The sequence below is a fragment of the Juglans microcarpa x Juglans regia genome, chromosome 6D, assembly GCF_004785595.1.
Source record: "Juglans microcarpa x Juglans regia isolate MS1-56 chromosome 6D, Jm3101_v1.0, whole genome shotgun sequence".
In the NCBI taxonomy this organism is placed as follows: domain Eukaryota; kingdom Viridiplantae; phylum Streptophyta; class Magnoliopsida; order Fagales; family Juglandaceae; genus Juglans; species Juglans microcarpa x Juglans regia.
The window spans coordinates 5,154,164-5,298,342 of record NC_054604.1 but is presented as its reverse complement, the minus strand read 5'-3'; the positions used below and the strand labels follow the sequence as shown (position 1 = coordinate 5,298,342).

Below are 144,179 nucleotides of genomic sequence, written 5' to 3'. Positions count from 1 at the left end.
CATTTATGAAAAATCATGATTTTATGTGAGGAAATATGTATCACATCATTTTATGAAATATACGATTTCATTTTATATCTATGATATGATAAGGCATGATTTCATTCGAAATCTATAATATGATATGACAAATATGATTATGATAAAGTATGAATGATAAGATACATAACAGCCTATGTTATGATATGAAGACAGTACCATATGTTATAGGCATATTGCATTGATAGGTTGTATATGTTGGTAGTGCACCCAATGTGTCTTCCTTATGTATGGATTCCACAACTCGCGACCATGGACGAAATTAGAATCTACTTAGATTCGCTAACCTAACTCACAGGGGTCAATAGTGCATACCGGCCTATGATAAGTGAAAGATAAGTTCATGTTCATGCTATTTACGTATGTATTTATGAGTATGCATATTTTTCAAGAAAATCCTATGTTTATTATATTTACTGTACGATGTATTGCTTAATGAGTATTCGACTCATTTTTGTATATTTTTATATTTTTAACCACTCCAGGTGATGATCTTTATGAGGATGGGACTGCAGGACAAGAGTTGACCTCGGGAGGTGAGGCAAAGGCCTAGACAGATTTTGCTATGATTAGTTTTATGATTTTAGTTTAATAATTTATTTTGATAAGCACATGAGACTTTATTTATTTTAAATAAGTGCTTATGGAGACTCTCTTTTAGATTTGAAGTACTTAATAAATATTGAATTTATTTATGTATGGGATCTTTCGTATCTGGCACTACATTAGTAAGAAAATTTTTTAAGTCAACTTTAGTAGCACACCGGTTCCTAAACAAAAATGACTTTATTGAGGAGCGAGGTGTTACAACGGGCCTTGTTATCCATTGTGGGTTTCAACTTCCCAAAGATTGGTTTAGTGGGATACATCCATCTATACTAGATTGGTCCTGCAGCTCGAGCCTCACATGGCAAATGAATGGCTAAGTGAACCATGAAGTCGAAGAATGACAGTGGATAAATACTCCTCAGCTTAAACAATATTATAGCAATTTCTCATTCCATACGATCCAAAACTTCTACATTCAACGTTCTAGCACATAAGTCTTTAAAAAATGCACATAAATTAGTCAAAGCCAGGTGCACATCCCTCGTCAAGTACCCACGGATACCAACAAACAAGATACATTGTAAAAATACATCACAATCATGACTTTTTAATCCAGTAATTTTTCAGTCATTTGTTTACATACTCCTTGTTAGATTTGAGGCTAAGGATGAGGGCTCTAATAGAGATGTACTCGATGGCCTCTCTGATCATGAGGTGAGGCAGTTGGTTGTTGGTCCATATACCCCTCCCTATCATGGGACAAATAGCATCAAGCATGCAGATCTATCTGGTTTCTTCAAGATCATAAACTTGATCATCGCCAACAACATTGATTCTCGGTAGTACAAGACAGAGGTTTGCATGGATCGAACGAAGTTTATTATACGTGTTGCCCGTGGGGTGCCTATCGACCTAGTGGGTTATATATTCACTAGGATTCAATCAGAGACTGAGTACATTTCAATAGAAATACTGCCATTTGGGATCCTGATCACACAATTTATGCTACATACCGGGGTCCAACCAAATATTGCAAAGAGTGTTTGGGAGCCGATTGGACCGATGCACTCCTCCACCTTATCATGAAGCACGGGTCACTCGAGACCTTGTTTTCATGGTCCTATTCAAGAGCCAATCGATACTTAGGGATATGCACACCCGAGAGATCATGGAGTATCGGCCAGTGTGACATTCACGCAGGTAAAGGCATCACGCACATCTACTTGTGAGGAGATAGCAGATATAGTGCATGCAAAGATCTACAGAAAAACATCAATGGTGATTGATGTAGTGCGTATAGCGGTCCCTAGTTTCGTCTCTGACTTACGTACAAAGATTAATGCTAGCATTTCTGACTTAAATACTGAAATTGATGCAATGTCTACAACTCAGGTCACGATCAATACTCGACTAATACAACTAGAGACACGTCTAGCACTACCACAAATATGGGCTTTTCCCACGAATTCTTTTTCCATGATATACGATCGTGGCAAATAGTAGGCTGATGACACGAAAATTATTTGTGGGAAAAAATACAAGCTTTTTGGCACGAGATCATGTTGGCAAGAAAAACTTTGTGGGAAAATGATTTTTTGCTATGAAACAAACGCCTTTTACGGCGAGTAAAAGTCGCCGCAAATAAAGCTACAAAAATATGTTACTTTCGTGGGTAATTAGTTTTTGCCTCAACGTAATTAGTTTTTTGCGGAGACATTTTCTCGTCGAAAATAGTCTTACCAGAATAATTTCCCTCTCGTGGGTTATTAGCTTTTTGCGACGAGATTATTATCTTTTTCAGCGACTTTGTTTCGCCACAAATAGATCAACCTTTTTAAATATGGGTTATTGGTATTTGCGGCGGTGTGATCAGTTATTTCGGCGATAAGAATCCGTCGGAAATACTAATAAAATTAAATCCCCCGCTCGTTTCTTCCCTCGCCCCCCCAAAAAACCCCCGCAATACTCTGCTCTCTCTCTCTCTCTCTCTCTCTCTCTCTCTCTCTCTCTCTCTCTCTCTCCCTCCCCTGCGACTGTCGAGCTTCTCCTCCCTACTGCGCCACTTCGAACGGCTCCCCTTGCCGTCGAGCCACCGTGGGTGTTCCCCCTCAACCCTCCCTCTCGCTGACTCTCTCTCTCCCTCTGCCTCTCGGATCCCAGCAGATCCGTGCACCTCCGCCGTCTCCAACCATGGCCATCGCCACCCTCAGCCGCCCTACGGTTCCGCCAACTCCACCCCAGCTCCCGCATCTCTCTCCCTCGCACGGTCTCTCTCGCGGGTCTCCTCGACACACCCCCCACGGTTTTTTTATTACAGTGGCCTTCCCCGCTGCTGTGATCCACCATCTCCACCTCCAGCCAAGACGCAAGAGCACCTCCCGCACTCATCCTTAGCTGTCCAGCCCTTAAGCATGGTAAAAATCCTACCTTTATGTCTCAAGTGCATTATTTTAGTGTATATAGACGTGTATGGTGTGGTGTTGAGGGCCTAGTCAGATTTGTATCTATGTAAATTTACTATTTCAAATGTTTTCAACTACTCAATTTGTTAGAATTGCACCCTGAGAGAAGAGAAAACGAGAGGAAATCAAGAGAGCAATTGAGGCCAAACTAAATAAAGGAGTTACTTGTATGTTGATCTTTCTTAGGCACTATAAAAGGTGCACCATAACTTTACTCTTACAAAGAGTATTGTCCTTCAGTATTTATTACCTATTACTGAGACGTTATGTTGGCTTTCATTTCTTATTTCTTATATAAAAGATATGTCTATTGTGTACACAGGTTATACCTATTTCATTCGTATCAATAATATTTACTTCTTACTTATAAAAAAAAAAGATATGTTGGCTTTCATTACTTGTTTACTCCCCTAAGTCTAAGTGCCCTAAGCGTCAATTTGGATCTCCAAGGTTCTGATATATTTATTTTAGCCTATATTAGACTATTTATTATGATTATTTTTGGCTCTGAATCATTTTTTTATGTTATGATTCTTTTTTTCTGAAATCTCTTAGCATTTGCCGCGAATGCAACTCGTGGCAAATATTGTTTTTTGCTGGAAATAATTATTTCCCGCAATAAGATTTCTTCGTAAATAAGTATTTCCGACCAAATATTTTGTGAAAAATATATATTTTCCAAGAAAGTATTTTATCGAAAATACTAAAGACAACTTTTTCCACGGAGATATGTCATGGGTAAACAAGTTTTGCCACAACCTCTTTTCATGGAAAATGATGTTATTGCCCACCACATTACACCAGATGAAGCCTTATTTGCCACGAAAAAAAAAGGTTTTAACCACCACGGTAGTTCATGGGAAAAAGAAGGTTTTTCCCATGAACTTGTGGTTTTTTCCCATGAACTTATGGTTTGGTAGAAAAAAAGTCTTTCTCCACCTATTATATTCCACGAGTCTCCGATGGAACAAATTGTTGGAAAAAAAAGTTTTCCCACTAATGATAAACTTTTTCCCACAAGAGTCACTCCCGGGAAAAACCAATATTTGTTGTAGTATAGCCATAGTCGAGGATGTGTGTAGAGAGTTGAGATTGTAATAGTTTGTATCTTTTATTTGCATCTTTTTTGTTTTTTATATAGACAATATTTTGTGTTTTATAAATTTAATTTAATTATGAATCTTCTTTGTCTTTTCTAAATTAATTATTAATTTCTATTACATATATTATTTAATTGTTAATTTTTATATAATTTAAAATTTTATACATAATTAAATAAGGTATTGTGTTGCCATAAAAAATTGTAAAGATTATGTCAGCATTCAAACGATATATATACCGTTCCAACGTTTCTCCATTCCGGCTGGATATTTTTGCAATAAATCTCCATTCGAACTCTTTATTTTAAGTTCAAACATTGATTAATCTATTCGTTCGAATAATATAATAATATATTTGAACGGTAAGTCAATATCTCGCTAAATTAAGTAACTTAACCCGGCAATTTCTCGTTCAATCATATATGATATATGTTCGAACATTCATTAACCTTGACCGTCGAATGTTGTTGTATGTTGTTCAAACGGTAGGTCAATGTTCTGCTAAATTTTGTTACTTAACCGGCCAAATTCTCGTTCGACTATATAAATAAGCATTCGAATATTTATTTTATTTTGTTTGAACGTTTTTGGACAATATTCGAACGGTTATTTTATTATGGATTAAATTTTTCATCCCTACATATACAATTCAAACTTGCACCTTCTGTCATTTTTAGGGGCGAATTTTGGCCTTACATCTCATTTTTTGGAAAAATTTTAATTTCTTTCCAAACAAAAATCATCCTAAAAATAAATTTTTATTGTAATGTTAGCTAGCCATTAGAATAATTTTTTTTTTTTTCTGGCGTCACTTCCTCACCATCAAGTAACAATTGATCTTATAACTGAAAGCAAAACATTAGGCCTCAAACGAGGCCTTAGTTTATGGTTTACATATAGTACCTTTTTTTTATAATTCCTACATAGATCATTTCTATGGTTCAACATCTTCTCGTAATCGCAACATATGAAAAGCTTAGATGTAAAATTATTCATATTTATGATGTTGAATATTGTTCAGAGACAATTTTCTGCTAGCCGAATATCATCATGATCTCTTCCATGCTTAAGTTATAAACGATAATAGGGTTTATGATGTATGGAGTGCAGAGAGTTATATGTCGTACCTAAAAATGTTTAATGCACATGGACCATATCTTCTTCGGTAAGTTTTCCTGCCACTGGCAGTTGATGATAATTTTAATGCGGTTCAGTTGAATGCATTTAATAAATACTAAATGTGCATTAGATTTTAGTGATGTGTCGGGTTAGTAACCAGATGTCGCAGGCGATACTTTCATCATTACATTTTTGCCGTCTAGTCCAACCCCTACATCTCACAAAATCTATATCCATCCCTCGGTGGGCCGGCACTGACTCTAAGGTTGAATAGAATTCAGTCCGAATAGGAAAAATTGGATCAAAAATTTCGGTCTACTCGATTTTTTCATTCCGGATCGAATATTGTACCGGTCAGTCTCAATCTCAAAAATTATGGATGGAAGAAATTTGATTCAATTCTAGAATGTATAAATTATGGATTGGACATGACCAAACCAAACCGAAATCATATATATATATATACACATTAATATTTTTAATAATTTAATATATTATTTCTTATAGTACTTATATAAGTTAATGATATAATTTTCATCTAATTTATTATTATAGATCATATAAAATATAAAATAATATATGATATCAATTAATAATAAATCATAAATCATGTGATAATTTATATAAATATATGTAAATAGTTAATATAGCATACATTCATACATACTCTACTATTTACACTTAATTAAAGTACTTAGGTAATTATTTTTTAAATACTTAGGTTGCAAGCAAGCATGATTAATTTATGTATGATGAAATTATTTAATATTCATTAGCCATATATAAAATGTATGACATAATTAATAACTATACATACTAAAGAGTAAAATCTAAGTTAGTAAGTAGTAACTATCAACATCATACATATAATTATAGCTAAATATTTTTTTAATGAGGTAGTTAGGGGTGAGAATCGGGCGGCCCTGGTCGGAAAAACTGACCGAATTGGCCAATTCGGTCAGACCAGACCGAATTGGGAATCGTCCCGGTCGATCTCGGTCCGAATTTCAAATGATCGAATTCATTCGGTCCGGTCCATGGTCTAGGGGTTTTTAGACCAGACAAGACCAAATGAAAATTAAAAAAAATATTATAATTTATAAATATTAATTATATAATTTTTATTTAACCAATTAACCTAATCCTATCACTAACTCACCATTAAGTAATTATTAATTAATACTAATATTTATAATTTTATACTAATACTAATATTTATACTAATACAAGTATTATATTAATAGTCTTGACTCTAGACTCTAATATGGTATAAAAAAAAAATACTAATAGTCTAATATAAACTATAGTTATACTTATGCTAATATAGTTATAACTTAATCTAAATCACTATAACTAATATCAGTATGTTACTAATATATAGCTATACTATATTACTAATAGTCTAATAATAGTACTATTATATAGTTATATTAATCATGATTCATAATAACTATTTACTATAAGTCTATATTTAGTAGTAACTGTAACACTATAATAGGATAATATATAGTATTTGTATATATTGCTATATTATGAGAGTTATAGCATAATACAGTATATAGTATTAGTAATAATTTAGTATCAATGTATTAGTATATAATATACATTACACGATTAGTATATATTAATATATTGTAAGAATTATAGCATAATATATGTATAATAGACTAACAATATAGTTAACTTAATATGTTACTATAAGTCTATAACTATATATAATATTAATATCACTATTAGTATAGTATATAATATTACTATTACTATTAGTCTCGATATAGTCTATAGTTATTTACTACAATATAAGTACTATATTATACTAACTATATAACTATTACTTTTTTTTTTTTTTTTTGGTTTTTCTAGTTTTTTGTATAGATTAGTTTTCTTTTATCATTGTATTTTTCAAGATCAAGTTCTTTTTTTAGTATTTTTAGCTAAAAAATTTACAAAATTTGAAATGGACAGAAAATAATTGAAATTCGACAAAAAAAATCATATTTAGATGGGCTGAATGACCCATTTTGGGCATGGTCTAGTCCGAATGGACCACCCTGGACCGGACCGGACCGAAATGGACCAAACCGGTCCGGTCCTATACATTACTCGGTCCGGTCCAGGGTGGAAAATCTCTGGACCGAATTGGTCCAGTCTGGTCCACAAAACCACCTATGACCAGATCGGACCGGACCGAGATCACCCCTAGAGGTAGTTACATAATCCACATTAATAATTCACTTAATTTAATTTTAGTAATTTAAATAATTTTTTTTATTAAACATAATAACAAAATAATTGGGCCAGACCAAACTGATAGCTACGGGTCTAGTCCGGTCCCTACGGGTGTTCGGTCCTATCCAGTTCAAAAAAATGATAGACTGAAAAATAATTGGGTCAGATCGGACTAATAGTTGTGGGGCGTGATTACTAAGAAATTATGTTTATTTTACCTGCTAGGTTAGATTACTTAATGGTTTATTTTCATCACAAAGGATTGAAATACACAATATTTTGGAAAGATGGACTTTGTTTAAATGCACCATAATAATATGTTCATTTGGCTGAAATGGGCCTTTAAAAAAAAAAAAAACCTAATCTAATTCATATTGCTGGAATCATGGCCCAAGGCCACACAGCAATACCCAGGCCCACTAGCAAGGATTTGATAGTAAGAAATGAAACACAAATAAGAGTCACGACGTATAAAACACTTTTATTAAGTTTGTAGGGTGTTCTTACACGAGAGCCTTCTAAGCGAAATATTTCTTTAGTTGCTTTGCGTTCCATGGTTGTTGTAATGCCTTTCCCTCGGCATCTTTCAACCAGTAAGCTCCAAACCTATGCCAAGCAATAACTACTTACGGTCCCTCCTATTTTGGTCCAAGTTTCCCTTCTTTTTGAGCGGTTACCCTGGTTTTTTTAAGGACTAGGTCTCTTACTTTAAACACTCTTCGCTTTACTTTTTTTGTTGAAATATTGCTCTGTTTTCCTCTTTACAATCGCTGCCCTCAACTCCGCTCTATCTCTCAACTCTTCCACCACTAATTTAGTATAACTATATTAGTATAACTATAACTATAGTTTATATTAAACTATTAGTATTAGTATATATATTAGTATTAGTTATAGTGATTTAATATAACTATATTAGATTAAATATATATATATATATATATATATTAGTATTAGTTATAGTGATTTAGTATAATTATATTAGTATAAGTATAACTGTAGTCTATATTAGATTATTAGCATTAGTTAGACTATATAATAGTATTAATATTATACTATTACTATAGCTATATATTAGTATAGCTATATAATATAACTATAGTCTATATTAGACTATAAGTATAACTATAGCTATAGTGAGTTTGTTAATTGTTATATTAGTTTTTGTTAATTGTTATAGTGAGTTTAATTTATTATAACTATATTATTGATAGTATTATAGTGATAGTATTAGTATTAGTATAGTAATTTAGTATTAGTAATTAGTATTAACTAATTACTATATCATTACTTTATATGTGATTATTTAGTATAGTGATTATTTAGCTATATATAATATATCAGTACAATTAGTTATATATTAGTATGGCTATAAATAAAATGCTATTAATAATTTAAATATATATTTTATGCTTAAAGCATATGATAAATTAAATTTTCAGATTTAAGATTAAAATCTTATTTTATAAATTATAATAACATTATCTTATATAATTTTATTAAAAACATATGATCAAACAAATTACAAATGTTCATATTTAATATTAACATTCTATGTTATAATTTATAAATTATAATATGAAATTATTTCATATATAATTATATATTATATATAAAACTTATCTATAAAAAATATTTTGTTTAATATTTTGTATAAAACTTATATATATAAAAACTTTTTATTTTTTTATTTTTTTTCCCAACCGGGCCGGTCCGGTCCGATCCGGTCTTGGAAACTATGGAATCGGAACCGGACTGAATCTGACCGGTTTTACGATTACAAGAACCGGTCCAGTCCAATCCAATTTTCCCGTTCAAATTTACACCCCTACGTAGGACTTTTCGTTTGTGTTCTCATTAAAATGTTGGATCTTATAGCTTGGTATCCCTATCTCTACCAGGATTACAGCCTCGCTTCCATACATCAACCCAAAAAAGGTCTTCCATACTCCCAGCAACTCTTCCACCTAGGTTCCATTCTTACTCGTGATGTTCTTCTTTAATATTCCCACAGGGTTTTTTTAGTCACCTCGACCTACCTATTCGCTTAAGGGTGTCCCAGAGAGGAGTACTTGACTTTGATCCCTAATTCAGCGCACCAAATGCGAAAGTGATCAAAGTCAAACTATTGCCTGTTGTCCGAGATGATGGTGTGGGGGATTTCAAATCTGCACACAACAGTCTTCCATAGGAACTTGGAGATGTTGGTTACCATGGGCTCTACCTCTGCCCATTTTGTGAAGTAATCTTACTATGATGAATTTTATGCCTCGTTTGTCCGGGGGTATGGGGCCCATTATGTCTACCCCCATTATGCGAAAGGCTACTTGACTCGATAAACATCAGCTTCTCTGGTGGGTTATGTAGGATCGGCTCATATTCCTGATATTTCATTTGTTTATTGATGACTTGTTCCACATGCCTGAGGGTGTGAGGCCAATAGTAGCCCACTCTCGGGACCTTCCCCACCGAGGTTCTTCAGGCCACGTGGTTTCCACACACCTCTTCATGGATCTCCACCATTATCTATTGGGCTTCATTTAGTGAAATGCATCATAATAGGGGTGTGGAAAGACCTAGCTTGTACAAGGGCCCATTTAGGAGGGTGTACCTGACCGCCTTATTCCTTGCTTTCCTTGCCTCTTCTTTCCTGGTCGGTAGTTCTTTGATGGTTAGGAACTTTGTTATCACTCGTGCCCACTCAGGGGTTTCCATCCTTACCTTCGAGACTTCTAAACCAAAGGTGGGGATTTCTACCACCTTGCTGACCACTGCCCATGGTAGTGTTGTCCCGTCTATTCCTAAAGCATTTTATGCTAACTTTTCTACATTCCAATTCTCTTTTTGAGGGATTTGTCTGATGGCAAAGTTTCTAAAACAGTCACGCTCCTCCCATACCCGTCGTAGGTAGAGTAGGGGCTTTTTACCTTTCGCCACATATTCTCCTTTGACTTGGCTTAATACCACTTCTGTTGTTCCAAGCATCCATGCTATGACGAGGCCAGCAAGTAGGGCCTCATATTTGACTTTGTTTTTGGTAGTTTTGAATTTAAGCCTTATTAAATAATAGCTTTCATCACCAGAGTCTGGCACTATGTATACTCTATGCCCCCACTAGAACAATATGAAGAGCCATTGACATAGACTTGCCAGGGGTGATCACCCAGTTGATCGAGCTCTGCCCAAGGGGGCTACTCATCTCTACTAGAAAGTCCACCAAAGCTTGTCCCTCGATGGAAGTTCTGGGAACATAGTCAAGACCGAATTCACAGAGATCGATTGACCAATTGACCAATGGCCCTGACGTGTTGAGTCGTTGCAGTGCCTTCTTGAGGGGAGCTTTGGTCAGTACTTTTATTGGGTGTGCTTGGAAATAAGGTCTCAGGTGGAGGGTAGCTACTACTAAAGCGAACCCTAGCAGCTCCATAGGTAGGTACCTATTTTCTGCCCCTCTGAGTGCGCAACTTGTGTAATAGACTGGTCTTTAAGCCCCAATCTTATCTCATGCTAATGTTGTCGAGACGACCTCCAGTGTTACAAACAAATAAAAGTAACGGGTTTCTCCCTGCATGGTCTAGCTTAAGAGGGGGCATTAAAGAGGTATTCTTTAAGTCGAGCGAGCGCTTCATCACACTCATTCCAATCGTTCACCTAGCGCAGCACCCGGAAGAATGGCAAACATTTGTCTATCAATTGGGAAACGAACCAGTTAAGTACCACGATTCAGCCTGCTAGCTTCGAAACTTCTCCGGGTTAGTGACTCACTCAAAAATGAGCAGCACAAAGGCTATCTCAAGTGCAGGAGGATGTCGCGTAATAATTAGGAATAAGTTCCTAGATCGTCTCCTCAGGGAAAATTACTTAAAATCAAACTCGTTTAAAATGGTGAAAATATTCACAAAAAGAAAATAAAATGATGGTATGTGTAATGAATGGAAGAGTGCAATGGGAATGAAAATGGCACTAGTCATGAACTAGATTCATATTTTTGGATTTTCGACTGTCGAAATGAAATGTAAAAGACTAACAAATTGAAATTAACAATCAAAGAATCAACTAAACTAAACAATCTTAATTAATCTGAAAATTAAATAATAAAAATGAAATTATTTAAGTCCTAATTAAACTTTAATCAATCTAATAGCAATGGAATTAAGAGATTAATAAAATTAAGGTAAGAATTAAACTAGATTAGAAAGTAATTGACAAAATATGAACTGAGAATTGAAAAATTCCAAAATCAAGATTCTAGGGTTCATCCTTGTACTCAAATCACCAATTTTCAAAATCAATCTATAGCAATTGTAATCACCGTTAAATGAAAGCTTAAAGAAGCGAGAAAAATAAATAACACGAAGTAAATAAACAACAAATAAAATGTTCAAATGTCTAAGTCAAATATCTCAAAAATACATCACAAACTTTAATCTAAAATTAAATAACTAGTAGAGAGTGAAAAGAGCAAGCCAAATGAATAGAGATGGTAAGCAATGGAGGAGAAGGCTGGAGCGGCAGTTCGACCCCAAGAGTTCTTCAAGCGGCACTGCGTTCTTTTTCTCTTTTGCGTGTTTTGGTCCCTTTCTTCCCAAAAAATAAGAATAAAATACTTCCCAATGAATAATGAATTTCAAAACTCCATCCTTTTTATGTCATGCAACCAAAAAGGCAAAAAAGTGAAAGAAAATTATTAATTCCTATTGTGTCCTTACTCCTTAGGTTTCTCTCTATTCAAAACCGAAAAGTTACTCTTTTCCGTGGGTGCGTGCATGCGTGAGTTTTGGCTGGTTGCACCCATTTTTCCATCTAAAATCAATAATAATGTAATGAAATAAATAAAATCTATTGGTTCTAAATGTATAAAATATGCAATAATTTATCTCGATCAGGTACCCTCGATTATGCTTTCCAACACCATAAATTCGAGAAATTTGGCTAACTCCACTCCAAAGGCAGATTTCATTGGGGGTTAAGGTTCATCTTGTATCTTTGCAAGACCCCGAATGTTTCCTTCAATCTATATTCTACTATGACTCCTTGATTTTGACTAGCAGGTCATCTACGTAGACTTCCATATTCCATTCGATTTTTTCTTTGAACATCTTATTTACTAGTCTCTAATTGGTCACTCTGGCACTCTTCAATCAACCTCCTCCGTTATGGCCGCGTACTTCTCGGTGCTGAAACTCCATTTTTTTTTAACTTTCATGGCATCTAGGTTCACATTCAACCAGTGCGCAATCATGTCCTTTTCAATCCCGAATATGCCCTCTTAACTCCAGGCGAAAACATCTTTGTGTTCGACCAGTAAGTGCTTCAACTGTGACCACACCTCAGGTTTCATCCAAGTTGCTATTCTAGCCTTCCTTTCAGGGTGAGCTTCATCTAACGTAATCAGTTCTAGGGGCTTGTCAGCTTCTTCCTATTTCAGGTGTCGCTTCATCTAACGTAATCAATTCTAGGGGCTTGTTAGCCTCTTCCTGTTTCATGTGCCACTCATCTCTAGTCTCCATCGCTCATTCGATGAGTTCAAGGTATGGTAGGGGAGTCTACTCCTCCATTTCTGCGCACTTCCTCTTCTTCATTATAGATATCTTCTGAATCATTGTTGCCTGGGACCGAGTCACGGCCAACATAGGGAAGACATATTAGTTTACTTAGAGATCCCACATACGGTGCTATCTTTTAAGGACATGTTTCGCACCTCGTCATGCTCCGCCAGTAACCTGAGACGAGAGAACTTGAGGGGACCAAAGTGCTAGGAAGCACTTCCGATACCTAAGTTAGTGTATGCATTAGAGTGAGAGAGATAGAGAATTGTAGAGAGTGAATCCCTTAATTATATTTTTTTGTAGCCTTTTATACTTCCCTCTGTGCCTAGGGTAGACATCCCTGCCTCGGGGGACGAGCTGCCACAATTAATGTGGCAAATCTTGTCAGGGATAGGATCTCCTGCCAACACTCTCAGTTGGTGCAATTAATACGGTGAGCTTTCTCATGAGTCGTCTCATTGGAGGTGTGCTCGTGTGAATGTAGCCCCATCTTCCTATTTATGCACGAGTTCCTTCTGCTTCCTTATCAGTCAGTAGGCTTGCAACTTTTGTGTTGTGGGCCATACTAGCCTTGCGTTGGGCCTAATAGAACGAGCGATGAATATGTCCCTCCACTTGAGGTTAAAATATTGAATTTATTTATGATGTTGATGCAAATACGGAGGTTGTTCCGTAAATGGTGTTCCGTAATCCAAGATAAATGGAGATCAGTTATGTGATCCATGGTGAATGGAGATCATGTGGGAATGGAGATTAACTCTTCGAGGATAAGATCTTATCCAATTTATTTTTGAATTCTTGATATTTTGATTAATTCTTTCTTAATTTATTTCCTAGTTTATCACAATCATTGTAATCCTATAAACAAAGTCGAAATGGAATGGAAAAGGCTATTTCCATTTTTATCGAGTTTAAACTTTTGTTTTGGAGAGACTCCAATTTACAGAGTGATTATGTATTTTTCCCTCCTGGTTATTGACGTGACGTTGATCCTTGAGGATTTGGCATCAATTTTGGCATTAGAGAAAGGTTCCTTCCTCAATGAATTTTGAGTGCTTCATGCCGGTAACCCGTAGTGGGAATTCTTACGACATGTCGAACAACTAGGATCCAAACAACTAAAACCCAAACACCAACCTACCTCAATTGCAAGACTAGATCACTCAGCTCATGAATGTTCTGGAGCAAATTACTTAGCGATTGGACTTGATGGAGGAACGTCAAGATCGAGAGGAATTTCGTCCACACCATAGAAAAGGTCGTAGAAAATTTTAGGAGGACGTGCTAGAAGACAGTGAATGGGAAGAAGAGGATGCACAATATAGAGAAAGGGATAGGGGAGTTGGTCATCGTGGAGCTCATTTTGGGCATAACAGACGAGATTTTCAGAGGGGACGTGGACGGCATGATGCTAACCATCAACCTCTTGATAAACTTACTAAGAGAATGAAGGTGGATGTCCCAGATGTTTTTGGGAAGTTAGAACCCAATGCATTCGAAGATTGGTTAACGGCCATTGGAGATTATTTTGATTGGTTTGTGTGTCGTAAGATCAAAAAGTTCACCATATTCGAATGAAATTAAAGGGGCATGCGCTAGCTTGGTGGGGAAGTGTAGAGGAGCAATTGCATCGTACCCATCATGCACCAATCTCTAATTGGGAAGAGATGAAGGAATGACTGAAGGAAAAATACTTGCCTATTGATTACGAGCAAATGATGTTCGAAGAGATGTTGCAATTGAGACAAGGACCGTTAACTATCAATCAATATAAGGACCGTTTTCATGAGCTTACTGTCCGTAGTAAGATTGTGGAAAATGATCAGCAAACTTTAGCCCAGTATCACACTGGGTTACATAGTGAAGTGCGCAAAGAAATGTTGATCGCGCGACTGATAAATGTCAACGAAGCATACCAATTAGCACTGCGTGCTGAAAAATAGTTGGGATCCTCAAGTGGGAGGCAAGTGGCTTCGTCGGATTTCAGGAAAGAACGTTTGCCATTATCTTCATTTCAAAAGCCCCCATTACCGAGTAGCCAATCCAAGAACTTTGTGGTGGGTGACCAAAAAGGTAAGGCCAAGGTTACGGGTGAAGGGCCCCAGTCTTACAAGTGCAAGGGGTTTGGGCACTTTGTTGTCGTTTGTCCTACAAGAGAAAAAAAAAAATTGGCTTTTATCTGTGAAAAAGAACTGAGGGTGATTGACGAGGCTGAAGAAAGTGAAGAAGAGGAAGGTGATGTTGAAGTTGAGATCAAGGAAGAGCATTTGGGTGCCACTGATTTACCCAGTTGTGTAATCCATCGAGTGCAAATCGACACCAAAAAGGAGATTCAAGCTATTGTAGATTGGCGACGCACGAATATATTTCATACACGTATGGAGCATGGTAACCATGCTCTAAACATCATCATCGACAACAGAAGTGGTATGAATGTAATTTCCAAAGATGCAGTAGAGCGCTTAAGGTTGGAAGTTGAGAAGCATCCCACTCCTTATCAAGTCAGTTGGGTCAATGTCGACAATCCGATTTTAGTGAAGCATCAGTGCCTAGTGAAATTCTCATTGGGAAAAAATTATGAAGATGAAGCTTGGTGTGATGTGATTCCCCTGACCGTTTGTCACATGTTGTTAAGGCAACCTTGGCTTTACGACATAAAGGTGTTTCATCACAGGCACGCTAATTCTTATTCCTTTAAATTTAAAGGTAATAAATTTGTTTTAGATCCTTTGCAGATTTTGGAGTTTGAAGCTCAACCAACAAAAGAATTAGCCCCAATATTGACTATTCGACAATTTACACGGGTTCTAAAGGACAAGCAAATGGTACTACTAGTGGTAAATCAGGAAGCAAAACTAGAAGATGGTTTTATTCCTATGGAGATTGTCGACTTGTTGGGAAAATTCCAAGATATTATGCCCGACGAAATTCCAAAGCAGCTACCACCAATGAGGGACATGCAGCACGCCATTGATTTAATCCCTGGCTCATCTTTGCCCAATTTGCCACACTACTGTATGAGCCCACTAGAAAATGAAGAACTTAAGCGACAAATCCAATAATTGTTAGATAGTGGATTTATCCGAGAAAACTTGAGTCCTTGTGCTATCCTAGTTTTACTTACACCCACGAAAGATGGTAGTTGGAGGATGTGCGTAGACAGTCGAGCCATTAACAAAATAACGGTGAAGTATAGATTTCTCATTCCGCGACTCGATGATATGTTGGATTTATTAAATGGTGCATCTATTTTTACAAAGTTTGATCTTCAAAGCGGATATCACCAAATTTGACTCCGTCCCGGGGATGAGTGGAAGACGGCATTCAAAACAAAAGATGGCTTGTATGATTGGTTGGTCATGCCCTTCAGATTAACCAACGCGCCAAGTACTTTTATGCGAGTCATGACCCAAGCACTCAAACCATTCTTGGGTAAATTTGTAGTTGTTTATTTTGACGATATCTTAATTTTTAGCCATTGTGTACAGGACCACTTAGACCATGCACAACAAGTTCTGGAAACTTTGAAGAGTGAATGGTTATTTATCAATCGGAACAAGTGCTCTTTTATGAAGCAACAGGTGAGTTTTTCGGGGTTCATAATTTCGGACCAAGGTGTAGGTGCCGATCCAACCAAAGTCCAAGCAATTCAAAATTGGCCGGTACCATGTAGCTTTTCAGAAGTACGAAGTTTCCATGGCCTCGCCTCATTTTATCCGTGTTTTATCCAGAATTTCAGCACCATAATGGCACCTATTACCGAGTACCTAAAGTCCAAAAACTTTAGTTGGATTGCAGCTACTGGTAAAGCATTCGACGAAGTCGAGACTAAGATGGGAGAGGCACCAGTTTTGAAGTTGCCAGACCGTACAAAATTATTTGAGGTTGCTTGTGATGCCTCACATGTAGGCGTGGGAGGAGTATTAAGTCAGGAGGGTCATCCTATCGCGTTTTTTTAGCAAAACACTCAATGAGGCCCGACGGAGATATTGGGCATACGACATGGAATTTTATGCTTTGATTCAAACTCTCAAACACTGGCGTCCTTATTTAATTCACAGAGAGTTTGTACTTTATACTGATCATGATTCTTTGAAGCACCTAAATTCTCAAAGCAAATTAAATGCCAGGCATGCTCGTTGGATGTATTATTTGTAGCAGTTCGAGTTTGTTATCAAGCATAAATCAAGGGCTAAAAATAAAGTGGCCGACGCTTTAAGCAGGCGACCACACTTGCTATTTGTATCTTCAGTCAACTCCATGGAATTTGATAATCTTAAACTCCATTATGCCAAGATGAAGACTTCGATATTACTTGGAACAGTTTAAAGGAAGGAGGGGGCGCACCTCTTGACAAATATTCATTAAAGGATGGTTATTTTTTGTTTTGGAACCTGCTTGTGTATTCCTCGAGGATCCTTCCGAGAATTTATTGTTTCAAAACTTGGTGGAGGAGGATTAACAAGGCATTTTGGTTATGATAAGACCTTTGCTATTGTCATCGATCGATTTTTTTGGCCACAATTACATCGAGACGTGCACAGGATGGTGGCTCATTGCTGGGTATGTCAGATTAACAAGGGTACTAAGCAGAGGGTAGGACTCTACACTCCACTTCCAATTCCAGATAAGCCTTGCAACATCTTAGTATGGATTTTGTTCTTGGATTACCCAAGGCTCTACAACAACATGATTCCATTATGGTCGTGGTGGATCGTTTCTAAAAAATATCCCATTTCATTCCTTGCAATAGGACTTTTAATGCTTCCAAAACTACAACTCTATTTTTGCAGGAGGTAATTCGGCTACATGGTGTGCTAGCCACCATTTTCTACGACCGAGATGTCAAATTTATGAGCTATTGCTGCAAGACACTATGGACAAAAAGGGGGACAAAGCTGCTATTTTCCAATGCTTTCCATCCCAAACCGATGGCCAAACTGAAGTGACCAACCGAAGTTTGGGAAATCTATTGCGTTGCCTCATAGCAGATCATGAAACAAGCTGGGACCTGATATTACCTCAAGTAGAGTTTGCTTTCAACAATTTCGTGAATTGTTCCACAGGGTGCACACCATTTGAAGTGGTCTATGGCTTTCGGCCCGAAACTCCTTTGGACCTCCATCCTTTACCTCTGTCTTCTAGACGAAGTGAAGCCGTACTGGACTTCTCTGGTTATATGAGGGACATCCATGAAAAGATGAAGCGACGACTTTCTCTCAACACTGAAGCATATGCAGCCTCTGCCAATGTCAATCGCAAGGATAGGCAATTTGACGTCGACGATAGGGTCCTTATCCGCCTAAGATCAAAACGTTTCCCTCCAGGTAGCTTTACCAAGCTACATGCACAGCGCGCGGTCCCTTTCAAAGTTGTTAAGAAGTTGGGTTCAAATGCATATGTAGTAGAGCTGCCCCTGATTTTGGCATCAGTCCTGTTTTTAACATTCAAAATCTTACTGAGTTCCATGGTCCCAAAGATCAATTACCAGAAACTCCAACTACACTAGCTGTGGAAGAGACAGTTATTCGGGTCCCTAAGAATACATGGTCTAAAGATGAAGTTGCTTCTATATTGGATCACCAATTTGTTACTACACAACGTGGAGGTTATTATAAATTTTTGGTCCAGTGGAAAACTCGTCCCAAGTCCGATTCAGTCTGGCTGCAAGCGGCCGAGCTCAAGTTGTAACGCTCAAAATTATTTACTACATATGTTCAACAACACTTGTCGGAGTCAAGTTCTTCCGGATGGGCAGCAGTTGATGCAAATATGAAGGTTGTTCCGTAAATGGTGTTTTGTAATCCAAGATAAATGGAGATCAGTTACGTGATCCAAGGTGAATGGAGATCATGCGGGAATGGAGATTAACTCTTCAAGGAAGATTTTATCCAATTTATTTTTTAATTCTTGTTTAATCTGATTCGTTTTGAATTCTTGATATTTTGATTAATTCTTTCTTAATTTATTTCTTAATTTATGGCAATCATTGTAATCATATAAATAAAGTCGAAATGGAATGGAAAAGATAGTTGTCATTTTTATCGAGTTTAAACTTTTGTTTTGGAGAGACTCCAATTTACAGAATGATTCTGTATTTTTCCTACTTGGTTATCAACGTGACGTTGATCCTTGAGGATTTGGCGTCAGATGTTAGCAATGAAAAAGTAGCAATTGAATTTAGGTAGTCCAAAACTGTAAGCAGCAAAGTCTTTTCTCGTAGCTCAAATTTTGGTCGGTGGCAAGCGGGGGTTTTAATGGACAAGTGCTCTTGCTTTTTGCTTGAGGGGGAAATAAAGATATTAGTTGAAATCAAGGGAGGATAGCACTGCCTTGTTTTTCAATGTCGCGGCCGGTGGGTACCTACCAAATAAACGTATGTTTTGCTCTTTTTTCTCCTTTGTGGGTCTTTCCGAGTCTTCGTCCATTTATTATTCAAAATTACCTGTTTCACGTGGTTCGGGTTGAACAGAATAGTAGCATTAGTACTATTCATGATCAGTATAGTAGCATTAGTACTCTTTATTATTATTTTTTAGATTCATCATGTTACTCATGGCTCCTTGTTAGTGCCAGTTGGGCATGACTTCGTAATAAAACGTTAAATAAAAATTTATAATATTATTAAAAAATATTTTCTTAATCATTAAATAAAAAAATACTAAAAAAAAAAAAAAATTAAAGCGGGAGCTTCCAGCGGGATGCATAGGTTTTCTCCTTCTGGTTTATGAGGCTGGCTAATAACCCAACTGGAGAGTCTTCTTTGTATAAGCAATTTTGATAAAACGAAATTATTAGATAGGACGAACGAGAATATCACATTATTCATATAAAAGTTTCGTTTGGAATCTTAACTCATCATTATAATTTTTTTAAATTTCAATATAAAATATAATAAACAATTCAACTTTTTAAATTTTAAAATAATAATAATATAAAAAAATAATATTCTAATAATATTTTATCATTTCAATTTAACTCATATCAACTTAATTCAACATTCAAACGTAATCTTAAACTACGTAACTAATAATTTTTCATTTAGCTAACTACACCAATCCAGCTGTAACTACTGGATCACAGGTGGCAAGGAAGGATCTTCATTAGTTAGTGAATTGTCAGATATGGTAATCACTGCACGACTTTCTGGGGGTATTCCACAGTAAGCTTGCAATTGGGTTTGCGAACTGGCGTTTGAGGGTATATTTTTCTACGAACTACATTAGTCAGTATTTCACTTTTATTCCATAATGTTATGGTGATGTTGTGAATCAACATTTGAATTATTGATAAAACTCCAACTATATTGAAATTTCACCCAAACACTACACTTATTTTATATTATTTATTTATTTTTTAGTTTGATTTTATTTTTATTAAACTAATTGAATTCTTCTACTCATCATCCATACACTATAGATTTGATAAGAAAAAAATAAAAAAAAATAAAAATAAGTGTGGTGTACAGGAACTATGATCAATAGAATTTTTCAATAATTAATACCAAGTGATATACAAATTACTTTCAAATTAAACTTAAAATTAAAACAAAAGAAAGCCCAATTGCAAGCCTATCAACTTTGAAATCCTAGCCAGGTACCTCTGGTCGTAGATGAAAGGTTATATATAAAGGAGGAGGCTGGTGTGGATTTCCTCTGCCTCCCATTAAACTCAAGATGGCTCTCAAAGTTTCTACTGCCATTGTATTTTGCTTCCTTGCTTTTCTCATCCTCGCCGCCAACCATATTGTTTCCCCTCGACAACTTACTGGTGGTAATTTAACTCTCTTTCTCTTTCTCTTCTCACATGCATGCATACTCGGATCTTGTCTTTGATGCTTGGAATAAAACTACTTCTGATGCGTCGTTACCGATAAATTAGTTTTATTAATATTTATTTTATAATTAATTAGCTTTTGTCTAATTGCAGGTGGTTATTTAGGCAAATCTCCTGCCGTTGGAATCCCGTCCCCTAGATCTCGCCCTTGTGATAAGTCCCAAATACACAAGAGGATATGCTTCCCGCCGCCGTCTCGTAATTGAGACGCAAAAACCCGTACGTGGTGCTAGCAAAGCAGCCTTGGTATCTTGTTATCAGTAAATTTGATTCATCACGTCTGAAATTCAATGTAGATCTCAAACCCATTATTCAAAGAGTCCTAATAGAAACAGAGGTTGTGAAAAGGTTGTCACTACAACATGTTGTATTTTGCAAGGATTTCATTTCATTTCTACTAGTCAATTTTTTTTTTGAGGCAGATAACCAATTGAAACAATTTCGCATCGTAGGGTGATCATGGCAAATACCGCGTGTGCAAATTTTGTTTTTGTTGTTGCTAATATGTCTTTACTTTGTACAAGGATTTGGAACCCTTCAAATTGAATTTCTCATCCCTAGTATTAGTTATTCTATTTTCAACGAATATGATGAAATTTTTATTGCAAATCATGACTATTCCTGATAAGAAAATATTCTTGCAAATGATATTAATATTTGCTACCAATATAGCAAATACTCCTACATCAGAGAAAAAAACTCATATAAATTTTTCTTTTTCTTATATATGTCTTTCTTAGGCTATACTATAGTCACTTGTACATAGTTATCAAGTTTTCAATCATTCCAAATACACAACAAAAGCCTGTGTTGAGAAAACAATGTACATTGTTGCTCTAATTAGATGAACAATGTACTAAGAGGTTGAATACAGTTAAGAGCATCAGGTTAGTCAGCTCTACTCTAAGTTAAAATATATATATATATATATATATTTACTAATTAATTTACATACCCTTTTGTTATGTGGACCCTTAAATTGAAATGCAATGTTTCGAGAAGACACTGAGTTCTCAAATCAAATCACGTCAAACCATATTAAAACTCTATTTTTGAAAAATTATACAAGAATCAATCCAACGAAAACCAACCTAGATTAGCATCGATCCTAGCTGGTTGAATAAATCGACCTAAAAAGGTCTCACGTTGTTAGCTGTTAATGCCTAAAATGAAATTTCAGAAGTTTTGTAAATGTTATGGCAAGACATGGAAATAAAATTGGTAAAAAAAAAAAAAAAAAAAAAACATAAATTAGTTGTTGCACTTATGATAATAAGAATGACTTTGAGATATGACACCTCCAAGATTAACAACACAATTGAATGAGCCTTCCATCTCTTTGATCATCATCATTTGTAAACCTCAAAGTCAGTATCCATTTGCGAGTATGAACATGTGCCTTCTCTCATTTTTTTTAATATATAATTTGCCTATCTTGCGAGCCCCTCATCCTACGGGGAGTTGTGTTCTTCAATTTGAGTGACTGGGCGATTGACTGCTATTTATGAACCTGGTAGTAGTATAGTTCTCGATCTGTTACAAACAATGTCTTTTCTTCATCTCCTGGGCTCTTTCGGGTTTGGTTATATTTGGTGTAGGGCATAAATGAAACTCAACATCTTGTGCCTGGCGGTTGAGTCCACGATCAAGTCAATCTGTGGGAAGGGGAATCTATCTTTCGGGTTTGTGAAGTTGATGCACATCCTCCATTAGTCATTCGCCTTCTTGACCAACACGACATTAGAAAACCACTCCGGGTAATGGGCCTCCCTAGTAAATCCTGCAGCTAGTAGGCAATCAACCTCCTCCACTATGCTCGCGTACTTCTCGGTGCTAAACTCCTTCGTTTCTGTCGAACTTTCTTGGCATCTGGGTTCACGTTCAACCGGTGCTCATTCATGTCCCTTTCAATCTGGAGATGCCCTTATAGCTCCAATCGAAAATGTCTTTGTGTTCAACACAGTGACCTCACCTCAGGTTTCATCCTAGTTTCTATTCTCGCCTTCCTTTCAGGGTGAGATTCATCTAACATAATCAGTTCCAGGGGCTTGTCAGTCTCTTCCTATTTCAGGTATTACTTGTCTCAATCATGTCCCTTTCAATTTGGAGATGCCCTTATAGCTCCAATCGAAAACGTCTTTATGTTCAACCAATAAGCCCTTCAACAATGACCTTGCCTCAGGTTTCATCCTAGTTGCTATTCTCGCCTTCCTTTCAGGGTGAGCTTCATCTAACGTAATCAGTTCCAGGGGCTTGTCAGTCTCTTCCTGTTTCAGGCATCACTCGTCTCAATCATGTCCCTTTCAATCTGGAGATGCCCTTTATAGCTCTGATCGAAAACATCTTTGTGTTCGACCAATAAGCGCTTCAACAGTGACCTCACTTTAGGTTTCATCCTACTTGCTATTCTCGCCTTCCTTTCAGGGTGAGCTTCATCTAACGTAATCAGTTCCAGGGGCTTGTCAGTCTCTTCCTGTTTCAGGTGTCACGCGTCTCTAGTCTCCATCACTTGTTCGATGAGCCCAGGGTGTGATGGGGGAGCCTTCTCCTCCATTTCTGCTCACTTCCTCTTCTTCGTTATAGGTATCTTTTGAATCATTGTTGCCTGGGACCAAGTCACGGCCGACATAGGAAAGACACATTAGTCTACTTAGAGATCCCATAGACGGTGCAATCTTTTAAGGACATATTTCGCACCTCGTCGTGCTCCGCCAATAACCTGAAACAAGAGAACTTGAGGGGGGCACAGAGTGCTAAAAGGCACCTCTGATACCTAAGTTAGTGTATGCTTTAGAGTGAGAGAGGTAGAGAGTCATAGAGAGTGAATCCTTTAATTACACTTTTTTCTAGGCATTTATACTCCCCTTTATGCCTAGGGCAGACATCCCTACCTCAAGGGACAAGCCGTCGCAACTAATGTGGCAAATCCTGTCAGGGACAGGATCTCCTGCCAACACTCTCTGTTGGTGCAATTAATGAGATGAGCTTTCCCGTGAGTCGTCTGATTGGAGGTGTGCTCGTGTGAAGGCAGCCCATCTTCCTGTTTATGCACAGGTTCCTCCTGCTTCTGATCAGTTAGTAGGCTTGCAACTTCTGGGCTGTGGGTCATACTTGCCCTACATTGGGCCTAATAGAATGAGTGATGAATATGTCCCTCCACTTGACGTTAGAATATCGAATTTATTTATGAAGTTAGCAAACAAAAGGTAGCAATTGAATGTAGGTAGTCCAAAACTGTAAGAAGCAAAGTCTAATTTCCTCGTAGCTCAAATTTTGGTTGGTGGCAAGGTGGGGTTTTTAATGGACAAGTCCTCTTGCTTTTTGCTGGAGGGGGAAATAAAGATAGTAGTTGAAGTCAAGGAAGGTATGCAGCCTTGTTTTTCTATGTCACGGCCGGTGGGTACGTACCAAATAAACGTTTTTTTTTTTTTTTTTGCTTTTTTATTTTTGTGGGTCTTTCCGAGTCTCCATTTATTATTCAAAATTACCTGGTTCATGTGGTTCGTGTACATGGACACGCACTACAACACAATTACTTTTTAGTGACGGTTAGGAAATTGTGACAGTCCCTAGACCGTCACTAAAAGGCATTTTCTGTGACAGTTTCTGGAAACCGTCACTAAAGATAGAATGAGATTTTTTTACGTTCCAACGTATGGGAAATATGCGTTCGAACGTTACATATACGTTCGAACATTATGTCTGTTTACGTTTGAACGTAAAATGTTTTGGCGCAACCGTTCGAATGTTATTAATTTTACGTTCGAACGTAAAATGTTTGCACCAATGTTCGAACATTAAGTAATAACATTCGAACGTTCATTGTAAATTTAAATTAAATGACTTTAATTTAAAAATTATGTGGTTTTTATTGTGCATAATTTGTGAACAAGTCTAAAAAATTGAATTGTATATATTTATATATACACACTTTGTAATATATAAATATATATTATTGATTTATATATATTTGAAATGCAGTGATTTAGTATTAAAGTTGAAAAATATAACATCAAAGAAGATTAAAAATTGAAATTAAAAAACGATAGAAATATTCAATAATATTTTTCGTTACAAATATTAAAAATAAAATACAAAATTTGATATTAACAGTCAGATGATAACGTTATCCGCAAAAGTCGAACTCTGTACCTCCTCAGTCAAGGTATCAACCTTGTCGTTGAGGATAGTTACACGATGGGTGAGTTCGGCAACAGACGCCGATATAGCCTCGAGCGATCGATCGATCTTATGATCGATATGCGCAGTCAGCTGTGAGATGACCGCATCAACCCAAGCAGGCCGCACATCTCCTGCAGATATACTCGGCGTATGCTGACTACTACTCCCGACATGACCTGGCTCAGGCTGCCTCGGAGGAACTAGATCCTCTACAGGGGGTGGCTGACGTCCCCTCACCTGTCCAATGCTACGTCGATGCGTGGTCATGTCGAGGGGGCTCATCTGATCTTTGACCCGCTCCTCTGGCTGGGTCGACACTCCCCGTGCAAGTAATAGTCGGCTGATGAGGACACCATATGAGAGATTATCGGTAGAGACGATGCTCGCCTCGTAACGGATCCTCTAAAAGATGTGCAATGACAAATCTATAGGATCTCCACGTGCCACTCGTATCAAAAATTGTGCCCGAAGCCGACTAAATGTGGTTTTATGAGCCACAGGATCGACATTTGTTGCAACAATAAGGTGCAACATGCGGAAGAAATGCAGCAGATGGTTCTGGTTGAAGGCGTTCTTCTGCTCGATCTGCATGCGATCCCTACCGGTGAGGATGTAGAAATCCTCGTCTCGGTCATCATCCCAAGCCTCGACGCCAGTATCCTCAGCCTCTGACTGGCCTGCATCTCTGGCTGATGCTGGCTCACATCCCCGACCAGTAGATGATGTAGAAGTGCCTACATCCTCACGGGGTGTCGAGTGTGCAAATGTCTCCACTCCTCGATGAATCCCAAGGTGCTCGCTGATGACATCTGCTGATACCTCAATGGAAACACCGCGTACAGTCACGGTGTGAGAGGATGCATCCTGAGGCATGTCACACATCCCCATATAGAATTCTTGAACCATTGAGGGTATACCTTCCCCCTCAATGTGCAGATATTTCCCCAGCCTCTACTGAGGAAAACATCTCTCAGGTTCGTCTGCTGCCAACAGAATTCGTTGAACTCATTAATTAAGACCTCTCGCTCTACCATAACAGTACGAGCTCTGATACGGGCAGTGTCCGACGTGGCTCCTTCCCTCCCTCGTTTCCTAGTATGCAGTGGAAGAGCCATATCCTGAAAATAGAAAAGGAAAAAAAAAATTATTTACAATAATGCATTTTTTTGTATTAATTTTAAGATGCTCTGTCGTAACGTTCGAACGTTTTATCTTTAACGTTCGAACGTTAAAGATAAAACGTTCGGATGTTTATTTATACGTTCGCACGTAAAATAATGTCAATATATTTACATTCGAACGTAAAACAAATACGTTCGAATGTAACAATGTACGTTCGAACATAAGCAGTAAATAAATATTGGCTGACGTACGTTCGGACGTTAAAACAAATACGTTCGAACGTATTTGTTTTACGTGTGAACATAAATATGAACGTCCGAACGTCGAAGCATGAATAATGTAGAAAATCATTACGTTCGGATGTTATAATTAAACGTTCGAACGTGGAAGCCGTAACGGCTCTGTAATTTAAACATCGTACGTTCGAATGTCTTGGTGAAACGTTCGAACGTTTCGACGCAGAATGGCTGAGTCGACTCAGCCATTATTGAAATCTCAAAAATTTCTCTACACGGTTCTAAATACCGAAATGTCACCGTGGAAATGAAGTATACACTTCAAGAAACATTTCTACGGTGACTATTCGGCCAATGACTAGCCGTGGTGGCCGGAAAATGAAGTTGAAAATCCGGCAACCACTTATCCGGTTTTAAACAAATCTCAATCCAAATCTCAATAAAATACATGTTACTTGAATAAAAGATGAATGCCTACCTTTAGTGACGGTTGTGGCGGAGTTGACGGGCGGTGGTGAAGGAGGCGTGGCGGCGTGCAACGGAGTAGACGATGATACGTATTGGAAATGTCGTTTCGACGTTCGGTTTTGGCCTTATATACACAGAACGTTCGACCGTACTTATTATTACGTTCGAACGTTTTTCAATTTAATATTATATTATAAATGTTTATGTTATATATTAGGATGTTATATAATATTATTGACAATTAGATTATTGGTTTTTTTGTGAGCGCTTGTTATATTTCTAAAGTTTAGCAATATGTTTATACATGTTGTTGTGATTTTATGCTTACTCTTGAAATAATTGTGATTATTGTTTGTGAATTTTGTGAATAGTTTATGAGCTTATGGTGTTTATTGATGATTTAATAAGTAGTATATAGTTATAAATAGATATATAAAATGTAGAATATATATTATATTATAAGTTAGTATATAATAAAGAATTTAATAAGTAACAATTTAATATATATTATTGATTTATATATATGGTATAATTTATATATTATATACATTTATGTTCTCATTTAAAGTATTATGCTATCATATTATACAATGTAGTATATAGTTATAGATATATAAAATATAGTATACATATTATAGTATAAGTTAGTATATAATAAAGAATTTAATAAGCAATTTAATATATATTATTGATTTATATATATGGTATAATTTATATATTATATACATTTATGTTCTCATTTAAAGTATTATGCTATCATACTATACAATGTAGTATATAGTTATAAATATATAAAATATAGTATACATATTATAGTATAAGTTAGTATATAATAAAGAATTTAATAAGTAACAATTTAATATATATTATTGATTTATATATATGGTATAATTTATATATTATATACATTTATGTTCTCATTTAAAGTATTATGCTATCATACTATACAATGTAGTATATAGTTATAGATATATAAAATATAGTATACATATTATATTATAAGTTAGTATATAATAAAGAATTTAATAAGTAACAATTTAATATATATTATTGATTTATATATATGGTATAATTTATATATTATATACATTTATGTTCTCATTTAAAGTATTATGCTATCATATTATACAATGTAGTATATAGTTATAGATATATAAAATATAGTATACATATTATAGTATAAGTTAGTATATAATAAAGAATTTAATAAGTAACAATTTAATATATATTATTGATTTATATATATGGTATAATTTATATATTATATACATTTATGTTCTCATTGAAAGTATTATGCTATCATACTATACAATGTAGTATATAGTTATAGATATATAAAATATAGTATACATATTATAGTATAAGTTAGTATATAATAAAGAATTTAATAAGTAACAATTTAATATATATTATTACTTTATATATATGGTATAATTTATATATTATATACATTTATGTTCTCATTTAAAGTATTATGCTATCATACTATACAATGTAGTATATAGTTATAAATAGATATATAAAATGTAGTATATATATTATAGTATAAGTTAGTATATAATAAAGAATTTAATAAGTAACAATTTAATATATATTACTGATTTATATATATGGTATAATTTATATATTATATACATTTATGTTCTCATTTAAAGTATTATGCTATCATACTATACAATATAGTATATAGTTATAGATATATGAAATATAGTATACATATTATATTATAAGTTAGTATATAATAAAGAATTTAATAAGTAACAATTTAATATATATTATTGATTTATATATATGGTATAATTTATATATTATATACATTTATGTTTTCATTTAAAGTATTATGCTATCATACTATACAATGTAGTATATAGTTATAAATAGATATATAAAATGTAGTATATATATTATAGTATAAGTTAGTATATAATAAAGAATTTAATAAGTAACAATTTAATATATATTATTGATTTATATATATGGTATAATTTATATATTATATACATTTATGTTCTCATTTAAAGTATTATGCTATCATACTATACAATGTAGTATATAGTTATAGATATATAAAATATAGTATACATATTATAGTATAAGTTAGTATATAATAAAGAATTTAATAAGTAACAATTTAATATATATTATTGATTTATATATATGGTATAATTTATATATTATATACATTTATGTTCTCATTTAAAACATTATGCTATCATACTATACAATGTAGTATATAGTTATAAATAAATATATAAAATGTAGTATATATATTATAGTATAAGTTAGTATATAATAAAGAATTTAATAAGTAACAATTTAATATATATTATTGATTTATATATATGGTATAATTTATATATTATATACATTTATGTTCTCATTTAAAGTATTATGCTATCATACTATATAATGTAGTATATAGTTATAAATAGATATATAAAATGTAGTTTATATATTATAGTATAAGTTAGTATATAATAAATAATTTAATAAGTAACAATTTAATATATATTATTGATTTATATATATGGTATAATTTATATATTATATACATTTATGTTCTCATTTAAAATATTATACTATCATACTATACAATGTAGTATATAGTTATAAATATATATATAAAATGTAGTATATATATTATATTATAAGTTAGTATAGTAGGAATCGTACGTTCGAACGTTTCAAGTTAACGTTCGAACGTTAAAATAAGAGCCGGAAATTTGCCGCTTGATTAAGGTATCTGTGTGATTATTCAGACGTTCGGACGTTTAGACTATACGTTCGAACGTTATTTGATGAAAATCACCAGAAAATTATGTACATCCGAACACCAAATATGTTAACGTTCGAACGTTAGTTAAATTAGTGCGAAAAATTTCCCGCTCAAATATGGTAACACTTTGATAAAATGTACGTTCGGACGTTTAAGTTAAATGTTCGAACGTTTATCTGTAAATTTACGAACGTTCGAACGAAAAATTGTGATACATTTGAACATATATGAGGAATGTGCGGGAACTTTCCCGCTAGATTTTATGTTATAAATAAGAAGGGTACGTTCGAACGTGTACTGTAAACGTCCGAACGTTATGAGCGGGGGGAATTTTAGCATATAACGTTCGGACGTACAACTTAAACGTTTGAACGTTTAAACTAATAATTTGCGGTATTAATCAGTACGCGCACAGGAGGAAGCGGATCATTTCTTCTTCTCCCGTGCGCACAACAGAGAGAGAGAGAGAGAGACAGAGAGAGAGAGGGTGTTAGTGTGAGAGAGAGTTGAGTTAGAGAGTTAGAGAGAGTTGAGTTTTGGTAAGAAAAGATTTTTATTTCTTGTCTTTATTTGAATTTTATGATATTTATATAATGTGTTTTTGTTATAGAATATTTCTAATAAGTTAGTGTTGTATTTTTTTGAATGATTGCTTGTTTTGGGAAGTTGGAAGATTTTGATTTGTAAGAGGATATTGTGAGTGCTAGGTATATTTCTAAACTTTATCAATATATTGTTGTGATTTTATGCTTACTCTTGAAATATTGTGATTATTATTTGTATAGTTTGTAAATAGTTTGTGAGTTTTTGTAAATATGTTGTGATATGAATTTGAAATATTGTGTTTCTTATTAGAAATATATTTTCATTAGGCTTTGTTAATACATGTTTATTACTTACTCAGCTTTAAAAATATGTTAATACATGTGGCATGTTATTTTGTGAATATATTGTGAGTTATTATGAATATGTTGTGATATGGACTTGAAATATTTAAATTATTATTTGTGAATGACGTTTGAATATATTTACATTATTACAAATAAGCAATAAGTTAGTATAGTAGGAATCGTACGTTCGAACGTTTCAAGTTAACGTTCGAACGTTAAAATAAGAGCGGGAAATTTGCCGCTCGATTAAGGTATCTGTGTGATTATTCAGACGTTCAGACGTTTAGACTATACGTTCGAACGTTATTTGATGAAAATCACCAGAAAATTATGTACATCCGAACACCAAATATGTTAACGTTCGAACGTTAGTTAAATTAGTGCGGAAAATTTCCCGCTCAAATATGGTAACACTTTGATGAAATGTACGTTCGGACGTTTAAGTTAAATGTTCGAACGTTTATCTGTAAATTTACAAACGTTCGAACGAAAAATTGTGATACATTCGAACATATATGAGGAAAGTGCGGGAACTTTCCCGCTAGATTTTATGTTATAAATAAGAAGGGTACGTTCGAACGTGTACTGTAAACGTCCGAACGCTATGAGCGGGGGAAATTTTAGCATATAACGTTTGGACGTACAACTTAAACGTTCGAACCTTTAAACTAATAATTTTAGCATATAACGTTCGGACGTACAACTTAAACGTACGAACGTTTAAACTAATAATTTTAGAACTTAATCAGTACGCGCACGGGAGGTCCATTGACCATTTTTTCTTCTCCCGTGCGCGCAACACAGAGAGAGAGAGAGTTGAGTTAGAGAGTTAGAGAGATTTGAGTTTGGTAATTTTAAAAATTTTTATTTCTTGTCTTTATTTGAATTTTATGATATTTATACAATGTGTTTTTGTGATTTGGATTTGAAAAATTGTGATAATAATATTTCAAATTAAGTAATAACAAATAAAAGTAACTCTTTAAGAATTATAATAATTAAAATTATTGTATAACCATTGAAATTTAAGAATGATAATTAAATATTTATACTAATATTTGAAATTAAGTAATAACAAATAAAACTAACTCTTTAAGAATTATAATATTTAAAATTATATTATACTTCTTTTACAATTTAAGTATAACAATTAATATTATATTTTAAGAATGATAATAATTAAAATTATAATATAACCTTTAAAATACTCTTCAATAAAAAAAGTCTTGAAACTACTAAATAAGTAGAGTTTGAATATGTAAATATACTTATTTATTATAAACTAAAGAGAAAGGAAATAAGGATCAAATAGATTCTTATATAAAAATTATGTACTTATTGTCTATATAAGTAAATAACTCACTCAATTAAGTATAACAATTAAGATTATAATTGTGGAATGATAATAATTAAAATTATATAATAAACTTTAAAATTATATATAACAATTATAATCTCTAAATTTTGGTCTAATTGCTTGACTATCATAGTCTCTTCGGCCTTGAGAGGAGAGTCGAGGTTGGACAGTTTGTGACGGTTAAGTAATTAGACCAAAATTTAAACATTTCTTCAAGATCATTCTCCCTCGTTGTGTACAAGACACGAAACAGGGGGTCACATAATCTTCCATCCCTCTTTAGTTTAACAATATGGAGATATTGTTGTATGATTATACTGCTAGATGCGTGTGACATTGCATAAATACCCTTAGACCCATTTGGGAATCAGTGTACATTTATGTGTCCACTGATTCCTGAATTGTCCAGTGTGGACAGTTTGAGATTATATTATCTATATTGCACATTTTTGTTACTCGCTACTTTCCACGTTTAATATGAAGTTTCGGTGTTTTCTTCTATTGTTCTTCGGGTATACTGTTCGTAGGGTCACAATCCCGATATTTGAACATGTATACTTGGAGAATTATGGGGAGGTGCTGCCGAAATTTCTACTAACGTAGAAATTAGTAGAGTGACGAGATTTGTGCAATATGGAGAATATAATCTCGAATGGGATAGGACCAACTACCTTATCAAAAAAGTAATGAGAATTGGAGCATGACATGCATGTGAATTTTCAATGTACGTGTTATTAATATATAGATATTTTTAGAAATGGACAAAAATTGGATGCATCTGGACGATAGACTTGGAAAGGATTACATACCCTATGCATGTGGAGTAAGAACTTTCATTGATTTTGGACGGGCTTCTGCTGATAGTCGTGGTTACATTAAGTGTCCATGTCGAGGGTCTAAAAATTTGTGTGCGATAGGATTGGATGAAGTAGAGCGTCATATATTTGTGAACGGTATGGATCTGGGGTATACGCGATGGGTACTGCATGGTGAGCCGTATGAAGGGTCAGCAGATGTATTGGTCGATCATCACAATTATTTGCGGCACATGGATGATGATTATGAGCATGATGAGATGGAGGAGATGTTGGGTGACATTGGAGCTAGGATGTTTATGGATGAGGTTAACGACAATGCCTCAACTGGTGGATCAGGGACTGATTGGGAAAATTTCCCTTCACTGTGGGAAGATGCAAAGCGCGAGCTTTACCCAGGTTGTACAAAACATTCCAAAATGTCGTTTATCATGCGGTTGCTTCACATTAAATCATTGTGTGGGATGTCGACGAAAGCAATAAACATGGTATTGGACTTATTTAACGAGGTGCTTCCCGAAGGGTCTGCATTGCCTAAGAACTTTTATGAAGCGAAGCAGTTGAGAAAGGGATTAGGATTTGAGTACAAGTCCATACATGCATGCAAGAATGATTGTGTATTGTTCTGGAAGGAGAACGAGGAGAAACAAGCATGTCCTGTATGTGGAGAGTCGAGGTGGAAAGGTAAGAAAAACGTCCCGGTTAAGGTGTTGCGGTATTTTGCCTTGAAACCTAGGTTGCAAAGACTATATATGTGTAAGAAAACAGCTCATGATATGAGGTGGCACGAGGAGAAAAGAGTTAAGAATGACGGGTATATGAGGCATCCAGCTGATTCACTTGCGTGGCAGTCTTTCGATAATCAGTATCCAGAGTTCGGGTTAGAAGCTCGGAACGTGCGCCTGGGACTCACAACCGATGGATTCAACCCTTTTGGGAATATGAGTACAAGTTATAGCACTTGGCCCGTGGTATTGATTCCGTACAATCTTCCACCATGGAGGTGCATGAAGGCGCCAAACTTTTTGTTAACTTTACTCATCCCTGGCCCTAGATCACCTGGGAATGATATTGACGTATTCATGCAGCCGTTGATTGAAGAGCTGAAAGAGTTATGGGAAACAGGGGTTAGGACTTATGATGCATCTAAGTTGACATCTTTTCAGATGCATGCTGCGGTAATGTGGACCATAAATGATTTTCCGACGTATGGGAATCTTTCCGGCTGGAGTACGAAAGGGAAGTTAGCGTGTCCGACGTGTAATAAAGAAACCGCTAGTGAGTGGCTAAAATTTTCTCAGAAGTTGTGTTTCATGGGTCATCGACGTTATTTACCAGCAAATCATGCATGGAGAAGAGAATGTGCCAAGTTTGATGGAAGAGTAGAGGATAGGATTGCACCAAAAGAGTTGTCTGGAGAAGAGATAGTGGAACAACTGCAACATGTTAGAGCGAACAATTTTGGCAAAGGTCGGGGAAAGAACAAGAGAAAATGAGCCGTACAAGAATTGAATTGGACAAAGCGTAGTATTTTTTTTGACTTGCCGTATTGGTCGTCATGCAAGTTGCGACATAGTTTGGATGTAATGCACATAGAGAAGAATATTCGTGATAATATACTGGGTACATTGATGAGTATTAACAAAAAGACGAAAGACAAGATCAAGACGTGGAAAGATCTTGAGAGAATGAGAATTAAACATAATCTGCATTTACGGGTGGAAGGCAACAGGGTGGTCATGCCGCATGCATGTTTTACGATGACGGGGGAGGAGAGGATGGATTTCTGCAAATGGTTGCAAGGTGTGAAGTTGCCAGATGGTTATGCTTCAAATATTGGTAGATGCGTGAGTCCTGATGATTGGAAAATCAATGGATTGAAAAGTCATGATTGTCACGTATTTTTGCAGAAGTTATTACCTGTGGGAATTCGTGGGAAGCTTACATCTAATGTACGTGTGGCCATATCTGAACTATGTATGTTTTTCAAGGATTTGTGCGCTCGGGTAGTAAATCGAGATGTGTTGTCGAAATTGGAAGAAGACATTGCTACTATACTATGTAAATTCGAGCAGATCATTCCACCATCATTTTTTGATGTCATGGTCCATTTAGCAATACATTTACCGCGAGAGGTACTTCTGGGTGGACCGGTACAGTTCCGTTGGATATATCCAGTTGGAAGATATTTGGGTCGATTGAAGCGCACTGTTGGGAATAAAGCCAAAGCTGAGGGTTCAATAGCAGAGGCCTATATACACGATGAATGGTTAACATTTTGCTCTCTATATCTTCGTGGTGTTGAGACACGATTTAATCGTCAAGAGCGAAATGCTGATCTTGCTACTCCGCCTCCTCGTGAGCTATCAGTGTTTTCCCAGAATGTACGACCCTTGGGTGCACAAACAGGTTACGATTTAATTGATGGAGAGTTGGGTAAAGTTCGGTGATATGTGCTAAATAACTGCCAAGAGATTGATGATTATCTTAGGTATGTCATTTCATTTCTTTGAATAATTATAGTTTTCTTTAAATTAATTAGAATTATTGTGCTCAAAATATACTTCTTTTGCAACATGTTATAACAGTGACCACATGGACAAACTTAGGACGGAAGGCGTAGAAAATATAGAGGCAAGACACGAGGAAGAATTTCCCGGATGGTTTGAAGAACGTGTATGAACTAAAATTATATATATGTTATATTGTGAAATTTTTAACTCTGGATAATGAAATAATAAATATATACTATTTCAATTTATAGATTTTGGAACAACGTGCTCGTGATCCCGGATCAATTTCTTCTGAATTGTATGCATTGGCCCGTGGTCCCTCAAATAGAGCACTTCGATATACTGCATGCACGGTTCGAGGTTATAAATTCCATACTTTGGACCGTGAACGTAATAGAAAGACTCAAAATTGTGGTGTGTTGGTCGATGGGAGTCATGGAACAGATGATATTGACTATTATGGTGTCATACGTGATATTATCGGATTGAAATATCTGGGTGGGTCTGTAACATATGTCTTTAAATGTGATTGGTGGGATCTAGGCGGTGGTCGGGTTTCGATACGTAGGGATAATCACTTTACGAGTGTCAATACTGCATCTAAATGGTACGAAGATGATCCATTCGTATTGGCTTGTCAAGCTACCCAAGTCTATTACTTGATTGATCCATTGAAAAGTGCTGATGAAGATAGTGGGGAGATAACTTGGCGAGTCGTACAAAAATTTGTTCCTCGAAATATATATGAAGCAGGAACGGGTGCAGATTACGAGAATAGTGGAAATGAAGATGACACTCCAATTGTTGAGGCATACCAGGAAGATGGAGAGGGTATTAACTTGTTTGTTGACCTCAGTGCACTCGAGTTGCTCCCCTTGTGTAGAGATGATGTCACACCCATACATCTCGACCCGTCTGTATTAAATGATCATTCAATTCAAGTCAGTGAGGAGGAAGAAGAAGAAGACGAGCCAGAAGATGAAGACGAATCAGAATCCGGGCAGGAGGTGGATAAAGATGATGAAGAAGAGGTGCATGATGATGATGAAGATGTTATTGATGGAGATTCTAAAACAAGCATGAAAAATTCATCTAAATATTTTATTCATATAGGTGACTATAAAATATCTTGAATTTTCATAATTTCATCTAATTAATTTTCTTTGATATAATTAATTATTTTCAAGAATGCCGCCAAAACAACAACGAAGAAATGTGCCTCCGCAAGAGCAAGTGCAACGGGAGATGATGGTGCAAATGGAACGTGTTATGTCATTGCAACAGAATCCCCGTGGGCGAGGGAAAAAGAAGAAATAAATTTTATCAATATTTCTGACTAGTTTTAATATCTAATTTTGTACTTTTATAAAGACATTGTTACTTGTTAATTGGGTATGTAATATGATACAATTGGTATTATGTTTTTAAATTTTATGAAATTAGTATTTCTGATCTGTACGTTCGAATGTAAATAAAAATCGTTCAAACGTTGGTTCACACTGTAACAAACGTTCGAACGTAAATACAATTGAATCGTTCGAACGTTAAACTATACGTTCGAACGTACTCACGCTAAAACGAACAAACCATTCGAACGGTAAAGCGACTAACGTTCGAACAAAGAACTTGCATTCGGACGCTCCTTCGTTTACATTCGAAATAACGTCCGAACATTAAACGCGCTACGTTTGAACATTTACGTTTACGTTCGAACAAATATTCGAACGTTTAATGTAATTAACGTTCGGACGCATTAACATTCGAACGTAAATTTTATACGTTCGAACACGATATCCAACGAACGTCAACTTCTCTCATTCGAACGCCAATCGGTCGGGTATAACGTCCGAACGTTTGATTTTACGTCCGAACATGATTTTCTGTGACAGTTCATAACTGTCACAAAAAAAGGAACGTTTGAACGTTGTACCGAACGGAACACTTCCAACCGTCACTAAAAATATTTTTTGTGACGGTTGAACAGTAAACCGTCACCAAATGTTTTCTGTGACGCACTTTAGGCGACGGTCATGGTGACGGTTTCAAACCGTCACCAAATATGTTTAGTGACGGTTTGCCATTTTTTTGTGACAGTTTTCTCTGTCACAAAACACACATTCTGTTGTAGTGACGCATATGAACAGTAAAAATACTGTTCATAATCAGTTTAGTATTATTAAGATTCATGGTGATGGAATATATCTTAATACATTTGTGTTTTAATAAAGCAAGAATACTCATGAGTTGGTATCTTAATACATTTGTGAATATTAAGATAAAGTAATTATTAGGTATTTTTAAATAAAGTATTGAAAATTTTATAATATTATATATGTAATGTCTTCAAAATTAATGTTTGTATAAGCAATTTTGATAATGCGACATTATTAAATATACGTACCTAATAATCAACCTTAAAAAGGGTACCTTTGGTCGTAGGTTAAAGGTTTTATATAAAGGAGGAGGCTGGTGTGGATTTCCTCTGCCTCCCATTAAAACTCAAGATGGCTCTCAAAGTTTCTACGGCCACTGTATTTTGCTTCGTTGCTTTTCTCATCCTCGCCAACCATATTGTTTCCTCTCGACAACTCGGGCTAGTTCCTAGTCTGAATATATAGTGTGACTCAACATAAATAAAGCTCCTATATATTTCGAGAACAATATGTGTTAAGGACGTGTTCACAATCTACCAGAGTCCACAACCTGCAACAAATAGAGATGGTGACTCGGTGTACCCGATGCACCTCCAATGCCTAAATCAATGATATGCCGAATAAGTTATCACCAAGATAGTGATCAAGATGAGTTGTTACCTAAACATGTTGTTTGCTTCTTATATATATAGGCGTAGGTAGTTATTGATAGACATTAAGAACGATCATCCCATCAGGTCTTATCTTCATGTTCTTTTGATTTGATGTTGATCTCGGGAAAGTTAGATTCAACCCAACTTCCTTGGTCAATTATCCATTCCACCTCATTTGGTGGTTACAAGATGGAATCGTGTGGGTTCTTAGCAAGACTGTTCATTCGGACAGGATTTTTTTTGGGCTCGGTCCGAAACCTGGATAATCGGGTTTGACCTGGTCCGGAACCCGCATGATGAAAATCGGATATAGCCGGCCCGGATCCAGGTATGAAATTTGGATTCCATATTAAAAAGCCAGTACCCTAGTTTGTATAAAAAAGAAAAAATCTGACTTCAGACTTCAGATTCCAGACTTCATTTCGTCACTCATCACTCCCCTAACCACTCACTCTCTCTCTCTCTCTCTCTCTCTCTCTCTCTCTCTCTCTCTCTCTCTATATATATATATATATATATATATCACGCAAAACCCTAGCCATGAAACACTAGTCGCTGATGTGTCTCTCTTTCATTCTTCACTCCCCCCCAGTGACCACGATCTGTCTTGTCGTTGGCCTCAAAGATTTTCCCGATTTCCTCATCCTTTTCTTTTTCTATTCTGAGATGCCGAAACCCTCTCTGTTCGTTTTCTTCATCCTCGTGCAGTCATCTTCATCCTTGGGTATGTTTTGTTCTCTCTTTGTTAATTTTGAGTTTGTTTTGATGAGAATGTTTGAATGTTTGAGGAGTATTTTTATAGGTTAGATCCTCGTGCTGACGTCTTCATCCGTGGGTATGTTTTCTTCTCTTTGTTTATTGATTTTGAGTTTGTTTTGATCAGAAGGTTTGACGAGTATTTTTATGGGTTAAAATGTCTTGGTATTTAAAAGATTATGAGGGGCTTTGTTCAGCTGACGAGAAGCGTAAATCTTCTCGGTGATGCTGTGATTTGGGTCTTCGATCAGTTTCCTCTTTTGGCGACTCTTAAGTTTTAAGGGTTTTTTCCTATAAGGTTCCTTTTTTGACCCTTTCATTTACTACTAGAGATATATTACTTATGAGAAGATTGTCAATATGTACTTATAAAAAAAAAAAAAAGATTGTTAATACGTATTAAAAGTAATTGATGCATTCAGCTGTGACTATGCTTTTGATGCAGAGAACAGGGTGTGGTGCAGGATTTATATCATTTGTTGGTAACTGCAACAATATATATATATATATATATTTATATTTATGGGCAGATTCCTTGATGGGTTGAGAAAATATTTAGAAATCTCTTATTTGGAATGGTTGACAGTTATGCACCCTCATGTCTGTAGCATGTGTATAGCTTTAGATAGTTGAGCATAGCCCTTTGTTTCTTTTACTTACATTGTTGTGTCTGTCTTTGTGGATAAGGTATGATAAGCTATAACTCTCTTTTGACATAACATGGAATTGACTTCTATTTCTACTTATCGCTTGCAAGAATTGTAATTAATGATAATGTCATAAATTATAATGCTTCCTATGGTCTTCTAAAGATAGCATCATCTGCTATGATTCTCTACTTATGTCCCCAAACGTAAAAGTATTCCATACCATATTGGTTTAGCAATGAGTTGTGATATAAACAGATGCTTGATGTTTCCCTGTTTTGATGACAATGTTTGAGGAGTATTTTTATGGGTTAGATCTGGATTTTTATGACACAGTCTCCTTTCAATTGGGACTGTAAGCTTTTAAGTTTAAAGAAACTCTCTAGCTTTTACAGAGATTGGCTCTTTTCCTTGGCTCCATTGTCGATTCTATTCTATTAATTTATATAACTTCTGCTTTGCTTTATGCTTGATAACAATTTTGGTGTTACAATTTTGGTGTGAGATTAAAAGACTACATAGCTTTTCTAAGTATTCAAAACTTTTTTTTTTTTTTGCAGGATCTCTTTCAGTCAATTAGATCACTTGAAGTTGCTACTTGGTGTGAGATTAAATCATTGATGGAAGACCATGCTAATGATTTTGTAATTCATATCTTGTAATTTTGTATTTTGTAGTGTAATGTATAAATAACAAATAATGTAATATGTAGTGCATTGCATGCGTTTTAGTTTTTCATTTTTATATATTTTTATTATTCTTGGCAATGTTAGTATTATGCTTTTTAACTTGACTAAGAAAAAATTTTCATAAAATATAGGCTTTTATAAAAAATTATGATTTTCAACATTTTTTTTATGCATTCTTAAAAGAAAGCGCTTTGCCTTACCTATGATTATGAAGAAAGTTTTTTCCATTTTTTTTTTTTTTACCGTATTATACGATCTCTCTATTACTTTTAGGCTTCTACATAAGAGGAATTATGCTCTTCAACATGGATTTTTCTTTAAAAGTCTTTAATATATGCGTTTAAGAAAAAATTAGGCTTTTAAACTAAAATATGGACTTTTATTAAAAAAACCGGGTATACTCCAGAACCCGAATTAATCTGGGTTCCCACACTAGTCACAACCCTGGTATATCCGAGCTAGAACTCGGTCCGAATTTGAAACTCGGGTCCCAGGCCGAGTATATCTGGGTACCCGGTTGAACACCCCTAGTTCTTAGGACTCCAATGACTTGATCCTTACCATCCGTTTGGTTGGGCCTCCAGATTTGGCCCACTCCTTATCAAGGGCAAATGTGTCCCGCCAATACGAATTAAAGATTCTTACCAAAGGGTGTAATCCCTCAATAAAAGGATCAAATCATATGGTCTTACCCAAACCTCCCACTCTTCTTTCGCTGTGACTGCCATTACCATTGCCATTCTCGTCTTTAGAAGAAGAAGAAGGCGACGACAAAGACTACATTAAGAAGGAAAAAAGAAGGGAACAAGGACAAAAAGGTATCGATAAAGACAAAATGTGAAGGACCCAAAAAGTAGGTGCCAGAACAAAAAGGTATAATCGTAGTTTTATTTCATTCATGGCTATAAATGTAGGATTATAGTTATATGTAACTCTTCAATCTGTGCGGTTCTCAAGAAAAAGATTATGTTATATTTGTGGAGTATAACATTTGGAGGGTTCTTTTGGCCTTTGAAGATTATGTTAATGGCAGACGGGGGGTCTCATAATTAATACAATAATACTGTGGCATTATCACACAAAAGTTTTAACAAGTAGAAGTTGAATCCGGTTTTTTTTTAAATAAATAAAAATAAACCGGGTGCCAGGTTTAAACCCGAGTTCCAGATTTAAAATCCGGTACCTAGACCGAATGTACCGAAATTTTACTATGCAGACACCTGCCCAGATTTTTTCTGGGCCTAAACCCGTAACCGGAACCCAATTATCCGAGTTCAAAAACCTGGTCCGGATGAATAGCCTAGTCACTTGTACATAGTTATCAAGTTTTCAATCATTCCAAATAAACAACAACCCGTCGTCTCGTAATTGAGACACAAAAACTTGTATGTGGTGCTAGCAAAGCAGCCTTGCAATATCTGTACATTGAAATTCTTTTGTGGAGGGTTAAGAATTGAGAGAATGATCTTTCTATTACACTTAATTTACATTCCACAAATGATGAAATAAATAGATACAAAGAATTAGTGGATGCTTGAATTGTGGAAGGATTTGTGGAAGTGATATGTTATTGTGGAAGACAAAGTGGCTTAATTTGTGTAAGGATTTGTGGAAGTAATGGGGAAGACAAAGTGATATGTTACACTTATCCTTAGGCGATTTTATTTGCTAGGGTTTTTTACGTGCATTTTGCATGGCTGTCGCGGGGGGCACTGGTGGCTCTATGCCAGTGGCCAACCCTCGATCGTTCGCAGATCTCCTATCTGCCACCCCTCACCCGATCCCAGATGCGCTTCTGCCATCAAGGGCTCCAAAAACAATGGATGGAGAAGTGTATTTCTTGTTCTCGAAGTAGGAAATCTTGAAGTCGGTTGAACCTTTTAGGTTTTCTTTGGTCCTGAAGTTTCTTCGACAGAGACCATCCTTGGATGTGATCAGATTATTTATTAAAAATAGATGGGGTTTGTCTGGAGTTGTCGTGGTTTCATCTATGAGGAAGCCGTGCAACGTGTTTGTCCGATTAACGTCGGAGGAAGATTTTAATAAGGCTTTCTCGAGGGAAGTTTGCAATATTGATGGAGTGGCATATTGTCCGTTTCACTGGTACCCTGAGTTTTCCGAAGAGGAGGAGCCATCGCTTGTTCTAGTCTGGATTTTCCTTCCAGGGTTGGATCCGAATTTCTATCATCCATCAATCCTGAAAAGCCTCACGGCACCAATTGGGAAGTATATACGGAGTGATAATTCTACACGATGTGCAACTAGAACTGACGGGGCAAGGGTGTGTTTAGAATTAGATGCTGCAAACTCACCTCTCATCATTTTGGATTGGTGCTCCATCTTGTCCTGCAAGTCGTATACAGGAGGTGGTGTACGAAACGTTACCTGCATTCTGCACCAAATGTAAAATATAGGGGCATAATTTGAAGACATGCAAGAAAGGGAAGATAGGGAAGGAGAAATAGAAGCAACTTGTTCGCCTTGAATATAGAGAAATTCCAAAATAGCTGAACTCTTTGGATCCATCAGGTTCAAAACCAAGGTTACAAGAAGAGGATGATTTACGCATGGAAAGTAAGGTTTCAAACGTTTTGGTGCTGGTTAGTGAAGTTCAGCCTATTGTTGACAGGAAAGATGAGGAAGTGGCTATTTTACAATCGGTGGATTCGCATAAGGCAAAGAAGGTCGAGATACCCGGTTCTACGAAAAGGTGTCCTTTGTTCTAGAGGACATGATTTCAGTGGTTTCTAAGGTGGCAGTCGTGCCGAGCTCTGGTCTTGTGGCAGTGGCTCAGAATGAAGTGGAATTTACTGTGTTGAATAATTCTGAAGAGCTCCAATTGTCCTTACGAAGGTGGCATCCCCTGTACTTAATGAGGCAGATTACTCTGTTCCTGAAGAGATTAATATGCAAGATTTAGAAAGTAAGCTGCGATCGAGTCTTGTGGAAGTGGCTCAGGAGGATTTATTTTCCATAGTGGTGAATCATTCTGAAGTCTTACAAGGTGGAACGTTGGTTGGGCAAGACATTGAGAGAATGGTGAATGAGGATGGCATTGCTATGGCTGATCAGTTGGCCAGCTTCTCCGATACAGAAATAGTTGTAAAAAAGGGTTGTCAAGTAAATATTTTTTTCTGACTCTGAAATGCAGGATCATGTGAACAAAAAGGGTGAGGATATTGTCATGAAAGTTCACAGCAATAAACGGGTGATTACCCGATCATCTAAATTGAATTTATGATAAGTCCAGTCTTGTATTGAAATGTTAGAGGGGTAAGATCTTCTAAGAGCAGGTTGAAAAAGATTTTGAGATTTAATAAATTGAAAGTTGTTGTGATAGCGGAGCCCTTTCTACGGGATGAATTATTGGATGATATTAAAAGGGTGTTAGGATTTGATTATGGGTTTTCGAATGGTGCTTGGGATGGTAAATTGTGGATTTCTTGGATGAATGATGTCAATGTTAGTATGGTTAGCTGCGAAACTCAACAGATTTATGTTCTCGGGTTAGATGGTATGATGAAATGTAAAGCTTCATTTTTTTATGCTAAATGCTCTTATGATCAACGGCGTGAGTTGTGGGCAGCCCTTGCAAAGGAGAGTAACGGAACTGAGCCATGGTTAGTAACAGGGGATTTTAACATTATTGCTTCTAATGAGGAACGAAGAGGTGGTCGTCCACATCCTTTGGTGGCTATGGAGGGGTTTAAATCTTGGATCCACTCTTGCGGATTACTAGAATTACAATACTTGGGTAAGAGTTTCTCATGGTGTAATGGGCATGCCGGTCGTTCTCGTAGTTGGGCTCGTTTGGATCGTGTGACGCCCCGACTCCCACGTACAAAAATACGGGAATCGTGACGTCGGGATGATGACAATATAGTCACGCATCCCAACGAAATGTGCTCAAGTGTGTGCAACATGCAAAAGTGCAAACAAAAGTCGCAGCGGATAATATAAATAAGTTAACTAAGTACCAGAATTTTTAATATAAACTAACATAAGTAAAATGATTAAAAGAGTTATACAGTCATCCCAAATAAAATAATAAAAGTCTCAAACCAAATGCAAGTGATCTCAATCACTCCTCGGGCGAAACCGAATCCTCAGGCTCACCCTTATCCTCCTCTGCATCAAAATCTACCTTACCATAGAATGGTATAAACCAAATAACCACAAGTTAAAATATATTAGTGTAACTAACATGCATGCATATGATGAAATATGCATCAGATCCAAAAATATCATTTTCTCCGAAAATGGATATTTTCCAACACACGCCAAAATCCCATTTTCGCCCAAAAATAATAATCCGTCATTTTTCCAGTAAATGACCCCAATCAATAAAACATCATTTTCCTAGAAAATGAATCACATAAAATCATTTTATTCAACACACGCTATTTTTTCAGAAAATAGCCCATTAATCCATTTTATCAATGCACCATGATCTCCCCTAGGGATCATCTGCACTTACTGGCTACGTAGCGATGCCCAGTTTAGTGCCCAACGCGTTCGTGGCCAAGCATCCGCTATGCAACGAGCGATGTCCAGTTCCGCACCCAGCGTGTTCATGGCCAAGCATCCTCTACGCAACGAGCGATGCCCAGTTTCGCACCTAGCGCGTTCGTGGCCAAGCATCCTCTAGCCCCCGCTAGCAGAGGGGCCACGGAGTCTGCACGAGACCATCTAGTCCGATCCCGTTGTCGCCCAGCGACAACCCAAGGGACGTCACTCAGTATATTCCGCTCCCGAGTGACCAGAGGAGCTCCACCGAGATAATGCCCCATCTCGGCTTGGGGTCGTGATACACACACACCCAAAAATCATTTAACACATGAAAACTCAGTTTTCAATAAACACATGAACATGAATGCATGTACACGAAAACTCAGTTTCATTTACAAACATGATCATGCGTGCAATATGCCATGTACATGAACAAAGCCATAACCGACAATCAACCACTCACAATGCAAACCAAACACACAACTCCGTCCACAATCCATCTGACCCCCGAACTCCTCGGACTCAGTCTGGCATAACCAACCAGATCACAATAATATGAGTTAGTGCAAAAATATATTTAAATCGCGATAGTTCTTTGGAAAAATACTTACAGTGCTATATAATAATTTTTGAAGGATGACAGAGGTGCAAGAAGTGGCGGCTCAGCAACAAAATAGTATAAAATACCATTTTTGAATGGGGACAAACCAAGATCCGAAATTGATAGGGTAGGGCTTAGAGATATCAGTGAAGCTAGTGGTGGTGGTGGTTTGCCATGGGTGGCAGCGTAGAGGGCGGTTTAAGGCAAAAAATGCTCAAAACGAAAAAAATGTAGATGGTGGAGCTTCACCGGTGCTGGATTGGAGCTGGGGATGGGTGGGTTAGGTTGCTAGGAGGTTGATGATGAAGTGGTGAAGAGATGGTGGCTGGAGGTGGCGCGACGGTGGCGCGCGAGGGTAAAGGGTGCCGCGGCTTGGTGATGGGCATGGGGGCTAATAGCGGCGTGGGAGGAGCTGGGAATGGAGGGGGGTGGTCGCCGGAGGGAGGGTGAGCTAAAGGGCTGGGCGGTGCCAGCCACGCCGGCGCGGTAGTGGTGGGCTGGGAGAAGGTGACGCGAACGCGTGCAGAGAGGGAGGCAGCACTTCGCACAAGAGAGAGGCAGAAGAAAAAGAAAAAGGAGGAAAAAGAAAAGTGAGGGAAAGAAATGAGGTCCCTCACATCTTAAGTCACAAAAATGATCCAACGAAAAAGATTTTAAAACAGCAAGTCAATTAAAATAATTTAAACGTAATGATAAAATGAAAATAAAATAATTAATTCCAACAATCAATTAATTTAAAATAAAGAACAATTTAAATGCATCACAATAATAAATATTAAGAAAACATAACAAATTGATTTTCACAATGTAAAGATCATAAAATAAACCATTTAAAAATATCCGACAATTTTAAAACAAGAGAATAAATTTTGAATTAATAAAAATAATCATTCAATAAAAATACACTAAAATACGGGGTGTTACATATCGTTCTTTGGCTTCTCATAATTTTGTTCAGGCATTTTCGGATTCTTTCATGAGATATTTCCCTCGTACCTCGTCAGACCATGCGCCTATGGTCATTTCTTTGGTGAAGAATGTTGCAGTGTATGGGCCGTCTCCTTTCAGTTTTCAACAGATGTGGGTGGATCATGTGGATTTTACTAGATGCGTGCGAGAGGTTTGGGATCAATCTAAAGTCAGTAGTGGACTCTTGAAACTTGCGGCAGAATTAAAAAAAAAAATTGAAAGTAGCTCTGAAAGAATGGAACAAAGCAGTTTTTGGATGGACGAGTGGGCATATTAAGGAGTTGGAGGATCATATTGAGCAGTTGGAAAGTCAGTTGCAGTTGCAATATGATGAAGAGGTGGAGCTTGATCTGTTCGCTTCAAAAATGGAGTCGGATACCTAGAATCATCGCGAAGAAGTTTGGTTAGCTCAGTGTGCTAAAGTCAGATAATGGTGACATGGCGATAAAAACTCTCGTTACTTTCATGCTAATCTAAATAAACAGAAGCGATCTAAGATCATGGAGATGAGTCTTCCCAATCGCTTAACGTTAAAGTCTCCTCAAGAAGTTCATGATGGTGCTGTACAATATTTCATGGAGTTCTTGGGGCAGTCTACTCGAGTAGTGCTTCTGGATTTGGGTGATTTAATGTCTAATGTGATCTCGGATGAAGCTAATTTGAGGCTTTATTCGTCACCCACAGAAGAAGAGGTGAAACAAGCAGTATTTAGTATTCCCATAGAGAGTAGGCCGAGGCCTGATGGTTTTGGGTCAGGATTTTACCGTGCGTGTTGGGATATTGTTAGTTCGGAGGTGGTGGAGGCGGTAACAGAATTTTTTCAGGGGGTTCCTCTTCCCAGATTCTATACTACTTCTTTTATAGTGCTTATTCCAAAAATGACTCAGCCGACGGGATTTGACAAGTTTTAGCCTATCAGCTTATGTTCTGTGTTTTACAACATTTGCACTAAGGTCTTGGTGGCGAGGCTTGCACCTTTATTATCCTCTTTGATCTCCTCTGAGCAATGTGCGTTTATTCCAGGTAGGAGTATCTTTGATAATATTAGCCTTACCCAAGAGATAGTGCAATCTTTTAACAAGAAGGCTATGGGTGGTAATGTTATTTTGAAACTTGATATGGCTAAGGCTAATAATAGGGTGGAGTGGGAATTCCTTTTGCATGTTTTGGCAGTTTTTGGTTTCTCTCCTTCTATTAGTGAATTGATCAGGAATTGTATTGCTTCACCTTGGTATTCGATTATGATGAATGGTACGGCTCGAGGTTCTTTTCAAGGCAATCAAGGTTTGCAACAAGGTGATCCGTTATCGCCATACCTTTTTATCATTATGGAAGAAGTGTTTCTCACTTACTAAAGAAAATTTTTTTGTGGAAATATTAAAAATTTCTCTCACCCAAGAGGTGCGCCTCTTATTTCTCACCTTCTTTATGCTGATGATGTAGTAATTTTTGCTAATGGAGGGAAGAATTCGATGAAAGAATTGATGAAGGTTATTGAGACTTACGAGTCTTGGTCTGGGCAACTAGTGAGTAAGGAGAAAATGGTCATGTATTTTGCTGAGAATGTTTCAACAGGACGAAAGAGGGAGTTACTCAATATCACTAGTTTTAATGAAGGTACTTTTCCATTTACTTATCTTGGTGCACCTATTGTCAATGGGAGGCTTACGAACTTACATTTATAACCTATTTTTAATCGGGTGAGGAATAAACTTGGGGTGGAAATTAAAATGTCTCTTGGCTGGTGGCAAGTTGATTTTGTTGAATCATGTGTTAGCTAGTATGCCGATACATATTATGTCTATCCTTCAATTGCCAAAAGGGATATTGAAAAATCTGAACAAGCTTCTTAGTTCATTTTTTTGGGGTGAAAAAGATGGAAAGGATAAAAAGAAATGGGTTGCTTGGAAGTCGATGTGCAAACCGACTGATTTGGGGGGGGGGGGGGATTGGGCTTCGAGACTTTGATGAGGTTTAGACTTCTCTTCATATGAAATTTTCATGGAAAGTTATGACTGCGGAGGATCTTTGGTCCCATTTTTTTGGGCTAAATATATTGGTGATAAATATGTTTCTTTATTAGACCCCAAAAAGGGCTCACGGTTTTGGAAGATGGTGGTGAAATGCATCCGGGCGGTCTTGGATAATTCGAAATGGAGGGTCCGGGATGAGAATATTTCCTTTTGGTGGGATCACTGGTTGAATGAAGGTCCTCTTGCTAATTCTTATCCTGTGGTGGATGTGCCAAAGTTGATGCTGGCTGACTTAAAAATCTCAAATGGTTGGGACATTGAAATTTTAGAAAGGCTAGTGGGATTACAAAAAACAGAGGAGATTTGTAGTTACTTGGGTGCTCATAAATCTGGCCAAGATTTACTTTTTTGGCTTCATAATAAAGATGGCTGCTTCTCCACCAAAAGTGCTTGGCAATGTATTCGAGTTACTGCACCAGCTGCGCCTTGGGCTAAATGGGTGTGGCATGAAGCTATACCAAAAAAACTTTCCATATTAATGTGGTAGACTTTTCATAACAGTTTAAGTGTGGATGATAGATTGAGGAGAGTTGGTGTTCCTATTACTTCCAAGTGTAATTGTTGTGAGTAGGGAAGATATGAGGATTTAAATCATGTTCTTGCTGCAGGTGACTTTGCTGCTGGGATTTGGAAGAGGTTTTCTGTTATCTTGGGTGTGCTTTATGACCCAAATAAATGTTGGTTTGAGTTGGTGTTACTTTGGTTTCGACGTGCGTCTACCGAGTCCCAGGTGGGTTGTATTTTGGGCCTCATTCCTTCTATTATTATTTGGAAGTTGTGGCAACGCTGGTGTAAGGCAAGGATGGAAGATAAATGCATCTCGGCAGAAGTGATTTGGAGGTCTATTTGTGTGTTTTGTGTGTGGATAGGGAAAGTGCAAAGTAGCTTGCCTAAATTTACAAAGATTGCATTTGCCGACGAGGAGAGGTTGAGAGATTTGAACATTCTGATTATTCCGATTAAATTGACGCTGGTTAAATTGGTTTGTTGGGTGAAGCCTAGGCATGGAAGATTTAAATTAAATATTGATGGTTGTAGCCTCAGTAACCCAGGAAGCTTACGCGTAGGGGGGATAATTCGGGATTTGAATGGTGATATGGTGCTTTCCTTTTCATGTTATCTTGGGGTGGTTCTAATAATCTTGCTGAGTTGAAGGCATTATTAATAGGGTTGAAATATTGCCATTCTTTGGGGTTACAACATGTGGACATTGAGTCTAATTCATTGGTTTGTGTATCCTGGGTTTAGAAGAAGCATTGTGGAGTGTGGTATTTAGAAGACTTTTGGGAGGAGTCTATGAGTTTGTTCGAATGTGGGGACTTTGCTATAAATCATATTTATCAAGAAGGAAATGCGCCGACTGATTATTTAGCTAAAATGGGAGTTCAGGGTTCGACCTATGTTTGGCAATTTTTATTGCGTGTTCCAAAACATCTGAAAGGATTGATTTGCACGGATAAATTTTCCTTGCCTTATCTGAGAGGTCATTGAGTTGTTGTTCATATTTTTCTTCTGGTTGTTGGTTTTATCTTGGTGAGGTTGGTTTCTTTTTTCTGCATGTTGCTTGTTGTGTTATTTTTTATTTTGCTTGAATTGTAACGAAGGTATTCATCCGCCATAAGTGAGGGTTGTTTTCTTAATAAATCTGAGAATGAGTCACTCTTGTACATGTGGCCCTAACTTTTTTATAAAAAAAAAAAAAAAAAAAAAATGTGGAAGACAAAGACAAAGTTGCTTAATTTGTGGAAGGATTTGTGGAAGACAAAGTGACTTAATTTGTGGAAGACAAAACCGTAAGCAGCAAAGTCTTTTCTCGTAGCTCAAATTTTGGTTGGCGGCAAGGTGGGGGTTTTTTAATGTACAAGTGCTCTTGCTTTTTGCTTGAGGGAGAAATAAAGATATTAGATGAAGTCAAGTAAGGCATACTGCCTTGTTTTTCTATGTGGCGGCCGGTGGGTACGTACCAAATAAACGTATTTTTGTGGGACTTTTCGAGTCTTACTCCATTTATTATTTAAAATTACCTGGTTCACGTGGTTCGTGTACATGGACATTGCAAAAACATTAATTTAAAATTACTTATACAAACATTAATTTTGATAATACGACATTATTAAATAGGACGAGATTATTACATATATTCATATTTTAAAACTACGTACCTAATAATCAATCTTAAAAAGGGTACGGCCTCTGGTCGTAGGTGAAAGGTTTTATATAAAGGAGGCTGGTGTAGGTTTCCTCTGCCTCCCATTAAACTCAAGATGGCTCTCAAAGTTTCTACTGCCATTGTATTTTGCTTCGTTGCTTTTCTCATCCTCGCCAACCATATTGTTTCACCTCGACAACTCGGGGTAGTTCTTAGTGGTGATTCTGGCAAATCTCCTGCCGTTGGAATCCCGTCCCCTAGATCTCGCCCTTGTGCGACCAAGATAGAGAAGAGATGCCTGCCGCCGACTCGATGAGACGCGCGCAAAAACCGGCCTACGTGGTGCTAGCAAAGCAGCCTTGTAATATCCGTACATTGAAATTCTTTTGTGGGGGAACCTATCTCATATATCTGTCTCTAGTTTAGCGTACATCGTTTATATATGTTATCTTCACTATATAAGAGATGGGTTGTTTCAACATGAGATGGATACCAACAAAGTGTCAAGCAACACGTGTATGGAAACGAATAAATACATATTTTAAGATATATTATATGGCGTTTGTTCCTTAGATCCTTTCCATTGTTTTTATTAAGTACAAGCTTAACGTACATCATGAACAACTCTGGAGTAGGAAACAAGCACTATTGTGCATAGTGGAGGGATGAAGGTCCTTTAAAATCAAAATATACAGTATTACTGTCTCATTACATAGATCTAACGATAGTGATAACTCATTGTGAGGTCATTAGTCTTTAGACTTAATAATTTATTAGTTTTTAAGGCTGTAATTTATAATTTAATTGTGGAGTGTTCTAGTCGTGAGGTTCTTCGATTTTTAATTATAATATATAGAGACACTAAGATGAAACATTATTGAAGAAAGGTAAAAAAAGTGTTTCAAACTTTTAAAATATCAATTTGTCTAACATTTACTATAACTTGTCCATTCAAATTACTTTAAACTTAATTAAATTATGAAATTCGTGATCATTTAATACAAGACTGAATAGTATGACTCAACGTAAACAAAGCTCCTATATATTTCGAGAACAATACGTGTTAAGGACGTGTTCACAATCTACCAGAGTGCACAACCTGCAACAAATGGAGATGGTGGCTCGGTGTCCCCGATGCACCTCCAATGCCTAAATCAATAATATGCTGAATAAGTTATCACCAAGATAGTGATCAAGATGAGTTGTTACCTAAACATGTTGTTTGCTTCTTATATATATAGGCGTAGGTAGTTATTGATAGACATTAAGAATGATCATCTCGTCGGATCTTATCTTCATGTTCTTTTGATTTGATATTGATCCTTGGAATGTTGGATTCATCCCAAATTCTTTGGTCAGTTATCCATTCCACCTCATTTGGTAGTTACAAGATGGAATCCTGTGGATTCTTAGGACTCCAACGACTTGATCCTTACCATTTGATGGGTTGGGCCTCCAGATTCGGCCCGCTCCTTATCAAGGGCCAAATGTGTCCCTCCAATACGAATTAAAGATTTGAGCTCTCTTATATTCCCAACGTCCTCGTCGGGCCAATCCATAGAGCTGGCACAACCCAAGTCCTACATTATTTTTTAGAATATGCTCTGATATCATTTATAACATCTCAATAAAATATCAAGCCATATGGCCTATACATAAAAAAGACTCATCAATAATATAATTTGAGCCTTATTATTAGTGTGAGATCCCATACATCAACTATTCATATCATTTACCAAAATGGGGTATCACTGAGGGCATGTTGAGGACTTGTACATAAAGTCAAAGAATCCACTTGAAATCTTTCTAGCTTCTACAATTTGCATAAACTCTACCATATCTTTCGTGCACCGCATCCTTTAATTAAAATACTTAATTTGACTGTTGTTTGTGAATGAAGAGCTACCAATAATGCATGAGTGGGGCCTTGCATGAGATATATACATGATATAGGCAAGTGGTCCAAATGAACCATTGTGGCATTGGTCTTTACGGGACTTGAAGACTATGCATGGTACCAGTTGCAAGACCTCTGGCCAATATCCATGTCCAACCTGACATATTAACTCATCAATATTGTTTGAGTCATCAGCTAGCCCTAGTATTGGCTCCAAAATTAGTGCATGCGTAACACCACTACAGCAAAAACGTTTCAAAATGAGGTTAAAATTTCTTAGGAAAGAATTCTCATGATGTGATGCACCAATGATAAAAAGAAAAAAAAATAATGATAAAACTTATTTGCTGCGAAATATAACATTTCACTTATTGAGTTATGCTAGATACAGTTGTGGAATGTGCAAGCGCGCACAATCCTTTTGAAAAAAAGTTGATGCACTATTAAGAAATTATTTTTTTTTCTATGTGGGTCCCGTATTTACTCACTTTTTTCAAATGGATTGCACGACGCTTGTGCACTCCACGTCTGCAAATAACATTTACTTATTATTATGTTTACTTAATGAGAAATGATATTAACAGTCATGAAATGCGCAAGAGTCGCATAATCTCATTAAAATAGTAAGTAAACACGGAACTCACATGAAAAAAAAAAAAAAAAACTAATTTTTTAATAGTAGACCCCACTCTTTTTTAAAAAGATTGCACGGCGCTTGCGCAATCAATGACTGTATATAGCATTAGTCTTACTTAATATACTAATCCCTACTATTCTACATACAAGTTCAGAGCAACCATGACTATTTAAGTACACGACATCATAGTTCTATTTTGTATTAATTTAAAGTTGTTAGAGAGATGGCCCCGTTTGGATGTTGAGATGGTCTCAACCCAATTTTCAATTTTAAAATTTTTGACTTTTTCATCTAATCATTACATCTTTTTCAAACTTTCAAATAAAATATAAACAATAATTCTATTTTTTTAAATCCTAAAACAAAAATAATATTAAAAATTTAAATTATAAAATATTTTAATTTTATGTTTTTTTTTATTCAACTTTTTCTATCATTTCCCAGAACAACATAAAACTATTATTAGCAAACTATTTCACTACTATTTATAGATTTCTTATCTTATCTAAACATCCAAACAAAGCCAAGACACAACAAGTTAGAGGAACTTAAATTTCAATATTCTCGAAGGAACTTATGCAAAGTCCTTATATTGAACAACAAGGAAATGAGATGGAACCAAGCAGCCCATGATGAATATCGAAAAAAATCAATGTTGAATGGATATAATATTTGCACGGAGATATAAAATTGTAAGCAAACTTTGCCATATAAAACTGCAAAGGAAGGAATTTAATCAAATTAAGCACAAACAATCAAACACAATCTAAGCACTAGATGTCATATTTATTATTGTTGAGAACTTGTTTTGCACACCTTTCTTATGTTCCGCTTAACCTACAATCAGAGAAATGAAATTGGCTCTGGTTTGGGTAAGGGATGTTTCCAATACCTAAATTAGTAGAATTATACTACGCTCCAATGGTGTATTAGCCTAAGTCCTTTGGGTGCATATCTCGATTGGTATTTATACAAGGTTTGTTGCCTTGACTTGGTAACTCTCTCTTTTTGGTTTGGTTTTTGCCTCCTTTCCTGATGTGTGGCCATTAGCATTTAAGCCTCACTTGAATCACTCTTCCATGAGATGAATGTCCTTTAGCATACATTACTACCCCGAGTTGTCCGCCTTCTTATTAAGGCAATTCCAGGTTGGAGGGCTTTAGTAATGCTTACATGTGCACTTGGATCTCATGAATTGGTGGATCCCTAGCCAAACCCCTCTGAGTCAATGAAACAGCGGCGAGCTTCCAGAACGTCCAAAGTAAAGGAGTCAGGTACCCCGTAAGAGCTTCTCACCATGTCCAAATCCGAGTCAAGTAACTGTAGCCAGTGGTATCCCTTAAAGTATATAGGGTTATCCTGGGTCCTAGAGAAATTAGAAGCTCCATAGTTTCGAGAAGATCCCTCCAAATGCGATGATCGGGAGACCAAAGACGAAGGATGGGAAGCGATCTTCGGTACCATTTGCATTGGAAAGAAAAGGATGGTTAGGGTTTCTTGAGGGAAAGAAAACCACGGAGAGGAAGAAGACAAAAATTTTCTAAAGAAAAGGTAAAGGTTTTAAAAAAAGAAGAAGGTGAAGGTTGAAACTCAAGCTTTAAATAGTGTCAAGGTCGATTGTGATGCTTCGAGTTAGAATGTGACACGTCTTACTGAAGGGGAAACGTCGGGAGCACAATCCAACAGCTCTTGCGAAAATGAAGAGGTTGTGGGTGCTAAACCATTGTGCCCCATCTTGAGATGTGGGAACGTGTACCTCTGAAAAACATATTTTAAGAAGATGGGATACAAAACGTTCGTGGATGATGAAATTCCAGTCATGCATGTATATCGAGAGTTTGTGGAGTAGTTGGAGGGACATATTCACCCCTCGTTCTATTAGGCCCAATCTAGGGCTAATAAGGTCCACAAGCTAGATGTTGCAAGTCTACTAACTGATAAGGCAGCAGGAGGAACTCGAGCATAAATAGGAAGATGGGGTTGCATTCACACGAGTACACCTCCAATCGGAAGACTCAAAGTAAAGCTCACCTCATTAATTGCACTGACAAGGAGTGCTAGTAAGAGTTCTTCGAAGAGGATCCTGTCCTCAATTGGATCTGCCACATTAAATGCAAAAGCATGTCCCCCGAGGCAGGGATGCCTGTCCCGAGCACAAAGAGAAGTATAAAAACCTGAAAAAAATGTATAAATAAGGGATTCACTCTCTGTAACTATCTATCGCTCTCACTCTAAAGTATACACTGACTTACGTATCGGAGGTGCTTCTAGGCACTCTAAGCCCCTCAAATTCTCGTATGAGATGACCGACAAAACACATCTAACACGTCCTTAACATCAAGTATATTATTTGGGCAAAAAAAAAAAAAAACTACACTCTCTCAACTAGTCATATATATGCTGCCTGAGTGAATATTGCAGTATCTCATGATGAAGCATGTATATGATCAACCAAAATACATGCGAGGTTTATTAATTTGTGTTGATAATAATCACAAATAGATATAACTTGCATCTACTATCGATATAATTAAGAATTGTGGAGGTCCTTGCATCGTTTTTAATGGAGTAATTATTAAATAGTAAAGACAGGATATGTATAGAAATTGGTGGCTATATAAACAATGTTATTCTCATACTCGAAAAGTAAATAATAATTAATCGTATAGTACGTTCACATAAAAGTTCAAAGAAAATCTAATTAGTTCGTGATAAACTATATCGATCATAAAAGTACAACAAGACGAAGTTAGTAATTCATTACTGAGTTGACGAAAATCGTTAACCAGCTACCTACCTCCAAGCTTGTTTATGGTAATTCATAATTTATTGTCTTTGGGATTTAATCTCTTTTTTTTAGATATGTATTTTTATTAGAGAAATAATGATTTTGATTAAGTAAAAGGACTAATTAAATCAATATTGTCACTACTGGCGTGGGTTAATTCATATTATAATTCATTGATGAGGAAAATCATTTTTCGCTAACTGCCTTAGAGCATCTCCATCCAATTCCTCATAAAATTTCCTATAATTTAATTAAAAAGTACATTTCCTAAAACTTTTCTCTAGATTTTACTCATCTTTCAAAAACCTTCTATATCTCATTTCCCATCTTCATCTCTATTCTATTAAATAATATTTATTTATTATTTCTTTCTCTCACTTCTATTTACAATCTCAACTACTAACTATTTTGTCTTATTATCTTCCTTCTTTTCAAATTTCACATTCTACTAAATACCTATACGATTTTGACTACCGAATACAGTATTATTTTTCAAACCGAAATCCGTATTATAAAAATAATAAATTTTTTTTAATATGTGCATTTTCTAACGGTAACATTTTGAACGTCTACCTCAAACGGTAACATCTTGAAGTCCTGCCTCCAACGATAATATTTTTTGTCTTTTCTCAAACGGTAACTTTTTTTATCTTATCTTAAACGGTAACATTTTTTGTCATATATGTAACAATAATTTTTTCCTCTATAAATATGCATTTTGCTTGCATTCACATTCTCACAAACTCAAGTCTCATTTCATCTAAAGAACCGAAATTCAACAGTCTCCCCTGATATCTCACTCCCTTCATCAAATGGCTCGTACCTTCTTTTGCAAATTACTCACATACTTATCCTCTGAAGATGAATTGGATGTTGTTCTTAATGACAAGGTCGATGGATAGTCATCGAGGCATCGTGCCAATCGCCAACGCCATAAGTTTATTCGGCGTGATCATATTCAATGGGAACGAGCGCCTATTTCGTGATTATTTCGCAGAAAATCTAGTATATCCATAGAATCTATTTCGAAGGAGATTTCGGATGAGCCGCCCCTATTTCTCCGTATTCTAAATGAGGTTGAGTCTTACGAGCCATACTTCGTCTAGAGAAGAGATAATGCCAGAAGACTCGGTTTATCTTCTTTGCAAAAGATAACCGCAGCACTTAGAATGCTGGCATATGGGATTACTGGAGATTTTATGGATAAATACATACGTATTGGTGAAAGCACCGCAATGGAGAGCCTTAAAAAATTTTCTGAGAATAGTAAGTATTTTTTCAGATGAATATTTGCGATCTCCAAATGCTAATGATATTGCTCGATTGCTTGCGGTTGGTGAACAACAGGGATTCCCAAGAATGCTGGGAAGCATTGACTGCATGCATTGGAAGTGGAAAAATTGTCCCGCAACTTGGAAAAGTATGTACTCCGGCGACATTCGTGAACTAACTATTATTTTAGAAGCAATTGCTTTATATGATCTTTGGATATGGCATGCATTTTTTGGTATGCCCGGTTCACATAATGATATTAATGTGCTAGAGAGATCTTCTATTTTCACAAAACTTGCCCAAGGGCGTGCTCCTCCAGTGAATTACACAATCAATGGCAACCACTACGAGATGGGGTATTACCTTGCAGATGGTATTTATCCCAAATGGCGAACTTTTGTCAAGACAATTCCATCACCACAAAGGAATAAGAAAATTTTTTTTGTGAAAGCACAAGAATCCGCAAGAAAAGATGTCGACCGTGCATTCGGGGTACTTCAACAACGATTTGCAATCATTCGTGGACCTTCTCGAATGTTCAAAGTCAAGGAACTAACAAATATAATGAAGGCATGTGTTATTCTACATAATATGATCATTGAAGACGAGCGTGATGATAGTGAGAAATTGAACATTGAGTATGATCAACTTGATGATGAAATCCCCCAATTCTCGCGCAATCATACAACTGAGCTTACAGACTTTATCCAACGTCATCATAATATTAGAGACACATCGGCACATTATCAGCTCCAAACAGATTTAATTGAACATCAGTGGCAAAAATATTCCCAACAGTAGACATGTCGAAAAATTGATTGGTATTTCCTTCGTGTGATAGTGACTATATTTGATTTCTCTATTTTAATTCGTAGTACTTTTATGTTAGTAGTGATTATATTTTAGGTAATCTGTAATAGTTTCTGAAATTGTAATAGGCAATTTCTTTATTTCGAAAACTCAATAAATAAAGAAATAAATTGTCTTAATGTTGTTATTCATCATTGTCTAAAACAAAAAATGAATAAATAAATAAACTTTTTTACATAAAAAAATCAATCCAAATGTCCTGCATCATTGCGTCTTGCCATCATGTCCCTCTACAGTTGCTCGAAATATAATCGTTGCATTCTTGGCATGGCACTCACGTCCATCATCATAATGCACTGATCCACATCCTTCTTAGCGAGCTCTACTTTCTTTGCCTCCAACCTCAGTCTTTCGTCCTCTTGACGGATTTTATTTAACTCTTTTTCTTTCTCATTTTTCATCTTTTCGGCCTCCAACCTCATTCTTTCATCCTTGAGACGTATGAAATTTAGCTCTTTCTCCTTCTCATACTTCATTTTTTCGGCCTTGAGACGAAAATACTCTTTCTCCTGAGCACGTAACTCCTCCAAAAGCATATACTTCAGCTTGCTGAGCCCAACAATCTCCTGTGCTGACGAGGCTTTGGGCCTTTCGTTTTCCTTTCTCAGCTTTCCTTCCCATTGGTCGGTCCAATTCGACCACTTCATTATCTACCACATTATCGGCCTCTAGATCAAAAACTGAATCCACCGTAGCGCCCGAACATCGAGTCAAGGTCGGAGACAGGGACATCGTCTTCCTTCGCTTTGGATCTGGATTTGTGGAACGTCAAATCCATTTAGGTTGGTCCTTTAACAAGTGCCAACAATACTCAAACTGGAAGGAGGATTTCTCTAACGATGCGTACATAACCTTCGCCTTGTCAAACTTGGATGTAAACAAAAAAGTTTATGTTAAACCAATGTATAAAAAAATTAAATATCCATAAAACAAGTAAGAGTATGGATATTCTACTTTGTCTTACTCGGTCATGCCACTTTGATTCAACCTTTCAACTTACGCTAGTTTCGCACAAAATTTGTTTGTGGCCTTTTGAATAACCGACCACCAATGTATTAAAGACTTGATGGTCCGGTCATTTGTAGTTTCTTTAAATTGCTAGAAGTATTCATAAATTTTTTCCCAAAGTTGAGAGTGTTTTTGGTCTGCTCCCTGAACGGCATCAAGGCTACAATTAAGCCATGCAGAGACAAGTAACTTGTCTTCCTCGGGGGTAAAGTTCGCATCCTTGACTGATTTCCTAATGCCGATAAGATCGTTATGGGATAGGGGTGGAGAGTCATCAACAGTCATAGGAGAGTTTCCACTTTGCCCACCATATGTGGGGTCTAGTTGAGGATCTTCACTTAGGAGGTTGGTGAAATACATATGTCCGGAATCTTGTGAATCCATCTCTAAAAATGCATTGAAATGTTAGACACTTAAGTATGAAGTTTGGGGTTTTTCCAAGAGCCGGCTCAAGAACCAAATGGTGACATCTACGAAATTTGGCCACCCTTTCATGGCTGCAACAACCGGTTGCCACTACTTGTTGGTCGTCCAGGTTACCTAGCCATTGAGGAAATGACCATAAATTTCCTGTATCCCCACCAGGCTTTGTCATCATCATAGCCGAGGGTGTTTAATTTACACATAATTTTTTTTATCACAACATAACTTTCTCAAACAATGACACAGCAAAAAAGCAATCGAACAGAACTGCCAATTCACATATTCACACAAAACAACAACCAAACAACCATGCAAATCACAATAATACTAAATAAGAGCATTCCCATGACGTTCATTCATATCGAATTTATAAATAAATGGGGCTCAAAATGGTAGAAATATTGACAGCATGCGTAAGCAATGAGCCATTCACATCTAATGGCTACAAAACCCCACTCAAACGTCTATTCCCTTTTCTGGAAAGTACCAGAAACTGCAATATGACAATCCGGGTGAGGATTGCCCTGCCATATCGATGGAGTCCTATTAACACTTGTGAATTAACCGCATCACTATAACACCATCATCACAGCCTAATAACAACCCATTCCCCGAGAGATACGAAACACTACAAAGGACCCAACAAAACAACAAATTAATGAATGGATAACCACAAAAAATGATAAATCACATTCCATAGTGATTTCAAACTCCACCAAAATGGTCTCAAAACCAATAACCCCACAAATTCCATAACCACTTCATCCACCAAATTCTCCTCAAAATCAATAACCCCACAAATTCCATAACCACAAACTCCACCAAGTTCTCCTCAAAACCAATAACCCCACAAATTTCATAACTAAAAACTCCACCAAATTCTCTTCAAAACCAAAAACCCCACACATTCCATAATCACAAACTCCACCAAATTTTTTTCAAAACCAAAAACCCCTAAAATCTGTGTGAATTGTTTCTTGAAATTCTCGACATTTCAACAGTCAATACAGCCAACAGTCAACACAGCAATGATAGAAACAGAATAATTAAAAAAAAAATAGAAACTAATTTCCCATTACTTTCTCGGCAGCCAAACAACTCGAGAGAGCCAAAATAATACAGAGAAATCAATGGCAACACATGTCATAGGCAATTTCAATCGGTTTCCTCAACAAAGCCCAAAACCTCAATCTAAACGAGAGTTACTACCGAGAAAAATTGCAAATCAAAACCAAAATGCATAACAATGACAGTGAGCTCGGCACTTTCTCAGCTGCCAAACAGCAAAAAATTCACCGAGCCAAAGACAGAGTTGCTCTCCATCGGTATGCTTACCTTGATCATGGCGTTGGGAAGAAGAAAAATGAGAAGAGAGAAACATAGAAGGAGAGAGATATTCCAAGAAAATGAGGGAAAATGAGAAACGGTTTTGATTTCTTAAAACCGAAGTAAAAAACTTACAGGAATGCCGATGGAGGTGTGTACTGCGTTCGTTGGTGTTGCAAGGGAGGGGCACACTGATGGATAGGGTTTTTGCAGGATAAAGAACAACCAAGTGGAGATGCGGATGTACATGGGGAACGACTGTAGAGACCGTATAAACAAACCGCAAAATGGGGATTGGGATGGAGAGGGTTTTTCTCCAAAACTCTAAAATAATCCCTAAATTATGGGGATGCTCTTATGTCAAGACCATTATGAACCACGAATGTTTATATGTGTCACGCTTTGGCAGAAGGGGAGAAGGATGAACCGAAGCTGTTGGGGTTTGGTCGTGGGCTATGGGCTGGGCAATAGAGTGAGGCCCATGTGAGCTGGGCCGTCTGATATTTTGTTGCTTAGAGCTATCCTTTATGTTTTGTTGATGGGTTATTTTTCTTTGCGTCAGTCCAAATCTTAAGTAAGTCCAAAGGTCGAGAGGCCCATTTTCTTTATTATCTGAGTTGGAGTCAATTACTATTACTAGAAGTCTTCTGCAAGGATAATCAAATTGTTACTACTTTATGAAAATTGTTATTACCTTTTTTCCTTTTCTCTCTCTCTCCTCTGTTAATTAAAGTGCTCACCCACCCGCCAGTGAGCAATATCCCTTTACAATACAAATTCCAGTCAAATTATTACTATAAAAATCTAGTGGGTTACATTGTAATATCTCTACCGGAAAAGGAACGAAGACTTCGACAAGAATTCACCGAAAGTTCGTAAAAGCAATACTAATATTCTTTCCAAGTGTACACGTTTTGATTTTCCCAAGCCATTGATGTGAGTGGAAAGTTCAATGCACCGTGGAAGGATGGGATCAATGTCCCCTGCCCTTAAATTATTTTCTAAACTTGAACAGTATCTAAAATAAGAGAGGTAAATATATGAAGTGAGTCTAATAAAGAGGTCTCGTTTGTTTTTACAGATGAGATAAAATGAGTTGAGATTAAAATTAAAAATTGAATAAAATATTGTTAGAATATATTTTTTTAATATTATTTTTGTTTTGAGATTTTAAAAAGTTGAATTGTTTATTTTATTTTGTATGAGAATTTAAGAAAGTTATAATGATTAGATGAGATGAGTTGAGATGAGTTATAAATACCAACCGAGCCGTTTTGGATAATATTAAATTCTCAATAAATATTGTACAATTCACTTCACATGTTTATCTCTCTTGATTAAAACTTTCAACTCGGAGCATTTCAATTGATGAGTAGTAGGCCCTTACATGATTGATTATAAATAAAGCCCTTAACTATCATACGCTCTACAAACAAAATCAATATAATGGGATCATTAACCATTAAGAAAGCATTTTCCCTTCTCATCAACTTTGTCCTATTTGCTCAGTTTGTTCCTTCACCGGAAGCTGCTTTTTCTTCTACTTCTTCCGAAGAAGCTACTGCTCTTCTTACATGGAAAGACAGCCTTCAAAACGACTCCCAATCTCACTTATCTTCATGGAGTCCTTCAGTTTCTTCTTCCAATCTAAACGTAAGTAGGAATCCATGCAATAATTGGCTTGGTATTTCATGCAACCTTGCTGGAAGCGTTGTCAAAATAGACCTTGGCAACTCTAGCTTACAAGGTACGCTTCACAGATTTTCTTTTTTGTCATTTCCAAATCTTGCGTACATTGATCTTTACATGAACGCACTTTTTGAGACAATTCCACCTCAAATTAGCTACCTTTCAAAACTCGAATATCTCGATTTGTCCTTTAATCAGTTTTCAGGTAAAATCCCACCAGAAATTGGCAAGCTAACTAATCTTAAGGTCCTCGACCTTGAAGACAATAACCTAAATGGCTCCATTCCTGAAGAAATAGGGCGCCTACACTTTCTAACTGAACTTGCTCTTTACAAAAACCATCTAGAAGGTTCCATCCCACCTTCTTTAGGCAATTTGAGCAACTTGGTTAACTTGTTTCTTTATGACAATGAACTTTCTGGTTTCATTCCTCCAGAAATGGGAAACCTCTCCAATTTGGATCAACTTTTCCTTAGTATTAACCACCTGACAGGTCCAATCCCTCCCACTTTCGGAAACTTGAAAAAGCTAACCATCTTGTCCATGTTTGGTAATTCACTTTCCGGTCCCATCCCTTCAGAAATTGGAAATTTGAATTCCCTAAAGGAATTAAGTCTTCTTCAAAATAATCTTTCAGGCTCAATTCCAGCATCATTAGGTAATTTGGGAAATCTTACCATACTTCACCTGAATAATAATAGCCTTTCTGGATCCATTCCTGCCGAAATAGGAAACTTGAAGTTTATCAGTGGTCTACAGTTGGATGAAAACCAGCTGCATGGTTCTCTTCCAACTTCATTTGCTAATTTGAGCAATTTGATATATTTATTCCTTAGTGACAACGAATTTACGGGTCCTATTCCTCAAGGAATTGGAGATCTCATCAACTTGGATACTCTGGAACTGGAAAAAAACAAATTTACTGGTAATTTGCCTCAAAACATTTGCCATGGTGGATCACTTCTGTACTTTGCTGCAAGCAACAACCATTTGGATGGCCGAATTCCCAAAAGCTTCAAAAATTGCACAAGCGTAGTCAGAGTTCTATTAGGAGGTAACCAACTCATTGGAGATATATCTAAGGACTTTGGTGTCTATCCAAACTTGAAGTTCATAGATCTAAGTCATAATAGATTTTATGGAAGGATCTCAAGTAATTGGGGACAGTGTCAACAGCTACAAATCCTACTTCTGGGTAAAAACAATATTACTGGTAGCATACCACATGAGATTGGAAATTGGACACAGCTAGGTGAACTTGAACTTTCTTCAAATCATATAGCTGGGACTATTCCAAAAGAATTCGGAAGGTTGATTTCTTTAGAGCGATTGAGGATGAATGGCAATCAACTCTTTGGTGCTATTCCTTTTGAATTTGGATCATTGACAAATCTTGAATATCTTGACTTGTCCTCAAACAAGCTGAGTAAGTCAATTCCAAGTAATTTTGGGGACTTCGTAAAATTGATTGACTTGAATTTAAGCCACAACAATTTTAGCGAAGGGATTCCAGCCCACCTCCTAACCTTATCTCATATCTCCAAATTAGATATCAGTTATAACTCTTTAAATGGAGAGATACCAATGGAAATTAACAAATTGGAGAGCTTAGTGATCTTAAATCTCTCTCACAATTATCTTTCTGGTTTCATTCCGAAAGCATTCGAAGAAATGCGTGGCTTGTTGTATGCCGACATATCCTACAATGAGTTGCAGGGACCCATTCCTAATAGCAACGCATTTCAAGCATTACAAGGGAACAAGGGATTGTGTGGTAATGTTACAGGACTACAACCATGCAATGCTTCCATGATATACAAACATAGCTCAAAAAGGGGACACAAAGTCGTGTTTCTTCTTGTTTTCCCGCTTTTAGGAGCAGTTTCTGTTCTACTTTCTTTCATTGGGGTTTTTCTCTTTTTGCAAAGAAGAAAGATAGATCTAGAATCCAAACAAAGCAAGACCAAGGGCCAAGTACTGTTTCTTTCAGTATTACAATTCAATGGAAGAACATTGTATGATGAAATCATAAAAGTGACCAATGGTTTTGATGCTCTATACTGCATTGGGAAAGGAGGACATGGAACTATCTATAAAGCAGAGCTAACTTCAGGTGATATCATAGCCGTGAAGAAATTCAATCGACCACTGAATGATGCTGGTGAGAACAGATTTCAAAAGGAGTTCTTGAATGAGATAAAGGCATTGATAGACATACGACATCGAAATATTGTTAAACTTTATGGCTTTTGTTCCCATGTGCAACATTCCTTTTTGGTCTGTCAGTATCTAGAGAGGGGTAGCTTGTCCCTAATCTTGGGCAATGAAGATACTGCTAAAGTATTGGGCTGGAGTAAGAGATTGAATATTGTTAAAGGTGTGGCATATGCCTTGTCTTACATGCACCACGATTGCTCCCCTCCGATTATTCATCGTGACATATCAAGTAGTAACATCTTGCTGGATTCTCAATTTGAGGCTCATGTTTCAGACTTTGGGACTGCTAAGCTTTTGGAGCTAGACTCATCCAATTGGACTTCCCCTGCAGGCACTTATGGATATATTGCACCAGGTTATAAATTATTTCATTGTCATATCAAAGAAAAGCATGCATATGTGTTGATTTTTTTTTTCCATCTTTCCTTGATTTCTTTTCTTTGCAGAGCTTGCTTATACAATGAAGGTAACTGAGAAATGTGATGTATATAGCTTTGGGGTATTGGCAATTGAAGTCATTAGAGGACAGCATCCAGGTGATTTCATCTCTTCACTATCAATGCCGTTAGCTATAGAGAACATACAGGTGAAAGATGTGTTGGACCAACGGCTTCCATTTCCAGCAGCTCAAGTTGAAAATGAACTTATAATAGTTGTACAACTAGCCATGAAATGCTTAAATGTCTATCCCCAATCAAGGCCGACAATGCACATGATTTCTCAAGTGTTATCGACCAATATTGCACATTCCTAGAGCCATCCAGACGTGCATTTCCAACTTGAAAGTCTAGAGTTGAAGATTATAGACTATCCAGATAATAGTTAATGAAAATAACTGCTAAATGTGTTAGTCTAAGATAACTATTAAAAGTTGTTCTTTCCATCCCAAGTATTTATGTGTAACTTTTGTTGTCAGTTGTATGAGTGTTAATGTATCTTTTTTTATCATCTTATGTCCTTCAATTTAATTCCAACTATATCAATCAACAAAAGTGTCTTTTAGGAGAATAACTGTGGCAAGTTTTTGCAACTCGAAGGTTGGTTTGTTCTCAATAAATCCTTTTAATAGAAACCCATGTGATTTGAAACTTTTAGAGTTGAAGACCTTAATTCAAAAAAGTGGGAGTTTGAGACATCAATTTATACTTTTTCATTTTAGAATTACTCTTATATATAATTTTTTCAGAGGCGCGTGATATTTTTTATATCTTCTATCAAATATGCAAACAAAATAGCAGCTTCAGGCTAGCAATTGCGAAGTGTGGGAGGTAATTCCCCACTCCCCCCCCCCCCCCCCCCAATGCCGTTCATGTCATCCCATATGGAGGGGAAAATCACCGCAGATCCTCCCCACTAACACTTATAGGGTTGTCATTATAAATCTATTGCGTTAGTATCTTCAATGAAAAATTTAGTCTGATTGAAGAGTTATTATTTGGTACTCTTGGAATAAGGACATGTGGTACTCACATCCTATCACATCCTATCATATTATATTCTTTGAGTATTAGTTGAATTGTAAATTTGTTGGGTAAACTTCAAGTTCAAACTGAAAGAAAGTGCAATTATATCAAATACACTCACAAGATTCTTGAAAGATAGTCGCTAGTCCTTCATGAGATAGACATGAATCTAGCCAAAACTCTGCCAATTTTGCTAGATGTTAGGTAATGTGAAAATTCCTAATTTAAATGCTCTTAGACTTCTTGCTATACTTCCGATTTACGTGTTGTGGAGTAATTATTTGGTAGACGCTCATGGGACGTGTAATTTGGCAAATTTAGACTTTTAAAGGTTTCAAACCTAGTTTAACTCTAATTATAGCTACCCTTCCTATGTAATCATCCTTATGTAAGATTTTCTATGTGTGGAACCATTCCTGTATAAGCATCCTTCTAGCGAAGGGCAAGTAGCAACTTAGGCACAGTTTGACACAAGATTGACAAGCAAGGCATAAGGCAAATCGGGAAATAGAAGAACAACGTACAAGTTCGAGCTTGTGCTCGGAATACTTTCCTCGCCGTATCATGAGTTCGAGACAGTGTTCGGAGGTCATCCTACTTGTTTGAAAGCACAAGTCTGAGCAAATGCTCGAGCATGCTTTCCTATCCATCATTTTTCAAAATTGAGCTCGAAAACTATTTTTGAGTTTTGCTCAAATAACGAGCAAGTATTCTGAAGGTGTTTCCATCACGTGGATGATGTTCACAAGCAATAGTCTTAGAGGCACACGTAAAGCAAGCTTCTTTTATCTCTGCCACATCTTTCATTTGTCGTACACGTACCATGGATGCCCGCTGACCAACGCACCCAACCTACATTTAGCAATGTTAGTCCCATGAAGCCCAACCCTCTTTCTAAAAATAGCCTTATCCGCTCTATCTTTTTCACCAAAACTATAAAACCCCTCTATAACGACCCGAAATAAATTTGATAGATGGATTTCTTTAAACCTTACAGACATCGTGAAATCCCAAAAGGATTTCATAAATCGAGTGATTAATTAAGTCTAGTCTGTTAGTGTAGTCAGATCTTGATCCACTATGGTAATGGAATTGCCCTTCTCTTTAATTAAGGCACTTAGGAATATAGTTTTACTAAACGAATTACACCATTATACTCATATGAATATCTAAGATTCTACAGTGCAATAATAAGTTTTGAATTTTTTAGATGAATAATAACCCTTTGGGAGAGCACTACATGGCAACTAGTTCAAACATTTGTCAATTCGCCATATAGGATCACTAAAAAACTTTTTAGCTAGGCACATATCACTATCCTAGATATCCACTTTGAAACCCTAGGACACATGTCAAGAGCATAACAAAGTGTGAAGAGATGCAATGTGATTCAAGCTTGTCATCATGCTCTCTTATACTAATCATTATTCCATCCAACTAAAGACTATTTGATCAACCAAAAGAGGGTTTCAACCCTAATGAAACCCCAAATCCTTGGAGGCCAACCGAAACCCTAAACCCCTTGAGAAAACCAAAATCCCAAATTGGTTTAGAAACCATAAAGTGGCGGGTTGCAACTAAGTGATTTCTCACTTGGTTAAATCACTTCCACATGCACCTAACCACTCAAGTACATACTCTTACACTCTTATCCACTCTCTTACATCTTGGTAACTGCATTTGACCAAAGAAAAATTACACGAAAACCATACCCTAACTGAAATTCTAACTAAACCCCAAATTAGATGCATTTTGATTAGCCGGGCTCGTTTGGATACTGAAGTCATCTCATTTCATCTCATTTCATCATTACAATTTTCTAAATTCTCAAACAAAATATAATAAACAATTCAACTTTTTCAAATTTTGAAACAATAATAATATTAAAAAATAATATTCTATTAATATTTTATTCAACTCATCTAAAATCATCTTATCTTATTTCATCTCACTATACAAATGAGCCTTTAGTCCCACCAATACCACCCCTTTTGGCCCAAGCTTCTTCAACAAGCTTCTCCCCTCATACAAGGACATCCCTTGGCTGCCATGGCACATCATGTGCTGCCCCAAATAATGTCATTTATGGTCGTTTACACACTTAAAATCAGTCTCACCCACTAGGCAACACAGAAGTAGATTACCAGATACACTTCAGCCCATTTTCCTCCTCTTTTCACAAGTCAAACTTACATCACTTAGTCATTCACCCACTAAAGTCAGCCTTCATCTATATTCCACACCCCTTGCATTGCTTCCCACACTTAGCCACATTTCATTAAGAGAGCAAATTGAGAGGGAGAGAAGCTGAGAGAAATCTGGACAGTTTTTGTGTTCTTCATTCCAAACTTTGTAAGTTATTTTATATAGATCTAAGCACTTGTAATTTCTTTTTAATAGTGATTCTAGAATACTTGAGTTAGTGTTGGTGAATTTTTCTTGAGTTTTGGTTGAAAGGTTTGGTGTTGACAGTTTTGGTGTTTTGCGAACTTTGGTTGATTAGTCAAGCATGATATCACCTACATTTGAATGATGAACATATTGGAAAAGTTATTTATCGACTGTTGGAGTGTTTGGAGTTGATACGAGTGTGTTAGACCAAGAAAATCAAGGATTGGTCTTATTTGAACTAATCTTCGTATTTTGACATTTTTCTTTGATGTAGTAAGTTCAAGCTTTCATGAAATGTGTCATTTAGTATCTAAATATGATTTTATAACTAAGGATATGATTTTAGAGAGATGCCATTTTCAGTTTAAGCATGTTAGTATGTTAAATGGCCAACTAGCAACCTTGGAACTATCTCATTTCAGCTTGTGCCCTTTTACATTTCACTTAACTTTATGCTACACTTCTATAAGTTACCTTCTAACTTAATCTCCATATTTTTATGTATGTACGGTGGTAAGAGTTATATTACTTATGCTTATTGTAATTGTTATAACATACCACAACATGTAATCAATCATCTATTAGACATTTAGAAGTACTTTTTTATATAATATATTTTCTTAGAGCCGCAAGATATTTTTTATATCTTCTATAAAATACGCAAAATGAAATAGTAGCTTCTGACTAGCTATGCAAAAGGGTGGGAGGTAATTCCCCACATGTAGTGGTCATCCCATATAGAGGGGAAAATTATCATGCAATTGCAATTATATCTAATTCGCTAGACCTTCACAAGATCTTTGAAAGATAGTCGCTAGTCCTTAATTTGATAGACATGAATCTAGTCAAAACTCCTACAAGTTTTCTAGACGTTAGGTCAAGTGAAAATATTTGATTCAAAAGCCCCTAGACTTCTTGCTATACTTACGATTTACTAAAAGTATTGCAGAGTAAATATTTGGTAGACACTCATGGGGCCTATAATTCGGCAAATTTTAACTTTTAAGAGGTTTCTTAAACCTAGTTTAACTCTAATTCCAGCAACCATTCCTATATAAACATCCTTATAAGAGATTTTCTATGTATGGAACCATTTCTGTATAAGCATCCTTCTAGTGAAGGGTGAGCAACGACTTAGGGGCAACATGACACAAGGAGAGCAAAGCATTCGAGTGAGCAAGGGCTAAGCGGGCACATGACCAGGTGAGCAATGCATAGAAGTAAGTAACAAGGTTGGCAAGCAAGGCATAAGGCAAATAGGGGAATAGACGAGAAATGTACATGTTTGAGCTTGTGCTCAAAATACTGTCCTTATTATATAATGAGTCCGAGATAATACTCAAAGGTCGTCCTGCTTGTTTGAAAGCAAGAGTCTAAGCAAATGCTCGGAAACATGCTTCTGATCCATCATTTTTCAAGACAATGATCATGAAATGTTTTCGAATTTGTTCAAATATCGAGCAAGTATTCTAAAGGTGTTTCCATCCAAGCGATAAAAAATCCTCCCAAGTACCCAGATGCACACCAACACTCATTGGGAACCCATCTTGCATCCGCGTGGTGTCCTATTATGAGCAATAGGCATAGTTAGAAGAGTCAAGGACTCTACCTCCCCCCTCCCCCAATGTTTGCCCAAGCAAAGAGCCTTTAAAACACGTGGGTGATGTTCACAATCGACAAGGCTAAACTTCACTCCCCTGGGCCAAATCACCTGAGGTAAGTGGAGCAAGCTTCTTCCATCTCTGCCACATCTTTCATTTGTTGTACAAGTATCGTGGATGCCCACTAACCAATACGCCCAACTCATGTCTAGCACTGTTAGTTGTGTGAAGCCTAAGCCTCTTTCTAAAATTAGCCTTCCTCACTCCGTCTTTTTCTCCGTAACTCCGAAACCCCATCCTCTCCATCTCTCTTAGCCAAAACCCTCACTCTAGAAAAGCAAACCCTAGGCCCTTGAGCTTAACCCACCAGTTTCACCTTTGTTACCATGCCCATCTGAAGCTTTGTCTCAATATCCCACACTCCCTTACTCAAACCGAGAATACTTGCCATTATTAAAGTCTCACACACTAACATTGAGTTGTACAATGGATGGCATTGGCGCTAAGTGAGGAGCTCATTGCACCAGATACCAACTGGCCAAAAAACCTTTTCCACACGAGGTAAGTGAACTCCATGACCAGTTATTGGAATGTTTGTTTATGATTGTAAAGTTGCATGTTCTCCTTTCGTTCTTGATATTACCACTGTAGTCAGCTGAAAGTGATGTCTCCGGTTCTTATTTCTAGGTTTTTTGATTTTCATGTGCCTCTGTTTTATTCTACTAGTTATGTAATCTGATTTTACAAGCAATCAATTGACTTTTGATAGGGCACTGGTTGTTATTTATGGGTTGTCGTTCTTCATGTGCTCATGTTTTTCTTTAAAATTTATGTAATCTAATTTTACATCTGATTGATTGACCTTTGATAAGGCACCGATTCTTATTTCTTGGTTGTTGATATTCATTATAGGTGTTATCTGCACCCCCATCCAAGAGGTGCCCCTATCCAGACCCCCGCCCATGTGGCTAGGGGGTGGACAATTTGGGCCCTCGGACTATGGGTTCCCTAATCCAATGCTGGGGGCCTAATTGCCCCCACGACCGTCTGCCCCACTCTGCCCATAACCCACTCAAGGCGAAAAACAACCAAAAAATGAAATAAATAAATAAATAACAACTGAAAAATAACAACAAAAACAACAACAAATCTACTAATACATCCCTAAAGTCCACAGATCTATCCTCTAACAAAAAATCCAAGAAATTACAAAGTATAAACAATCATGGCCCCGGCCCACGGCAAGACCACGACATCACCAAGGGAAGACCACGACGTGGCCATGGGTCTGAGCAAACCCACGGCCATTCGTGGTAGTGGTTCCATTGCCATGCTTCAAAAATGAGAAAAAGAGACTGAAAAGTGTATGAGGAGGAGAGAATGGAGAAAGGGTAGATAGAGAGAGAGAGAGAGAGAGAGAGATATAAGAGATGATAATAAGAATTAGAGTTTCTACCATTCTGAGTTATATGCTCATTCGTAAGTATAAAACGGCGTCGTTTTATACTTACGAATTTGTATATATATATGTATATGTATATATGAATTTGGTCCAAGTAAATGGGGTAAACCTTGGGTGCCTAGGCCCAACCCGGGGTTTAGTCCCCGGAGGCAAAAAGCGTATAGGCAGATCTCTTCTATGGATGGGGGCCCCACCCAGGCTTGGTGGGGTGGCTGAGTACGAAGCCCCGCCACCCAAGCCTAATCTTCATGTGCCTTTGTTTTGCTCTACAAGTTATGTAATCTGATCTTACATGCAGTCGATTGACTTTGGATAGGGTACTGGTTCTTATTTCTTGGTGTCAATGTTCATGTGCCTCTATTTTGCCCTACAAGTTATGTAATTTGATTTTACATGCAGTCGATTGACTTTTGATAGGGCATTGGTTCTTATTTTTGGGTTGCCAATCTTTATGTCCATTGTTTTGCTCTACGAATTATGCAATCTGATTTTACATGCAGTTGATTGGTTTTCTGTAGGGCTCTGATTCTTATTTTTGGGTTGTCGATTGTCGTGTGCCCCTATTCTGCCATACAAGTTACGAGAACTATATACACTTGCAGTCCCATTCTACTTCATTGTTCCTTATCATTGAATATCTACATTAGGACCACTCTTTCATCTTCAGCCTCGAAAAGAAATAGCATGTGGGTTAATTTTCCTTAAGTCGAGATGTTGTTAGGTCAATTCAAATCCACATTGTACACAGTGTTTCATTGTGCAAGCTAGGTGTAAGAAGCTTTTCTTTTTTAACGTTGTGTTGCTCAATGTTTTAAAACAAAGGAAGATGTGGATCTTATGAAGTGTATGCTTGTAAACTTTTTAAAAGAAGAGGTTTTTAGGTGTGTACGTCGATCAAGATGACAAGCCAAGTTGGGGCATTACCCTTCCCAACGTCTCTCTCATTTCCCTTTTGAGTTTCCTGCTCTCTCTCTCTCTACCCCCCCCCCCCCATCTCAGCTTCTCTCCCTCCCAATCCAACGTCTCTGTCTCCCAACCCCTTGTCATGGCCCTTGCAGTTGCCAACAACCACAAAGCACGTCAGACAGCAACTTTACTTTAAGTAGCAACAACTCTCTCGATTTCTCCTACGTCTCCCCTCCATTCGCAGCCGTTGTCCTCATCCATCATAAGGAAGACTTGTCGAGCTGCCTACCATTGCCTACAGCAAATCCATCCGCTAATCAGCACCTCGTCATGACTCACAACTTCAGCACCTTGAGCAATCGAGAAACAAGCCCCATGAGCCTCACCCACTCCCTCTCGTGGCCAAATTAGCCATCGTGTTCTACAACCACACCGTAAACCAAGCCACCGTTGCACCACGCCAACCCCCAATCACCTATCATGCCGGGAACACCTTGATTCCACCACGGTGGGATCTCCTCTTCTCTACTGCTGTCGACCGATCACGAGATCGAGTAGCCCTTGCCCAACCATGAGCTACCATGGGAACACCGAGCCAGAGCCCTACAATCGAGAACCCACTTTTTTTTCATTTTTCCAATCACTGTAACCCCCTCAACCATTTGCCTCCTTAAGATAACCACCAATCATGTCATCCACCGCCTCTCTCAGCCAAGAACCACCCTTGTTTCTCTGCCTACAAAACAAAACAATCCTTTCGTCCTTCAACCCGTTTGCACCCAACACTGCCGTTGATCATCAATGGAACCACAGTCATGCTATCGCAGTTCTCTCTTTTAACTGTAGCTCTTCTAGCCAAGCATCACCATAGCCCTGAAAGACACACAGAAGCCCAGAGTCCATAGCTCAACATCACCATCAGTTAGTCAACCGACTCACTGTAATCTCGTGTGCCATGTCATGAGTCACCACCCAACGTCCCTTCAAATTTGGGTATATTTTCTACCTCTGGGCCTCCTAAGTATGTATCTTTGCTCAATCTCCTATGTTCTTATCACGATTTTCGTTATCTTTTGCATGCATTTCATTTTATTTGTCATGAATTTCATTTCATGGGATTTCTCGAAATGACACCATGGTAGTCCCACTATAGTTTCGCTCTTCAAAACCGTAAACTTTGAAATAAAAATTGACTATGAGGGCGGGTATGAGCAGGAAAACCCAACACAACCCATAGAATCAAATGGGGGTTTGGCGTCGTTGGGCGACCAGTTTGTAATATATATTGTGTTGATTTAATCAAAGAGATTTGATGGACTAGATTATGTGTGTAAAGGTCTTATGATAGGAGTCATGGTGACATATGGATATATAGTTGATGATGCTGAATATGAAGATTTAGGCCATGTTTGGAAACTCATCTCATCTCAGACACAAAAAAATTTCAGTTTTAAATTTTCAACTTTTTCATCTAATTATTACCCAAAACTGGGCAAAAGGGATTTATGGGTTTTAGGTACTAAAAATATCTAAAGAAAAATGGAGAGAGAAGGCATACCTGGGGTGGCGTCAGTGGAAATCCTATCTTCTATAGTGGCATATATGAGTTGATTATACCCATTGGAACTAAATTTATTTCCAAGCATATTCATCAATTGTTGGTAATATCAACTATTTTTCCTAGGAAAATGTGATCGTCGCTACTAAACCGTCTTATTTGCATGGAAATTAGAACAATACAAGATTAATTATAATTTCCAACAATAATGTGTTGCTACTAATACATTTCGAAATTACATGTATAGTTATTTGCAAAGATATTGATGTTATTGGTGATGGTTTCAATTCATTTCCGACCGAGTAATTTTGTTGCATATAGGTAGACAATTTTTGCAATGAATTTACCGCATTGCTATTATATATTCTAAGTTGCGATGGCAATTTTTGTAAGACGGAGATGAATCTATTGTTGTATTAGTCACCCTGCATTATGTAGCACTGTTGAAAGTACTGTATAGGATTACTAGCAACGAAAATTTCTTGTCGCAATAGGTTTGATGTTAATATGTTATTTTTAACATCATTTTATTAGTCTTGGTAATTGTTCATTTTTATCAATAGAAATACATTTTGTTGCTTTATTCTTTGTTGCAAATAGCCAACTTTGTTATAATAATTTAAAACACATGTTTCTGGATACAAGATAATTTTCGTTTAGGATCCTAATTTAGCTGTACCTACAAGAAAAATTGTCTTTTCCGGCGCCAATAATCGTCGCAAATAACCCATAATATAGCTGCATTTAATCTTTCCCAGCGATTTATACTGCGTCGAACGTTTGTCTCAATTATTTATTCAATTATAAGTTGAAACAGCAATAGGCAAAACTTGTCAAGAAAAATTACATTTTCTTGCGATTTTTAGTTGTCGCAAATGCATAAAAAAAAAAGCCCGGAAATGGTGTAATCCGTTTACCACTAAATCAGTGAAAAAAGTTAAAAGCAAAGAAAAATTTCGTCGCAAATACTCAATAAATCGCTACATATGACTAAATCTTTTTTTTCCAGCAATCATGAATTATCGTCACTATGATGTATGCCCAACAGGTAATTTTCGCCGAAATAGAGATTTTGCGGCGATAAAAGATCGCCGCAAATAAGTTAAATGACAAAAAAATTATTTTCGGTGAAATTTACTCGCCGGAAAAGGTTTTTCACAAAAACAAAATGCACAAAAACAGAATACATAAAAAAATACAATACACATACAAATTATATGTTCTTACTCAAAAAAGCAATTGCACAAGTGGGAAGCACAAAACCAAACTTACAAATGATCTAAAAATCAATAACAAGTGTCACCAAGGTATGCAAATTGCACTGGCTATGATAAAATTTAACTCATCCTTCAAACCATTATGATAAAATTCAATAGAATCATTATTCTCACCTCTTCAAACTTCTCAAAGTTCTGAGTGTCTAACTCATCCTTGAGCTCAGGAATAAAAGCTGCTTCCATCTGATATAATTTGTCCCATTGTGATCCTTTAAACCATGGGTGTGCCTAATATGAGTAGACACATCTAAGCTATACTTTTCAAAAAATAGACTACCCATAAAGCAACAAATTGGAAGCAACTAGTAAAAATGCCAACTTTTAGTTCATGAGCTCCTTTGGTACCAAGCCTCTGCTCAACATTGCAAAGGAGCTTGCAAATAAGATCTTTTGTCTTATAAGAAAGCTTGGCTTCTTCAGGGAATTTCAAATGAGTTCTCCAGTTCACAATCTACATTAAACTAACCATCCGTTTCATAAGAATATATAAATCAGATGTTAGCAGACATGTCTTCATGCACCATACCAAAAGGCAACATTCATGTCAACACAATGGGAAAAAGAATGATATGATCCTAAGAATGAGATTGTCTAATCAAAGATATCATTATTGTTAATAGGTCCAATTATCCGAGACAAAATATAAAATTTCAACACAGCATGTAGCTTTTCCAAAGTCATGTAAAGGACACTTTAGGTGCAGACAATATATAGTTTTCTAGAGATGCTCCTAGTGGGATGTGAATTTTATCATAGTACAAGAATGGGAGGTATGAGATTCATACCTCTTTTTTAGATCATTTGCATTCTAGACAACTCATAAGGTTTTGCACAAGTAGGAAGCACAAAATCAATAACAAGTGTCACCAAAGTGGTTGTAACACCCCGTATTTTAGTGTATTTTTATTGAAGGACTATTGCTATTAATTCAAAATTTATTCTCTTGTTTTAAAATTATCGGATATTTTTAAATGGTTTATTTTATGATCTTTAAATTGTGAAAATTAAATTTGATATGTTTTCTTAATATTTATTATTGTGATGCATTTAAATTGTTCTTTATTTTAAATTAATTGATTGTTGGATTTAATTATTTTATTTTCATTGTATCATTACATTTAAAATATTTTATTGTACTTGTTGTTTTGAAATCATTTTCGTTGGATCATTTTTGTGACCCAAGAGGTGAGGATTGGACCTCATTTCTTTTTCCCACTTTTCTTTTTCTCCTTTTCTTTCCTTTTTCTTTCTTCCGCTGTTTTCCCTCCCCGCGTGCTGCGACCTCTCCTCTCTCCCTCCCCGTGCATTCCGTCGCTCTCCCAGCCCACTGCCGTCGCGCCGCCGTGTGTGACACAGCCCAGCCCAACCTCTCCCCCACCGGCCGGCGACCCTTCCCCGTAAATCCCAGCCCCTATCTCGTCATTGTTAGCCTCCACGAACCACCCAAAGCCGCGGCCTTCTCTTCGTTCCAGCGCCGCCGTCGCGCCACCTCCGGCCACCATCTCTTCACCACTTCATCCTCGACCTCCTAGCAACCCAAAGCACCCATCCCCAGCTCCGATCCGTCACCGGTGAAGTACATTCAACTCCATTTCCGTTTTAGGTATTTTTGCACTTCAACCACCCTCTACGCTGCCACCCACGGAAAACCACCACCACCACTAGCTTCACCAACATCCCTAAGCCCTACCCTATCAATTTTGGGTCTTGGTTTGTCCCGGTTGAAAAGTGAGTTTTTGAGACCCACGGCCACAGTGTATTTTACACTGTTGCGTTGCTGTGTCGCCACCTTTTGCACCTCTGTGATCCTTCAGAAATTATTATATAGCACTGTAAGTATTTTTTCAAAGAACTATTGTGATTTAAATATATTTTTGCACTAACTCATATTATTGTGATCTGGTTGGACATGCTGGACTGAGTCCGAGGAGTTCGGGGGTCGGATGGATTGTGGACGGAGTTGTGTGTTTGGTTGGTATTGTGAGATGTTGGTTGTTGGTATGGCGTTGTTCATGTACATGGCATATTGCACGCATGATCATGTTTGTAAAGGAAACTGGGTTTTTGTGTTCATGCATTCATGTTCATGTGTTTCATGAAAACTAGATTTTCTTGTGTTAAAGGATTTTGGGTGTGTGTGTATCACGACCCCAAGCCGAGATGGGGTATTATCTCGGTGGAGCTCCTCTGGTCACTCGGGAGGGGAATATACTGAGTGACGTCCCCTGGGTTGTCACTGGGCGACAACGGGATTGGACGAGATGGTCTTGTGCGGACTCCGTGGCCCCTCTGCTGGCAAGGGCTAGAGGATGCTTGGCCACAAACGCGCTGGGCGCGGAACTGAGCATCGCTACGAAGCCAGGACGTGCGGATGATCCTTAGGGGAGATCATGGTGCATTGGTTAATGGAATAATGGGCTATTTTCTGGGAAAATAGCGTGTGTTGATTAAAAGGTTTTTATGTGATTCATTTTCTGGGAATATGAGATTTTATTGATTTGTGTCATTTTCTGGAAAAATGACAGAGTATTATTTTTGGGCCAAAATGGGATTTTGGCGTGTGTTGAAAATATCTATTTTCGGGAAAAATGGTATTTTTGGATCTAATGCATATTTCATCATATGCATGCATGTTAGTTGCACTAATATGTTTTTATCTCGTGGTTGTTTGGTTTATACTTACCTGCGATACCGTTCTATGGTAACGCAGATTTTGATGCAGAGGAGGATGAGGGTAAGCCTGAGGATTCGGCTCCGCCCTAGGAGTGATGATGATCACTCGTTTATGGTTTGAGACTTGTATACATTTTATTTGGGATGACTGTATAACTTTTTAAAGATACTTTGTTTTAAATATTTGTATTAAAATTCTGGTACTTAGTTGACTTGTTAAATTTATCCGCTGCGTTGTTTATTCTACACTGTTACATGTACACACACTTGGCACTATCGTTGGGATGCGTGACCGTGTTGTCATCATCCTGGCGTCTCGATTCTTGTGTCTCCTTACATGGGGGTCGGGGGCGCCACAGGTGGTATCAGAGCAGTTCGGCTCTGGGTAAAACCGCATGTCCTGTAGGTGCAGTACCAGAAAGTTTTAAAGTTGTGATTTGAAATTATTTAATTTAAAGTATGTGGTTTTTATTGGTTTTATTTAGTTTATTGTATAGTAATTGTTTGTTTATTTATTTTATTGCTTTATTTTATGGTAAGTTATTTTATTGTTATAATTATTTTTTGTGAACTACTTCATTGGTTTTATTTATTTTGTCGTATGTTATTTTACTTATAGAATTTTATTTTGTTTTGTTTTGTTTGTTCAGAGTTGAAAGGCGGGTTAAGGATTGTGCTATGGCCGAAAAATGGTACGACTGTGAATGCCATTGTTAGGCTTGAACATTTGGTGCAGTAGGCTTGAACTCTTGGCAACTGGTTTGTTTTAATATCAAGGCTCGAACATCGTGGTCAGGGTGAACTCTTTGGAGTAGGAACTCAAGTTGCTGCTAAGGAGGGGAATAGTTTTAAATCGTTTAGGTTAATTGAGGTCGTAGCTTCCGTAGAAATTATGTAGTGAGTTTATGGAGTAGGAGGTTGTAAGTTCAACAAACTTCAAGGTTAGATTTATGAGAAGTTCATCTAAGGTTTGAGGTCTTATAATTTTTAGGAAATAAGTTTATGGGATTTAAGATGGTAGGTTTAACAAGCAATTGAGGGATTACTTAGATTAGAAGTTTTCGATCTTGTCGACCTTGATAAGCAATTTGATAACATTTGGGACTTTAGAATTTACAAGCTTTATATGGTGAATGTTTTAGATTTAAAGTCGTTGATCTTGAAGATTTCGAGAAATAATTTTTATCTGGGTTAAGGTTTTAGAATTGCAGAATTGAATGGCTGAATTAAAATAGGATTGATGAGAGTTGAGTTACTGATATGAGAATTTTTTCAGAAGATAATTTCTTTGGAGGTGGAAGGTAATGATCTAGTTTGTGTATTTTCTGAGAATTGAGGATGTTGATCTAGTTCGGAAAATGATTTCTTTTAGCTCAAGGTTATAGTGACAGGATAAGGATTTAATCCATATTAATTTTAAGGATAATAGATGGTGCGGATTTAAGAAATGATTCTTGTTGATTTCGAGGATATAGTTCTAGTGATGGAAATGGTAGTGATGGATCGCTTGCACGTTTGGAGGATTATTGGTTTTGGCTAAGGATGCATGAGATTGATGCGTAGTAATGGTGAGTGTGTATGCATTTCGGAGAGTTCAGTTCCAACCGATAAACATTAAGATAGTATTTTCCTAAAAGACACTTCCAAGAAGAAGAGGAGAATTATCTTCAGCCACAAGAAGCATTCAAGAGCCATAGACTGTTTCACACATAAAAAGGTAGCCAGATATTATTGATTGGCTGGCAATCATGGTAGCAAGGGTTGCTATCACGAAAACTGGCCAGAATAAAGCATTTGTTTGTTCACAAGATCCAGGAACAGGAAGTGTCAATATGAGTGCTTAATCCAAACACATTTTTCCTGAGTATAATAGGAAATATTGGGTCTGTTTGACATATGTAAGCAACCACATCAATAAAAGGTGTTACCTGGCACAGAGTCATAGAATATTCTTTCTGCAGAATTTGGGTATTTCATCAGATAAGCAGCTTGGTCCCTGTAAGCAAGAAGAAGACAGGGAAATACCACACAAGTAAAGGCGATCTGGATAAATAGAATGGATGATTTGAGGGAAATGAGGTTGAAGCTATCGGACAAAGAGGAAACTAGGATTTTTGAACTACATAGAGTTTGCTGCACTGCTATTGCTGATGATTTTTGCTGCTGATCGGGAGAGGTTATCATACACTAAAACTAAGAAGGAAAGGAAGAAGGGATGCCAAAAAAAAATATTTTTTACTACTGGCTTGACACTACCCGAGGACTGAAATTTTGGTGTTAATGCTGACATAATTTACGGTTGTTGCTGTTGCAGTCCTTTGTAGCTGCTGTTCCTCTATTTTTGGATGACTAAATCGGCAACTTTGGTTTCCATTATGTTGTACTAAAGTTGAAACCACAATAGAGGAGGAGAAGAGAGGGTAAGTAGCATTCTAAGTTTGAAAATAGAAGCTTGATATGGTCTGAAATTCTACTGCTGTTGCTCTTTTGCTTTTGCTGTTTGTATGAGCTTGTGCTACACTTAGGTGGTTTCATCCGGTCACGATACCTGTGGTGACAGCTACAAAAAGAAAGAAACTGAATTTAGTGTTGCTGGTTGAAGGTGTCATGTACTTGAGGCATGAAGACCCAAATATGTTATTGCTGCTCCAACCTCTCTTTGCTACTACATTGCTGAGTTTCATAGGATACTGGTTGCTGTTTGAGGCAACTAAATTCTGCTGTACTGGCTGAGATACTTTTTGAGGTGGTCTTGAACAAGGTAAATCAGTGACTAAGGTGATGAGAGTTGAGAGGAAGGAAGGTTGAAGATATCGGGTTGAATATTTTTCTTGCCACTGCAACAAGATTTTCTGCTGCTATTGTCCATGATGTTGCTGCCTTATTTCTACTAGAGGTTGAAATGGTGACTTATTCCACTTCTCATGATGGCCTAAATCATAGTTCTACAAGTGACAAGTGACTAGAATAGAGGACAAGTAAAGATCATGGAAGATCAAGCTGAAACGAAAGGTATGCATGTGACAAGTATGCAGCTGAGTTTTCTGTTTTCCTTTTGATGTTTCCCACTACCATTTGGTGAAACTATAAGCTTCTAATGTCTCTTGTTCTATCATGGCTAACAAATAAAGTGATGATGATGAAAACTAAAGGAAATTAGCGAGGCTGAAGTATAAAAAGTAGATCTGAAAGGTATAAAATGCTTACTGCAGCAAGCATTGATTCCCTCTGTTTTCACTTGCTTCTAATGTTAAAAGCTCTTAAATCTGCAGCTATAACTAAAGATTTATCATATAATAGTCACTCTACACTTAAGAAGAAAGAAAGAGGATTTGTTTAAGAGAGAAGGCCTTAACCCATCGGTTTAGAGCTTACAAGGTGTAGGTATGAAAGCCGAAAATTTCCTGCTGCAGTTGTTGCATATTTCTGCTATTGTTGCTGGCATAAGTTTATGGTGATGAAAACTACTATTAAGGCTTCTGTTTGACATATCAACAAGATTCTATTGTTGCTTCACCTACAAGTTTTCTGGTGTGATGTAGTTTCTGGTTTGTTGTTGATTGAGTTGCTTTACAGAAAAAGAGAAAAGAAAAGAACCAGAGAAGGAAGAGGGAAAGAAAGCTTGCTGTTATAGTTCGGTATGCAGTTTCTTTTTGCTGTTCCTGCAGCTGTTTTCTTCAATTTCTTTTGAACTACTATCAACCAACCTTATACGGAAGATAAAAATGAGGATGGCAAAGGCTCAAGACCTCATAGATTCGGAAAGGCATAAAACTGGGTAAATCCAAGAGGGTTACAAAATTTTCTGCTGCCATAGCTGCTGTTGCAGAAATTCTGCTGCACAGCAGCTTGTGGTGGCTGTTTGAGGCCTAAATTCCTTTCTCTGATGGTTGAGGATGCTGAGAATGGTGTTGTTGTGAAGGGCTTAAGCAGAGGAGTTGAGGAGAGGGAGTTGAAGCTGCTGTCATTTCTAAGTCGTCTTTGATTATATTTTCAGCATATGAGCATTCTGTGTACCCCCCGAACACATGGGCAAAGCTGAAAACCCGCTATACGAGTCATGAACTCTAATTGGGTTGCACTCTTGGTTAGAATCTACATTTGCAGACTCCAACATGTCCATACAAATATTCTTTTTCACAAGCCTCCTTCCTTTACATGAAGGTTCAGAAAAAATATTGCGTCCATTACCATTAAATATCTTTCGCTTCTCTTTATCCAGATGCTCAGAGGAACAGAAACTAGACTCCTCATGCTTTTCATGGGGAAAAGGGAAAATTCTCAGTACTTATCACAAGAGATGGCTAATTCTTTTTTGTGTAGGCAAATGATGAAAAAGATTGAGATATGACCAGAGGAAATATGTATGAACTCATAAAGCAAAACCAGTTCTACTAGTGAGACTAGTTTAGAACAATGTTCAGGGAAATTAAAAAGTAATAGTCTCCGACTGAAAAACATAAATATAACTTTGAAAATAACCAAGCAGATATAAATTGTAAGCAAGGCTAGCATCTTACGCAAGCCACTAAATTGCTGAGATTTTGCATGCCAATGTAATCACTCAGTTTGGAAAAAAAAGAATAACCCATAAATCGAATGAGTGGAGAATAATGGAACCCCTGTTAAAGATAAAGAATGAAAGGAAACAAAAGAAGTATTGGAGAGAAAAATATTGTTCTCATTCCTCTTTGAATCTGTGTACATCCTCAGTATATATATCCTTCGAGCAACACCAACTTAACCAATATGAAAATAGAAATAATAACCAACCTAACCTATTCTACAATATTCTAGAATAGAAAGCTATCTGTACAAAGAGACAAAAAGAAACAATCCTAACAAACTATGCTGAGCTGGAGGAATATTCTTCTGTTTTATCAGAGTGCGTGTGGAGCAGCTTTTCATTGGTGGAGGCTTGATTCCTTCTTTGTTGAGACTCCCCCTCAAGATGGGCATATATGTTCAGAATGCCCATCTTGGACAATAAAAATTGAAATTGTGCTGTGGACAAAGCCTTTGTAAAGATATCTGCCAACTGAAACTTAGAGCTAACATGAACTGGAACAATCACACCAGCAGCTACCCTTTCTCGAATAAAATGGCAATCTATCTCTATGTGCTTTGTTCTTTCGTGAAAGATGGGATTCTTGGTAAGATGAATAGCAGCTTGATTGTCACAATATAGCAGTGCTGGTTGTTTGTGCTGTATGTTGAAGTCCTTCAAAAGTGTAATTAACCAAACAACTTCACAACAAGTGTAAGCAAGTGCTCGATACTCTGCCTCAGCAGAAGATTGAGATATTGTTGTTTGTTTCTTGGATTTCCAACTCACTAAAGAGTCCCCAAGAAAGACACAAAAACCAGTGACTGACCTTCGAGTTTCTGGGCATGCTGCCCAATCCAAATCACTGTATGCTTTGAGATGTAAAGAGGAACTAGCTGAGAAGAAGAGACCTTGACCAATAGATCCTTTTAGATATCTCAGAACTCGGTGAGCATAGTGCAAATGAATCTGAGCTGGTTTGTCCATGAATTGGCTGAGAACACTCACGGCATAAGTAATATCTGGTCTACTAATTGTTAAGTAGATGAGCCTACCAATTAGCCTTCGATAGCTTGTAACATCTGTCAACATATCAGTGGAAGAGTGTGCAAGTTTATGATTTGATTCAATTGGAGTACAAGCTGGTTTACAACCAAGTAATCCAGCATCTTCTATGCTTTCCAATGTATATTTTCTCTGACACATGTGGATCCCAGCTGCTGTTCTTGCAACTTCTATCCCCAAGAAAAATTTCAAGATCCCGAGATCCTTAATCTTGAACTGACTGTGCAGAAATTCTTTGACACTTTTTATGGTGACTAAATTGTTGCTTCCCACAATTATGTCGTCAACATAAACTAAAAGAGTTGTAAAACCATGTTGATCATTCTTAGTGAATAGTGAGTAATCAGATTTTGATTGGTAAAAGCCAATCGAGAGCAAAGCAGCAGTGAACTTTGAGTTCCACTGCCTAGAGGCTTGCTTCAAACCGTAGAGTGACTTATGTAACTTGCAGACCAGCTTTCCTTGTTGTTGAGACTCCCCCTGAGCCATATAACCCGGTGACAAATCCATATATATTTCTTCATCAAGATCCCCATTCAAAAAAGCATTGTGTACATCAAGTTGGGCCAAGTGCCAGTTATTGACAGCTGCCAGTGCAAGGAAGAGTCTAATTGTGGTCAGTTTTGCCACTGGACTGAATGTCTCTTGATAGTCAAAACCCTCTCTTTGAGTGTACCCCTTTGCTACCAATCTAGCCTTATGCTTGTCAATGGTCCCATCAGATTTTAACTTTACCTTATATACATATTTACAGCCAACTGGTTTCTTTCCAAGAGGTAAATTAGTGATGGACCAAATGTTATTGGCTTCAAGGGCATCAATTTCAGACCTCATGGCAGCTTTCCAATGATCAGAGGCCACAGCCTCTTCATATGACTTAGGTTCATGGGTTAGTGAAAGGGACAATGCATATGCTCGATGAGATGATGATAAATGATCATATGTGATGTGATTGGTAAGAGGATATGGAGTGGAAAAATTGGATGATGTATGGATAGGGGCTTGAGAAACAAGGTGATAATGATAATCTTGTAAATGGGATGGAGTATTCCTCAGTCGACTTGATCTCCTTGGAACAATGGCTGAATTTTGCTCTACAGCAGGAGCAGATGTGGGAGAATTAGATTCTGATGTTGTGAGGTTTGAATCAATTAAATGAGGATTAGAAGGAAGATGAGAGGGAGCTGGAGACTGTACAGACTGATCTGAAAAATTGGTAGAGGAATCAATTGTGATTTGTTGAGAATGAAAGTCTGAAAATGCAGGTGGAACAACAAAATCAAATTGAGAGGAAGATTGAATAGAATTTGAAGAAATGAAAGGAAAGGTGGACTCAATAAAGGTAATGTCTCGTGAAATGAATGTGGTATGGTTATCTAAATTATAGACTTTATACCCTTTAACATCAGCGGGGTAACCTATAAAAATGCACCTCATAGCTCTTGGGTCAAATTTGGTTCTGTTATGTTTAAGTGTTGACACAAAGCAAAGGCACCCAAAGACTCTCAAATGGGTATAAGAAGGTGGTGAGGAAAAACAAAATCTCATAGGGAGATTTGTTGTTTAAGAGAGGAGTGGGAGTTCTATTTATGAGATATGTTGCTGTCAAGATGGCGTCTCCCCAAAACTTTGTTGGAAGAGAAGCTTGAAAAAGAAGTGCTCGGGCAACGTTAAGAAGATGTTGATGTTTTCTCTCCACAACACCATTTTGTTGTGGAGTGTAAACACAAGATTTTTTATGTTGAATGCCATGAGAATTATAAAAAATAGGCATGTGAAACTCCATTCCATTATCTGTCCTTATTTTCTTTATTTTGGAATTGAATTGAGTTTGGACCATGAGAATGAAATTCTGTAGAAGTTGTTTAGTTTCAGATTTGAATTTCATTAGAAACACCCAAGTTACTCGACTATGATCATCGACAATGGTGAGAAAATAGTGATGGCCTTGTAGAGATGATTGAGAGTAAGGTTCCCAAATGTCGCAATGGATCAAATCAAAATTGGAAAAAGTGCAGGAACTGCTTGATTGAAAAGAAGTTCGTTTTTGTTTTGCTAAGTGACAAACATTACAATCTGAAGAAGCATTACATTTGGCATCAAAAGAAATAGACTGAATTGCTCTAAGTTTCTGATCAGATAAATGTCCTAGTCTAAGATGCCAAATGTTGAAGTCTTGTTGTGTCACAGCACTACAGAAGCGAGGATTGGAGGAAAGAGGAAAAGCTTTCAAGTTGTTGGAAGTTGTTTGATTGGCAGCTTTGTTTTGGAAGGTGCTGGGAAGAAGGAAATAAAGGCCACATTGGATCTTAGCAAGCCCAATCGTCGTCCATGAAGATAGGACCTGTATGAAACAAAATTGACCCAAGAAAACAAGGCATCGAGAGGAATCATGAGTGAGCTTGCCAACTGAAAGAAAGTTAAAGGAAAAAGAAGGCACGCAAAGGACACCAGTGAGTATAATGTTGTTTGAGAGGTGCACGGTGCCAATGTGAGTTGCTTCAACATGAGATCCATTTGCTAATTTGACAAATGTCTTGGTGGAGCAAGTGATAGAGCTAAAGAATGAGGTGGAGCAGACCATATGGTCTGTAGCACCAGTATCGACAATCCAAGGTACATTGGAAATACTTGGAAAAGATTTATGCATAACAGATAAGCAATTGTGTTGATGAGTATCAAAAACAGATGCACTATGATCAATAGAAATGTGAGTGGGAAAGGGAATTATACCAGCCATGTTGGAGTATGCAACAGGGGAAGGATTATTTTCAGTGGACAATTGTTGAGGCTGAGTAGTGGTCTGAACAGAACCTGAGTCATTAGAAGTGAGCTGTGACATCTGTCCATTGATTAGAGCCATGAGTTTCTGAATCTGATTCTGGGATAAGTTCAACTGAGGATTCTCTTGTATTCCCTTTTCTTGATTTTGAGAGGAAACCTGGTTTGCTGAATGTGGAGAAGAAAAATTCCCACTACCATGGTTCGACTTAGCTCTAGTGAACTTAAAATTTGGTGGGAATCCTATAAGCCTATAGCATTTCTCCTTAGTATGTCCAAGCTTTCCACAATGAAAACAGCTAAGATCAGATTTCTCTTTTCTTTTTGCTTGATTACTATAGACTGCTAGTGCTGAAGCCTCAGGAGAAGACACTGTCAAATTTATGGTCTGTCTTTGTCTTTCCTCCTGTAAAACTAGGGAAAAGGTCTTGTCTAGAGAAGGCATAGGACTCATCAAAATTATCTGGCCTCTAATGTGCTCATATGAATCATTTAATCCCATAAGAAACTTAAACACATAATCTGTCTCTTGAACATCACCGACTGATTTAAGGGCTTGACATGTACATAAACCACATGAACAACACGGGACAGGCCTATAGTTATGCATTTCTTCCCAAATCCCATTAAGTTGAGTGAAATACTCACTTACATTTTGGTTCCCTTGCAAAGTAGAGCTGAGTTGTTGCTGGAGTTGATAGATACGCAAGTTATCAGGCTGAGCGAAGTGGGTTTTCAGCTTTTCCCATACTTCCTTTGCTGAGCTTTTCCCATACTTCCTTTGCTGAGTTGAAGTAGAGCACGTTTGATGCTATCTCCTTCGAAATCGAGTTGAGTAACCAAGATAAAATAAGGTTGTTGCAACGCAACCAGGGAATATACAAAGTGTCGGTCAGATTTGGTGTAGGTATACTTCCATCAAGAAAACCCAGCTTGTTTTTTATAGAGATGGCCAAGGTAAATGATTGATTCCATGAGAGATAATTTTGGCCAGAAAGAGGTGGAACAATCACCACAGTGTTGGCATTGTCACTGTAATGTAAATAGAAATGACTCTTTGGATCTTCAGAAGGTGAGACGTTGCTGGATTTCGTCATTGTGAAGAAATGAAATGAGAGCTATAATGCAGTGAAGCTGTATGAAGAAATGGCTGAAAGAAAAATGAAGGACCTCAGGTTTCGAAACCTGTGGGCTCTGATACCATGTTAAAGATAAAGAATGAAAGGAAACAAAAGAAGGATTGGAGAGAAAAATATTGTTCTCATTCCTCTTTGAATCTGTGTACATCCTCAGTATATATATCCTTCGAGCAACACCAACTTAACCAATCAGAAAATAGAAATAATAACCAACCTAACCTATTCTACAATATTCTAGAATAGAAAGCTATCTGTACAAAGAGACAAAAAGAAACGATCCAACAAACTATGCTGAGCTGGAGGAATATTCTTCTGTTTTATCAGAGTGCGTGTGGAGCAGCTTTTCATTGGTGGAGGCTTGATTCCTTCTTTGTTGAGAACCCCTAAATCGAAGGACAAATCGAAGTGGATATTCAGATTTTAGGGTGACTTTGAAACTCAACTGTTTATACAAGGAATACACAAGCACAAATCGAAGGACAAGCAAAATTCGGAGGGCAAAAATCAGAGAAACATGAGTTAGAGAGAGAAAGAGAGAGAGAGAGAGAGAGAGAGAGAGAGAGAGAGAGGGAGAGAGAGGGAGATGGATGGAAACAATAATACTGAATACAAACTCACCGGCGTCAGCGAGCCGATTTATCTGAGGTCTATTTGCTACCATTTATCTCATTTTGCTATTTTTACTTGTTTATAATTTCCCTGTCCCGTGTTCTTCCATCCACTCTTCCATTGAGGATCATAACAATTGGTATCTAGAACCACCAATTCTTCATGGGTCTGGTACGATTAAATAAAGAGCAATTGTTGTTGGTGGAAAAGATTTTGGAGAAATTAGAGCATATGACAGAAAGACTCGACGAAATGCAACAAAACTGGAAGCGGATGCAGGAATCTTCGGTGCAATGGCAAGACGAGGAAGACGAAGAAGAAAGCACAGTAAAGGTGGAAGAAATACAGAAATTGATAATGCAAAACACAAATGAAGAGATAGTAGTAGTTTCCACGAAAAATTGCTTGGTCTGGGAAGACCAAGCTGTCGTGGAGGGAGTAGAAAAGGCAACTACGGAATCTGTGGCAGTGTTCACGGAAATCGTTCTTAAAGAGATCCACAAATAAATGACCCCATTCGTCCGTAGAAATTCAAACCCAATGATTAGGGTCATGGTCATTCTCTACAATTCACGGCCTTCACCATAAAGAACCAGCCAACTTAGGTACTACAAAAACCCAGAAGATAGCTCGACCACATCTCGACTCTCTCGTTTTAGGGGACCTAAAATAGATCCAGGGAAGGGAACACGACTCGTATGGCATCCCCTTGGCCAAAAGGCAACACTCAGTCTCTATTTGTGTGTCGGCTTGGGAGAATTTGGGTCTGTTTGGCCATGGGTGAGCTCTTACCAGATAAACCCTCAGCTAAATCATCATCGTTTTCTCATGACCATCACCCACCCCCTTCCATTTCCATTATTCTCTTCAACTCACGGCGTATTTTCTTGATGACCCCAAAAACTCCCAAACCCCAGCCGCAATGCAACAGTATAGGGTGGAGTCGCTGGTGGCTGTACAACAGCAAACCCACAGGGAAACGACGCAGTTGCATGAGGAATTTCTAGATTCCTCCGTTCTTGCTTTCAATTTCTGCAAGGGTGAGAAACAGAGCCAATTTGCGGGAATATTATGCGAGGATGAGGTTACCATCATGAACTATCCATGACAGTATAAGGGCTATCCCTTCCTTCCACTGTCTTTGATTCAACATCTTCTTTGTTTTTGTGAGAGTTGGCTTTCACTTGGAAATCAGCAGAATATTATTCTTCTCCATTGTGAGAGGGGGGGTTGGCCACATCACATGAAGTCTGTCTCTATGGCAAAGTTTACTTCACAAGAAATTGAAGCACTTCAAAACAATGGTAACCAACGTGCACGGGAGTTGTTTATAAAAAGCCTGAAGAAGCCCTTGTTGATGGGGACTCAATAAATTATGAGTACTTAAAGTGGGGAAATGAAGTTGAAGAGTTGGGCGGTACTCTCAGTGGTAAGCACATTTTCCCTATCTCTAATTTCACTTCCCACCGAGATTTGAGTGCAATGTATACCATTGAAAACGTTTTTGAGATATTTGAAGCCCTTCATTTTTCTCTTGTAACCCTTGGTGGAGGACCATGGAAAAATCCCATGATTGAGTTTGCCGAGAATATTAAGGGGGTTGCATTTAGCAAACATTTGATACACTTGCATTCTTACAATGGGTCAATTGATCGACGGCAGCTTTCAAAAAGTGATGCTCACGTTGGTGGTGTGAATGGCTTGGCATTCTCACGCCCAAACAACCAATTCTGTGGGGGTAACTAGTGGAGTTGATAAATTAATCAAAGTTTGGGATTTGTCTAAAAGAAGACTTTTTAACCTTGAAAATCATGAAGCACATGTTTATTCCATCTTTCCTCACCAAAAAGAAAATATTCAGTTTATAATTTTAACTATTGTTGACAGGAAAATTAAGGCTTGGTTGTATGACCATATGGGCTCCAAGGTTGACTATGATGCACCTGGACAGGGGTGCACTAGAATGCTCTATAATGTTGATGGAAGCATACTATTCTCTTGTGGAACAACTAAAGATGGTGACTCTTTCCTAGTTGAATGGAATGAAACAAATGGAGGAGCAATAAAGAGGACATATTCTGGATTTAGAAAGATATATGTTGTTCAATACATTCCTTATGAGAAATATTTTTTATATGTTTGACATATTGCCACTTAAAGTGGTTTTTGAGCCTTTTGATAAAGGAAAGGAAGGAAAACTTGTGGAAAGAGATTGTGATGGCCAAGGTTCTGTTTGGTGGAATCAGTTTAGTTTCCATTCCCCAAATCATAGCCGACCACATTTGGTGGAATTTATTGACTCTGATGAGCTAATGATATTCGTGCATGATGCTGGTGGAATCCTACCTGCAATTAATCATTCGCCTTGAGATGGTTTAACACTTTCAAATTTTTTCATGCCATTTTTCCTCTTTATTGTTGCTATTTCACTTGCACTTATCGACAAGAATTTGTCATGCAGAGCTGTTGCAACTAGAAAAACAATACTACGGGCTCTAAAGCTTTTAATGTTAGGCCTGTTTCTTCAAGATGGCTTCTTCCATTGCCTTAATGATTTAACTTATGGGGTGGATATTGAACATATGAGATGGATGGGTATACTACAAAGAATTGCAATAGCATATCTGCTGGCATCATTGTGTGAGATTTGGCGGAAAGGTGATGTATATTGCAGCAATAGCCACAATAGGGTGCTCTCTGCTGGTTCTGATGGCCAGGTTATTTTATATAAGCTCTCTAGTGAGACAGTGGGGCCTAATATGACAAAGTAGACACCTTTGTCTTGAGCTTTGGGAATTGTGAAGACGACCAAAGGTGGTGAAAAGAAGAATCTTTTTTTTTTTTTTGCTTCCTGGTGGTTGTACATTTAATATCAATGTCTTGATGTTAGATAATGGTGCTTTTCTGCATTTGACTTGTTGAAATCTGCACTACATTAAATGGGATTTAAAAAAAAATGGCAAGCTTCTCGAGTGTTGCTCTTGTGGAAAGATTATGTGGAAGTAGTATGAGGCCGTTCACAGTTGCAACCTTACCCTAAACCTTGAGAATAAGGTTCTTTAAAGGGAGAGAATTTGTTATTAACCTGATTTTCACGGCATCATTGAAGCTCAACTAAAGCAACAACATTTTGGATCCTTATTTACTAGTCGTTTGAGTGTTTCATTAACTTGTCGTTTGAGTCCTTGTAGTAGTTTAATTTCAGAGTCTGTTATTTTACTTTACACGTGTCGCTTAGATATTTGTCTAGTTTGTTATCCCTTTGAGGATATAAGGGAAATGGGGGAATTCATTGTGGGCATCTGAACATTTTGCTTGAAAGCTGGAATTATATGGAGGAATTGGGAGCCTCGAACTTTCCAAGGCGTAGCCGATTTATCTGAAGTCTATTTGCTACCATTTATCTCATTTTGCTATTTTTACTTGTTCATAATTTCCCTCTCCCGTGTTCTTCCATCCACTCTTCCATTGAGGACCATAACACAAAGATGGCCGTCCAAAGTCTTCAAACAGTGCTACAATAAAGGAACCATGAAAGTCATTCGGGATGGACCCAAAACATTCAAAGTCAAATACATGTTCGTGTCTAAAGGTGTAACCGGTCTAGTTTGATCCGGTTTTGGGCTTTTTGTAAAACCAAACTGATATCCACCAGCTTTCAAAATTTAAAAACCAATACTGAAACTATTAAATCACTGAAATTGACACTTCCAATTTTTCCTATTTCAATCCAATCCGGTCCGATTTTTCTGGTTTTACAAATAAACAAAATCATACTCAACCAAAGCTTTAGCAAGTGATTGACACATATCCCACATTTTATAATTTTTGTCTAAAAAGTTATAAAATTAAAATTTATATCTTAATCTCAAAATTAGAAAATGATATTAAAAAATAAGATTAATTTATGTTATACTATAAATTAAATGTTATATTAAAACTTTTAATATTAATTTTATGTTATATTAAATTTTATATTAATTTTACGTTAAGATTGATATACATGAATAATAAGATTAAAGTTTAATGTTATATTAAATAGTAATTTAACATATAATACATATAATATAATATAAATAATATTTTTTATATAATATATAGAAAAAATTAAAAATATCTATACAGGTCTGGTTTAGTTTAAACTAATTTTCAAAATATGACAAGAGGTATCATACCGATTTAGAACCGGTTACTGACCGGACCGGCTACTAACTGGACCAAACACACTGGTTCAACCGATTTACTGATTTTTTCTTTTACACCCCTAATCATGTCAATGGTTGCATCCCCTTAATCCAAGATCTTAGCTAGACAATCAAAGCTTGATGGGGGCTACTAGATCTGTCCTCGATCTCTAGGCGAGGATGACGAGCGCCTCCGAGGACACGTCCAATGTCACTGCTATATCTGCATCTCCTTGAGCTGGGATCTCTGCCAAGTGGTCAAGGCTTTACGGGGACTGTTGGACCTATCCTCGGCCACCTGGCTTGATGAAACATGCCTTCGTCATTTTTTAGAAGGCCTTTTCCCTTTTTGCTCTAGCAAAATATAAAAAGGCTCTTTTTTCCACGAAGAAGACTTGACTCACTCAAAAACCAATGACCAACCAAACGATCGGTCTGGTGAAACCAAGAAACGATCTCTATTTTCCTTGGTGAGAAGTTCATCAAACCAATCAATGTCCAGATTCTCTTGGACTCGAAAGTAAACGAGCTCTGGGAGGACCTTCTCCTAATCGGAAAGAGTCACATTGAAGCAACGATCTTCTGGAACACAATCCCCACAAAGCTTGAACCAGGACCTCTTGGCAACTAGCATCACTCGCCAGAAACTCCCAACCAGCACTAGACACGAAGAAATTTTTATTCCAATAATTAACATGAGTAGTGCAAACGTGCCACCCTATAATTTGTCTGAGAATGGAAACTAGATTGATTCTCATCGTGGCGTTGAAGGTTGTGGGTACAAACAAATCCACGGGCTATAAGGTTGGGATACTCCTCACCCATAGACTCTAAAGCCTATCACCACTAGGGGTGTGACTGGTCAATTTTGGACATTTTTTATGACCGAAAAAGTATATATCGGCTTTAGAAATTTAAGAACCAATTCACCATCGAAATTAAAACTTTCAATTTTTCTGATCTTAATCCAGTCTGATTCGAATTTTTTGGTTAAAATAAAACTACACACACACACACACACCAAGGAAACCGATCTAGTTCGGTTTAAAATCGTCTTCAAAACTAGTACAAGACCAGTTTCCTACCCATTTTTATTTTTAGAAACCAGAACTGGACCAAACGGGTTACATGTCTCGAAACCCTAATCAAGCCACTGCCAATCCGGCAATTGCTAACCAATCTGTTCCTGATTCGGTTATGGTTCCACCTTTTCCTTTTTCTCTAGAGCAATGTCAACAGCTCATTAATTTTCTCCAAACTCAAACTACTATTTCATCTGTGAATCAAATAGTACAATACCTTCTGTTGTTACTAGCTCCACTACACCATCAACCTCTGCACAACCCCTTTCAGGTATATCTTCAATATTCTCTGATGTTGATCCACTTGCATTTCGTCCCCAATCTTAGATTCTTGATTCTGGGGCAAGTGATCATATGATTAGTTCTCTTTCATTTTTTACATCACCACCAATTCTTGTTAATATCTTTGTGAAATTACCAAATGGTTCTTACATTCAAGTCACACACAAAGGCACGGTTAGACTCTCTACTTCTTTAGCCTTAGCTAATGTTCTTTATATTCCCACATTTACCTTTAATCTTGTCTCTGTTAGTAAACTAACTTCTCAATTATCTTGTTTTCTTATTTTCTTACATGACTTTTGCTACATTCAGGACCTCTTCAATTGAAGGACGATTGGAGTAGTTAAAATTTCTCAAGGTTTATATCATTTACTGCATATTTCAGGCAATTCTGTTTCTTGTAATTCAAATACATTTTCTCATTGTAATGTTGTTACAAACAATTCTTATCTTTGGCATTGTCGTTTGGGACATATTTCTGACTCTAGATTGCATGTCCTAGCTTCTAATATACCTTGTTCTACAAATACAAATAATACTCATTGTGATGTCTGTCCACTTGCTAAACAAAAACGACTTTCTTTTCCTTTGAGTTCTTCTACTACTAGTTCTCTTTTCAAACTCATTCATTGTGATATCTAGGAGCCTTTCTCAATCACTTCATATGATAGTTTCAGATTTTTTCTTACTATTGTAGATTATTACAGTTGTTGTACTTGGATCTATTTGTTAAAATCTAAATCTGAAACACAATCATATTTACAATCTTTTTTTACTTTTATGTAAACCCAATTTAATTGTAGAATCAAATTTGTCCGTACTAATAATGGTTTAGAATTTGATATGAAAAAGTTTTTTTCTAGTAAGGGGGTTATACATCAACATAGTTGTGTATACACTCCTCAAAAAAATGCTATTGTTGAAAGAAAACATCAACATATTCTTAATGTTACTAGATCTCTTCGTTTTCAATCAAATATTTCTTTACATTTTTGGAGTAATTGCATCCTCACTGCTGTCTATCTTATTAATAGAATACCCACCCCTGTTTTAAATAACAGATCACCATATGAAGTATTTTTTTCTGTTAAACCTAAGTATACTCACCTTAAAACTTTTGGTTGCCTCTGCTATGCTTCTTCCCTTGGTACTTCTCTATCCCACAAATTCTCTGCTCGAGCTCAAGTTTGTATCTTTCTTGGATATCCTACTGGCCTCAAAGGATACAAACTTTATAACCTTCATTCTCATAAAATTCTTGTTTCTCAAGATGTCATATTTCATGAACATCTTTTTCCTTTCAAATCAAATTCTCCATATCATCACTTGACTCTTGACACACAGAATATTTTTCCTTCATTAGATCCTGTTTTACACATTCTTCTTTCCGATGTTTCACTTCCATCTTCCTTACCTTCTAGATCCCCTCATTCCTCTCATACCCCACTTTATTCTTCCCCCTCACATGATTCCACCCAAACTACCACACCATCAGTCCCTTTCAGAAGATCTACAAGAAATAGAAAGGCACCTGATTATTTGCAGCATTACCATTGTTCCTTGATCTCAAATGCAAAAATTATTCCATCTCCTCTGGTTGATGGTTCTTCTTCATCAGGTATTATTTATCCTATTTCTTCTTATTTGTCATATTCTAATTTTTCACCCTCATATCAACACTTTTGTGCTTCTGTTGATTTCCTTTATGAGCTCCAATTCTTCCACCAAGCCATACCATACCCTCATTGGAGGGATGCAATGGTAGCTGAGATTACTGCTCTTGAAGAAAATAAAACTTGGATCTTCATTGAATTACCCCATGGGAAGCAACCAATTGGTTGTAAATGGGTTTACAAGTGTAAGTAGGGGTGCAAATCGATCGGTCCGGTCTGGTCCAGCGATGGATCGAACATTTTTGGTCAGTCATTTTTCTGGACCGGACTGGTAGCTATCGGTTCGGTCCAGTCCAGTCAGTCCATTCGGTCCAGCCTAATTTGTTTTTTCTTTTTTTTTTTCTTTTTTTAAATCAATTAATAAAAAAATGTATTTAAAATACATTAAACTAAGTGACTCATTAATGTGGATTATGTAATAAACTCAATAAAAAAAATATTTTATATTGTCAATGATAATAAATTAGATAAAAATTACATTATTAATTTATATGATTACTATATAATTAACTAATTGATATTATACATTAGTTAATTCATAGAATATTAACAAGTGTTAATAACATATTTAAAATTTTATATTGTTAATAGTTATAGGTTAGATGAAGATATATATAAAATATTATTAATTTATAGAATATTAACAAGTATTAATAACATATTTAAAATTTTATATTGTTAATTGTACAATTATTATATACATAATATATATAAAATATTTTTTTATTTTTATTTTTCATTCGGTCCGGTCCGGTCCGAAAAAATCCTAGACCGTGGACTGGACCGAAACTTTTCTGTCCTCTAAAATGTGGACCGGTCTCAATCTCGGTCTGGAGCGAGACGTTCAGTTCATTCGGTCCGGACCGACTATTTATCACCCCTAAGTGTAAGTTAAAATCTGATGGCACTTTAGAAAGGTATAAGGCTTGGTTGGTTGCAAAGGGATACACTCAATGCAAATGTATTGATTATTTTGATACTTTTTCACCTGTTGCAAAACTAACCATTGTTCGTTGTTTTCTTGCATTAGCTGTTATTAAGAATTGGGAATTGCATCAATTGGATGTCCATAATGCATTCCTTCATAGCAATTTGGATGAAGAAGTGTATATGAAGCTTCCTCCAGGTTTTTCTAAATCTAGAGATACTCGGGTTTGTAAGTTGCTCAAATCTTTTTATGGCTTGAAATAACCCTCTAGACAATAGTTCTCTAAATTCTCATCCACACTGATTGCTTATGGTTTCATTCAATCAAAATCTAATTATTCTTTGTTTACCAAATGTTTTGATGCATCTTTTATGGTTTTGTTGGTTTATGTTGATGATATTGTCATTGCTTCTAATCATTCTCCATCTGTTATTGCTCTTAAGCACTTTCTCAATTTGTATTTCAAATTAAAAGATCTTGGTCCTTTCAAATATTTTTTGGGCCTGGAAGTTGCACAATCCACTAAGGGCATATCTCTTTTTCAGAGAAAGTATGCACTTGACATTGTTTCTAATTCTGGTTTATTAGCTACCAAGCCTGCTGGCAGTCCAATGGATCAAAATCTAAGACTTTCTAAAACTGATTCTGGAGGTCCTTTACTTGATAATCCAGCTTCTTATAGACGATTAATTGGTCGTCTTCTTTATTTAACTCTTACTAGACCTGACTTGTCTTTTTCTGTTGCAACATTGAGTCAATTCATGGACAAGCCTTGTCAGTCACATTATGATGCAGCAGTTCAAGTTGTGAGATATATCAAGGCTACTGCAGGACAAAGTTTATTCTTCCCCAGCAACTCTTCCTTACAGCTGAAAGGTTTTTGTGACTCTAATTGGGCTACCTGTCTAGATTCCAAACGCTCAGTTAATGGCTTTTGTATTTTTCTTGGAGATTCTTTAATCTCCTAGAAATCCAAAAAACAAGGCACTGTTTCACTATCCTCTGCAGAGGCTGAGTATCCTTTTATGGCCTCTACCTGCTATGAAATCAAGTGGCTACTATCTATTTTCCGTGACTTTGGGATCCATTTTTCATTAGCACCAGTTCTCTATTGTGACAGCCAAGCAACACTTCACATTTCTGCTAATCCAGTATTTCATGAAAAGACTAAGCACATTGAAATAGATTGTCATCTCGTTAGAGATATGGTTCAAAATACAGATCTTGTAACTCTTCGTATTTCTTCTGAACATCAGTTAGCAGATTTCTTTACTAAACATTTAGTTTCAGATAGATTTTGTAGTCTTTTGTGCAAGATAGGTGTTATTAATCTTCACGTTCCAGCTTGAGGGGGCTATTAGCCTATATTGTATTAATTTTAATTCTCACTTACCTACACTCACGTGTACTGTAAGCTAGAATGCTCTTTACTTTATTTTCTATTCTAGTATAAATATTTTCTATAAATATTATTCATTTAATACAATGAGGGATTCTAGAATTTTCTCTCGACTTCTCTCTCTATTTCCCTCTTATCAAAAGAGGCCTGGGCTTGGAGGATCTCTTAAATCATGTGGTAGATCCATTTGAAACACAATCACTCGCATGTTCAACTTTTTTTATATCCTTCTAAACCAAAAGGTTGTTTCTTACGGATAAAAGATAAAGCTAAAGCAAAGAGAATTAGTACCATTCATCCATATTCCCATCCAAAAATTTAGATATATCCAGATCGAAATTCGAATTTTAAATTTGGATTAAAACCCGACCTGAGTTAATCCAGATCAGACCTGGGCAAGAATTATGATAAGACCGATTTTAAAAAATCCTAAACCCGACTTCCAGGTTGTGTAACTGGTTTTTTTTTTCCTGCAAATGTTAAACGTCTTTCTCTGCCTTCTGTCTTCTAAAGCTCTGCCAGGTGATGTGATTTACTACTTGACTTTCTTGTACGGCCGGTTTATACAAGTGTATACTATAATAAGTTTTTTTTGTTTAATTGTCAGCTCTTTCCAGGATTATTCAAGTGTATACTATAGTATCATCTTTTAGTAATTGTCAGCTCTTTTCATTTCAGGTGATGTGATTTGCTACTTGACTTTCTTGTACGGTCGGTTTATTCAAGTGCATCGCAAACACCGCAAACATGGTTTATTTAAAGTTGGTTAAGGTTACCACTTTAGATCAAATGAAATAAGATATTTTATTAAAAATTATAATTTTGTTAAAATATAACTTTTTAATAACATTTTTAGTTTAAAATTTAAGAAATTTAAATTATTTATTATATTTTATATAAGAGTTTAAAAAAATTATAATGACGAGATGAGATAAGAGATTTTGTTTTGTCTATCCAAACCGAACCTATTGTATGTTGTGCAATCGAAAAACACGGTTTTTATCATTTCACCCAATTCTTTCAGGTGCTCATATTTCTCGCAAACCTCTCGTGTTTTTGCTTTGAGAAAAGCTTCCAACCAGATGGGCATAAAAATCATTTTCACACCAACCAATCAAATCGCGACACACAGGCATCTCAAACTCCAGCCTCCTGCACCCGGCTACACCAAACCGTTCTCTCCCTCTCCCCCTCTCAAACATGCTACTCTTCCTTGAACTCCCTATCTTCCAGACGTTCTCTCTGTTCTATCCCTCTCCCTTCCTACCATTGAGAACTGTGGTGCAAGTCCTCTTTTTTGAGTAAAAGAGAGGTTCCACGGAAACTAGTTACAAGCTACTACTGTCGAAGCTGAGTCCTAGAGGAAAGCAAACACCAACTACAGTAGACAATGAGGATAAGCTAAAACTAGGTCCAGATGAAAAGTTTGGTAGAAGGGAAGGCACGGAAGGACCACCATTTCTAGAACCACTGAAAAAGATCAACTCAAAATGAAGAGATCATATGGGAAATTGTCCCTAGCATTGGAAAAAAAGTTGACCATTGGAGAAATTGAGGAAGTGTTGTCGGAGAAGGGGAAGGAGATTAGAGAAGAAGTAACGCCTAGGAGCAAGTTGGATCCTAAAAGGATCCTAAATAAACTAATTCAGTTTCCAAACAATCCACTTGAAAAAAAAAAAAAGTTGAAACTTTTCACACACATGACATACCCAAATCCCAAAAGTAGCCTGAAGTCAAGTGCACATCGACTCCCCCTAACGTGCATAGCAAAGCCAACGAATATAATAAAAGTTAATGGAGGAGATCTTTACCCACTGTAAACATTTTTCTTTGAGAATATGACATAGACCAACTGATTGAAAGTTGAAACATTAGAAGGTAGAGGGAGAGAACAGAGAGAACGTCTGGGAGAGAGGGAGTTCAAGGAAGAGTAGCGTGTTTGAGAGGGGGAGAGAGAGAGAATGGTCTGGTGTAGCCAGGTGCAGGAAGCTTGAGTTTGAGATGCCTACGTGTCACGATTTTATTGGCCGGTGTGAAAATGATTTGTATACCCATCCGGTTGGAACCTTTTCTCTTTTGCTTTCTCTGTACCTCTTTAATTTGTGGAGGGTTCTTTTGAACTTTGAAGAACATCAAAAAAAAAGTACTCAATTCCTAGTTTAAAATTTGGTATAGTGATTGGGTGTACTTGAATTTTTCTATGTGAGTACCGGCCCGGATTTGTTTCGGGCCGAAATCTAATTATCCAAGTTCTAAACTGGGTTGGAAAAAAATCCGACTCAGATGAATAGGCTTAAAGAGAATCAATTATAATGGAAAAAGCTTACTGCAGTCGCCAGGGGGAAGCGCCGCGCAAGCAGCAGGTGATGTGGCAAATAAACGAGAAACGCCCCCTTTTGATTAATTAATCTACGTTTCCCTCATCCTCGTGTTTCAGAACAAACAACTTTCCCTCTCTGCGAATTTCATTTTCTTCCTCCCAACTACCCTCTCCCTCTTTGCTCCCTCTCTACTCCTCAGGAGTTTCCCTTTCTTTGTCCCCTCGAAGCCACGTCCCTCCACTCAAAGGCTAAGAGCCCCTTCATCTTATGCGAAGAGCCAATTTCCCTTCATCCTGAAAACCCTAACTTCTTCGTTTCCCTTCCATCCCGAAAACCCTAACTTCTTCGTTTCCCTTCCATCCCTAAAAACCCTAACTTTCCTTCCCCTTCATCCCGAAAAACCCCAACTTTCGAATTTCCGGAACGCACCTCCACTTCCGGCACGCAGCTTCAAACCCTAACGTCTGCTACCACAAATCCAAGGTCCTATTTAAATGGGTATATTTTCTATTAACATTCCATAATTTTCTCTTAGGATTTTTTTATCTACGAAATGTGTGATTTTTTTTTAATCTAGAAAATGTTAGGGTTTTTTAGGTTCTTTCTCTTTGTATCTAGAAACTGTTAGGGTTTTTTTAGGTTTTTTCTAACTTTCATTCTTTACTTATTTCTTGTCGAAGTTTGTACACCCCTGAAGAGGATTTCTTGTTGGGCAACTTCGAATTGATTTTTTACAATATTGGCGGTTCACCTTTCGACCTAATTATATGGGTTTGGGTTCTATCAGGTAGTGTCTTGTGCCAGATTTCTAATTTTTAATTTGGTATAATTCAAGTATCGGCTGCTTGAGATTTGTTGAATTTGGATTGAATCTGAGTTCTATAAAGGTGATTGAATCTGGATTTTGTTGGTTGCACTGAGCGAAGAAAATGGTATGTTTTTCTGCTTTTGACTTTTAGCTTTGCTATTTGTTGCTCTTTGTGGGGTTGATATGTGTTCTATGCTTATTCACTCGGGATAAGTCACGGACTCACGATTGTTTTGATCTTGAATGTTGAGGTTCTGGGTTTTCTTTTGAAGCTGTGAATGGTTTGTGGGTTCAGAAAAATCAAGTATATAGTTTGCTGAAATGGTTGGAGATTGAAGCTGGATTCTATGAAAGATTGACAACATTTCAGCTCCAGTTTAAAGTTTCTAGTACCCTATGAAATAGATTGTGAAATTAAAACTCAAGATAGCTTGTTGATTGGTGGTAGTTGGTGCATGTTGCCTCTTTAGCTTCTAAATGAAGCCTTTTTGTTGTAAACTGTAGTTTCTATAAAAGTAGCTGCCAATTTTATCTTCTATTTGACTCACTGGCTTCTCAGGCTTGTGCTCTTTCTTGAAGTGTTTGTTTAGGTGCTTGAAAATTTTGGATTTCCCTGTTTTGTTTATCCTTGGAAAGAAAAAGAATACTTTATATGTTTTCAAATGCATCAAAACTTGTAGCTGACAACCTCCTTAACTTCTTGTCAGTAGTCAAAGAGAGTTTCTTAGCAGCAGACTGTTTCATATTCTTGATACAAGAAACTAAAAACTGCTGCATGAGAATGTCCTCATCATCACTGTCTTCTTCAACTTCAGTGAAACCATCGTGCTTCTGTAATATTGAAACTATATTGAGATATTCAAATACTAAAAGAAATCCAGGACGACACTTCTTAGGGTGTCCAAAGTACAACACAAAGGTAAATAGTACTCTTCTAATGTAACTTGATATAATATATTCATTAATATTACGTACCTAACACTTTTTTATATATGTGTTAAATATTAGGGATTACCATATTGCAAATATTTCAAGTGGGTTGATAGTAATCAACGCACAGACTCGGATCTACAAGAAAAAGAAATTCAACTCTTAAGAAAGGAGGAAGAGCTCGAGAAGAAACTCATCGATGTCGAAAGGAGGGAGATTCAGCTCCGTAAAATAGTAGATGGCATCGAGAAGAGAGAGATGGTGCTCTCCAGTAGAAATGAGAAGGTTCGAAAAAAGGAGTTAGTCCTTCTTGAGAGAGAAGCTCTCCTAAGGCGTTCACGCATGCTACCCCGGCTATATTGGGGTTTTGTGATAATTGTTTGTTGTTACTTAGTGAATTGGTAGTGGTTTATGTTATAAATCATAGTCTGAATTTATAGTGTAAGTGTTGTAAAAAGATTAGAGAACTGAATTTGTAGTTAAAGTGTTATAAAATAGCTTTTGGAGCCTGATTTCCAGTTTCTATGTACAAAATGTATAATATTGTTTTACACGTATAGTTTTTGATCATTATGATGTATTTTCTCTTGTCTGTTCAGACTTCATTACCTTCAAAACAAATTTCAATAAAGAGCCAAAACTGGTAGACTAACTCATGTCCAGGAAGCAGCCAAAATTATAGGACTAACTCACGTACACCAAGCAGCCAAAACTGGCAGATTAACTCACATCCAGCACCCACAATATTGCAGCAAAACAAATTATAGGACTAACTCACGTTCAGACGTCATTACCTTGAAAACAAATTTCAACACGAGCCAAAACTGGTAGCTTATAGCAGCAAAAATTACAGACAGCACCCACAATATTGCAGCAAAAATTACAGACAGCACCCACAATATTGCAGCCAAAACCGAAGCTACCAATCATCACTAAGAATATGCAATTCTTGCTAATCAAACTTACAAAACTTAATCATCACAACAATTCAAAATGTACCTATAACTTGCATATCTTTCTTCCCCCACAAATAAATTACAATTTTCACTTGTGCCATGTTTTCTTCCCACAAAGATAATTACAACAATTTAAATAGTACTCTTGCAAGCTTCCTTCCCAGGAAAAATAAAAAATTACAATTTTCAACTTGGAAGGCTTTCTTCCCACAAAAATGTACCTACAAAAAATATAACTTGCCAAGCTTTCCTTCCCACCAAAATAATTACAACTTCCACTCGTGTCATTCTTTCTTCCCACCAATATGGCCAACAAAAACTACAACTTGCAAGAATTCTTCCAAAATTATACATGGAAAATATACAGGGGTAGCTATGTAATCCCACAAGTCATCGTGTTTGGTGGCCTTGGCTGTAATCTTAGGCTGTGAACTTGCAACTGTAAGGAAACACAAAAAAAAAAAAAAAAAAAAAAAAAAAAAAAAAAAAAAAATTAGACAATAAAACAGTTGTAAACAGAAATTTGTATATATGGGAAAGGATTGATGCTTGAATAGAAGTGCACATGTGAGAAGAAGAATTTTCTTCAAGTCGAAATGAGAAAATAGATAGAAGGAAATAACAGTAGCTATAACCATTCTACAACTGTTACTTATTAAATAAAAAGATTATGCAATTGTATATTTTATACTTTAGTTGCTAATGTGTATATTTTGAGTGACAAGACAGCTATAATGCCAATAGAAATTGTAATACACGCTCGATTTATTAACCGCTCCATGAGAAATATTTTGCTCAATTAGTTTAACATGTGAAGTTCAGAAACAAGGCAGATCTCTCACCTAAGCTACTAATAATATAGAGAATAAACACATTCTTGTGCAATTAACAGACCATCCAAGTTAAAAATGACAATCCTAGCCCAGATTTCAATTGATTTAGTCCATATAAGACATGGCAAATGACAAGAGCTTAATGGAGCATCTTAGTTCAAACTTCTAACAGTCATTACATTCCCTACCACCAACCATCATGTTCAAAGCTGGACTAGGAGAAAACAAACAAGTCTACACCAAATTCATCAATTCATCAGTCGTTGCAGATGTCTACTCCAATAAATGCATAGTCCAATAAATGCATCCATGCTGTCATTTTTATAATATATATATATATATATAATAAATAAATGCTAGTGCAGAGTGTGCAAAAGATAATTAGCAAAAGATAGACACACAAGGCTGTATCTTGTACATATAGACATATAAGTTATATATACATACATATTGACAATATGATAAAGATCTATAATCTATCCAGCTAACACAGTTGGATAAAACCAGCTTTATGGCTCTATTAATAGCCATAATAAGTATCTTTTCTGCCAAATTTTTAATTTTGTATCGACATTCAAGGCAAGTATATTCAACTGCCTAGAGGTATGCTAGAGTAAAACAAGAGATCACATGGCCCAGATTTACAATAAGCTGATAAATAGAATGAAAAATACTATCGATAGCAAATATTAGAAATCCCAACCATTTTTCATTGCGGCAAAGGTTGTGATCCATCCAAACCAAGTTGCATCTGTAAAGAATAAATACCAAATATTAATGTGACATCAATTTGGTGATATTAAAAATACTAAAAGTTTAGAAATATTACATTTTCTTGACTCCCAACCATATGTTCGATTCCACTAATGTCAAAAGCTGAGTTGACTGGAATAGTCTAAAGATACATAGATAACAACAAAAATTTTAGAAATATAAGTCTATCGCATGTATGTGGCAAATACTTGTCCAAGTAAGGCAACAATTTTGCAATAAAAATATATATACCTACACGTTTCCTTCAGCAGCAATATCTTTTTCAGATGGGCCAAATAAATCCCTACACGTGTTTTGAGATGACGTATCTCCTCCATCTCGCTAATAGTCAAATAATAAGTAAAAACTCTATATCAACACAATATTTGCATAAATAAATCAACCCAAATAAACATGTATATGGCAAATATTCTTGTTATTAAAGATATCAAACCTTTTTACGTTTTCCCTTTACATTTGCTTTCTTCGTCCTCGCTTTAACCTTTCGCATTTCTTGCTCCATCCTGAATGCTCTCCTTAGAGATGGGGGTCTACCTTTTTCGCGCACAACTCGTGGACTGAGTACTTGCTGCAAACTACCAACTGTAGTTGTGTCCTTTGTCGTTAAACCAACATTAAAATTCATTTGGGTCAAAGAAGGGGGTTCTTGGTTGCCATGATTTAAATCAATCATTGCATATAACTTCTTAGTTGCATCTTCAGTATGCTCTTTTGAACCCACTGCATGAGTAATCATTCGATAACAAATATTCAACAGACTTGAATATCTGTTACTATCTTCCCATTGATTTCCTGTGTCATAGGTAGACTGGATTAACGTATATCTCCGTTTGATGTCCTTTCTCCATCGATCTAAAATGTACTTATCCGGTAAGTACTTTATCCCGTTACATTTGAATATGGTCAAGACATGCCTACACAATATCCCCTTCATTTGAAATAACCCACATGAACACTTAACATCGCAATCTTCCTCATTAAAGTCCACATAATATGTAACATGTTTCGTGAACTCCTCAACACAAATTTCATCTTCTACCAGGTAGGTCTTCTTCACACTATCCCGTCTAAGTAGAGATGGATCCATATCGAGCACACCCATAACTTCCTGCTAAACTTTCCTGAATTTTGCATTCGTGTATAACTCTTGGAATCTCTTCTCGATTGGAGATCTGGATATGAATGATACTGTAACGCTAAATGAGTGGAAGTCCGAACTGATTTCATTATTGATTTTCTTTTTCAAGGCATTGTCAAACTGGTCAACAAACTCATTCAAGTTTGTCTTCGCATGAACATATCCATCAAAAAATGCATTCATGCTTTCGCTCCGTTGTGTTGTACTCATGCCAGCCCAAAAATACTCCTTTAGAAACACCGGTACCCAATGTGTGCACTCAGCGTACAAACTTTGCAACCAAACATTCTCTTGCAAGCTGTACGTGCTAATTACCTCTTCCCACGATTTCTCAAACTCTTCAATAGTTTGAGTGTCATACACACACTTCATCAGTTGAGTTTTCAGGCCACTTTTGTACGCACGATGGGAGCCAAGCTTCTCGGGGACTTTTTTCAATATATGCCAAAGGCAAAATCTATATCTAGTTTTTGGAAATACAATGGCAATTGCATTTTTCATTGCTCTATCTTGGTCAGTAATAATAGCTGACGATGCTATACCATCCATACACTGCAGCCAAGTTTGAAATAACCATGTAAAAGTCTTTGTGTCCTCGCTGGAAATTAACCATACTCCCAAGAGAATCGACTACCTATGATGGTTTACACCAACAAAAGGAGCAAAGGGCATCTCGTATCTGTTTGTCAAGTACGTGGTGTTAAATGTTACAACATCACCAAAATCTTGATAAGCTATCCTACTGCGTAGATCTGCCCAAAAGACATTCTTTAACCTCCCCTCATCATCTAAATCCATCAAGGCAAAGAATCCGGGGTTCTTGTACTGCATTCTACAAAAATAGTCTTGAAGCGCTCCAGCACCACCTGCTCCAAGTCGTAGATGTCTTGCCATATCGATATAATTGTGACAATCTTTTTTCAAAAATTGGAGGTTCTCAAATCCTCCCACACCCACAACAAGAGATTCGAAACTCTTGTTCATTCGAATGCCAGCGAAGTTGTTAGTATCTAGTACCCTTTTTACAGTCTCACTAACTTCACGATTACATCGGAAGAAACGAGATTTCTATGGACTCAGTCCGTGATTGTGGGTATTATGAACTGTGGTCAACCGCATCTTCCCCTCAACTTTTAAGGCATTAATCATTGCCTTACAGTCAATCTTTCTTTTCGGGCGTGATTTGGCGACATTCATTGTCCTATTCCAAACTTTCCTCCCGCGAACACAACCAAGAGTGACATATGTGACACTCCCTTCGTCATCCCTTTCACTCCTTTGTGTCATGGATCCAAACCTGCATTTCTTAGCATATAGCTTATAATAGCTCATTAATTCCTCAAAAGAATCAAACTCCATTCCCGCTTTTGGCTCCTCAATCATATCACCAGCATCAATTCGGTCTAACGGAGGTGTCTAGGCAGTGCCATCGCCAGTTTTTCCCAAAGTTGGCCTATCCTCTTCACCTTGTTCATGAACCCTAAAGGAGGAACAAGGAGCTTCAGTTTCCCTACACCCGGGTGTATCCTTTTCAAATCTTTCGGTTGTCCCGGAGTTTGTAGCTATGGGAGGAGTCGGAGGTCTCATCCCATGCATAAATTTCTCTACTGCGTGGATTTTTTAAGAAAGAAAAAAGGTAAGAACACAGCAAATTAAAAGTAGCAAATCGTTGTACAATGGACAAGATCGTTGTACTACGGTGATGAAGATAATAAAGAAAAATACAAGCAGCAAATCTGATAAAAACATGTAAAGATTCTTTAATAAGACGTCATGCAATATTGCATTTCCCACGTGACGAGTAAAAGTGAAAGTAGCTCATGCAGGGCCAAACCAAAAAAATAAAATAAAAAAGGAATGAAAAAGAATGCACATAAATAAGATTAGACATGAGGGCCAAGCTTACAAAAATGACCATGATCTGTTAGAGTCTCCATCTATAGTACTGTCTGTCGTGAAGTATTTGTTCAGACTTGTAAAATCTAAAACAAAATGAGAAAAATAAACATCTAAAATGAGTTTTACAGAATTTATAGTTGTTTAAATAATGTTTCAATAATTTTAATTACTGTTTAATAAATATTTCAGATGCCCTTCATATATTTGTTTCTCTCCCATTTTTAGATTTTAATTATTTAAAAAAAAAAATTTAAGTGATCTTTAACATTATTCTTAAGTGATATTTAAATAAGTTTGCAAACGTTAATTTTGCGTACACCACTAAACACATTGCTGATGTTGAAGTCTGCCATTCCTTTTGCTAAAATACTAAGTGAAAGGAAATCAATGAAAACTAGAGTCTGTGCATGTTTTGGAGTTTACTGTCTAAGATCATATGACATGTATTGGGACAAATTGTGAAAAACATGGTACAATCGAAATATATATTTACTACTAAACCAGATTCGGACTATGTTTGGAGTGAAACACAAAGTGAGCCACCAACATTGATCATTTCACAGACTGTAAATAAAATGCATGTGGAATTACTCGATCATACTTAGCTAAAACAGTTTGAACAATTAGGAGAACCACATGAATTACACATATAATTAAATTCAACATGAACCATATCCTCAGATGTCATCAATGAGCCCAGTGAAGCTCATGTGACGGGTGAACTCAAATGCTTCTGTTCTGTATTTCCTCAATGAAAAACACTCAGTTCGGTGTCGCCCGACGAAACACTTAGTGCTTCCGTGTTGTGTTCCCTAAATGAAAAATACTTAGTGCTTCTGTTTTGAAAAACCGAACCCAATTTTTATACATTTTTAGACATGTTTTCAAGCTTGAAAACAAAGCTTGAAAAAATAGCATCAAAACAGAGGATATTCATCCAATACATTCAAAGCACAATTCCACAAAATGATTTCTTACCACACGGTCAAGAAGAAGATGAAGACCCACACGGTAGAGTGAAGAAGAAGACGAAGATCGTGAGACAGACGACGATGCCGAAGACCCTGGACCGTGAGACGACGATGCTGAAGACCCCCACTGTGATTCTCGGAAGAAGAATATTTCGGAATAAAATATTCAAACCGACGATTCCTAGTATTTTTCTCACTTTCTTTCAACAAGTTTTTTCCACTTTCTCCGCACAGCCAATCTCAAAACATTTAGACAAAAGTGGCTTGAAGAAGAAGCTTTCTTTCCCGCATTTCACTTCTTCAAAAATATTATTTTACAAGCCGACTATGCCGTTTGCAATTGCCGACTGTTTCTAGAAGAAGTGTATTTAAAAAGTAAATAATAATGATAATAATAAAAGTGTACAATAAAACGGCATGCGGACCCGATTAGATAAGAAACAGATTGTAAATTGGAAAATTTTCAGTTATGTTTCCAAAGCTATCAGGCCAACCCGACCCGACCCTGGATTATTTATCCGAATTACTAAAAATATTTGTTAAACAACGTCATTAAACTTTAATTAAGATAAAAATGAAAACATAATTAAACTTTTAAGCGGGTCGAAAATGCCGATTTTTTTAAAAACAATATTCGGCTCGTAAATTCAGAAGGACCTTTTTTATTCGAAAATATTTCTTCTGGTCCAAAATAAATCCAGGTTGAGTCGAAAGTAAAATTTGTGACCCATTCAGATACGATGAACAGTACTAATAATAATAATAAACAATAAGGGTCAAGAGTCAATATGTTAAATAAAATAAATAAGAACAATGATAGGGATACAATATAATCAAAGCTAATTTATAATTCTTAATAAAATAATATTTTTAAATATTTAAACTAGGGCTGTACAAAAACCAACCACACCAGTCGTAACTGACGAGAACCGGCCGAAACTGTAAGAGAACTGGTCAGCAGGCGGTAGAAAAATATAAAAACCAACCATGCTGACTGTCACCGACGAGACGATTGAAATCGAAAGAAAACTGGTTGGCCAACGGTAGAAAAATATAGAAACCAACATCGTCTGATTCAGTCCCGATTTGAGCCTGGTTCAAACCGCTGAACTGGCTAATTATATATATATTATAAGTATATAAAATAACGTCATTTCGCTTAAGTGATTGAAATGGCATCGTTTTAGTTTTGATGTTTATAAAAAAAAAAAAAATTATATGAAACGGCATCATTTCGACCTAGGGTTTAATAACCCTGCCCCCTCCCCTCTCTCTTCTTCTTTTTCCCAATTATTCTTCTTTCTTCAAAATCTCTCACAAGCAGCGCCACAGCCCTCCGCTCTGGTCCTCCTTCATAGTGCCACTGACGGAAAACTGAAGAACCGAATGGAATCACGCCAACACCGAGGTTTCCTGTTTACTCTCCCTAATCGGTCAGTTTGAAACATATGAGAAAATTCGTCGTTGAGGCGTCGATTTTGGACCGAAACCATACCGACAATGTCATTTTTCACCCCTAATTTAAATACATCAAATTAAAATAAATTTCAAGCTAAAATTTTAAAAAATATATTATTTTAATTCATAAAGGTATAAAAATAAATAAACCAGTGCTGAAGTACAAAGGGGGGCATGATCGTAGCGACCTTTTTATAATTTTATTTTTAATGAAGATTTCAACGTTTGACCAACCAGCATATATCATTCATTGTCGCCACATTTTTCAGATTACCAGATTGCCCTTCTTCCTCTACAAGTTAATTGACCGAAATACCCTTTAGTTGATGAAAGTACTAACGCAGCGCCAACATAAACATATCTAATTTTTGTTTAATTTAAGTCATGAAAGTTGGGTTGTTTATATTTTATGAGAAAAAAAATTATTTTTTTATTGTGATCGTTACTATTTTTTAAATGAATGCGTGAGACTTACAAATGTAGAATTATATTTAGCATTATTTATATTTTATATTATTGTTTAAATAAACTACTTTTTCTCGGTGGCAACAACTTCTTTTCTTTTTAATGGGTTGGATGTTTTCAACGCTTAGCTATTATTGTCAAACTCAACAGTAATGACTTTGTCAATACAACATTTATTAGTTTTAAGATAAGTAATGGCCATAGCATGCGTAAATTTTAAATGAAATTCACTGCATATGGTCCCATGAAATTTAATATTATTCAAAAAATCTAATTTATTTCTTGAAACAGTAAAGCCTAAGAAACCTTAGACATCGCGGATAATTAAAAGGTTAATAAATTGGTGACAAGGCAACCAAGAAAGTGGCATACGTTGTAATTCTCTGCAGTTTTAAGATACGTAATGGCTATAGCATGCATAAATTTTAAATGAAATTCACTGCATATGGTCCCATGAAATTTAATATTATTCAAAAAAATCCGATTTATTTCTTGAAACACTAAAGTCTAGAAAATCTTAGACATCGCGTATAATTAAAAGGTTAATAAATTGGTGACGAGCCAACCAAGAAAGTGGCATACGTCGTCATTCTCTGCGGCTCCCACCTACCATTAACGCACAAAACGGCCTTGCGAGCGATGTTGTCTTGACTCTTTACCGTCTATCATCCTAGATTAGTTAAATTTTAAAAAATTACTTCAAATAACTATTAAGACATAAAAATTGATGTGAATTAGATAAATTTTAAAAAGAGAGATTTCAACTGCAATAAATATAAATTTTTAAGTTATATTTGGATGTTAAACTGAGTTGAATTGAGATTATAAAATATTGTTAGAATATTATTTTTTAATATTATTATTATTTTAAAATTTGAAAAAATTGAATTATTTATTATATTTTATGTTAAAATTTAAAAAAATTATAATGATAAGTTAATGTGTCAAATGAAGCCAAAATCATATTTAAATGTGTACTGCAGCACTACTAAATTAATTGTTTATTATTATTTCATCTCTCTTATGACTTTTTCTCTTTTTACTTAAATCTATGCAGGAAAAAAGGTCTAAATAAAATTAAATAAATTAGTTAATTAAAATTAAATAAATAGATAAAATGGTAAAATATGATAAAATTAAATAAATTAATAATTAAAAAATTAAATTAACAATTAAAAAAATTAAATGAATATTATTTTATTACTATATAATTAATAAATAAATAATTTAATGTAAAAATTTAATGTGAATGATATAATTAAAATTAAATTTATCGTATTATTTTATTATTATATAACAAATAAATGAATAGTCAATATAAAGACCTAATGTGAATGGAATAATCAAAACTAAATTCATTTCATATTAACTAAATATTGGGTTTGACTTTAACTATTCTAACGAGAACGAGAGTATTCACGCACTTTATTAATTTGAATTTTTTAATATAAAATAATTATTTTGAGACAAAGATTACAAAAAAAATGATGTGTACGTAGCATATCTTTTTTTAAGTTACCCACACTCTCTCTTGACTAGTTGCTCTAGAGAGATTCTTGGAGCCCAATTCGCTTAGAAATCATGAACTTGCGGGGCGGATTTCCGCTGCTCTTGCAGCAGTACGCGGCACTTCTGAAGAAGAACCTCCTGCTATCATGGAGGAACAAGACGGCGACGTTCCTCCAGCTCTTCTCTTCCTTCTTCTTCATCTTCCTCATCTTCTGCATCCAGCGTGCCATCCAGGCTCGCTACGCCTCAGCCACCTCCTTCAAGCGTGTCATCGATCCCAAGCCCCTTTTCTCCACCCCGATCCCTCCCTGCGAGGACAAGTTCTACACCAAGGTCCCTTGCTTTGACTTTCTGTGGAGCGGAAACGAGAGCGCCGCGGTTCGGAGCATTGTGAAAGGTATCATGGCGAATAATCCTGGGAGGCCGATTCCTTCGACGAAGGTAGGTGTCTAACTCTGTTTGGTTGCTGAGAAAAAAGATGAATGGAAATTAATCATCGGATAATACGTACATATCAATTCGAAGCCTTTAATATTAATTAGAAAAACCGGACTTTAATGAGAGTTAGCCGCATTTGGATGCGAAGAAAGCGAGCGGAAAAAGGAATTTCGAGTGCCATTCCAATCAGCTTTGGATAATACGTATTACTTCGACGTCTTTAATATTAATTAGATAAACTGGACTTTAATGAGAGTTAGACGCATTTCGGATGCGAAGAAAGCAGCGTAAAAAGGAAATTCGAGTGCCATGGATGTTTATTTTCTATTCTTATTTTTTTTTTAGATAAATATTTTCTATTCTTATTGAATGTGAAAGTTTTGAAATTTTTTGTTCTGTTTCCTTGAATTCGTTCGTAAAAGAGATCTTGTGTTAACGAAACCAGTTGCCTGGTCGGAAAAGAAATGAAGAATTTTGAGTGTCATTGTTCTAAAAGAGGGGGAAAAAAAAGAGGTACGATAATCGAAATGAAATTAAGCCAGTTTACCAGCTAGATACAAATAGAACTTACAGATTTATTGAGATTTTTGTCATTGTTTGGTTGCTGAGAATCTACATGAAAGGACAAACTCGATGAAAAGTGAAAGTCTTCAATCCTACCCTTTTGTTGCAGCTCAATCGTAAATTTGAGTTTTTTTCTGAAATTTGGAATCTTATGTAAATTTGGTCCAAAATTTAATAGATTTGGAAATCTTGGTTTGGGGTTAGTTGAGGAGGTGAAGTTTGAACAAAAGGCAAATAATATGGACGATTCATAACATGGAAGATCGTAAAAGCCATTCTAAATGGTTTCCTTTGTTAATACAGGTTCAATCATTTAGAACACCATATGAAGTAGACGCATGGCTGTTTAGTAATCCGATGAGGTGCCCTGGAGCTTTGCATTTTGTGCAAAGAAATGCTACTATAATTAGCTATGGCATACAGACTAATTCTACTCCAGCTGCAGTGCGAGGGAATTATGAAGATCCAACGTTTAAATTTCAAATACCACTCCAAATTGCCGCAGAGCGTGAGATTACGAGATTTCTGATTGGAGGTATTAAATCCGAGTTCCCTGTTTGGAATTTTCTTGCCACAATTTATTGCTGTGATCTTCACTTCCACATTTTGCAATATCTACCACTAATTCAATGACTCTTTGCTTGTTCAGATCCAAATTTTAGCTGGGTTGTTGGATTTAAGGAGTTTGCACACCCTGCAGTGGAGATTTTCTCTGCAGTTGCTACGGTGGGACCAACCTTTTTCCTTGCAACTGCCATGTTTGCTTTTGTGTTTCAAATTAGTTCTTTGATCACAGAGAAAGAGCTTAAACTTCGCCAGGTATCGACATTCTGCAGTCTGAAGTTATAATAGGATTAACATTGCCGTCCCTTATGCAGAATTATTCAATTTTTCATTTTTGATTCTTATCCCCACAGGCAATGACTATGATGGGTCTTTATGATTCTGCTTACTGGCTCTCATGGCTCACGTGGGAGGGAATTCTTACATTTCTCTCCTCTCTTTTCTTGGTTCTCTTTGGGATGATGTTTCAGTTTGAGTTTTTCTTGAACAATAGTTTTGCAGTAGTGTTCCTCGTGTTCTTTCTTTTCCAAGTCAATATGGTAATAGTATTACCTGCAAGCCCTATAGATCATTTTTTTAGTTTAAACTTATTAATGTTAATTTTGGTTCTTAATTGAGCCAACCTGTTTCAAATATTGTAACCCTTATCTGTCTTTCTAACTTTTGATGCTAGATTGGCTTTGCCTTCATGCTGTCAGCCTTAATAAGCAAATCATCTTCATCCACAACAGTGGGTTTCTCCATATTTATTGTTGGCTTTATGACTCAGGCAAGATTATCTTTGAATATCTCTACGGAAGGAGCTTTCGGTTCACTTGTATGATATGTTTTCCTTGTGTCCTTGCAGCTTGTAACAGTATTTGGGTTTCCCTACCGTCACAACTTCTCTAGCACCGTAAGATCTATCTGGTCGTTATTCCCACCTAACCTTCTTGCCCAAGCTCTAAATCTTCTTGCTGGGGCAACTTCAACCTCTCAAGATGTCGGGGTTAGCTGGAGTGGACGAGCAAAGTGTGCACCAAATGATACTGAGTGTTTAATAACGATTGTATGTGAAGACTTCAAGCTCAAAGCCCGATTATGACATAAATAGATACCAAATACATTCTATGCTTGAGACACCTTTCTCTATTCTCCCCTTTCTATTCCTTATTCTTTTTTCCTTTCAACTTTAATCTAATAAGCTGAATCACTACAGTCAAAATTATTCTGTATATCTTGTCCTTTTGGCAGGATGATATTTACAAATGGTTGGTTGGTACATTCCTAGTGTGGTTCATATTGGCTATATACTTCGATAATATAATCCCCAATGCATCTGGTTTAAGAAAATCAGTGTTGTACTTCCTAAACCCTAGCTATTGGATGGGGAAAGGTGGAAGCAAAGTGAAAGGTTTCAGTTTGATCTTCACTCTGTGCTCGTGAGTTATTTTCATTGACGGGAATTATGACTGATGCTTTTTTACCCCTTCTCTCATCATAGAGGGTGGCATTTGTAGCTGCATGGGTTCAGTCCCACAGCAAGAGCATATTACTCCAGATGATGGAGATGTCCTTGAAGAGGAAAACATGGTAAAACATCAAACACGGGAAGGGGTGGTTGATCCAAACGTTGCCGTTCAGATACGTGGTCTTGTAAAGATATATCCTGGGACTAGGCAGTTTGGTTGCTGTAAATGCAAGAAGACTGCATCCTACCATGCTGTTAGGGTAAGGACCTATTTTTAACTTTAGTTTTGGTCAAGTTGAGGGAGTAGACAAAAGCTTTATGCTTCTGTCTTGTCATGAGTTGTAAGCCTTTTGTTCATAACTATGCATGAATACACTCTTAGCATATGGACTTCTTTCAAGCATTGCTTCTGGCTAAGTTGAGGCAGTAAAAGTAAGCTTTTTGTTCATATCTATGTCATTATATGATTGTCCATGAGTTGGTGGAGGGTCCTAGGGTTTGATGGTTTTCGAGGAGGATGCTTTTCTGACCTAATCAGATATCTTACTTAAATATGCTCCTGTTTTTTCAACAGTTCCTCTTTCTTTCTTTGTTGTTATTATTCTTTGAGAGAGGGATTGGCGCAGCAAGAGTGGGGTAGACCAAATACCTAGCTTATTAGTATCAATCAGTATGCTTGGTTGTTGGCTTATGAGGTTGCCTGTCAAGATCTATGAGTGGAGGTTCCTGCTATCCATCACTTCTGGCATACATGACATTTGCTGAGGAGCATTTATTCTCATCCAGATTTATGTTCTTTTTTGTATCACTATCATCAAAGTTGTTATTCTTCCAAGTTTCTGTTGTCATCATACATCAGTACAAGGCATAAGATGAAAATAATGATGCTAACCATGGGTAATATTTATGTTTTGGTGAACTCAACTCTGCGAATTTGCAATTTACCTTCAGGCCTTATGGGTGAACTTTACAAAGGATCAGTTATTTTGCCTTCTTGGACCCAATGGAGCCGGAAAAACTACAACAATTAATTGTTTGACTGGCATTACACCGGTGACTGGAGGAGATGGTGATTCTCTCTCGCTCTCTCTCTCTCTCAGTTTATCCCATTAAAATACCTTCAAGAAGAATTTAAAATTTGAATATGCCCCATTAACAGCACTGATATATGGAGATTCAGTCCGAAGCTCAGTTGGCATGTCAAACATACGAAGAATTATAGGAGTTTGTCCCCAGGTGACCCCCACTTGTGTGTGTGGTTTCCCCAATTATTTCAGTAATATGCTATTGCCTAAGAAAGATATAAGCTAACCTTTTCTTTATTTTATTTTATTTTTTTAATCTTTTCACAGTTTGATATCCTTTGGGATTCATTATCTGGTCAAGAGCACCTCCACCTCTTTGCTAGCATTAAAGGCCTACCACCATCTTCTATCATTCTGGTACACATTTTGCAAGTAAAAGGGTATTTCACCTGCATTGTTCCTTATCATTGATTGAAGATTCAAAACACATTTCATCATCCCAGGAAGAGCATCCAATTGGATTTATATGTGAAGATGATAATATGTTGTTGATGCTCGTATTCATTCTTATTAAGATAAATGATTCTACCCGAATGCAGATGGCTCAGAAGTCATTGGCAGAGGTGAAACTCACTGAGGCGGCCAAAATGAGAGCTGGAAGTTATAGTGGAGGAATGAAGCGCCGACTCAGTGTTGCAATAGCCCTCATTGGTGATCCAAAGTTAGTCATTTTGGATGAACCGGTATGAAGATGGGGATATATTCGCTCAGATATTTATTGACTTTATATACTTATGAGAAGTTCCATTTTTCCCTATAATCGGCAGACAACTGGTATGGATCCAATAACGAGGAGACATGTGTGGGACATAATAAACGATGCAAAGAAAGGGCGTGCCATTGTTCTAACAACACATTCAATGGAAGAAGCTGACATTTTAAGCGACCGCATAGGAATTATGGCCAAGGGTAGGCTTCGTTGCATTGGAACCTCAATCAGGTTGAAGTCACAGTTTGGCACTGGCTTCATTGCTAATATCAGCTTCTTGGGAAGCAAAAATGGGCAAACTCCTCCAACTCATTCTCCTTCCAATGAGGCTGCAGCTTCTACAATTCATCATGAGGCTGTGAAGGAGTTCTTTAAAGATGTATGTTAAAAGCAAATTGATCGAAGTTTTTCTTTAACATACAAAAGGGTTGGTTTCTGACTAGGGAATGTTTTGACAGCGATTGGATGTAGTGCCAAAAGAGGAGAATAAAGCCTTTCTGACTTTCGTGATTCCTCACGATAGAGAGAGGCTTTTGACGGTGAGGATCTTTTACATTATATTGCACGTCTTTCATCTAAAGCTATCTTTTTTCGTGTATATAATTATTAGCGTCGTTATGGATATGGATCAATATCTGAAACTGAATTGCATTTTTCCACTGATGCAACTTCAGAAGCTTGAGCCACAAGTCACAACTTACTATTCTTGTCTTTGTGAGGCAACTGGAAAATTCTAATGATACTTGGTCAAAGGCTGACTTAATCTCCTATATATTGCATTCTTTGAAAGGATACTTATCACAAAATCCAACTGGAGAAAGATCGCATCAACTTTATTTTCATATTCATTGAAACAACCATGCTAAGCAACTTAGGTTTTACTTAAATTGAAACAACCATGCTAAGCAACTTAGGTTTTACTTAAATGTTCATGTTTTTTTTTTTTTAACCTCTTATTATCAGTATTTTTTTCCTTTTGTATGCATAATCCTGGACATAGATTTTTCGAGGAGCTCGAACATAGAGAGAGAGAATTTGGTATCTCTGACATCCAACTTGGTCTTACAACTCTGGAAGAAGTTTTCTTGAATATCGCTAGGCAGGCAGAGCTAGAGAGTGCAGCAGCTGAAGGGAGGATGGCAACTCTGAGTCTAACATCTGGAGCCTCAGTTCAGGTAAGTGGAATATAAACTTCGATCGTATATTTTGCTAATTGCTATAGCAAGGGACATCAGGAGAACAGTTTCAGACTCATTATGTACACTCCTATCTTATGCATGTGATGATTTCACAGATACCTTTGGGAGCCAGGTTCGTGGGGATTCCGGGAACGGAATCTGGAGAGAATCCTAGAGGGACAATGGTAGAAGTGTACTGGGAGCAAGATGATTCTGGAACCCTATGCATTTCGGGCCACTCAGCTGAGATTCCAATTCCTCCAAATGTTCAAACAATGCCTTCTACAATGAGTTCTGGAAGAAGTTCCTTAGGCCGGCCAGGACCAGTTCATGGAATTGTTATTGACCCCAATCAAATTGGTATTACCAATTAGTATTTATATTCTTTTTTTTTTTATTGTTCATTTTTTACATTGAATGCGCTCCGCCATTCAGGGCCATTAGCCTGCTGTGTGATTACTTTACTTGATTTAGCAATATCATTACTTTCTTGCGTAATTTGACATTTGTGAATAAAGATTAGAAGTGTTAAATTTGGTGATCAACTAATCCGATTCCAACGCATATGAAAGCCTCATAACAGTGGGCTGGCTTTTGGCTCCTTGACTTTATAAATACTATTTATCATCTTTTAATCATAAATACTATTTATCATCTTTTAATCATTCTTTCATCATCCCCTTAGTTTGACATCAATACTTTGACACCAAGATCAGCAAACATGAAATTAAGGTGCAGTTCAGATCATAGACATAGTAAGTAAGAAGATCCTGAAAGCATGTCAAGATCAACCCCACAGTTCAGAATTTAAGTATGACATGATAAATTCCAAATCCTATGATGTACATTCACACACAGACCCCAAATGCAGGAAAATCAGTAAAGGCTCTTGGCCCGACACAACCCTTCAATTACAGTCATAGTTCCAGTCTCAGAACACTTGCAACACACAAAAATAAAATAAAATAAACAAAATACTCCAGATCGATGGTTAAAACAACTTAGCTCCTTGCTTCATCACCAAATTTTGTGTTAAAACTCCTGAAGACCCGATTTTCATTCAGAAATTATCTTTTCCATTCGGCTTGGATTACCTTCGCTGCAAAATCAAACACCAATACACAAGTTTTAATGTGTCAAAAGTAAATACACTTCATTTCCAGAAAATGATGCCCAGCTTTCTTTTGCTCTCTCTCTTTACTTTTTTTTATATAGGTAAGTATGCTACGTCTCTTTACGTTTTACCACCAAAAATAACTTCCATTAAAACTTCTTAAGAGTACTTTTCTAAAAAGAATAAAATAAATATGAAACACATTTTAAAACCACCAAAGATCCTAAGAATCAGAAACTATATTGGGAACCAAACCCATCATACCATTTCCATCTCTTGAAGACAAGAGAGATCTGTCGCTTTTATTTCCCCCTTTTCCACCTGCTTGCGCTAGCCTCTGCGTCCTTGGGGATTGTGAACTGATTTTACAACTAGTCGAAGATGGCAGAGAATGGCGCCTTGTGACGTTATTTTTCTCAACCCCATCTTGTCCAAACCTTGGGGAGCCTTGAATTCTCAGCTTTGCCTTTGCAGACTCCGTTGCTTGCATATAGCTGGGCAATGTTGGACTGCTCTGTGACCCATTCTCAGTACGTTCTTGCTTTGTGGTGACAGAAGCTTTCCGGTTGGTTTTCTGGTTCTCGTTTGTCAAATCTTCCTTTTGGCTCTCATCTCCATTTGTTATGGAAATGTTCTCATTTTTAACTCTGCTCTCTATTAAAATATCTGACTCTGGTGTAGCTTCCTCACCAGAATTAATTTTATCTTCACCACTCCCCTCTGTCAAATGCTTCAATACCATTGTAGCTTGATCAGCATGTGGTAAATCAGATAACTCTTTCAGCACCAACGGTTCAGGTGTTTCCACATCAGACATTTTGGATGTATTCAAGCTTGCCTCTCTCTTCATTTTCTCACTAGAATTATTAATGCCCCGTCCTAAAACGTCATGGCTCAAATTGTTCAAGGCCTTTTCCATATTCTGCTTAGGTTTATCAGTTTCAACCTCTGGCTGGACAGAGTTCTCTACCACAGGGTTATGAACCTTTCTCAAATTACGTTTGACCTTTTCAAGCTCATTTTGTGGATTCTCCTGTACCGAATCTACTGAATGGTTTGAAACTTTCTTCAAGTTACGTTTGGGTTTCTCAGATTCAGAGGTTGCCTGCACTGAGGCACTGTCCATATGTGCAACAGGAATCCTCCGGGTACTGCGCTTTGACTTAGCTAATTGAGCTTCTACATTTTGCCCACTTCCCTGCTTTCTATTAGATTTTGTGTCTATGATTTTCTTTGGTTGAGGAACTGGTCTCCAAAAATGGGATGATGACCAGCTTTCTAACCAGTTTGAGACTGAATTTGGTTCCGAAGAATCATAATGTAGGTGCAGAGGCATGACAGTTGGTGATGAAGCAAGGAGCTAAGTTGATAAACCAAGCAGTCAGATTACCAATTCAAAAGCATAAAAAACAAAGTGAGAGGAAAATTAAACAGTAATACTGCAATTGAAACTTTTATATGTTTGGGTTAGATGAATTTATAAAGTCAAACTGCCAGGTCTTCCCTGTCCTATCACAGTGACATACAATAATTCTAAGATTCTTCAAAACTGAAGTTCAATATATACTTGAAAACTGTATATGCTTCAGGTTGATTTAAAATAAGAAAATGGACATAAAAATCAATATGCATACACACACATGCTGCCATCATCCCCAATTCCAGATGTAAACAAATACATAGTTACAAACTACTAACTTCTACAACTATTCCAAGATGAAAAGGCTCAACCTATAATGAAAGTGAGAAACTTTATAGACCACAGCTTGATGTTGTAGGTTTCATCCAATCGTGTACTGGAGTCAACTATTGTTTAAGAATATATGTAGCTAAATTCTAGGGCCTGATTTATTCTTTATCTAAAAATCCATTTCCAATACAGTAGATAGATTGAAGCTTAACATCCAACATATTTTGGTTGCCTTCATACCATACTAAATTGTTCTCATGATAGCTGCATCCATTGCTAACTTAAAAGAGAGGCATAGAACAAATGTACCTACAGGCATGACATGATGCTGAACTCACCTTACGAACAAAAGCATTTGCAGAAAGCTTTGCAATTCGTGTAGAAATATCAACTTCAACAGGAACTGCAGGCCGGCTTTCCTGATAGATTGCACACGGAATAATAATTATAAGCAGAAGCATAATTACGGCCATTTAAAAGCAGCTGGCTTAACCATATTTACATTAACCTAGAGACTTCTAGGCAGCCCTTGATACAATTATTTTATTTCCATATCCACCATTGATCAATGATAATAACTTGAAACAAAAGTCCAATTGAGACTTTATTTAAAATGATTTTTAGAACATTATTTAACATTAGCCATGAAGAAAAATTTATTCATTGGTCATCTTTATAAGTAGCAGAGATTACTGACAGCTCCAATTTTTCTACAAAAGTTAGTAAGGTACGATACACTTATCTCGATCGACCAAGGTTGATTATTTACCATATAAGTTTCTTTTTTTTTGGGACCATGCATGTGAGTCAACACCATTTTGAATGCACCCAAGCTGCCCATCAATTAACGCTTTACTTCAATTTAAAATAAAAAATGCCCCAAAGCCAAAGTGCTTGAACGTGGTGGAATCTTTGACCCTCCATAAACATGGCATTTACGGTCAAGTTGCAGACATTTGTGGAAAGAAAATCCTAGCAGAAAGTATGTCCCAAATGATACAAACTAATGAATGATGCCCATAGTTACTAACTGCCTACCCGCAGAGACAGCAAAAAGAATTACCAGAGGCTTCACCAGACTGCACTTTTTATGCACTTCAAGCCCCAGATCTGAATGCCTGACCCTTCTTCCACGAACAAGAGCCTGAAACTTGACAATGCCCAGCATACAGCACAGTGTAGCACCAGCTTGCCTCCTAACCAAGTGCCCTCGAATAAGTGCCTGCAACCTTATTATGCCTTTGAGGGCCCTAAATGCACGGCGAGCCTTCACATAATATGCTCAATTAGTGCCAAAATAATTACAACTATTTTTTATTTTTTTTATAGGTAATCAAGAAGTTTTATATATAAGAAAAGAAGGTATAGCTCAAGTACACAAGGATGTATACATGAGAGGTACTTAACTAGAGTTTACAAGAAATAATTACAACTATACCAAGAAAAGATAAAATTATATAGTATCAGCATAAATGGACAAATTGCATAAGCTAAAAATTATTTTCTCAAGTCAGTTTGCTGACATATAAACAAGATGAAGCAAACAAAAGGTAAAGTTGACCAACCACTAGGATAAGCTCTTTATAGAAAACATGCCAACGTATGGAAAGAAAGGGAAAAAAATTCTTTGGCTGAAAGGAGCACAGGGACCTAATCTGTATGCCATAAAACTACTGGGGAAAGAGTTTCAGCAATTAGGTGAGGCTACCTCCAGCATGGAGTCAAATATAAGATGCAGGCAGGCAGTCAAACGTTTCTGGAACCACTTTGGTGAGTAAATAATGCATAAGACAAACCTCTTTAATCGGGGCCATACCTACTCCATCAAGGCTAAAAATCTAAAATGACAGAATTAGGAGGTGAGTAAATGAGATATACTTGCAATTCAAAGCCAAAAAGAAGGTGATTTGGAGTCCAACATGAGTGAAAAGAAAGAAGAGCACTGCTGGAACGAAAATGTACCCAACATCTAACACATAAAAGCAATGAGTGTGCATCAGCTATAATTTACCCTTTTTTAACTATAAGTTACCCTGAAAAAAACTTTTTTATAGGTAGTTACCCTACAGAAGTAATGCAATTATTTGAAATATTTTGTTGACTAGCTAGGGTTTTCTTGAGGTGATAGCATTTCGAAACTCAAGACCATTGCAGGTGTTAGAAACCTTGAACTCAATTCCACCAAAGCCCTTAAAAAAGGATGACTCAAATAGAAATAAGTGCAGCAGATTAACTTAAAAAATTCAATTATCCACCACGATAGTATTAATTCAGCAGCCAATTACCAATGATCTACATTACAGTTTTACTTCAATGAGAGAGAATTACCAGATAACCCCTAAAAGCAGCCTGTGCCTTTGTTGCAGCTTCCTCCTGCCTAATATTCTCAGGATCATGTGGTGCATATTGGGGTGTGGATCCTCGTGCATCTGCCTCTAGATTCCCGGGCAAAATTTCCCCCCCATCATGTGATGAATTTGTGACTTCCCTGTTCTCCTTTTCTACCTTCCCTTCATGTCTTCCAACAGCTCTGGAGGTAGGATATGAAACCACAGGCAGATCCAAACCCAATTTTCCTACCGATGTCTTGGCAGGAACCAAGACTTCTTTTTCACTTGTAAGTTTCTACAACAGATTTCTCGGTCAGAACATTAGGACTTCTGTATAATAATTAGAGAACTGAGAGAACAGTGAGATCTACATTTGAAGTTTATACTTCAAACTGGAAAAACAAAAATCATTCATAAATTTGTAATGCGCATATTAAAAGCATAACCTATCAAGAATTTGACTGGACACCGAACACAGCAAAAGCAGGTGAAAGAACATCAAAATCCAAATTATCAGCAGGAGATCAAAGTCTTTTCAGTCAAAATATGATACTTCAGTCGTAGCACCAATTTAACATGAAACTTAGTTTGAAGCTAAAGTTCTATAAATACAGTCTTACTTTTTCTTTTAAATAATCAAATATTCTATTAAAAAGAAATTCAAAAGGTGTAGTCCAAGTGTACACAGAAACTATACAACAGAAACACCTAACTAGAAATAGAAAAGTAGGCAAGAAACCATGAAACCAGCCCATTAAATTCTAGAGGCTGCCAAAAGGAACAAGGTATTGAAAAAGAGAGTTTTAAGCTCCTCCAGCATCCGCTTGTGATCCTCAAAATCCAGTATTACTATTTGCTATGGGTTTAGAAAAAGCCCATACCAACAGAATATCTGTTCTTATTATGCCACTGAATGAGGATCTGCAGTCGTATAGGTGACTACAATGTTATAGTCCAATGTGTAAAAGTATATGTAATCTCTGTAGTAAATAGCTAAAGTATTACCTCTCTCCCTTTCGAAAGATTAGATTTGGATGACTTCTTCCCAAACAGTATGGTTTTGATCCACTTCCCAGGTGATTTTCCCATTGCAAGAAGGCCAGTACCAGAAATCACGAGAAGCTGAATCCCACTCTCTGCGTTTTTTTTATGTGAGAACAGCTTATACACACGAAATGATACATTGTAATGCTAAAAAAACATAACGCCATGCAATATCACTGAACCAAGTATGACCACCGTGTTAATTTTCGTATACATTTTTGGCGCAATTTCAATAGTGATTGGGTTAAGGCGACAACTATTTACTACGTTTTCTCAAAACAACTAAAACAAAACATAAAGGAGACTTTTAATAGATCCAAAGCAACTAAGCAAAGTACGTAGATCTCCTCAGCTCACCAACTAACAAACTAAGTCAAAATGATGAATAAAGAGATACTTACATCACATAAACAAAATATCGAGTGAAATGTATCAATATGAAGAAATTACCTTTGAAACAAAAAATACAAAATAATATTTTTTTTCCTTTTTCCAAGCATTCTAAATCAATAAATAGTGTTTCGACCAAACCTAAACCGAAGTGTAGTAATAATACACTGCCCTCATTACAAAGAAACCCTAGAACCCAGAAGATCCGTTCCGAGCAACAAACAAAAAATACTAAGCACACAAAATCTAGACCACGAAACCGAGCACAATACCAACACAAGGGAGATCGAATCAGACCAGATCTGAAACTTACTTGACAAATGTGGCGCTTGTAGACCCCAAATCTACCATTCCTGGGAGCCAAAACGAATCAAACCATATCACAACCAAAAAAAGGGCAAATTTTGCTCAAGTTTCTGAAATAAAAATGCCAGAGACTACATATATACAAGTCGAAGAAAGTGAATGGGAAAGGGGCATGCACCATTGAGTGAGAGTGAGAGAGCTTGCAAACAAAGGAAATTCGATCTCTGAGCTCCCACCGATTTTTATTATTATTTTTTTTTTTCCTCTCCTTTTTTCTGCTTTCGCTTTGCTTTTCTTTTGTCACTCACTGTACTGTCTCTCTCTTCAGAGCAAAAACAAAAATATACCTGAAATTTGCAAAAAAAACAAAGATATTATAATTAGCAATAATAAGGTGTGGACGCAACATTTATAGAAACAGTGAGTTCTGATTTCTTGTCCGTCATTTTGAATAAGTTTTGAAACTGAACGTTTGATTTTTAAGAACCTAAGGATCGTACGGTCAACAAAGAGAGTCTTTAGTGTGAGCGAGTACGCGAGTGAGTTGTTAAGAGTAAAGGAGGGATGTGTTGGGAGTCCCAAGAGCAGTTACTTCGGAAACAAGTGTCCCGGGTGTTCTTTATTCCCCAAGCATTGTGAAACTACGAAAGTACCCTCGTACCAGAAACTTTTTACCCTGACGAGCGTGTACGGAGACTGGTCGATATGAACCGTAGGATGGGTAGCGCGTGAGATGACAGAGGATATTTTGTGTGGGCGTGGTAGTTGACGAGGGAGTTTGGGGAATTAACAGTTAAGAGAGGTAAAACCGGGGGAGGGATAGACATTAACCGTTGAAATGGTTGGAGAGAGTGGTTGAATTAATTGAATCCAGTTGAAATGGGTCATCTTCGTTTCCCCGATCCACCTGTCCGGGTTTATAACAATTAAACACGTCTTAACTCTTAGCTAAGGCCTTATCACAAGGAAGGACGATCCTTTTTTCATAATATCTTCTAATTTATAAAACGGCCGGGGTTTTATTAAATTTAAAATGAAAATTTGGACAATTCTTGTATTTTATTATGTTTGAGACTCGATTCTCGTATAATTTTTTTTCTTATACATTGGTAAAATAAAAAATAAAAAAAGAATCTCATTCGTAGATCTCCTATTATAATGGAATAATTTTAGATTATATAAGTTAGAGGGCTGCTAAAGTGTGCGTGTGACAAAATGTCCAAGAGACTATTTCTTTTTTATTATTAACCTAAAATAAAGGAAATAACAGAAAACGCAATTGATACATGGAAACATAGCGAAATACAATTTGGAAAGCTATAAATCTGCATTTTCAACGTTAGAGGAAATAAAAAAAAAAAAAAAAAAAAAAAAAAAGCAAACACAGGGACTGTAGTGACTCGTGATGGACACACGTCACGCGCCACCCTGGAAGTATAGCAAACAGTCAAGTCTGAAGAAACCAATGCCCTGGTCCCAGAAATGCCATGGGTGGCGGCGATAGACCTCCCCTTGCGGTAGGGCGTGGATGTCACACGCACACTTTAGACCGTGAGTATGTGGCTCACGTGTCGCTTTGTTCAAAAAGATTCTTTGCCCATCTGAATGATCGGCACCTTAGGGAACTTGCAGTGGGACGCGTGGTGGTCGTTGGGCTCCGGAAAACAACAGATCGACATTTTGCCCTACTTTAAAAGAAAATTACAAAAAAAAAAAAAAAAAAAAAAGAATAAACTAGAGAGAAGAGGGATGAGGGATGAGGGAGGGAGGGAGGAGCTGAAGCTTCAACCCCCTCCTCTGATTTGGGTTTATTAAGGGGCTGCTCTAGAGAGTAAATGGAGAGAGCGAGAGGTGTGCTAGGGTTTTTTTTTTTCTTGATACAATAAGTAAGATAGAAATACTTCATCCATAAATGAATTTCACGAAATAGACTTATAAACTGACATAACTTGATGTAATATGTAAAATTATAAGAAAAAATTTATCAAAAAAATATATCTAACTTATCATATCAAGGACAGAAATTTCAGTTTGTGAGATCCCTTGTAGAGAAAAGTAGTGTAGTCAAGGGCAGACTGCAAACAGTTTAGATTTAGGTGTCGTTTGGATTCGAAAATGAGTTGAGATGGGTTGTGAATAGTAGTGAGATGAGTTGTGAATAGTAGTGAGATCTGTGAGTTAAAGTTGATGAATAGTAATGAATAGTAGTGAGATAAGTTGAGATGAATTAGGATGAGTTAAGATGGGTTGTGAATACAATACATGCTAGGATGGATCAAGATGCTAGCTTCTAGCTACCTGTAAACCTTGCAGTTCTTCTTTTATTTGCTTTATGTTTTTTTTACACTTATAATTAAGTTGGGAAATGTTATTTATACTTACAAGTTTTACTCGGATAACAATACATGATAACGTGTCAGTTATTGATATACTAAAAATTATGAAATTTGAAATTCAAAATTTGAATTAAAAAAAAAAAAAACTAGTAAGATTGATCTTTTACTGAATATGTATAATATTATGCGTAAAATTATAAGTATATAGAACACTACTCAATTAAGTTATACTTTTTTTTGTTTTGTTTTTTTGTTTTTTAGAGAAATTGTGTGATCAAAATGCTTTGAACGAAAGCAACTTGAAAGTTAACCACATGGCTGGATTAAATCATTTGCTTAACTTCTTGAGGAAAAAGTTTTTTTCAACTGTATTTAATAAATTGTGATTTTTAATAATAAATGAGTTTTTTTAATTTTTTTTAATCTAATTAAGCGTGGGGAGATACTATGATTGATTTTTATAAACTCAACTCACAAATTCGAAAGACGGCTCTTCCCCACTTCAACAACAAAAGAAAATTATGTCAGTAATGTATTTGTTTTCTACGAAAGGCTTTACTTCAAATTGAGTCTTTGATTTTCTCATAACTCCTCTAGCATTGAGAGTCGAGACCCTATATTTCTACTTTTTCTCTTTTTATTGGTGTGAAGAATCTCATATTTTTTGTCACTGTCTTTGTCTAAGATATTACGTTGAGTTCATTTTTGAGTTGGAATTAGAATATGACATCTTGCATTGTTTGCTTATTAGAATCTATAGATGATCTGATATCGGTAACTTTAGTATTTTTATGGCACCATGTCATTAGATTGTTCTTGCATTATTAATTATTATGATTGTTTTAAAAGAATGTATTTAAAATTTGAGATCACACCTCTTACTCACTTATTTTAACCATGGTTTTAAACTATAATGCACAAGATTAAATAAAAATAAAAATTTTAGATTTCAACTTTGATATGATACTAATGTTTTGACTTTTCTTTTGTGAAATTTTATTTCTTAACGTTAATTGACTTTATTTTACTTGGGTTATGTGTTCGAATTGCACATGTATAAATATATTAATTTAATTTCTAAGAAAAAATTGCTCTTGCTTTTGCAGTGTATGATGCAAGATTTATGGAATGAAAGAAATGTTACTAGATTATCGTAAACTGCAGAAGATATTTTCAACGAGGTTTTGGGATATAAATCTGGATATCCTCAAGCTCCAATAAGGGTGCTACCAGCACCTTACAGGGCAGGGTTGCCTCCATCCTGTCCCCACCCTCGCATTGGCGAGGGTGAAGGCCCCTTGTCCGTGTGCCTGGGGTAGGAGTGGATCCCTCATCCGTCCACCGCCAATTAAGTTGTGAGTTGTCCCACCCGAAAACAAAATACACATAAAAAATTCAAATCCACAAGGACCGCAACAAATTTATAAAACCATCTTAAATTACATAATAATACACATCAAAAACCAAAACTATCAACCAGATTAGACAAAAAAAAACCAAAAAATTGAGGATCTAAGGAAAGAAAAAAGGGGAACAAAAACAAAATGTCCTTTGCTGGTCCACACAGCCAAAGAGGAAAGAGAGAAAATGGAGACCTGGGCCGCGCCGCTGCGACGACTGCAAGAAGGAGAGAGGGCAGTGGTGCAAGGTAGAGAGGAGCTCAAAACGACACACAGAAAAAAGAAGGAAAAGAGAGAGGGGGAGAGAGAGAAGTGATGCGTAGGGAGGCTTCCCCCTAGACCCCCCTCCCCCGCCCCCCCAAAAAAAAAAAAAAGTCGTTTTGGCATTCGTTTAAAAAAAAACGTCGTTACTAAAATGACGTCATTTTGATAAAGAAGCCTTATATATATATATATATATATATATATATATAAATGTACATATATACTTAGGATTTGGGCCAGCCGGAGGGGAGAGATGTGGAGAGGGGCGGGGGCCCCCACCCTTGCATGGGTGGTCGCGATTGCCCACACCGCCCAGGAGGGGATGGGGCGGACTGGAGCAAGGTGGCAAGGGGTGAAGGCCCATTGCCCACTCCTAGATTGGAGAATTATGTCATGCGTATTCCACCATCTTCACATTCGTCCAAAACTCATCCCACTCACTCAACAAGTGAAAAATATAAGAATTAGATGGAGGTTTACAAGGAGAAGTAGGAGCAATTTCACTGCAAGGGGCAAAATCTATGTAATCAAATTTCAATAATATAATAGAGAAACTAAGTGAATATAATCGTCGTCTCTCAAAAACCATGGCACAATCAGATTCTAATAGAGTCCTAAAGAGACATTCCATTTTACATTTCTTTTTTAGTTTGCAAAGTTCAAGTTTTATTTGAGTGTTTTTATGAACAATGGTAGATTTAATTATGACTTTAATTTGATGTTTTTTTATCTATCATTGGAATATGTTAAGTTTCTTTTTCCAATATAGATGATTATTTGGTTTTTTATTTATGAAGAATGAAAAATTGTATAATTATAGGTGATGAAATATATTCATCATTAATTCTAAAAGCATTTCCCCCTTTATGATGATAAGTATTTGTTACTAATTCTAAATCATGGCTTGTAGTGATGAGATTTAGTAGTTGTCAGTAGTAGACAATACTTATGAATTTAACTGGTCACCTATTTCTAGACTCATTGTTATTTTATTATTTGTGATTACTAGATTTATGCGGCAAAAGTAATCTTGGCAACATAAATATTTCTTCACAAACAGTTTTCTTTTAGTGACAACTGTTTTGCTCTCTATAATGTTCATATGTGCGATGACATTAATTGTCTAATATTACTGAAAACGAATTCTTTTGTCACAATTGCATTAGTTTTTGCAATAATTTTGATTTCATGGGGATTTCTGGAAACCAAGTATGAGACCTTTCTTAAGACAGAAGTGTCATCACTAAATGTGATACTTTTGCAACTGTGTGTTTTTGTCGTTATTAATAATTTTTAACGACGATATATTTTCAATGAGTTATGGCTACTTTTGTTTTCTTCGCAAAAAATTATTTGCCACGCAAAAATGGTGTCATTTCACACAACTCATTTTTTTTTAAAATAGCCCATTTGTTGAAACAGTGCCATTTAAAGTCATTTTCAACCCAAACGACATTGTTTCAAAATATGGATTATACTTCTCTGAGAACCCCCCCCCCCCCCCCCCAAATCCCTCCCATTCTCTCACTCCCTCTCACTCAAAACTCTAGCAATAGCAGTCGTCGCCCGTTATCTCTACCCTCTCCAACCCCTCCGTCGCATTCCCTTCCCTTTCCAAAATCGTCGCAGCCCTTGCCCCCTAAGGTACGGTCTTGCATTTTCTTTTCTCCTTGACTAACTGTATTTTCTCATTGGCCCTATTTGCAATTTTACAATGTAATGATTCTAGTGAATTAGTGATAAACTCATATATAAATTGTTAGATTCGTTCTTCCCCATTTCTTGATTTGTGAGTCGGAATTTTTTTATCATGGATTTCTTTGGATACTAATAGTTAACATTTTCCCGTTCTTGAATTTAAGTTTCTTTCAGTGGTGGAATCTAAAAGGAAAAAAGAAACTTTTGATCTTATAGTCTCGAAAATTATACTTCTCGATTTTATTTATTTTTTATTTTTTATTTATTTTTGTAGGTTAATAATAATTTAGGTTGAAAATGGGATAAAAGTCAGAACTTGGGCCAAAATGGGCCAAATGGGCCGAATGTGAAAAAACTAGCCCATTTGATAATGGTTGTACCAAGCGGACTGACCGGACCGATAGTCAACGGTCTGGTTCGGTTCGTATGTGAATTCGAGCTTATTCTGGGTGGAGAAACCTTGAATCGAAGGGGTTCAGTCCGATCTCAAAAATCTTCTAGGGACCGATCGGACCGGACCAAATTTACCACTAGTTACATTAGAGGAAGATGTGGGGATTATGATTAAAAAATTAATAAATAGAACTACTGTTGTGAAAATCTTTTCCATTTTCACACCAAAAAAATTTATTTGTGTAGGCTCATAATGTGCAAGCCCCATTAATCTTTTGAAAAAATCAGGAACCAACTCAAAATTATTTTTTCTCAAAAAAGTTGTTCATACACGCTATGAACTTGTAATTTTTTCAAGTGAGATTTTGAGTAATGTTAAATGTAGTCATCGGTTATGCAAGCACCACACACTCATTCTAAAAAGAGTGGGGTCCATCATTAAAAAATTAATTTTTTCATGTTGGTTCCATAAAATAATATTAGATATAGTCATGAGTTGTATAAGCGACGCACACTCTTTTTGAGAAAGAGTGAGTCTATTATTAAAAAATTAATTTTTTCATATTGGTTCCATAAAGTAATCACTTTTTTCAAAATAAGTGTGCGGCGCTTGCGCACTCTATGATTGCAAATATCATTTCTCACTTTAATTTTCAAACATCACTCAAACAAAAAACATTTTTTAATTTCAAAATTTTCATTACATAATTGTTACTCTAATATAACAATCAATACTATTCTTACAAACTTAAAAATAAAACACAAAAATCAATATAACTATTATAAACTGGAAAAAAACTATATTAAAAAATTATATTTAAATGACTTTTAAACTTTATTTATTCAATTTTACAAACTTCAGTACAATAGTTATGTTATTCAATTTTTTCTGTCACATTTTTTAAAATCTCATAAAATATCTTCATTCATGTCATTTCACTTATATTCACAAAATTTTATAATACTTTTAAGATATCTAAAACATCCAAATATGGCCAGATCCCCAACTTTTTATGCAAACGAACAATGAAGAAGCCACTATTGAAGTTAAAAAAAAAAAAAAGCACAAAAACTGTCTTAGAAAGTTCTACTCATAAAGGACATAGTCCAATCTCTCATCAGATGAAGGGCACCCAAAACTTCTATCGAGAGGAACACAACATTCCACAACAATTGATGTGTAGTTGTATCATCAATCATGGGCTGAATTCTTGTCAAAGAAACCATTGTTATTTTGTTAAACTTCAACGGGACTTTTCCCTTACCTCTTCCACGGACCACGCCTATAAGTCATTAATCCTTCTCTGATAATTCGTTGACATTAAGCAAATGAATATATTTTGAAGACGGTGTTACTCTTTAGAACATGAGTTGGACTGGGCCTAAAATTTACGATTTTGGGTTGTATTTAATTACAATTTCCATTGGATTGGGCCTTTATGCTATAATAATTAAATAATTAATAAATATATAATTAATAAAAGTCGGGAATTGGAATGGAGGTTTGTCAGAGTTTGAGCTGAAGTGGAGTGGAGTGGGATTTGTATTTCCCTTTCCCCCACATGTCAGGGAAACTTCTTTGGATCTTTTGAGTAATGAGTCCGCAACAACTTCTATGTTGAAGCAAAGTCCACAACAATTCAATGTAAAGTGATCCATAAATTCTATTTCATATTTAGCATAACAACACGCGACACAGCAATTCATATTCAAATACAAATAAAACTTCCCAAACAATTACGATTGGAAGACATGAAATACAAGATAGAAGTTGATAGGTTTGCACAAATGTTTCTTGGGTGGCAATGTCGTTTTCAAACATTGCCATCAAACAGCCTCACGACTGCCCTAACACCATTGCCCCTTTTGAGTTTAATCTGCTGTCCAGCTCTGCTCCACAATATCTCTCACTCTACGATTGTACTCGCGCTTGTTCTCGCTAAACATCCGAGCAGCTTCTGAATTTGCAGGAGAGTTGGGGTTGGGGTCACACAGCAGTGACTGCAATAACAGGATGATATCTCTTATCATTTCTATATAACGTTCTTGGCAGCAGCTTTCATTAGGTGAACTTCTAATCACTATTTTAATATTTCAACCAGAAATGTGAAATCATTTTTTTTTTTACATATACGAATTGAATTTAGTGAGCATAAAAATATTGAAATATACACGTAGCAAGATCCCAAAGGCATATGCAACACTGACAGGGTAAAAGTCAATTATGTCCACAGTTGTCATTGCTTTGATTGCAGCCCAAGATAGTGGCACAAGCAATGCTATATTTCTAACCATTCAACAATTTTACACATTTTTCTAATAAGTAATAGTGCATAATGGTTCCAGGAATAAGGAGCCAAGTTAGCAACTCTGCTTAAATCTCATATTGCATTTTAGCTTTAGTTGTATGACTGGCCAATATTATATTATATTACAATGCAGTCTTTTGCAGCCTTATCCAAATAACATGGATTTTTTCTTTATTTTTTAAAGATGTGTTCATCAATGTTTTACATGAAACAAGCTGGAAAATTACATTACCAAAGACTTCAAAAAGATATGGCAGGAAATGACATGACGAGCAATTACTACACGGTATCATCAATGTCTTGGATCTCTAAAAAGAATATAGGGGTTTGCCAAATATGACATTCAGACACACATTCATGCAAGCATCTAAGGATTAACATGGGTCGTTCCATTATTTATTTGCCTTGCATAAGAGAAGAATGGTTACGAATAAGAATTTTTCTATCTTTAAGTCAGTGGGTAGAACACACTATCCACATTATTTAAATAGTAAAATTTAAATTGTTTCCCTTGCACCCTCCTAGTCAGGATTGTTTTTGTATATACTGGGCTAGGCCTATTCTTGGAGTAATATACCTTATTTACGTATCAATAAAAAGAATGGGACCGCACATGTAACCATGGTCTCACAGGGGGAACATGCCCATCATAGAGATCCCTCCCTATACATGCTCTAATCCTTAAACACTATACTTGCCCCTCCTACAAAGTTTTTCAAATTTTAAGTGACTCCTGCAAATTAATAAGACAAGAGAGGACTGGGGCAAATAGGCTAATTCAGTAAGTACCCTATCTTTTATCAGCCAAAACACAAGTTTCCTTTAATAATTGCATTTCTTGGGTAATCAGAGTTTAACCAAAGTTATTTTCAAAGGGGGGATAAAAGCTTAACCAAAGTCCAAGTTCAAATATTAACCAAGATTGCATTCATCTTTCCACGAAGGAATTGATTCCTAAATGATGCTTATATTTCTAATGATCCTAACGGCCTAGATCTAGAAGGCCAATGAATATTAGATAGATTTTAGTATTATCTTTTATTTCTTAGCCTCAGAATAGGCAGTACATACCTGGATAATCAACAGTATTTCTAAAAAATATCAATGGGACAGATTCAAATTCGCGAGAACCAAAATGTGTGAGGCAAGAGAAAAATATAATGCACGATATAGAAAGATCCACGGAAAGCTATACTATGACAGTGGGCAACAAAAAGCAGTCTGTAAAAACAGATGATGTTGTCACTAAATTTCTTATTTTGTAATTGGTCACGAAATGGGCACTATAAAAAAGAGCTAACGGTACAGCACTATGGTTTTGGTCAGGAACCCCGAAAAAGGACCAAATTACAGTTCATTTTTTGAACAATTACTTGGAACAGTGATAAAAATAAATGGGCACTCAACATGCAAAGTACAATACACAGGAATGGAATACCTGTTTGACATGACAAAAGCTGGAAAGTTTTTCTACTGGAGGTGCAGAAAAAGGAACAAGTACAAGTCAATTTCATAAACTTGGACAGGGTGATATGCTTTCACTTTGACAGACAGTTGAACTGATCAATCGAAGAAGGTAGCCTGTCATACTGTTGAGGGTTGTGCCAAAGGAGGGTCCTAGAAAGGCTTTTGGACATGGTTCTAAAATTCAACACAAATTTACAAAGATGCATTTACAAAGTACTTAAAAACTTTAAATAAAGCAGAGTTTGGTATTTTTGGGGTGATAGTGGAAAAGTTGACAGATTATTCACCCCTACTGCCGCTCTACTGCGGCTATACACATAGTGGACACAAAGAACCTACAAATCTTGCTTGCTCAACTAGCTGGCTGCCAAGAGACATCTTGTAAATCAAAGAGAATATCATGATGTATGAAATATATGCATTTGATTCACTTGCTTATATGAAACGGTCAACAATTCTACCAACACAAAATAAAAACATTTTATTATACCTGGATAGACGTGAGTATAGCAGCCACATCATATATAGGACTCCACTGATTTTGTAAAATATCCAGACAAATACTTCCATCAGCATAAACTAACAAAAATAAAGTTGCAGTCAGAAACCATAGTTGGGGTAAGATTCCATACATGATAAGATAGTTCTTTATCCAACTTACTATTTGGATGAAACATCCGAGAAACAAATCGCACTGTTGGTGGTTTGTTTGGGTAATCCTCTGTGAACTGCAATGTCAACTTGAACGTGCCTGGATAACTCAAATGAAAATTCTTTTATGAAGATTTATGTTGTTAAGATAATGTTAAGAAACACAAGCGTGGCCATTTATCAGTGAATGGGGGGAGTAAAAAACTCAATACATGCATCCACATACACAAAATCTACACCTCCTGCCCCCTAAAAATATAAATCAGAAACCCAATTAGAGATGATCTCATTCTATAAGAGATCATACGGAGGATTCCAAATGATTCGGATGGAATGCAACTAACCTTCACTTATTCAATATGATTAAGCTAATAAGAAATACCGAATTAGTTTCATCTTATTCCAATTTTGCTTGCACACTTGTATCCAAAACCCAACTTTTAGTATCAAACATGCAGGGCATGGTACCAGCAGAAAGAGAACATTTCCACAGGTCAAAAAATACATTTATTGGGTCCAAATCACCATAATGCCACAAAAATTTTGTACCTCAACACCTCAATAAATGGAGCAACCAGCTCTTACATGCTGCTACTCAATAAACTAGACATATTTGCATCATCTTTAGGGACTAGGGAATGGAATGGAATGGAAAAAATAGAATTTTTTAGCATATTCTATTCCTTCCCAAATGGGAATGGAATGAGTATTTCCTAATTTGGATGTTTAATTAAGAGGGAATGGAATGGGTAGAAGAAAACTCCCATTCCCTCCATTTCCCTCATAATCTCAGTTTTTCATTCCCTCCAAAATTGGGAGGAATGAGAGGGAATGGAAGAAGAGTTAATACCTCCATTATGTTTTGTTAAAATACTAAACTACATTTATTTTTCATTTTCACACGTAGATTCTCATTTATTTTTCTTCTAATTCTCTCTTTACTTGTCCCGTTTATAAATACTTAGTTTTGATAGTTTAAAGTGAATAAGATACTTCAAATAGATCCATAGTAAATTTTCTTATTTATTTGCAAAATAATTCAATATTTTTTTCATTGGCACTGGGTCTCCAAGAACAATGTCCCAATTAATCCTGGGGGTGCATAGGCCCTCGACAAGAAGTTTCCCGCAAGTGCATATTGACATAGTTATTAAGTAAAAATTATATTTTAAAGTCCCTTTCTAAAATTATTACGTGAAAATAATATCAAAATTTCATCTCAATAAAGTACAATTTATAAATTAGAAAATGAAATTCAAGAAAAGGGCATAACGCTAATATTGTTACAAATAATTCATTTACATTCATTTTTATCATATACTTCTAAATAAGGTTATTTACTTTCCATTGCTTTCCCTTCTTTCTTATAAAGCATCCAAACAAGAATGATTTTATTCATTCCATTCCTTTCCTTTCCATTCTTTTCTGTTCCTTATTTTTTTTTTTTTATAAGTAAATTCTTTTCTGTTTCATTCCTTTCCATTCCTTTATAAACTCAATGCATGTTCCTAAAAAAACATTTTATTACAAACCATTCATGTACAGAAAACATGTAAATTTATGCATATTACAGATAAGCTTTTGTAAACAATGAAACCAGTACCTTAAAATAAAATTCCAAAAAAGAATGATCACACTGGAGAATATCATTTTATCTCAACAGGCAGCACAGAAAGGAACACGACCATATTCCATGAACTGCAGGAATATGAAACCATTTTGAAATCCCCCAAATATGAAACCATTCCACCATGTAAAATGCTGGTTTCAGAATATGGATTGTAGTAAAAATGACCAAATTAATAATGGCAAATAGAAAAAGGATCATGCATCAAAGTCTTGCAATGATCTTAACCAAAGAGAGAGTAAATAGGACTTACAGCATCCATTTCTATAGCATGTTGAAGCAAGTAGGAAATATATCAAACAAATTAACCATAATCCATTGGATAGTTCCTTAAATTTTTTTTATAAGTAATCCATTTAAAATTTATACCATTTAATTCAATAAAAGTTTCAGTGCAAGGATTGACTCACCTCCATCCCAAGGAGTATCATCAGGACTGCAATCCAAACCAGACAAGAAACCAGAAATGGCTTATCCAACCGAACTTAAGACAAACTTGAAAAATGAAAGGAAACGGTTTAACAACAAACAAAAATCACAAGAACATATCTTTATGCACTGTATCCGCAACTTACCCGAAAATAACAGCATTCCAAAGCATTATATTGTTGTCTTGGGGTGCCCCACTGATGCCTGCAGGTGGATCTTGTTGCAACCTCTTAAAATCTCTCATCAGCCTTTTCCTTGCTGGAGTCGACATTGTCACCAACTATTATTCCTGCCATTCACCAACCGGAAAAGAAAATTAAAAAGCAAATAAATATGTAGACTCAATGGGGTACAAGTCTATCAAACACTAAGGGCGCATTATGTGGAAAAGAATGACACTTTATTTTTATTTTCTAACAGCCACATTTATGTAAATGCTTTTGTACATGAATATTAAAAATAACACATCAAGGCAACCAAAATTCCATGGAACAGCAACGACCAAACGCGTTCCAATTATTATACAAAACGAAAATTGATACCAAAGTTTATATTTATCTATGAAATTGCACGAGTTCACAAAGATTTAAAGATTTGAAATCAAGTTGCACACACGAGGAACATAGCGTACAAACACCCCGTAAAGGACCTTGATTGTACAAAGCTCCACAAATTCAGAGTTTTTAATTCAATTCAGGAAATCGTTTAGCTCTATATTCAAAATCAAAGCTAATAATCAAAGCTAATAAAATCCTTTCACAACTCCGGTGATAAAGCTTCCCAAATATGTACAGGACAATCCCAATACGAAATCAACGAAACGGTCCACGAAGATATTAGGGTTTTGATCTTCATGGAACACGAAACTCAGATCCTTCTCTCGCCGTGAGCCTCATCATCCACCACAACAACCACTTGGAAAACGAAATTAAAGTAAACGAGACAGGAATTCGTAGCAAATAACAAATAAATTAAAAAAAAAAAAAATCTGTAAAGTTTGTCTCAACTGGAAGTCGATGCGAAGAGAAGCCTTGATTCTTCAAAAGCTCCGGTCTCAGAGAGCAAAAGCTAGAGCTTGGAAGAGGAGCAGAAAGTAGAATCAGAAACTTGGGAACCAGATCAGATCCAACCCATGGAAGGATGCAGAGAGAGAGAGAGAGGGAGAGAGATTGTTATAGGAGAAACTGGGATGTGGTTGGGTTTGGTCTAGTCAGATCGTCCCCACTGGCTCTGGCCCACTTATGGGTTTTTATAGCCGGCGTGTCTCCGTGTGTCTTACGTATATTCTTTCTACATTCATAGGCTGCGTACGTACGCCCGATTGATTCGCTAACTTCGGAAGAAAATCTTTTAGAAACTGAAATCATTTCACGACACATTTCTCTTTAATAATTTATAGTAAAAGAAATTTTATAATATAACGTGTTAAGTAATATTAATTTATAAATTTATTTTCATCATTTCCCTCTTTATAAATAGGTTAATTTTTAAATTTTCTTTTATAAAAAAATAAGATATAATCTAAATATTATGAAAGGTATAGTATTTATAAAATAAAATAAAAATAATATAGTAGTGTGTCACGTAGCATTACTTTTTAATAATATATCATTCAGCCAATTAGGTCATTTAAACCATATGTTATAATGCCTGGTCTCCAAATTATGGGAGAATGGCGTTCGAATTCCCCACTTCTATATAAAAATAATACATGTCATTCAGCTTTTAGGGTCTAGATCAATGAGAGAATTAAATAAATAAAATGAGTTTCATAATATTTATTAAAAATTTAATGTTGTCTAAAAACACTCATTCAAACAATAATAAATATTATAGAATTCATTTCATATGACTATCTTTTTTCTTCTTTAGATTTTAGAGTTCACAATAAAACGGCCTTAGCGAATCTCTTATCTTTTTTTTTTTTTTTTTTTTTTTTTTTTAATTACCAAAAGCTTTATGTATGTCTTATTATGAAGAATATTATGAATATTACATAGAATATAATGCAAAGATTTTTGTGAAATCAACAAACACGATCAGACTTCAAATATATGCATGCATGAACAGGAATATTACAATGGAAAAGGCGAAAAGTCCAGGAAATTGCTAGCTTGCTAGATAGAATTGGTTGTTCGTCGTGACGAGCATGCAGAATCAACAGGAAATATCCTAGCTATGGAATTGTCCAATAATAAAATTAGGAAAATACTATTGTACCACTTAAATTTGACACCTCATTTTGACAACTCTTTAATTTTAATTTTTTTTTACTTAATGATTAAAGAAGTAATTATTAATTTACTATTTTTTTTATATTTTTTAAAAATATTTTAAAATAATAAAAAAATAAAAATACAATTTAACCTAGCGAACAATTTGAACGGTACTAATCAGGCAACAGACAACAGAATAGTACCGCTTAATAAAATTAAGATGGATGTATCAATTATTAGTGTATGCGGCAAATTAAGTAGTACTGTAATTTTCCAACATAAGTACTTTATATATAATGAAAGTAAGAAAGGCCAGCTTCATTAAAAGCAATTCTTGTCAAAAGTGAGCTCTCTGGTTTGACCTCCGTCAAACTTCGACTTCTTTCAGCTAGTATCATGGACATGGATTCTCTTATATAACAAACTAAAGCATCATCTTGGGTAGACCTCAATCTCAGCCTGGTAGAAGATCCAACAAAAGAAACAATAGATTTGGAGTTAATAGGAAGAATTGTTGCAACAAGACCTCTCGACAAGATTTCATTGCATGGCATGGAATTTTTTCAAAAAGTTTCACATTGAAGATCTGGATACAAACAAATTCATTTTCACTTTTCAGTCAGCAAGGGACAAACAAAGGATTCTAAGTTAAGCTCTTTGGAATTTCAAAGGCCATCTACTGATCCTCAAAGATTGGCCAGCTAGATTAACCTAGCAAGAGATAAGCCTAAACTCATCAGTCTTTCATATTCAAATTCATAGTCTTACTCTTAATCATACTACTGTCGAAAATGCTATAAAAATTGGGAAAGCAATAGGAACACAACTGGATATAGATGTTGATCCAAACTTCGGTATCACTTGTAAAAAGTTTGTTAGGATCAAAGTAGAACTAGATATCAATCAACCACTCAAACAAGGTTTCTGGCTTGCTAGAAATAATAATATTGATACATGGGTTTCCTTCAAATATGAGAGGCTCTCTGATTTTTGTTATGCCTGTGGTAGATTGGGTCATTCTCAGATTTTTTGCAATTTTCTAAAAATCATCCTTGATCCATTACCCTATGGCCCGTGGTTGAGAGCTGAATATCATGCTTTGGGAATTTTCATCCCTCATCAACAAGGTCAAACTTCACTTCCTAGATCCTCTCACTCAGGAAATCTTTATGAAGAAGGGAATCTCATTGAGAATTTGAGTTCTATTGATACTATAGAAAGACAGGGCACTAAGGTTTATCCATCTTCAGTGGTTTTCCAAGGACCGACTTATGTTAATGTTAATAGCACTTCGGTTGCTATGGTTTTAGATCAAGATGCAGAGAACAACAAGGTGAATCATCTCTCAGATATAAAAAATATCGAAAAAGGGAAAGGGATAGGGCTTTTAATCAATGACCAGGAGAGGCCACCAAGCAAAATCATTAATCTGCCCTTTATTGATACGCCTACAAGTTTTTCATCCCATGAAGCTCTATTGACAGACAAAGTTTTAATCGATGAATCACAGTTTCTAGGGCATAATTATAAATTCAGAGACCAGAAAATTGTAGAGTCCATGTCGAAATTGGAAGATATCACCTAGAAGGAAACAATCGGAAAGCAAATAGATCACGGTGGCGCTAAAAACCTAAAGAAATCGACATTTGCAGATCATGGCGGCGCCATAATTTTGAAGGAATCGACACTTGCTGGCGGCCACTCTCCCTCAAGCTCACTGTTCACAATCCCTGTAGATCATAAAGAAGACCCATCTGCCAACCCACTCTCATTTACTTCGGCAGTTAAGACATTCCCACCCAATTTGCTCACATTAGTCAATCCGAATACGCAAACTCATTCCCATCTGACAAAATAGCAACTTCTCTACAGAAACATGATGCATTCGGTGATGCAGAGTAATGCTTATCCTTCTGCATTGACATCTGAGGCATGGTCTGATTTGAGAAGGCGGTTTTATGCTTCTACCATGAGCTTTAAAGCTCATCAAGCTAGATGGGCTGAGCCTCTTATTTCGGCCCAATCTACTACCCTCACCAAGGGCTTAAAATCTAGTCAGCATTTATGGGTATCCATGATTCTCAAGCTACACGTGAAAGCCCAATGCTTTCACCTATTTTCAACTGCTCCATGCCCGATGATACCCAACTCTCTGATTCGGCTCATTCTATTTTTGCAACTCAGTCTTCACAAATTTGTACTTCAAGTTCATTGAAAAGAATTATGGTTACAATATCTGTTGAAGATCTGGATATTAAAAGTAAAATTCCAAAACTAATGAAAGATGCTATGGAGATCAATCTTAGCAAGGAGAAGAAAGATATGGCACACATGCTACTTTCAATGAAGTCAAAAGCCACTAGGAAAATACAAAAGAAAAAAAAAATCTTATTAAGGCCAAGCTGCATACTCGGGCTACATCAAAATTGGGTTTATCAGAAAAGAAAAAAAGAGGCCGGGGCATCAAAACCCTCAAAGACTCCATGAAAACACTTGTTTGGAATTGCAAGGGACTGGCTCAACCCAAAGCAATTAGAAGTCTTAGGGCTAATATAAGAAAATATAATCCGGATATTATTTTTTTTGTCAAAATCTATGGTGCCTGATACACGCACCTATAGTATAGTTAATATCTTAGGTTTCTAGTATTTTGTACACTTCCCTGCCTCTGAGAATAATGAAGGCATTTTGCTGTTATGGAGACTGGGTATAGATATAGAACTGGTGAACGTAAATACTAATGCAATTTCTATTTTGATTTACTCTGAACCTTCCTATCATCCATGGTTAGCCACTTATGTTATGCTCCTACTAGATGGCAACAAAAAGCAACTTTCTGGGCTAATTTGGAAACCATCCACAATTCTTATCCGGGGCTATGGTTGTGTATAGGGGATTTCAATGATCTCTTGAATCAATCAGAAAAAATAGGAGGGTGGCTAGTAACTTCTTCCTCTTCTATTGGTGGTTTAAAAAATTTAATGACCAATCATGGACTAGATGATATTGGTTTTTCAGAACCTACTTTCACTTGTATTAATAATTGTCATGGTAGAGTTCTTATCAGAGAACGACTTGATAAAGGAACTGCAAGTGCACAATGGAGATTATTATTTCCTGATGCCACTATTCAACACTTAACATCAGGAGTATCAGATCATCATCCTCTATTGCTCAATACCATGAAAATACAAAATACATCAACCTCTTTTAAATTTGAAGAATTTTGGACAAAAAAGCCTTTTAGCAGAATAATCATTCAGGAAGCATGGTGCTAGCAAGTCAGTAGAAATCCTTCTTTCATTCTCTACAGTAAAATTAAAGCTACAAAGGAAGCGCTCAAATACTGGAACAAAATGCACTTCGGGAGAATACAAGATAATATTTAACAATTGGAATTAGAGATTAATCATATTCAATGTGCTCAAGGGAATACTAGCAATCTTCATCAAGAACGCCAGTTGCAAATAAAGCTTCAAGACCAATTGAAATATGAAAAAACATTATGGCACCAAAAATCAAGAATCAATTGGCTCACCATCTCGGATCTAAACACAAAGTTTTATCATCTATCGACGACAATCTGAAGGAAAACTAATGGTATTGACTCTATAAAGCTCGGTCCAGGATACTGGACAATGGATCAAAATACTATTAAATTAGCTTTTATTGACCATTTCAGGACTGTTTATACCTCCACAATTCCTATCATTCCAACAGAGCTCGATGATTTATTCCAAAGACAAGTCTCAGATCAAAATAATGCTTTCTTAACGGCAGTACCAGCTGAAGAAGAAATCTATGGTGTGCTCAAACAAATCCCAAATCATAAGCTCCAAGTCCAGATGGTATGACAGCTCTCTTCTATAAGTATTACTGGAATATTATAAAAAAAGAAGTCATTGCAGCAATTAAAATTTTTTCCAAAGTGGGAGGATACTGAAACAAATGAATCATACAAATATTGCTCTAATCCCAAAAGTGCAAAATTCAAGTTCACTGCAAAATTAGCAGCCAATCAACTTGACCAATGTTATCTATAAAATAATCACAAAGATACTGGCAAATCGGCTGAAGACAACACTTCCAAGTATAATCTCTCCACAACTTTTGTTCTGAGTCGCAATATTAAAGAGAACTCCATTATTGCGCATGAACTATTTCATCATCTCAAGAAATTGATAGGGAAGAAGGGCCAAATGGCGATCAAGCTATATATGGAGAAAACTTTTGATTTTATAGAATGGAATTTCCTATTTGCAATGACAAAGGCTCTAGGTTATAATAGTCAGTGGATTAACCTTATCAGAGAATGCATTACGACGGCATCATTCTCAGTTCTTATAAATGGTTATTCGAGAGGTTTTTTCAAAGTAGAAAGAGGACTTAGACAGGGTGATCCTATCTCACCCTTTCTATTTATATTATGTATGGAAGTTCTATCAAGATTAATTGCCAACTCAGAGGCCAATGACAACATTGAAGGCATTAAACTTTGCAGAACTTGTTCGCCAATTTCCCATTTATTTTTTGCAGATGATCTCATCATATTTGGGAAAGCAAAAGAAAGTGCAGCAAGGTCCATATATGTGAATCTGGAAAAATATCAACCTTGGTCAAGTCAACGAATCAATAATGGAAAATCATCAATTTTCATTACAACAAATACAAATCAAGCAACAAAAAGAGCCATTCTTGGGAAATTGGAGTATAAGGAAACTATATCCAGTATGAAATATTTAGGAATTCAAACCTCTTTTTGTAGGACCAAGAAAGAAAGCTATAGAGAATTACTGGAGAAGATCAATCATAAGCTAGAAGGATGGAAGTCAAAACTCTTATCACAGGCAGGCACAACGATGCTAATTTGCACAGTGGCAAGTACAATTCCCACATATCAAATGTCTACACATCTTCT

At 36.4% G+C, this 144,179-nt stretch overlaps 7 protein-coding genes and 2 long non-coding RNA genes across 9 annotated transcripts; 4 read left to right on the top strand and 5 right to left on the bottom strand.

The window, feature by feature from the left end:
- Nucleotides 1-41,072: 41,072 nt before the first annotated feature.
- On the top strand, nucleotides 41,073-58,976 carry LOC121234126. The gene is made up of 4 exons (XR_005934308.1): nucleotides 41,073-41,083; nucleotides 44,867-44,870; nucleotides 52,923-52,925; nucleotides 58,871-58,976. It is a non-coding gene; the product is annotated as an uncharacterized LOC121234126 (long non-coding RNA).
- Nucleotides 58,977-59,009: 33 nt separating this feature from the next.
- LOC121235161 lies at nucleotides 59,010-60,812 on the bottom strand. The gene is made up of 2 exons (XR_005934523.1): nucleotides 60,758-60,812; nucleotides 59,010-59,413 (listed from the first exon to the last, which is right to left on the bottom strand). It is a non-coding gene; the product is annotated as an uncharacterized LOC121235161 (long non-coding RNA).
- Nucleotides 60,813-62,048: 1,236 nt separating this feature from the next.
- LOC121235875 (MDIS1-interacting receptor like kinase 2-like) lies at nucleotides 62,049-65,371 on the top strand. The gene is made up of 2 exons (XM_041132304.1): nucleotides 62,049-64,883; nucleotides 64,975-65,371. The coding sequence occupies exons 1-2, from the start codon at nucleotides 62,069-62,071 to the stop codon at nucleotides 65,280-65,282; spliced, it is 3,123 nt and encodes a 1,040-aa protein (XP_040988238.1). The 5' UTR covers nucleotides 62,049-62,068; the 3' UTR covers nucleotides 65,283-65,371.
- Nucleotides 65,372-85,727: 20,356 nt separating this feature from the next.
- Nucleotides 85,728-86,696, bottom strand: LOC121235338. The gene is made up of 2 exons (XM_041131687.1): nucleotides 86,204-86,696; nucleotides 85,728-85,814 (listed from the first exon to the last, which is right to left on the bottom strand). Exons 1-2 carry the CDS (start codon nucleotides 86,694-86,696, stop codon nucleotides 85,780-85,782), a joined length of 528 nt encoding a protein of 175 aa, XP_040987621.1. The 3' UTR covers nucleotides 85,728-85,779.
- Nucleotides 86,697-96,519: 9,823 nt separating this feature from the next.
- Nucleotides 96,520-97,116, top strand: LOC121235337 (uncharacterized mitochondrial protein AtMg00810-like). Its single transcript, XM_041131686.1, has one exon. It carries the CDS (start codon nucleotides 96,520-96,522, stop codon nucleotides 97,114-97,116), a length of 597 nt encoding a protein of 198 aa, XP_040987620.1.
- Nucleotides 97,117-105,280: 8,164 nt separating this feature from the next.
- Nucleotides 105,281-106,201, bottom strand: LOC121235335 (protein FAR1-RELATED SEQUENCE 5-like). The gene is made up of 2 exons (XM_041131685.1): nucleotides 105,956-106,201; nucleotides 105,281-105,859 (listed from the first exon to the last, which is right to left on the bottom strand). Exons 1-2 carry the CDS (start codon nucleotides 106,199-106,201, stop codon nucleotides 105,281-105,283), a joined length of 825 nt encoding a protein of 274 aa, XP_040987619.1.
- A 5,413-nt stretch (nucleotides 106,202-111,614) lies between these two features.
- Nucleotides 111,615-118,142, top strand: LOC121234758 (ABC transporter A family member 2-like). Its single transcript, XM_041130847.1, has 16 exons — nucleotides 111,615-112,050; nucleotides 112,915-113,146; nucleotides 113,261-113,430; nucleotides 113,529-113,714; nucleotides 113,849-113,944; nucleotides 114,023-114,223; nucleotides 114,409-114,568; nucleotides 114,659-114,885; nucleotides 115,577-115,694; nucleotides 115,785-115,861; nucleotides 115,978-116,067; nucleotides 116,250-116,393; nucleotides 116,478-116,798; nucleotides 116,878-116,958; nucleotides 117,418-117,594; nucleotides 117,714-118,142. The coding sequence occupies exons 1-16, from the start codon at nucleotides 111,682-111,684 to the stop codon at nucleotides 117,969-117,971; spliced, it is 2,907 nt and encodes a 968-aa protein (XP_040986781.1). The 5' UTR covers nucleotides 111,615-111,681; the 3' UTR covers nucleotides 117,972-118,142.
- A 236-nt stretch (nucleotides 118,143-118,378) lies between these two features.
- On the bottom strand, nucleotides 118,379-124,814 carry LOC121234759 (protein IQ-DOMAIN 31-like). Its single transcript, XM_041130849.1, has 8 exons — nucleotides 124,650-124,814; nucleotides 124,479-124,518; nucleotides 123,737-123,867; nucleotides 122,730-123,026; nucleotides 121,465-121,668; nucleotides 120,740-120,820; nucleotides 118,976-120,071; nucleotides 118,379-118,696 (listed from the first exon to the last, which is right to left on the bottom strand). The coding sequence occupies exons 3-8, from the start codon at nucleotides 123,818-123,820 to the stop codon at nucleotides 118,665-118,667; spliced, it is 1,794 nt and encodes a 597-aa protein (XP_040986783.1). The 5' UTR covers nucleotides 123,821-123,867; nucleotides 124,479-124,518; nucleotides 124,650-124,814; the 3' UTR covers nucleotides 118,379-118,664.
- A 7,395-nt stretch (nucleotides 124,815-132,209) lies between these two features.
- Nucleotides 132,210-138,385, bottom strand: LOC121234757 (ubiquitin-conjugating enzyme E2 2-like). Its single transcript, XM_041130846.1, has 6 exons — nucleotides 138,053-138,385; nucleotides 137,192-137,334; nucleotides 137,027-137,052; nucleotides 135,000-135,089; nucleotides 134,829-134,917; nucleotides 132,210-132,563 (listed from the first exon to the last, which is right to left on the bottom strand). Exons 2-6 carry the CDS (start codon nucleotides 137,314-137,316, stop codon nucleotides 132,435-132,437), a joined length of 459 nt encoding a protein of 152 aa, XP_040986780.1. The 5' UTR covers nucleotides 137,317-137,334; nucleotides 138,053-138,385; the 3' UTR covers nucleotides 132,210-132,434.
- Nucleotides 138,386-144,179: the final 5,794 nt, after the last annotated feature.

Excerpts from the sequence above, each read along its gene's own strand:
- LOC121235875 (XM_041132304.1), top strand. The coding sequence starts at position 62,069 with ATGGGATCATTAACCATTAAGAAAGCATTTTCCCTTCTCATCAACTTT. Across the intron at positions 64,884-64,974 it reads TTATGGATATATTGCACCAG|AGCTTGCTTATACAATGAAG; the intron begins GTTATAAATTAT and ends TTTTCTTTGCAG.
- LOC121235338 (XM_041131687.1), bottom strand. The coding sequence starts at position 86,696 with ATGCCTTCTCTAGACAAGACCTTTTCCCTAGTTTTACAGGAGGAAAGA. Across the intron at positions 85,815-86,203 it reads TGCATACTCCAACATGGCTG|GTCCTATCTTCATGGACGAC; the intron begins GTATAATTCCCT and ends TGTTTCATACAG.
- LOC121235337 (XM_041131686.1), top strand. The coding sequence starts at position 96,520 with ATGGTTTTGTTGGTTTATGTTGATGATATTGTCATTGCTTCTAATCAT.
- LOC121235335 (XM_041131685.1), bottom strand. The coding sequence starts at position 106,201 with ATGGCAAGACATCTACGACTTGGAGCAGGTGGTGCTGGAGCGCTTCAA. Across the intron at positions 105,860-105,955 it reads CCTTTGCTCCTTTTGTTGGT|TGTATGGATGGTATAGCATC; the intron begins GTAAACCATCAT and ends ACTTGGCTGCAG.
- LOC121234758 (XM_041130847.1), top strand. The coding sequence starts at position 111,682 with ATGAACTTGCGGGGCGGATTTCCGCTGCTCTTGCAGCAGTACGCGGCA. Across the intron at positions 116,068-116,249 it reads CACCATCTTCTATCATTCTG|ATGGCTCAGAAGTCATTGGC; the intron begins GTACACATTTTG and ends ACCCGAATGCAG. Across the intron at positions 116,394-116,477 it reads TAGTCATTTTGGATGAACCG|ACAACTGGTATGGATCCAAT; the intron begins GTATGAAGATGG and ends TATAATCGGCAG.
- LOC121234759 (XM_041130849.1), bottom strand. The coding sequence starts at position 123,820 with ATGGGAAAATCACCTGGGAAGTGGATCAAAACCATACTGTTTGGGAAG. Across the intron at positions 121,669-122,729 it reads CTGCTTTTAGGGGTTATCTG|GCTCGCCGTGCATTTAGGGC; the intron begins GTAATTCTCTCT and ends TATTATGTGAAG. Across the intron at positions 120,072-120,739 it reads CAAATGCTTTTGTTCGTAAG|CTCCTTGCTTCATCACCAAC; the intron begins GTGAGTTCAGCA and ends TTATCAACTTAG.
- LOC121234757 (XM_041130846.1), bottom strand. The coding sequence starts at position 137,316 with ATGTCGACTCCAGCAAGGAAAAGGCTGATGAGAGATTTTAAGAGGTTG. Across the intron at positions 135,090-137,026 it reads TGATACTCCTTGGGATGGAG|GCACGTTCAAGTTGACATTG; the intron begins GTGAGTCAATCC and ends TGAGTTATCCAG. Across the intron at positions 134,918-134,999 it reads TCGGATGTTTCATCCAAATA|TTTATGCTGATGGAAGTATT; the intron begins GTAAGTTGGATA and ends TATTTTTGTTAG.